At 40.8% G+C, this 107,377-nt stretch overlaps 3 protein-coding genes and 1 long non-coding RNA gene across 6 annotated transcripts; 1 reads left to right on the top strand and 3 right to left on the bottom strand.

The window, feature by feature from the left end:
• Nucleotides 1-2,098: 2,098 nt before the first annotated feature.
• On the bottom strand, nt 2,099-22,039 carry LOC308669401 (nucleolar RNA helicase 2-like; the record flags this gene model as incomplete). The annotated part of the gene is made up of 15 exons (XM_081330071.1): nt 2,099-2,361; nt 5,047-5,091; nt 6,186-6,320; nt 8,095-8,254; nt 8,470-8,543; nt 8,709-8,828; nt 9,516-9,677; nt 11,195-11,344; nt 11,569-11,714; nt 13,064-13,249; nt 14,269-14,386; nt 14,623-14,801; nt 16,715-16,790; nt 18,705-18,959; nt 21,587-22,039. Coding segments are annotated over 15 exons (2,451 nt in total), but the record flags the coding sequence as incomplete, so codon positions are not given.
• A 1,124-nt stretch (nt 22,040-23,163) lies between these two features.
• LOC308668932 lies at nt 23,164-24,424 on the top strand. The gene is made up of 3 exons (XR_014026618.1): nt 23,164-23,941; nt 24,026-24,213; nt 24,309-24,424. It is a non-coding gene; the product is annotated as an uncharacterized lncRNA (long non-coding RNA).
• Nucleotides 24,425-26,950: 2,526 nt separating this feature from the next.
• STOX1 (storkhead box 1) lies at nt 26,951-59,743 on the bottom strand. The gene is made up of 4 exons (XM_081329242.1): nt 59,347-59,743; nt 33,867-34,019; nt 28,528-30,766; nt 26,951-27,187 (listed from the first exon to the last, which is right to left on the bottom strand). The coding sequence occupies exons 1-4, from the start codon at nt 59,708-59,710 to the stop codon at nt 27,028-27,030; spliced, it is 2,916 nt and encodes a 971-aa protein (XP_081185368.1). The 5' UTR covers nt 59,711-59,743; the 3' UTR covers nt 26,951-27,027.
• Nucleotides 59,744-70,121: 10,378 nt separating this feature from the next.
• CCAR1 (cell division cycle and apoptosis regulator 1) lies at nt 70,122-103,326 on the bottom strand. Of its 3 annotated transcripts, none has more exons than XM_081328340.1 (25): nt 103,154-103,326; nt 100,678-100,784; nt 93,485-93,654; nt 91,794-91,838; nt 90,140-90,166; nt 89,224-89,417; nt 88,794-88,908; nt 88,452-88,638; nt 87,501-87,630; nt 87,128-87,289; nt 86,538-86,763; nt 83,458-83,571; nt 82,652-82,818; nt 81,758-81,968; nt 80,839-80,922; nt 80,369-80,554; nt 78,815-79,006; nt 77,113-77,346; nt 76,317-76,428; nt 74,889-74,971; nt 73,357-73,503; nt 72,570-72,690; nt 71,827-72,012; nt 70,762-70,967; nt 70,122-70,650 (listed from the first exon to the last, which is right to left on the bottom strand). In XM_081328340.1, the coding sequence occupies exons 2-25, from the start codon at nt 100,748-100,750 to the stop codon at nt 70,591-70,593; spliced, it is 3,432 nt and encodes a 1,143-aa protein (XP_081184466.1). In that variant the 5' UTR covers nt 100,751-100,784; nt 103,154-103,326; the 3' UTR covers nt 70,122-70,590. The 3 variants fall into 3 exon arrangements, 2 of the variants coding, with proteins under 2 accessions (XP_081184466.1, XP_081184465.1); XM_081328339.1 differs by having other exon boundaries at nt 90,140-90,172; XR_014026514.1 differs by lacking the exons at nt 70,122-70,650; nt 70,762-70,967 and having other exon boundaries at nt 71,829-72,012; nt 72,570-72,640; nt 90,140-90,172.
• Nucleotides 103,327-107,377: the final 4,051 nt, after the last annotated feature.

The raw sequence follows: 107,377 nt of genomic DNA on the forward strand, positions 1-107,377 counted from the left end.
GTGGCCATGCGGTGATGGAGGCTGGTGAGGTGTTTCAACCAGTATCCATGCAGCTCGCCCAGGCCAGGTGCACTCCAGTTCTTGACCTTCTTTACTTGTTTTGCAACCATATTGGTGGTTATTACAATATTCTCCATTTTGTTTTGTGTTGCTTGTTTTTGGATATCTTTGATCCAGGAGGCAGTTCTATTATGTTCCACTGGGTTTTTCCACAGTTCTTTCCAAAAGTTTAAGGTTTTTTCTTTACATGGTGGAACAGTAGTTTGGACTTTATTTTCATCAAGTGACCGATAGAAGAGTTGCTGGTTTCTTCTGAACTGGACGTTTTCACGATATTGTTTTATTCGTCCTTCATATCATTCAATTTTCTTTGCTGTTGCTTTTACACGCTGTTTTAGGTTTTCCATGACATCTGTTATTGTTTTTTCCTCCAAGTTATATTTTTTGTATAAACTATTTTTCAGCTTTTCGTTCTTTAGTTTTCCTTCTTTCAAGTATTTCAATTTGCTGACATCTCATAGTGTCTTTTGTTTTATTTTCAAGTAATTTTCCACTTTGGTGTTCCAGTGGGTTTCTTTTTTAGCATTTTATAACCCAATTCTGCAGTTAAAACGGCGGCTGTACTGTACATTAGTTGGTTTGTTTCATACAGTGTGCTGGATGGGATGGAAGTTAAAATGTAGTTCACAGCATTTAGTAAATCTTTCACTCGTTTGCTATGCACTTCACGGATGGCAGGCAGTCTTTTTCTGTGTGTTTTCTTTGATGTGGTTTTCAATCTTTTCTTTCAGCATTTTCGCTAGATTACTTAGCTCTACACTTTTGATTAGTTGCACAGGGGAGTCTTCATCCTGTGTGGCGGCTTCTTCCGCTAGTTGGTCAGTTTGTTCAGGTATTGGAACAATTTCTTCAGCCTGTTCATCATCACTGCTTGTTGTTTTCTTTTTAGCCAATGTTCCTAGATGTTGAATTTCCACAACTGTAAAAACTATTACAGATGATGAAATGTCTTTAATAATAATAATAATAATAATAATAATAATAATAATAATAATATGCAGTATTAAAAAATTCAACCTTCTTTAAGCAAATCACCCAGAGAATTAATCAAATCTACTTTCATCCAATTATTTACATGAAGGGAATTTTAATTATTGGAAATTAGACCAGTGCTTCCTGGGTTCTTTTTTAATGGTGAACCGTGTTCTATTATCAAAAACTTTTGAGAGATATCACGTGAGCTAGGGATTGGCATCTCTGAGCAGCATGCTATACGCACAATGTACCCAAATAAAATACAAATTCTATTTAATTTTTTTAAATATCACCTGAAAAAGTCAAGGAACATCTTTTAAATAATATAGCCAATATTTACTTATACCAGTAAAGGAATGTATTATAGAAAAAAGTAAAACATGAACAATACAATTTCAACTTCTGCAATTTTGATTTAAAATGTCTTTCAATTTAAGTTGAATAAATTGAGTGTCTCCTTCCTCCATGTTAGGGCATATACAAAAAAACCCCACACTGAATGCAGATACATGGGCTTTTGTAAAAATGTCTTTAGAATTATATTCAGTTGCCTTTTGTCCTACTTCTGCCACATATGTCCTTGAAGTTAATTTAACATCCAAGGGACCTACCATACTCATGACTCTGATTTAATTAAATTACCGTACCATATTTTTTTTAAAAGGGAAGCCAACTGAATGAATAAATCTCAATTTCCAAGAATTGGAAATTCGACATGAGATGATTCTCAAAAGCTTTCTTAAAAAGCAAGAATGGATGACTGTGTAGACCATTGTTTTATTAGAAATTCTCATTGGTCTGGAAAAAGTAAAATAATACAGAGAATTGGGGAGAGGGAAAAAGCCATAGGGAGCATCCACAACATATTCTCAAAATTTCTAACATGCCACCAACCTCCAAAGGTTAGATTTATTAGTGCCCAAGATATTGGGGCACTGCAACTGATTGTGACATTGTAGCAGTGTGCTTAAATAATCTTTTCAACCTGAATTTTTGTAGCCCAAATTGAATGAATGAGACACATCCAGGCTAATAATTAAACACAGATTGCCAGGCTAATAAATAAAGTGTAAATTCATTTTACTTATGCTAAAACAAGATGTTCAAGTCCCATTTTGATATATTAACAAATTATCAAAAAGCTTGGTTATAGCTCCGTTTTTGGCCCCTATTTCTGAATCGATCGTGCCTGTTGAAACCACCATTTCGTCTTCCATTCCTGAATTCCGAGCCTGAATTTCGGCCTCCCTCACGTGGTAAATTTTCAAGCTCAGGCAATTCTGTCGCTACAGAAAGTTGCCAGCGTCTTGTATCTTGCCATGTTTCCTAAAAAATTTTTTTAAAAAAAAACATTTATTATTCTATAGAAAGAGCAGAAATGACAAACTTGCATGCTGACCAATATTTACTACTCAAGAGACAGCGTTTTCAAAGCATTTCAAAACTTGGTATTTAAGATAACACTGAGAAAACAGTATGAGTGAAGGTTGCTTTCTTAAGTCTAAAGCACCCTTATAAAACAATAATAGAAAAGACAACTTATTTAACCCTTGAATAAGAAACAATCCATTCCTTAAAAAACCACCAGCAGCACATCCTCAGCCTAACAGTTTAACATCATGAGATTCTCCACAATTGTCCTAGGGCAGGGCTAGGCAACCTTGGCTCTTTTATTATTCGTGGACTTCAACTCCCAGAATTCCTGAGCCAGCATGGCTCAGCTTGGAAACCTCACTCTTTACTTGCATTGACACTTATGGCTGAGCCCCCAAAGATTGGGGGGCTTACAATTATTGTCCCTAGATATATTTATTTATTTTATTACATTTATATACCGCCCTTTCCCGGAGGACTCAGGGCCGTTTACAGGGTAATTAACCAAAAATACAAAAGTTAAAAAACCAAGTTTAAAAAGATTAAATTTATCCCTGTATAAATAAAACCCCAATTAAAATAAATTAATCCTCAGCCTGGGCCAGAGAGCTCGAAGAGCCAGGTCTTCAGGCCCCGGCGGAATGAGCGGAGGTCAGGGGCAGTCCTAAGCTCCATGGGCAGCTGGTTCCAGAGGGCAGGCGCCCCCACTGAGAAGGCCCTATCCCTGGGTGTTACCCGCCAGCAATCTCTTACCAGTGGCACCCTGAGAAGACCCTCCCTGTGGGAGCGCACTGGACGAAGGGAACTTGATGCCGGCAGCAGGTGTTCCCTCAGATATCCCGGACCCAAGCCATGTAGCGCTTTATAGGTCATCACCAGGGGGGAAAGGTGATCCTACTGATTATAGACTAATTCACCACCACAACACAATCCACTCTGCTGGCAAGGCAGGAAAACCCATAGGGACTCTGTTGCTGAAAATGTAAAGGAGCTTGACTGCCATCTTTTAAAATCCTTAAGAGAAGAAGTGGCCACCATACACTTACAGCACTCAAATTAATTAAAGCCAAGACAATACAAGTTCTTTATGGTGCCCAGCTGGGCCCTTTCTCCAATTAAGTGATCAAAAACAGGCTTCATGAAAGTGGAGGCTAGAGTGTGGGTGACCCCGACTATTCTTTTCACCCCTTGGCCTTTCCCTGTTTAACTATGACTGAAGACTTTCAATCCACATGGAAACAAGAACTAGCAACTAAAATTTCATCTTTGGGTTCCTCTTCAGTTCTTCCACTCAGCATGAATACAGAATAATCAGGCCAAAGCACTCATTAAAAAGCATGAAGCAGACACAGCGTATCAACTGGATCTAGCCACGCTCCAACATTTACTGCCAGTGAATCCAACAGGTACTCTGCCTTCCCTATGACATACCTAACCTCGAAATCCCTAATCCCCTTTACTGGACAAGAAGGCATGACCCCATATCAGCTGTCCTTGAAAGGTTCCTTGCCCGGAGAGACAATGCCCCTGTGACTCTGGACACACAGAAGCAACAGAGCATGTGCTCCTCCAGTGCCTGAGCTACAAAGACATTCATATTAGCCTTATCTCGCCATTAAAGCATATCCAGGATGTATTGGACAATTGTACATCTCCCTGCTGCTTTCAGCTATCAATCCTGCTACAACATACAATGTTGCCGGATTTTGTGCAGCAGTGCTCAAAATTAGTTGAATGATGGGCTGTGCCATAAACTAGATTTAATGAGTATCTATTAGAATGCTCTGTAATCTGATGTGGTCTTCCACATACTAACCTTTTAGGTTCCCCTACACCCACCTAATGCTCCTCCCCCTCCTTTTCGACTCTTATAGACTTTTATGTATACTTTCTGTTTAGTATCTTCTAATAATAAGTCTTTATTGATTAGCCCTTGGACCATATCAAAGTGCAAAGTTCCAGCAACAAATTGTTACTGAAATTTGATAAAGGCAATTTAAAATGGAATTTGATAAAATACAATTTAAAATGGAATTAAAATAAAATACAATTTAAGATGAAATAGTAATAAAATACAATCTAAAATGAAATTGTAATAATGTACAATAATTTAAGATATAGATAAAATATGATAACATTATATTTCGGAGTCGCCCTTGCAATCTACCCTATCTTCTAGCTTTTCATCACTTTTAAAAAAACTCTTAATGTAACTTCTTTGCTTCCATCCTTTTTAAATGACTACCCCATCCTCCTTATAACAGATCTTTGACTGTAATTAAGATTTGGTGTGACATGAAGCAGAGGCAAATGCAGCAGGCCAGAAGCATGAGATCCTGGGTTAATGAATGCAACCAGGACCACTAAAGCTGCCATCGCAAAGTGCTGTGGTCATGTGATGTTTCACCTAATGACTGCAATGAAAATTCTGGGCCTAATTAGTATTGTTAAGTAAGCACTACCTGTACATACTTTTGAGCTCACCCTGGCATTTCATGAAGTCTCTTGCAATAGTGGACTGTGAAACAAGCATACAAGTAAATATATTTAAGATCATCTGAGTATGAATGACAGCTGAAGGGCATCCAATGGCATGAGCTACTCAAGACTGATTCATGTTGGAAACCAAAATCTTACCTTTATTTTATTTAATTCAGCTTTTGGAATATCAAAACATACACCCTTAAAACATGAAAGAGACAGAACATCAGTCATTAAAGAAATTCAAAACTCTGAAAAACAGGATACTTGCATTAAGATACATGTTTCAAGCGACATCAGTACTTAATCTATTGACCTAGTTGTAATAGTTGACCCACAACTAATTTATTCATAAATTATAAACAACCATTCAAGTCCAGGTTTTTTTCCATTTAAGTCCAAAACTCTTCTGGGTAAAATGTCTATGGAGATTCTCAGTCATCCAAGTCATCCAAAAGGTGTTTTTTTCACGAGGCAACTGGACTTTCTTGTTTTTCTTGAAGAAGTTTTGCTTCTCATCCAAGAAGCGTCTTCAGTTCTGACTGAATAGTGGGAATGGCAGAATGCAAATGACCGGCTGTCTGCAAGGAGTATAAATCCTGCCATTCCCCACCATCCAGTCAGAGCTGAAGATGCTTCTTGGATGAGAAGCAGTCTTCAAGAAAAACAAGAAAAGTCCAGTTGCCTCATGAAAAAAACACCTTTGGGTCTTCTGGGTAAAATTATCTAGCTATATAAATCTTCCCCAATACCACACACACACAGACATAGACATAGATATATACACATAAGTTTGGGTGCTGCTCATCCATTTCCCCTTTCACTGTATCCACCCTCCTTCTCTCTCTTCCCTCTTCTCTACTTTCTTTCTCCCTTTCTTCTTTCTCTCCTACTTCCCTCTTCCTCTCCTCTTTCCCTCACCACTCCCCTCCCGTTTCTCCCCACTTCTCCTCCTCTTTCCCTCCAACCTTCCTACTTCCTTCCCCCTCCTCTACTCTCTTCCCTCTCTCCTCTCCTTTCTTCCCTCCCATTCCTCTTCCGATACAATTCAGGGGTGATGTCCGAGCAGCTCCTCTCCTTGGATTTTCAATGTCTATATTAGGTATGATAACATTAGTTTTCTATTACATCAATTCTATAAATCTGACCTTCTCGGTATATACTTCTATAAATTTTTATACTACTTCCGGTTATGCAATAATGTGTCGCCTGGGTCTCCCTCCTTATCTCCTTGTTAAATTGTTAAATTGTTAAGTAACACCTATAACCCGTATAGGCAGGAAAAAAAATCTTACCATTTTTCCTTTGAGAAAACACATTCTGGATATTTTGTCATCAATGTTCTCGCCCAATTGTTCTTTCAGAGCCCTCCAAGCATAACCAGTGGCGTGCATTTCTACCGAGCACTGAAGTATCATGGTCACATAACCCTTTGTTTAAAAAAAAAACCAGTGATATCCATTTATGATGAAGAGTACAATTACTAGTGCATACACAAACACAAAAATTACTAAAACTATTATTGATCAAAGAATGTTGAGAGATCTGCTAAACAATTTTTTCAGCCAAGCAGGGGGTGAACCACTGAAAAATGGGATAGAAGGCCAGTGGGCAACATAATAATCGACAAACAGGGAAATATATATATAGAACATAGACATATAGAGCTGGAAGGGACCTTGGAGGTCTTCTAGTCCAAACCCCTGCTCAAGACAGAAAACATTATACTATCCCAGTCAAATGGTTGTCCAATTATACGTGTATATTATTACACGTTTGGACATGTCTAATGTATCTCTGAATCTACTTCATAAACAGCATAAGGGTAACAGTCAACTACTTTTAATTTACACTGGCTTTACTGCATGAAACACATTTAATATTTCTTGAGACTGAAACCATTCATTTGTAATATAGGAAACCCCAGTTCTTAATTGTAAATTTCTTATACAATATTCCTATTTTTATAATTTCTTAAAATCTCTTTGAAATACATTCAAAATCACAGGTTTTAAAGGCAAATAGAAAACAGGACCAAATAGGAAACATATGAAGCTTTAAATGAATATACATACTGCCATTTGGTTGTTTTGGCACATTCCTTGTAGTTTTTAAAAAGTTTTAAAAATATCATTAATAACTGATTAACTATCTTATTTTACCAAGTCAAATTTTACATGAGAGCTAAGCTTAAATTTGAATGTCTTACCCTGTAATGACTAAATGTATCTAAATGCCTTCACTGTAGGAAATAATTAAATAATTTCAGGAATATTTACTTAACTTTGGAGACATAATGCTTTTTACTACTTTACACCAATTTAATAGCTACAGTTGTACTTGAATAGTTTAGAATAATCCATGTCCTGGTAGCATCCTGCCAATTGCCATCAAAGTCATCCTTCTTACTCTCCATAGTACCCAACCATGTATAGGCTAAGCTTCTATATCCAGGAAGACTGGTGAGTCAAATCCTAAAAGGTGTTGGTATTGACCTAGGTCAGGGATAGGCAACCTTGGCTCTTTTATGACTCGTGGACTTCAACTCCCAGAATTCCTGGCTCAGGAATTCTGGGAGTTGAAGTCCACGAGTCATAAAAGAGCCAAGGTTGCCTATCCCTGACCTAGATATTCAAAACCACCAGTGGGGAAATCACTGCCAAAGAAGCAAATGTTTATATTTTCTTAATTGTGATTATCAACTGCACCCGTAAAGGCCTCTTTGAAAATATATAAGGTAAAGGTAAAGGTTCCCCCGCACATGCGTGCTAGTCGTTTCCGACTCTAGGGGCCGGTGCTCATCTCCGTTTCAAAGCCGAAGAGCCAGCGCTTGTCCGAGGACGTCTCCGTGGTCATGTGGCCGGCATGACTAGACGCCAGAGGCGCACGGAACGCTGTTACCTTCCCACCGTAGTGGTCCCTATTTTTCTACTTGCATTTTTTACATGCTTTGGAACTGCTAGGTTGGCAGAAGCTGGGACAAGTAACAGGCGCTCACTCTGTTACGCGGCACTCGGGATTCGACCCGCCAAACTGCCGACCATCTGATCGACAAGCTCAGCGTCCTAACCCACTGAGCCACTGCGTCCCTACTTGAAAATATATACATAATGCATAAATTTAAAATGATTCCTCAGGTTAGATATTGCATTAGGAAAATCAGGATGTCCGTAAGTAACTATTAAACTCTTGTGTATTTATTACCGCATCAGAGTTGAGCAAAGAGCGCTGTTCAATGGATGTGGCTCCTGAGATATGAGCCAGGGCTGCAGCCAGAGCTTCTACGGCCCCTTTTTCTTCTATCAGCTGTTCAGCAGATTGTCTGAAGTAGTCAATGGCAGATGGAGGAACAGAATCCAAAGATCTGAATGAAAGTTTTTAAGAATCGGTATTTACAAAACCACTAAAATGAAGAACGAGCCATTTGTACTTAATGAAATGTTCAAACAGAAACTAATGCACAGTGGTAGCAACATCCATATAACACACCTGAAGAAAAAAGGAGTGGGGCTTCTGTCATAAAAGCTGCTCACATCACTTCAGATACTAACTTTTACTTAATATCTAGGATTAACATACCTGATTGCATCTTTACTGGAAGCTTTAATTATTTCTGTTGCTGTAGGAACACCTACACGTTTAAATGTAATGCCCTGAAAATAGAAGGCACACTGTTTCACTGACCAAAAATCCGGACACAAAACTAGTCCTAAACATTTTATTCAAAACGGTAAAAAGCACTTTAAAAACTTAAACGCCTTTTAAAAAATTACAACACAGATGTCATAACTTCCATTAAGAATTGCAGAAATAATTACCGCTTTTTGTTCTACTTGTTTCAGCTGAAAATCTTCCCTGCGCTGGTAGAAACAGATACAGATCCCAGTCCGTCCAGCCCTGCCTGTGCGTCCAGAGCGATGAATATAAGACTCCACATCCTTTATAAAGAAGCATTCATATGATATACATGTTGCAGAAAAACCAACACTTCACTTACAAATATACAGAATATTATACTCTTTAAAATACAGCATTAATGAGAGCAGAAAGATGAAACGAAGCTATCTTTGTAAACCATGAATTGCCTCAACAGGAAATTAGATTACCATTGTGTGACATTTATAGTGAGAGTTCCAACAAATGTTTACAATATTAGAATAGATTAAAAAACAATCTACTTAGAAATCATTTCAACAGTAAGATGATATTTGAATAAATTTACACTATTATAGGTAGAATTCATGGAAAATTGTGAAGTATTCATGGATGTGCCTGGAATAATAGCTGCTTTAATGACAATAATGGAATCCTTGTAAAACATTTGGAAATTGGCCCGCCCTCAGACCCCAATATCCTGATAGAAAAAGATAGCAAATTTTAGCTAGCAGTCTAAGAGACAGAATATTCTGTTTTTGAAGAAATAAAAATAATTTTGCAACTTTCTCAATTCAACTGTGCCACATTTTCCAGTAGAAAAAGTAAAGCAACTCCCAAGTCCTCCTTGCAGCAAGCTTTAAAAATGTTTTCTGTGTCACTTTAACTAAGCAACATTAAGCAGCACCTTTTCATACAAAAAACTTTTCCCTCTGCCCAAAATCAGGTTTTTTTGTTTGTTTGTTTTTTACCTTTGGTGGGGAACTCTGTATTACCAGATCAACCTCTGGAATATCTAAGCCACGGGCAGCCACATTAGTTGCAACCAGTACTTCAAACGCTCCATTACGAAAGCCTTTCAAAGTGACCTCTCTCTGTTTTTGTGGAATATCACCATGTAAAGATTGTGCGTCCTGCATACATAAGAAAGAGAGTAAGAGAATTGTCCAAATAACAGGATTGATTCCCCCCAATTCAACTGAAATGTCAAAATCTCTGCTTGACAAGACTATATTAGAGGTACTCCAAAGATTTTGAAGACTAAACTGCCTCAAGACAAAAACATTGCGGGTAACATCATAATACATCTTAGAATTAGGAAAGGCTCGCCAGAAGTGTTCATGTTTTCCTTCAACTAATCTCCAGGGTGTTATTCATTCCAGAGTAAAGCTTCTTTTTCCCTCGTCTTGAACTCCTTTTGAATGGTACCTGCTTACACCTCATCTACTCCATCGCTCATCTACTGCTGCCGATCTGGACCCAATTCCTGGCTGTCAAGTCTGCCTCTTTTCTTAATCCTGACCCATATCTCTCAAATATGTGCAAAAACTTTTACTCCAATGTCTATGCCTGCCATCCTAGACCAGGGCTTTTCAACCTTTTCACCCACTGTGCCACTTTTAGGATATGGCAACATCCAAGTACCACCAGCCGCCTAGCATGGTGTCAAAAACCTGATGACCCAAAAAAAATTTTTTAGAAGGAAAAAAGTGATGAAGTACAGGTAGTCCTCGACTTACAACAGTTCGCTTAGGGACTGTTCAAAGTTACAATGGCACTGAAAAAACTGCCCGCCAAGCCACAGACAAGCAAGACATCTGCCTGCCTGCCTGGCGGCGCTCTTCCTCCTGTCCGAGGTTTTCATTGTTGTGAGCATTTCTGTTGAGGATTGGCAGCAGGGGAGGGGTGGGTGGTTGGTTTTTATTCCCCCCCTCTGCTGGGTGGTTGCAGAAGATTTTGGTCACTTCACATGACCCAGGGACACTGTGACCAACATAAATATAAATCAGTTGCCAAACATCTGAATGTAAATCACAAGACCCTGGAGATGCTGCAACATTCCAGCTCTTCTGGGCTCAGCAGAAGCACCAGGATCAGCACCGAGCTCCAGCTGGAGCCTGGCACTGATCCTGGCACTTCCACTGAGCCCGGACAGCCCTGCAGTTCCAGCCATCTCTCGCTCAGGCTTGTGCGGTGCTGTCACCGGTTCAGCTCATTCCCCTCCTCCGCTACCACTTTTCTAAGAAGTGGTATTGTATTGTTTTGTATTCAAATATATTAGGTCACAAACTGAACAAAAACTACATTTAAATGGAAATTGGGATTGGCATTAAAGCTATCCTTTGGAAAAAAAGATAAAAGCTTCAAGGGGGAGAAATCAAGCACAGAAGACATAAAGTCTCACTGAACAGCAGAAAAGTAAAGAATATCAGATAAACAAGGAAAATTGTGTTCAGAAACTTTTGAGGGATCAAGAGGTACTGCAGTTATGGATCATAAGTAATCTTATAATAAGAGCTTGCAAAAGAAAAAGAGAGGATCAACCAGTTTGTGAATTTGAAATGAATATTCTCATATCTGAATAAGTTGTTCAATGCTCTCTGGTGTTTTATTCTGTTTATTCTTTTTCATACTTTTGTGTCACTTGTACCTGTTTTATTGAGGCATTAAGGGCCAGTTCAGTTGCTTCTTTTTTTGTTTCACAAAATATTATGGTTCGTCCATGACTCCCACTGTAGACTTGAATGACGTCTCCAATCACTGCTGCTCTTTGGGACCAATGACATTCAATGGCCAAATGCTGTCAATGCAAAGCCATATTCATTAGCAATTAACAAAGAGAAACAGATGGGGGTGACACAGAATATAAAAAATGTGAAATTCCGATTGCACAGCCATGCCTGCCATCTCAACATTTTCCTGCAGACACCCTTCCAAAGGGGTGTGTATGCATTCGTGTTTATGATTTCCATCCAGATGTAGTAACAGTGTTAATCTCATCCTATTATAAAAAGTTAAATTTACCTCTACAGTTGTAGCAGTTTTTTTAGTCTTCTTTCCAATTAGATCAATTTGCTCATATCTGGATTTCATGTATTTCTTTGCTACATTGTAAACCCACGGAGGAGTAGTTGCAGAAAACAAGAGCGTCTGTGGATTATCTTCAGAATCTTAAACAAATAAATAGCATATATCTTACAGACTTTTAGAAAATCATATACTTGCTCATAAAAGAGCAAAGCAAGAAACATTTAGATGATAATATCTAGAAATATACAACATTTTTTGAATCAGAATGCCCTGCTTTCAGTGTGCATCATGCCATCTGAAAAACTAAACAGACTTCAGGTTTCAAAAAGGTAAAGGTAAAGGTTCCCCCGCACATGCGTGCTAGTCGTTTCCGACTCTAGGGGCCGGTGCTCATCTCCGTTTCAAAGCCGAAGAGCCAGCGCTTGTCCGAGGACGTCTCCGTGGTCATGTGGCTGGCATGACTAGACGCCAAAGGCGCACAGAGCGCTGTTACCTTCCCACCGTAGTGGTCCCTATTTTTCTACTTGCATTTTTACGTGCTTTCGAACTGCTAGGTTGGCAGAAGCTGGGACGAGTAACAGGCGCTCACTCTGTTACGCGGCACTCGGGATTCGACCCACCAAACTGCCGACCTTCCGATCGACAAGCTCATTCCCCCAAATGAGCAAAGGAGCATCCAAGGATTTGAATTCACAGTTTTTTTGTACATCTCTAATCACTGCTATGTAAAATATAATCGACAAAAGAACTCATCTCAGAATAAAGGGCAAACTGATTATTTGTGTGCTGTCATTACTGCCAAATACTTTCAAAGTATTTTGGGTTGGGCCAGCAAGAGGTAAGGGTAGCAATTATAATGCTTTTAGTATACAGGTGGTCCTCGCTTAACAACCACTCGTTCAAACTTGCAATTGCAATCTGAATAAGTGGTACTTATGAACAGTCCTCAAAGGTTCTGGCTGTTGCAGTGTCACTGTTGCACTGGTCACTGTTGGTGACATTTTTTGCCAGCTTCCTGCAAGCAAAGTCAGTGGAGAACCAGTAGGGTCACAAATGATGACATGATGGCCTTGCCAAAGAATGGCATGGGAGTTCTCTTAAAGACAGCCAACTAGGAACCACTAGAACAGCTGTCATTAAGCACTTTCCAAACACATCGCTTAGTGATTTTAATTCTACTCCCAATTGCCTTTTGATAACCTGTATATCCCATGTAGTAGTTTTTCATGTTCTCACTGCTCTTCGTTACAAAGCCAGATATTCTGATACAGGTTTTTAACTACATTCCATTTCTTTATATTCAGGCCTTATTACTACAACTGGCCCCAAATTACATTTAACGCAAGAAGTTAAATTTGACATAGAATCAGTGATTGAATGGACCAACTCGTTTCCCTAGACGTGCACTTAATCCCTTACATATTCTGAGCATTAAAAGCCAGGAACAGAAGATGCCAAAATGGAACAGATACATAGACAATATACTTACCTTTCTTATAAGAATTCACTAAGATTTCTTCTACTTGTTCAGCAAATCCCATATCCAACATCTGATCAACTTCATCCAAGACAACATGTTTCAATTTAGAAATGTCCAATTTATTATTTTGGAGGTGATCTTTTATTCGGCCAGGAGTCCCAACCAGGATGTCAATGCCGTTTCTAATTAAATCCACTGGAAGGAATTTTAACATTTTATATATTAAACTTAATACTTAACTATAAGAATTATTACAAGGCCACTGTTCTGAAATCTGTCAGCATTACTTATGAGTTTGAACTATATTATCCTCCAAACAAGTTCCAACAATTTTCATCTTTGTATGTTTAATACATATTCTAAATAATTTTACAAATAGAAGAATCTAAAGCTACAATGAGCATTTACTTTAAATTAAGCACCACTCTAAAGTATCTACATCAGGGGTCTTCAAACTTGGCCCTTTCATGACTTGTGGACTTCAACTCGCAGAATTCTTCAGCCAGGCACGCTGGCTGTGGGAGTTGAAGTCCACAAGTCATAAAAGGGCCAAGTTTGAAGACCCCTGATGTAGAGCATCTCACTAAAATGTTCCTTCAAGTATGCATAAGATTAAATTGATTTTTTCACTATGTGTGTTTCCAGCTATTTCAAACAACACATTAAAATAAGGTTACAATTTCATCACATTTCTGAGTCCAACAAATGAACATGGTGCATTACTTTTTTAAAAGTTTTATGGACCAATATAATGCATAAAGGTAAAGGTAAAGGTTCCCCCGCACGTGTGCTAGTCGTTTCCGACTCTAGGGGCCGGTGCTCATCTTCGTTTCAAAGCCGAAGAGCCAGCGCTTGTCCAAGGACGTCTCCATGGTCATGTGGCCGGCATGACTAGATGCCAAAGATGCACAGAACACTGTTACCTTCCCACCATAGTGGTCCCTATTTTTCTACTTGCATTTTTACGTGCTTTCGAACTGCTAGGTTGGCAGAAGCTGGGATGAGTAACAGGCGCTCACTCTGTTACACGGCACTCGGGATTCGACCCGCCAAACTGCCGACCTTCTGATCGACAAGCTTAGCGTCCTAACCCACTGAGCCACCGCGTCCCTTTTAATATAATGCATATTTTTTTAAAAAAAAGCAATAGTTTTTAAAAAGTTATTTTTAAATTGAAATGTTACATCATCAAAAGGCAACTTGTACTTTCTTACATTGTCCATTATATGCCGTTCCTCCATAAAAACAAGCCACAGTAAGTTTCTTTGTAATATCTTTGAAGTCTCTGGCAACCTGCATTGCCAATTCTCTGGTTGGAGCCAGAACTAGTACCTAATTACAAATAAACAATTATTTGTGGAATGTAGTACAATTAGACACCACTAAGAGAAACTTGAATCATTTGCTCCTCCCCCCTTTCCACCAAAAGTAATAAAGATGTAAGGCAAATAGATCTGCAGCCTACATGAGGAAAGCAGCATCACTATGTATTTTTCATATAATTATATGATTAATGTATTTTTGTCCCCCTAGTCAAGGTTGTAGTAATTTTATCGTGACTTGATTACCTTTGGTGAACGGCCTCTTTTTCTTTCTTGTGGATCTCTATCAAGTTTTTCAATTAATGGAATAGCAAAGGAGAATGTTTTCCCTGTTCCTGTCCGAGCTTGGGCGATTACATCTTTGCCTTCAAGTATCGGCTTGAAAGTTTTCACTTGTACTGGAAACAAGTGGGTGACGCCACGAGCTATGGAAGAATATCATTAGATTTTCTCTACAAAAATGTATGCTTATCATGATTAGTCCTTACTTTTTCTGTAACAAAACTTAAAGAAAAAAGAAAATGCACTATAGAGACTATACTAGAGTCACTTTTATTAAATACTTCACAAATTACTACACCTAGTCACATGGAGCAGGGCTTTCCAATCTTTTCACCCGTTGTACCACTTTTAGGATATGGCAACATCCGAGTACCACCAGTCGCCTAGCAAAGTGTCAAAAATTTGATGACCACCCCCAAAAAAGGAAAAAAGTGATGAAGTACAGGTAGTCCTCGACTTACAACAGTTCGCTTAGCGACTGTTCAAAGTTACAATGGCACTGAAAAAGTGCCCCCCCCAGCCACAGCCGAGCATGACACCTGCCTGCCTGCCCGGCGGTGCTCTTCCTCCTGTCCGAGGTTTTCATTGTTGTGAGCATTTCTGTTGAAGATTGGCAGCAGAGGTGGGGTGGGGGGTGTTTGGTTTTTATTTCCCCCCCCCTCTGCTGGGTAGTTGCAGCAGGTTTTGGTCACTTCACATGACCCTGGGACACTGTGACCGTCATAAATATGAATCAGTTGCCAAGCATATGAATGTAAATCAAAAGACCCTGGAGATGCTACAACATTCCAGCTGATTGGCACTTCTTCTGGGCTCAGAAGTGCCAGGATCAGCGCCAAGCTCCAGCTGGAGCCTGGCGCTGATCCTGGCGCTTCCACTGAGCCCTGACAGCCCTGCAGCTCCAGCCATCTCTCGCTCAGGCTTGTGCGGTGCTGCCACCTGTTCAGCTCATTCCCCTCCCCCGCTACTTTTCTAGGATGGTCACGTACCACCTGCCAGGTGCCAACGTACCACAGGTGGTACCCATACCACCTTCGCTCCTTCCGACGCGATCTGAAGACTCACTTATTCGAACAAGCCGGCCTGGCCTGATGGGGGGCATTTTACTGTTGTTTTTAATATATCTATTTATTGTTTTAGCTGGGCATTGTGTTTAATTCTTTTTAACTTTTGTATCTTTGTATTTTTATATGTTTGCCCTGTTCGCCACCCTGAGTCCTTCGGGAGAAGGGCGGTATATAAATAAAATTATTATTATTATTATACCACTGGTTGAAAAGCTCTGACATGGAGTACATCCAATTGAAGTTCACACATCTTAAATTTGCTGAGACTGAGGATGATCTTGAATGCTAGAATGATTTTTTTAAAAAAGTCTGGAGACAATCTCCCTACAGAAATATGCAAGGTATCAATTGTAAAAAGATTTGATACTACTCAGGTGTTTGCACCAAGAAATTATAATCTCTCATTTTTAACCAAGCTATATATAGTTTGCATATCTAACTGAAATGTTGTACATGCCACCAAATGTATTATTCCCCGACTTTTATCTCTGAGCTTTTCCAAAGATGAAATTTATTCATGCATTTGCAGGATCTGTAAGAATCATAGTCACCTGAGAATAAGCCAAAATTTGACCCCTTACTTCCAAAAGAAAAGAATGACTAACATATTTAGCTGAAAACCAGGTTAACTTCTATGCACATCTTTTTCAGACAGTAACTCATCAATGAAGTTAGGAATATTTTAATTATTCTCATCTGCTAAAATCAAATCCTCTAGTGCAGAGGTCTCCAACCTTTTGGGCACCAGGGACCGGTTCCGTGGAGAGAGGTTTTCCCATGGACCGGGGAGCGCGTGGTTTTGTGTGCTGCCTGCATCCCACGGATGGGGCTTTGCTTGTTTGTGTGGACTGGTTGCTGGCATGCTGTGGCCCAGTACCAGTCCATGGACCGGGGATTGGGGACCCCTGCTCTAGTGCAGAGATCATCAGGCTACCAGATTTAGAAAATAAGTGTAAGTGTTTCAGGCTGAAAACATTCAATGGGTATACCTTTCAGAAGGTCAACAGTTGCTTTAGAGATATCAAAATTGGCAAAAGCACCTTCCTTTTGTTCCACTGTTAATTCCTGTTTTAAACAAAAATAAAAGGCAGTTACAGAAAGTGTAAGATTTTAATTCCCCAAAAGTATTTAAAGAACTGCAAGAAAAAAGCATCTACAGTACTCAATACCCACACTTTCAAATATTCCCAGGGGGGAAAAATTAAATGCAACTATTGTTATAATTTCTTTACAGAGTAATAATATATGTACGCATGTGTGTAAATAAATAACACAGACATGCTAACAATGTTAAATACAAAATGCAAAAATTTCTGATCAGAAATACAAAAGAGTAGGAAAATATAAAATAATGGGAGAATAAATACTAATAACTGCACTGTGATATGTTCTGCCTGGTAGCATGGAATATGACAAAGGAACATTGGTAATTCTAAAAGGTTGTTTTCAGGTATTAATATACAGAGATCTATTATTTCATAGCTTTAGGATTTGATTACTGCCTATGTTTAACAAACATCTGAACTTGCCTGTTAAGTTGCATCACTGGTCTACTGTGCTTAGTATTGAAGACTGGCAGTTCCTTAACCATGTAGTGAGTTGCTAGATCAAGGGGCTCTGCTCACAGTCACTCAAGCCCTGTTCTTCTCCAGGGTGAACTACTGTAATGTGCTCTGCCTGGGGCTGCCTTTGATAAGCCTGCAGAGCCTTCAGGTGGTACAAAATGCAGCAGTGCAGGCAGTTTGTGTTTGCTCCCAGAAAGGTACACAACCTCTGCTTTGCAAGCTGCATTGGCTGCCAGTCTGCTTCCGGGTCCAATTCAAAGTGCTGCTTCTGGCCTTTAAAACCCTTCATGGCACGGGGCAGGTTATCCCAGGAATTGCATATTTCCAACTATATCTCCTGTTAACATCTGATCCAGCAGGAGATGCATACTCCAGGCCCTGTCTCCTAAGCCAGAGGTCCCCAACCCTTTGGGCACCAGGGACCGGTTACGTGGAGAGAGGTTTTTCCGCGGACCGGAGGGGGTGTGGTTTTGTGTGCTGCCTGCATCCTGTAGATGGGGCTTTCCTTATTTATGTGGCCCAGTTGCTGGCATGCTGCAGCCCGGTACTAGTCCACAGACCGGGGCTTGGAGACCCCTACTCTAAGCAACTATGTTTGGCAAAATCCAGGAGATGGGTCTTTTCTGCCACGGTACCCACTCTGTGGAACATCATTCCCACCCCCTGAAGTGAGATTGGACCCCTCCCTTAAAACATGGTTATGTCAACAGGCTTAGAGGTCTCACAGAAAATTTAATGAGGTGGTTAGATTGCATATAATATCTATGCTCTCCCTACCCCGTTTTTTGTTTAATATTATTTGTTTTAATTTTAGAGTATTTTTGTAATTATTTTTATGTTTTTATTGTATAACCACCCAAGAAAAGTCACATTTCAGTGAGATGCACGGCAATAAATATGTCTTGTTGCAGTGTAGTCAGTCTTCATTTAGAGACAACTGGGACTGGCTACTTGGTCATTAAGTGAAGCAATCACTAAGTGAAACCATAACTGCACTGATGATCTTACTTCAGCTTTCCTTTACTTTACAGACCTGTAAAGGTCATATATCAAAGGATTGGTCACAAACTTACTTTTTCATCAATTGTTATAATCAGTCACTAAAACAAGGACTACCTACCTATATATTAGTAAACATTGTAAGAAAGTGGCTCTAACATAACATATTTGAAATCAGAGAATGAGATATGCAGCCTGATTCTACGCTTATTTATTCAAACTCCCAGTCTATAAAATCATGTTTTTATAATCTCAAAAATACTTAACATTTAAATCAAACTGCACATAAAGATTACAGTAATAGTCAGAGGATTGATTACACTTTGCCCCGATATAGCTGTAAAATTTCTGTTCTTCTTCCTAGTATTAACATTCTAAATAAGGGATATTTAGTACAGAGAATAAATAATCTTACCGGATCTTGATCACTTTCACATTCTGTATGTGAATCTTCGCTAGAATTATTCTCCTCTTTTGAGTGCTTCACCCCATTACTCATGTGAGATACTGACTTGCATTCTGCAATGGCATCTTCATGTTTATCGGCCACTTCTTTCTTTTTTTTCATTTTCTTTGGTTTGGGGGGCTCCAAGTCCGAATCCAGGAATTCAGTCTCAAAGAACGTATGCTTTTTCAGTTTCTTCTTTTCTGCTTTACCTTTTTTATCCTTCTGTAAAGCAAGCATATTAAAGAAAAATATTCAAATTATTAGACAAACTTTCTTCAAACCCCGCACAAATCAGTTTTCCTAATATTTATTACAACGTTAGGAGTATACTTTTATACAGGAGAAACTATGCAGTATCAGAAATCGTTGCCACAAACCTGTTGCTACATTATTAGGGTAGACAGGATGCATAAAATGGAAAATGTGTTTTGTTTGGGATCTGAAACAAACACTACAAATTGAATTACAAACTAACCAAACTCTGGGTTTTGGCTGAGACAAAACCTGTAAGGATCTTAGGACATGAGCAGGGCATATCTTGCACATCTGACCCCTCTTCCTTTTTATGGCCTATGTTCTGACTTTCCCAGGGCCTCCCTTACTTTTATGCTCCTCAGATCCTTTTTTTTATTACTCCGCTTGCAGTAAACCTGAATTCAAGTATGGCACATGTAACTGGCCTAGGCAACCTGCAACTCTTGCTTTCCTTTACCAGTCAACCACTATGGCTGAATCCAAGCATGGGATACACAGCTCACCCTCCCTCTCCCCCCATCTTCTTTTCCCTCATCTCTGCTGCTCCAATGGTCACTGCCCTGGTCGCCCAAATCCTACCCTGACACAGGTGCTTTAAATTCATACCTACACCAAATCCGTATTTGCATCTGCTCTATGTCCAGATTATCCAGTACTGCCTGCTCTGTGCATTAAATGGTAATTAATGGTCCATCCACAAAATGTACTATTGCCCTAGACATGGAAGAGATTTAAAGAATGCATACCCCATCAAGTTTTAGAACGGCTATCCTTCTACTAATTAAACAAATAACATTTTTCCTTTTGGCATAGTTTTCATAATGCAGTATTTTACAAGAACAGTTTTAATGCATATTTCAATATAGTTAAATATGCAATGTGTTTAAGTGATGTCTATCAATTTATTATGTTCATTTTGGGGATTTCATTTTTTTTCCTTTTTATTTCACTTGTTACTATAACAGTAACTAATTTTATGTTATTTAATTTAAAAATATACAAGGCTGCCCAAGTCAACGCCAATCTGTGCACAGTAAAAACAGAAGCGCAAATTAAAAAATAAGACATTCAAAGAAAAATGTTTTAAGTTTTAAAATGTTATTTTAATTGGCTTATGTACATTGCTTTCTCTATTTCTTTTTAAAAACTGCAATAGAATTATTAAAAATATAGGAAACAAAGAGTGATTTCTTCAAATTATTCTTTTGTTCATTGCCAAAATCAACAATAATCAATGTTTCAGGAATATGTTACTGTTTTTAAGCAAATGAGACAATTATATTTCCTTCACTCAGATATTCCTTTTACTCAAACCTAGGGCCTTCCAGATGTATTTTGATTCCAATTCTTGGAGTCAATCCCCTAATAAGACACCCAGAATATGGATGCAACTCTCAAGGCAGGAAACGTTATACAGAGAGAAAAAAATTAGCCAGATATAAAATGTTTAGAAATGCTGAAAATGTTCCGTAAAAAAGTAGAAACATATAGAAATGGAAATGTACAGAATATTCCACAGAACCTTTTACTAAATTCATTTTCTATAACAAAAACAAGACATTCGTTACCAATACCTTAGTTTATGCATAAAATGAATTGTATTTATTGCATTTCTTGCCATGCATACTATTTTACGTGCTGATCTATATGAACCTTGAAATTCTAAGACAGGGGTCTTCAAACTTGGCCTTTTTATGACTTGTGGACTTCAACTCCCAGAATTCCTCAGCCAGGGTGCCTGGCTGAGGAATTCTGGGAGTTGAAGTCCACAAGTCATAAAAAGGCCAAGTTTGAAGACCCCTGTTCTAAGATCTCTTAAGTCTGTCAGTCTGACAAGCTGGCCACAATAAAAACGGGTGAAATTAGCATTTAAACCAGGGGGTCGTCAACCTCGTCCCTTTTATGACTTGTGGACTTCACCTCCCAGAATTCCTCAGCCAGCCACGCTGGCTGAGGAATTCTGGGAGTTGAAGTCCACAAGTCATAAAAGGGACGAGTTGGAAGACCCCCCTAGGTCAGGGGTAGGCAACCTCGGCTCTTTTATGACTCATGGACTTCAACTCCCAGAATTCCTGAGTCAGCTGACTCAGGAATTCTGGGAGTTGAAGTCCATGAGTCATAAAAGAGCCGAGGTTGCCTACCCCTGACCTAGGTTAGCGTTTTTAAAAAGCAGAGTGATGCGTTCCGGCCTTTCCGCTCTCCTCCACGTGTTCGTACTTTTAGAACAAAGCTTGTTAGATCTGCGAACAAACGGCACGTGAAACCTGGATTAGAAAAACCCTTTTGTGGGAAAGAAACAAAAGCAAAAAAAATATGAGCCCCTCTCGTCTTGGTACATCCCCCACTGGGGTTGAGGGAAGAATCCATTTTTGTACAGGAAGAAAGCCCAGGGCAGCGGATGAAAAAAGCGAGCCCTACGACCAGAGATAGGCCAGGCCGACACGCAGCCAGCAGGCCGCTCGGCTCCCCGCGCAGCCGCGTCGTTTCCTCGCCCGCTGCCCCGCCTTCGTCCCCTCCTTCCCCCGCAGCCGCTGCAGCCACGAGGCTGGTCGGTCGGTCGGCCGGCCGGCCGGTCGGTCGGTCTGGGCCCCTACCTTGCTCTTTTTGGAGCCGGGCTCCGTGGGGGTCTCGGGCTCCATGTCGTCCTCGCTCTGGGACTCGAAGCGGGGGGCCGCGGGCATTTCCTGCGTCTCTTCGCCGCAGAGGTGATGGCAGAAGCGGCTACTCGAGGCCGAGGCCGGCGTGAAAGGAAAGAGCTCCGCCCCGCCGGCGCTGCGGAGGAAGAGGGGCGGAGCGGGGCGGAGCGGCGAGGAAAGCGCGCGGCCGGGCAGGGCGAGACGGCGGCCGGCAGCCCCGCAAAGCGCCTGGCCGGGGTTGCCGGGGCGGCGTCGCCGGCACCCAGATGCAAGGCGAGGCGGCAGGCCGCCGCGGCCCTCCGGCTTTCTGCGGCCGGCGAGTCCTCCGGGAAGGGCCGCCTCTGGGTTGCAGCGGGGCTCCTTCGGCGCGTCCAGAAGGGGAGCGGAGGCGACTGGATGTTGTTGTTGTTGTTGTTGTTGTTGTTAGCTGCGAAGTCGTGTCCGACCCATTGCGACTGGTCAGGGGTCTTCAAACTTGGCCCTTTTATGACTTGTGGACTTCAATTCCCACAATTCCTCAGCCAGGCACGCTGGCTGAGGAATTCTGGGAGTTGAAGTCCACGAGTCATAAAAGGGCCGAGTTTGAAGACCTCTGGGATAGGAGCTGGAAAACGTGAAGGGAGGGAAAGAAAGAAGGGCGAGCCCTTCCCTGCGTTTGGAAGGGTGGCTCACTAGCCGAAAACGAACAAACTCACTTGGAATTCCAGTAGCAAAGTTTAAATTTCAAAAAAAAGCGTTTGCAAAGGCTCGGTGAGCTGACACCCACACGGGAGTTCAGTCACACCTTAAACAGCTGTTGTGACACGTTTTTCTATCCTGCTCCCGACCCAGATTTTACCCCTCCCCTATCGACACCCCTTCCCTAATCTTCCAATAACGATTCCAAACAGCCTAAAACCGCCTAAAACGGGTAGGCCAGCTAGCTGACTCAGGAATTCTGGGAGTTGAAGTCCATGAGTCATAAAAGAGCCGAGCTGTCCTCTACCATCTTCTGGAATCCATTTAAGCTCACGCCTACTGCTTCAGTGACTCCATCCAGCCACCTCATTCTCTGTCGTCCCCTTCTTCTCTTGCCCTCAATCTTTCCCAGCATTAGGCTCTTCTCCAATGAGTCCTTCCTTCTCATTAGGTGGCCAAAGTATTTAAGTTAAGCTTCAGGATCTGGCCTTCTAAAGAGCAGTCAGGGTTGATCTCCTCTAGGACTGACCGGTTTGATCGCCTTGCAGTCCAAGGGACTCGCAGGAGTCTTCTCCAGCACCACAGTTCAAAGGCCTCAATTCTTTGGCGCTCAGCCTTTCTTATGGTCCAACTTTCACTGCCATACATTGCAACTGGGAAGACCATAGCCTTGACTATACGGACTTTTGTTGACAGGGTGATGTGTGCTGTCTAGATTTGCCATGGCTTTCCTCCCGAGGAGCAAGCGTCTTTTAATTTCTTGACTACAGTCCCCATCTGCAGTGATCTTGGAGCCCAGGAAAATAAAATCTGTCACTACCTCCATTTCTTCCCCATCTATTTGCCAGGAATTGAGAGGGCTGGATGCCATGATCTTGGTTTTCTTAATGTTTAGTTTCAACCCACCTTTTGCACTCTCCTTCTTCACTCGCAACAAGAGACTCTTCAGTTCCTCTTCACTTTCTGCCATTAGAGTGGTATCATCTGCATATCTTAGGTTGTTGATATTTCTTCCAGCAATCTTAATTCCAACTTTTGATTCATCTAGCCCTGCCTTTCTCATGATGTGCTCTGCATATAAGTTGCCTACCCCTGGCCTAAAACCACTGCCCCTTTTGGGCCCATTTTATCTGTTACCGTCTACTATTCTATGAATAAAGCTTGCTTTTTATCTGTCTGCGGTTACGTATTGAGCTCTAAACTTACAGGTGTTATTTTTCCCCCAATACTTGTGGTGTTACTTAGCTAGCGATTTCAGCTGGTCACGTTTGTATTTTGTCAACTTTTAGATGTGATGAGACAACCGTTTATTACTTAGGATTTTCAGGTGGCTTCTTCTAATGTCCTTTAGACTCCTTAGAAATTTCTGGATAACATTTTATTCTTTTCACCTGCAAAGTAGAAAGTGGAGGGTTTGCAGAGTCGCTGCCAAGGTTTGCACGGGCCGAGGTGTGAGAGAGGCTGGGAACCGACTTACCCCGGGCTGGAGGCCTTTTTTTTTTTTTTTGATTATTTTCTTCATTTTTTTTCTTGGGGGGGGGACCTCGACGCTTGCGAAGAGGTTTTTTTTAATAGCTCTCCCACTGTACTATTGAAAGGATTCACACAACCGGCAGGGAGTCCTAAATTACGTGGGTAGGTAGATAGGTTTAGGTTTCCATAACGTTGATAAAATAGCCACCTATTTGGCTCTATTTAAAGCGGGGTGTCTCTCCTCAGGCTTGATTGCAGCCAGCTTGGAGGAGGAGGAGGAGGAGCGCACCAATCTCAGGGAAACGACGACAAATTAATGAAATATGACAAGCAGTAAAACTACATGAAAACACAACTGCATGGAAAGTGTTGAACCAACGGGATATGAAAAGTGAGAAAACTATCAACAGTGGGACAATTTCCGTGGGATAAAGGTAAACTGAAAACAAGCTAATTACAGATTCCTATCTGTAGTGAGAAGGGAGGGGGGGTAAAATTCTAAGACTGATTTATGACTATTCTTTTAAAGCCGGGGTCCCCAATCTTGGCAACTTTGAGACTTGTGGACTTCAACTCCCAGAATTGGTGGGATTTGGCCAAAACGACTGGCCAAGCCCAACTGCAGCCCAGTTCTCTGAAGACGTACCCTGGAAGCTTTTCTGATGAAATAGATTAAATGCTGGTTTCATAGTGGAAAACATTAGATTGGCTTCTGTTGCCTCAAGGGTGCTGCTGGCAAGATAACACAAACACCAAGTTGTGAGAAGACAAACATGAGAAATTGTTAGTGAGGCATATCTGCACTGTAGCAAATGGAACGTGTGGATGAACCAATCCACTGTGGCTGTTTTGACACCACAGGCTGAACCACAAGCTACATAGTCCTCCTTTAGTGATTGCCTCAGTGACAGCTCACAATTACAAGGATGACTTTATCACTACTCTTGCATTTTAGACTTTGGCAGGTCTGTAAAAGCAAAGGAAGATCATAAGCAGTCGCTCTTTCGTCTACTTAACATTTTGCTGGTCCCAACTGTAATAACGAAATGAGGAATACTTGTAATACTTTTTTTTCATCTACTCTGCATATTTTTTACATAAAATTATATTTTTATTTCAGGAATATTGTTAGCATGAACTTGCAATACTTTATCACTGAAAAATATGATTTATCCACCATCATTTTGCTGAAAGGTCTGGAATGTGATTCAAATGAAGGCATTTATATTTGATGGTAACTTAATAATAATAATAACTGTTCCTTGGCTGATTATATGAAAGATAGCTAAGAAAAAGCATTGATTCAAATTAAAACTGTTTTTTAATGAATGTACAAAACAACAGAAGATGTACCGTATATCAAAATAATGTAACAAAAACACAAACAGATGCTGAGAAGGAGACACATTACATGATCAGTTACTACAAAAAATTGAGGAGAAAGTGGATAAAGATGAAACCTGTCAATGGCTTACAACTGGAACATTAAAGAAACTGAAAGCTTGATTTTGGCTGCCCAAGAGTAAATTATCTGAATAAATGCAATTGAGGCCAGAATTGAAAAATTATCAAATGATTCAAAATATATATTGTGTAAAGAAGCAGAAGAAACATGGATCATATATGAGCTTATGCAAGATCACACAAAACTGACTGTAAACAATCTAACAGTGTCACCAAAATTATTTACTGGAACATCTGTAAAAAGTATGTAATCCTTGACTTACAACAGTTCAGACTGTTTAAAGTTATGTCACTGAAAATTGTGATTTATGACCATTTTTCACACTTATGACCACTGCAGCATCCCCATGGTCACATGATCAAAATTCAAATGCTTGGCAATGGCATGGATTTATGATGCAGTGTCCCGGGTCACGTAATCACCTTTTGTGACCTTCTAACAAGCAAAGTCAATGGGGAAGCCAGATTCGCTTCACAAACTTGTTACTTACTAAACAATTTCAGTGATTCGCTTAACACCTGTGGCAAGAAATGTCATAAAATGGGACAAAATTCACAACTGTGTCTCTTAACAACAGAAAGTTTGTAGTCATATGTTGAAGACTACCTGTAAAAATTCATCAAGAATGAGCAGATTAAAATATTGTGGGATTCCTAAATGAAAATTAATAAAGTCTTGGCTCATAACACATAACATTTAACTGGTTGAAAAGAAGACAGCATGGATAATTGATGTGGCAATACCAGGGGATACTGGAACAGAAGACAAAGAATTGGAGAAAAACCACAAAGTATCAAGATCTGAAAATCAGTTGAAAGATTACAGCATACACCAGGGGTGATGGTCCCAGTGGTATGGATGCCGTACCAAAGAATTTTGGAAAATTTGTACATTGACAAAATTTCCATTTGTCAATTACAAAAGGCTACAACACTGCTTGAATCTGCATGTATACTATGCTGATACATTATAGTACAACATCCTAGGTTCTTGGGAAGAAACTCAGTGCCTATTAAGGCCAACACCAGCTAAAAGAACTGCTAGCTGTGACTTCATATTGTGTGTAGTAGTAATAATAATAATAATAAACATCCTAATACGTCTAGCTTTATTTTAAAAGAAATGTATTTCACATAAACTAATGAATAAACACACTTTTTTTTCTTAGTTCTCCAAGAATGAAAGAGATAACTAATTGCCTGAGTTAAAGAAAATTAGTGGGGTATCCATGGTATACTGAAGGGACAAATTGGGCACATTCTAGGTGTATCTAAGATCTAAAATATGATTTGACTTTCTTAGGATATACAAATCTAACTTTACAATTTCTACTTGCAAACGTTTTGGTTTTTATATATACGTTGCTATGATTTCCTCCTCGGGATCCTAACTAGCAAATAGTGTATACTAGTATTTTCTCTTCAAAGTTGTTTTCAGCTCTCAAAAATGTGAGTTCCCCTATGCCTCACTTTAAATATTGGGTTAGAACAATCATTCAGATGTGTAAATAAACAACAACAAAATAGGGGGGAAAATTGCAAAAAGCAAAGTCAACTCATTACTGTGCCATCCCTGAAGTTACTAGGATCTGAGCTTATTGTTATCAAAAAACAGCAGTAAAAAACAGTAAAAATGTTTATTACAAAGTATTCATACATTTTATGGAAGAAATAGCCAACATCTTACCTATATTAGCACATGTGTTAGTTTAAGACATTTACAGCAAATACATTATTAGATTTACAAACAGGCTTACAAACGTGGTTTAAAAAAAGAGGAAAAATTAAACATTCATCACTGGTGACAACTGAAGCAAGGAGTCTGAGGTGAGAGACTTTCTGCTGTGCAAAATTTTCTCTATCTCTTCTAAGTTCTTGAGGAAGTGTCTTCTTTTCTTCAGTCCATACAAGATGATAGAATTAGCAGATACCATACTTTGTGCTCTGAAAGAGTGGTATTTTTGAAATAAAAGATTCACAAAGAGGCTTATCCATAGCTCATTATTCATAACAAACGTTCTTTAAAAATATCAGACAACACCAAAGCTTTTAGAAAAAATATTGGCTGTAGGAAGGTGGTTCATCAAAAAATCCTTTTAAAAGTCTTTCATTTTTAAGGTTTCTTTATATAGTCTCATAGTCATTTAGCTTCCAGAAATGTTCACATATAGAAAGGTTACGTTTTCCATATTTACATGCTGTTCTATAAAGTTACCCAAATCCTTGGAAAACATACTGTACATACTTTTCCAAGTATCGGGGAACGTAACTCAGTAGGCTGTTGCACTGTAACCAGTTCATATCCATCCTGCCTGATCTGGTTAGTTTTCTGGGCCTGAAATACCAATTGCAGCCAAAATACTTGTAAATTGCCTCTCTCGATGCTTCTTTTCCAGGTTGTAGAAACATGGTCCCACTACCTACAACTAGCCTAATCCAGGCTTGTGATGAGAGCTACAGTATATATTGACTGATTAAGATAGCCAAATATACCAAAACCCAGTAACAACAATAAGCCTTCCCATTTGTTAACGCAATGAGGGGGAAAAAATCAGGAAAACAAGAGTCACATATCACCTGGGGAGGATGATATGCATACTTATCAAGTCCTACATCCCAAATCTGTTTTTTTCCAAAAAGCAACTGGACTTTCTTGGTGTTTTCTTTGAAAACATTTCACTTCTCATCCAAGAAGCTTCTTCGGTTCTGAACCGAAACCTTTTCAAAGAAAACACCAAGAAAGTCCAGTTGCTTTTTGGGGAAAGCAGATATGGGACAACTATGCCCTGCATGTTTGAAAATCTCCCTAGACTTCCCTGAATGGCAAAGGGGAGGGTGGTGACCTAATTTTGAGGAGAGCGCTGTTTCAAAGGAGAGACAATAACATAAAAGGCAGTGCATGTCTTGTGATCCCTGACAAAGACAATTCCTCAAGATGGATTTGAAACATACGCTTCCTACCAGATATTATTGGACAAGTAGAAACACAAGCCTGATGAGGTGTCAGGGCAGTAGGACTTTAAAGGTGACAACCAACACCTTGATTTGCAACTGAAAGCCAACTGGCAATCAAAGCAGTTCTCACCATAGTGATGTTATCTGAGCAGATCAGTAGGCCCTGCTCTAGTTAACAGACTTAAGTTCATGAGTAGTTAAGAGATGAAAAAAATTAAATTCAACAATTCAATCAAGATTTTTCTCCAGTATGCCTAACTTTGAAGACCAGACTAAGTATAATAGATGGAGATGTGCAATAGGAATAGCACTCCCATGTTTTTCCTTACCTGGGAGAGTCTATCCCACTATCTCCTGTTATACTCTGGTTTCCTGTCCCTTGTAAGTGGTTTTGGTCATGCTGGATTCCCCGATCTAGAGGAGCATCATCTATGTTATCAAATGACTGTCGTATTCCCACAAGATTTGTCTTAATTTCCCAGTCTTTGGATGACAACACCAAGGATGCTGTTTCCATAGTCACTTGGTTTGCTGACTTCTCCCAAGTTCTGTTCTCTGCTTCTTGCACTTCGCTGAATTCAAGGACGTGTCTTTCGGTATTATCCGTTCTCTGACCTTGATCATAAATACCCTCATTCTCTTTGTTGCTTTTAGAGGACACCTGATGGCACATACAGGTTTCCCCTTCAAAGTTCATTTTATCATATTCCTTTAAGCTATCCTTTGATTTATTCCGACTAAGAAAACCACTTTCTTCCTGTTGGTATGTATCAACAGTATCTGCATCATTTGGGTAGCTTCGAAAGGGAGGCTCACCTGTTTCTTTTCCCAATACTTTTGGACTCATGTCTTCTGTTATGTTATTCCATTTTTCTGACTCTACTCTATATCGGAGTTGATAAGGTTTCAATTTGGATGATTCAATTTCTTCTTCCTGGACAAGGTCATTACACAGAGGATTATAAGCACCATCATTATTCACTTTCTGATATTGAACTGGATCATCAAAAATGAATCCCTCATACTGCGGATTCAGAGACTCAAGCCATTTGCTCTTGCACTGTATCTCACTCTTAAAATCCTTTTGTCTGTGTGCAGCAACGCCTTCAGCCTGTTTAAATTGGCAGATAATACCTGCATCAGTGGGAAGATAGCAATCTGAATGCTGACTTGGTAAATTGCACGGGTGTGCTTTATCACAGTGGGTTTGAATAGATTTTCCTGGATACTCTTTCTCTTCTTCATTTCTGAATGTAGCACAAATGTTAGAAGCCTCTTGCATCGCCACTGTATTTTGGGAGTCTGTCCCTCTTTGCAGATTACACTTACAAGTGGCTCTCTCTGCCGAGGATCTATGTGTGCCATTTGTTCGTAAAGCTTGGCATTTCTTTTTCTCGTCTTCAGCATCACATTTCCCAGAGAGAGAGACCTTAGCTTTACAGTCCATATTTCTTGAGGAATCTAAAGATTGGGACCATGAACAATGCCTCTCTGATCTAACAGTCTTGGAGTTTATATCACAGTTTTTCTGACTTTTATAACCTTTTGACGACTTATTCCTTCTATTTGGAGTATCTTGAAATGGATTATTAATTTCCCTTTTATATAAAAAGTGAGATTCCATATCTAATGCACCATCAACCAGCTCTCTATTGCAAACCATCATTTCACTTGTAAGGTGACATAATGGATGCTCAACAGAGCTTGCCAAATTTTCATCAGCCAGTACCAATTCACTAGTTTTATATTTCCCTCGTTTTTCTTTAATATGCTGCCCCTTTCGGTGATACTTTGCTGCTCTATTCTGTTTTTTCCAACTCTGTGCTTTTGAAATATATTTGTGCTTCGTTGTTAGTGCTTCCGTAGAGGTTCCTTTGCTGATATACTTCTTCTGTTCTTCCATTTTCTGCATTAGTGCTGCGTGTCTAGTCAAGTTGTCAACGGTCAGTATAGGATTGATGCGCTTGATGATTTCATGTTCAACATCCCGTGGAATGTTCTCCAAATTTTCTTCGTCTCTGACTGGCCATTTCTCAGGAGGAAACTGAGCAGAAAATGTAGAGTGGGCTTTCTTAGATTTTTCTTTCTTGGAAGTGTTGCGCCAAAAGAGGCTAAGACTAAATTTTTTAGCCTTATCTTTTCCCTTCGCAGAAAGTACTGAGTGGGCGATTCCATCGGCAAGTGACTCTGCGCTGGGTTTTGGAGCTGAAGATCTAGATTCACAGGAATCTTTTTTACTTTTCCCATTTGGGTCCTGGCTAACTAATTCCTGACATTTTGTTGGTTTCGCTTCATTGTGCCCAAGGAAACAGTAACAGGATCTACAATGCGATGCAACAGGCAAAGGATCTGGTGTCAGCTCTACAGCATCTTCCATGCTTAGCAAGTATGTGAAAGAAGGCTCCGGAAGGCATGTGTCTTCCAGCAAGGCCCTCTTGTTGTTACTAGAGATAAAATAGGTATTTGGGGTTACTATGAAGTATCCTTCCCCAGTATGGTATATCTTTCGCTCTTTAATTAGCATCCCAAGAGTACTGTAGAGAATATCGTGGGTGGGAGTTGCAATACCTAGAATGATAAAAATATTTATTAGTATTCATTCAACATTTAAAATATCTTAGATTCCAGCCATATATTTTAGATTCCAGCCATATCCGCATTCACAGTAAGTTGTGAAAAAGGCCCTGTCTGCTAATATAGTCCTGTGTCTTTTCCCCCAGAATTAAATCTCATTGGTTTCAATGAGGTCTTCTTTATTCCTAAATACACATACAGTGTCTTTAGAAAATGAAAAAGAAATCTGAAACCCTTACTGCACACACGTAAGATTCCTAATCAAAAAGACCAAATAAAGAGTTTTAAGTTGATATTACTCCCCCACTGTGTGATGGGCTGTAATTCCCACTGGCCATGGTGTCTTATTAAGGAAAAGAACTGCATCATAAAGAAAATCAAAATAACAGAAGGCTATGAACAAATTAATATCAGAAAAAGATTGCTATTGCAAAAATGCAGTAAAGCATACCATAAGCTGTACTTTGGATCTGAATTCAAAAAGGTGCTTCAAAATGCAAGTTCAAGGTGCACTCACAAAGCTTCAAACTTCTCATAAACAGACAATATTCATAAATTCATAAACACCAGCTGCCTGCAATTAGTGCAGGTTCGCGTCCCACCAGGCTCAAGGTTGACTCAGCCTTCCATCCTTCCGAGGTAGGTAAAATGAGGACCCAGATTGTTGGGGGCAATAAGCTGACTTTGTAATGATGCCGCTTGGGGGGGGGGAAAGCCCTAATAAGCAGGCATATACATAGAATGAAGGCTGTTGCTAAGCACATTGATTTGTGCTTAGATTGTAAGCCGCCCTGAGTCTTCGGAGAAGGGCGGGATATAAATGGGATTAAAAAAAATGCTAGCAATAATGAAACCTGGTCCCTTAGTCTACCTGTAGGCGGAAGGAGGTAACCCTCATCAGGAAGCTGATTGGGGATATGTTAAGTAACAAATTATATTTTCTGGAGAGGAAACAGGTACATTCTTCAACTGGAGCATAAAAATGTCTTGAGCTGGCTGGAATGTAACGTCATTTATTGCAATTCAACTGTACTAATAGAGCTGATCTGTAATTTATATACTTAAGTTACATTTTGCATCTAACTGAAAAAAATATAAGGCTTTCTTTTTTTACACAGCCCAACTTTTGCTATAAAAATGCCTAAATACAGGTAAAACTATCAGGACAATCCAACAAGCAATAAAGATACTACTCACTGCTTGTTGAAGACACTGAGTTTGACTTACAGTGATGAAAAAAAAGAAACAGAAAAGAGATAAATAAAATGGAGTATCTTGACCGGGATTTAAAACAAAAGCACTTCATATTAAAATGCTGCAGATCCCTCTTGGATTGAACACTTTCAAGCTTTTATAGGGAAACAACTGCATACTCAGAAGTCCAATGTGGCATAGATTTTATCTTTAAAATGCCAGTAGTAGGATGCTTTCTCCCAGTTGGACAATAGAGGGCAGCAAATACATAATAAACATTGCAAATGACCTACTGTAGATAGACCACAGCTTCTTCCTATGGAAACTTGTGATTAGCAGACCCATTCACAGCATGATACTTTTAAAAGTATCAAGCAGAAGAACCACAATACTTCACTACACAAGTTCCTGGAACTGCTTTTGGGGCTAGAGAACAAACCGCTTGGTCAATCCTAGGGTTATTATACTGGACTGCAGAAATCTGAGTGGCTTTTCAAAACATATTGGATGTATTCCCTGAGCTATCTGCTAGCTCCGGACTTGATAATTCAGTGACTTCTGTGTTAGGTAACATGTTTTCTTGACTTGACCTGAATAGCTGTCCATCTCACATGCATGATTCTAGGTGACTCACAACAGTTAAAACCAACAAAAAGTAGAAATAAAGGCACAACTGCATTAGAACCACTATTAAAAACTCAAACACAAAATGATCGCAGTCGGCAGGTGAACACCTAGCATACATCCTATTCAGTACGGATAGTCCTCGACATACAATTGCATCTGTGGCAGTTCAGTTACAACAGCACTGGAAAAAAATGATTTTTGAGAGTTTTTCACAAGACCATTGCGGTATCCCCATGATCACGTGACCAAAACCTAGTTGCTTGGCAACTGGCAAATATTTATGATGAGTCCTTCGGGAGAAGGGCGGTATAAAAATTTAATTAAACGTAAACGTAAACGTAAACGGTTGCAGAGTCCTGGGGTCATGTGATCACCTTTTGCGACCTGACAAGCAAAGTCAAGGCGGAAGCCAGATTTACTTAATAACCCTGTTATTACTAACTTAACAACTGTAGTGATTCACTTACCTATTGTGGCAAGAAAGATTGTGAAATGGGGCAAAACAACGGTCTTGCTTAGCAACAGAAATTTTCGGCTCAATTAGGATTGGTAGTCAAGGACTATCTGTACAATTACTTGCAAGGCTCACCATTGCTAACAGTTTTTCCTAAAGTCAGGGGCCAATCTGAATTTCAACGGAATGATGTTCCAAAGAAAAAGTGCCAGGATGGAAAAGAGCCCATCGGAACCAGTAACATGCGTCTCCTGCTGGATCTGATGGACAGGCAGATGTAACCAGGGGATGATGGTCCCTCAAATCTCAGTCTCATGCCATGTGTGGCTTTATATATCATTACTAGCACCTTTTAGCAACATCTGGAAGCACTTTGCAGCCAGGGGAGCAATTTTCTGGAGCCACTGCTGGGTAGCTAGCTGAGGGCCAAATAACAGGGAAAGATACTGACATGTCTTTCGCTGGAAATGAGCTATTCTTGCCATCACAATGTGTGGGAAGAGGCTGCACACCTCCGTGTGTTCACTGGGTACAGAGGCACTATGTGTATCTTGGGAACAGCTGGTGTCACTTTGAGGTTTACGCTGCAAAAATGGCAGTGATGCCAAGGAAGCTTCCAATGTGTATTTCCAGGTTTATATTACCATTCTTAGGATGACACAAAGCAAGTTAGAAGACTTTTGTTTTACATTTTGATATGCAAAGGGAGTTAAAATGGCTTCCCCGTTCCCAGGCAGTATCCAGCATTTCACTCTGCTATCTGCAGCCTGAACTGAAAGTTTAGATTCAATATCCACAACCCTTGATTTAGCCGATTACCTGGGTAGTGTTTTTCCAACTGATGCAATAAGGCTTCCTGTGTAACTGTAATATGAGCTGCATTCATATCAGATATAGCACAACACAAGACCTCTGCCAAGGGAACAAACTGAGACTGGGAAATTGGATTCATATGCACCGGGGAGACATCACCTACAATAAAAAAAAAAGGGGGGGGAGAGACACAAGCAAAAAAAAATTAATTTCTGTACTTTTGAATATTTGGTCCTCCCCCCCTCCCCCCGTTGCCATTTCAAAAGCTAAGCTTTAAAGTCAGTCTGAAAAAAATGGACAGAAAATAGCTATGGGAATCAGGATTGTGCTGAATAATAAAATTAATGATCAATCAAATATTAATAAAAACTGCTGCCAGTTCTGCAGGAAAAGACTGCAGCTGAGCACAACAGGGAGAAAAAAATTTAGAACGAGATTATGATGAGGTGTCAAAATTAAACATCTGAGGAGGGATAATTGTTTACATTTTTGTGAATTTGTTAAGTGTAAGACTTGGAGTAGAAAGCCTCTTGAGGTGTCCTTGGTGGTCTCTGAGCTTGGTTGGTTTCTTGCAGATGTTTTATTACCCAAACTAGTTAACATCAGCAGTGCTGACGGGGAGTGGGGCTTGTTCTGTTTATATTCTAACCCTAACATCAGACCAACAATCGAGAAGTAAACAATACCCAAACAAGGAATTGCCAAAGAAGGTAAACAGTAAACAGCCCAACTAAAGAAGACTACACCCACCAACAGTGACAGGGTAAGCCAGTAGAACATAAAGCGAGAGCAAACCCCACTCCTTACTAGCACTGATGATGTTACATAGTTTGGGTAATGAAACGTCTGCAAGAAAACAACCAAGCTCAGAGAGCACCAAGGACCCCTCATTTCAATCCTGAGCTATAAATATTTTCCTCTGGTGGTAGGAAAACCTCCTGAGGGCAAGCTACTTCCAGACTACAATTTATACCCCAAAGTGACATTTTACCATTCTAAAAATGCCCATTTTTCAGTTGTACGATATATTTTTTTTGGAGGGATTTCCATGAAGTTTGAAGAGCAGGAATTGATTTGGCTTGACGTTCAGAGACATGAGATATTCACTTTCATCCTTGATTTTGCAATCAGAAACAAGTTCCAATATTTGGGGGGGGGGGCTGTCACAGAGAGGAGGGGGGGTCAACCTATTTTCCAAAGCACCTGAAGGCCAGACAAGGAATAAGGGATGGAAACTGATCAAGGAGAGATTCAACCTGGAAATAAGGAGAAATGTCTTGATAGTGAAGAAACTTCCCGATAGAGAAGAAAATTTCTTTTAAAAGAAGTTTTAAAACCAGTTGCATATGTAGAAGGTTGGATTAAACAACATCTGCGGTTATGGGTAACTACAACTTTACATCTTTTAACTTTCATTAAAGAAATAATGTAGGCCAATGCACTTATTCAAATCCTTAGCACAGTAGTGCATAGTATTTCAGATCTCTATTTATTCTATTCATATTTTAAAAACACCCACCTGACAGTGTCTTTCCTGAAATTATATGAAGAGTCCAACTTATACGTTAGCTTAGAGATTGTTATAAGACCCTTTTCTAAGATATGTAAGCAACATGATACAATTTGGAGTTAGAAATTACAGCAGTGCTAATCTTCTAAAATAGCTCTCTCACAATTTACAGCTAAAGGCTTTAAAAAAAAATCTCTGAGATCACTTTTCTTAAGTCAACAAAAAACAATAGTCCCTTTTGAAGAGGCTGTTAAACAGTTCTTGACCTCTGTTTTACCAATTGCTTCGCTTATGTTTAACAGAATGCCTTCAGAGAGTTTCCAGAGAATAACTTCCTCAGTGACGTTGCTAGGTTACTCGTACCAGGGATATAAATCAGGGTCCACTTGCTTTGTATGAAATAGAAGCATGCACCGAGTACATACACATACACACACACATGGAACCGATTACTGTAAACAATACTGGTTTCACAATTACCTGGAAAGGACACCTTAAATGTTTTTATTCTTTCTGGATGATTTATTTTCAGTGCTGTATTGTAAAAGTTCCTTACATAAGAAATAACAGAATAACAGAGCGGTAAGGGACCTTGGAGGTCTTCTAGTCCAGCCCCCTGCTCAAGCACTCTACCAGATGTCAAACTCACGACACCATGTGACGTCACGCAACGTATCGGAGCTTTTTCCCCATTGCAGGCAATGGGGTGGGCACGGTTTCCCCATGACGCGTCCGGCCCGCAGGTTGACATCTACTCTATACCATTTCAAACAAGTGGCTGTCCAATCTCTTCTTAAAAGCCTCCAGTGATGGAGCACCCATAAATTCTGAAGGCAAGCCATTCCCCTAATTAATTGTTCCCACTGTTAGGAAATTTCTCCTTAGTTCTAGGTTGCTTCTCTCCATGATTAGTTTCTATCCTTTGTTCCTTGTGTTGTCTTCTGGTGCTTTGGAAAATAAGTTGACCTCCTCTTTGTGGTAGCCCCCTAGATACTGGAACACTGCTATGATGTCACCCCTGGTCCTTTTCACTGGTCTAGTCTAAAGGTAAAGGTAAAGGTTCCCCCGCACATGCGTGCTAGTCGTTTCCGACTCTAGGGGCCGGTGCTCATCTCCGTTTCAAAGCCGAAGAGCCAGCGCTTGTCCGAGGACGTCTCCGTGGTCATGTGGCCGGCATGACTAGACGCCAAAGGCGCACAGAACGCTGTTACCTTCCCACCGGAGTGGTCCCTATTTTTCTACTTGCATTTTTACGTGCTTTCGAACTGCTAGGTTGGCAGAAGCTGGGACGAGTTTTTCATATGTTTTAGCCTCCAGTCCCCTAATCATCTATTTTGCTCTTCTCTACACTCTTTCCAGAGTCTTTTTATATAATATGGTGACCAAAGCTGGATGCAGTACTGTATTCTAAGTGTGATCTTACTAAGGCTTCATAAAGTGGTACTAATACTTCACATGATCCTGATTCTATCCCCCTGATAATGCAACCTAGGATTGTGTTGGCTTTTTTGGCTGCTGCCACACACTGCTGGCTCTCATACTTAAGCACATACCGGTATTTAAATAAAAGGTTACCCAATAAAACACAGATCAACACTATCATATATAAATGTATAGTTTCAAAACATACTTTGTTAATACATCTTACCATCCTTATATTTTAATACATTCATAAAGTTTTAACTGGGGTTTTATTTTCAGGGATAATTTAAACTTTTAATTCTCTTTTAACTTTGTATTTTATATTGATGTGATTTTAAAATGCCCTGTAAACCGCCCTGAGTCCTTTGGGAAAGGGCGGTATATAAATCTAATAAAATCTAAAAATCTAACTGATTTTTTTTACATAAAATGTTTAAGGATTCAGTCGTTTGGTACATTGTTCTTGCGCAAAGACTAGAAGGAAAAAAACAAACCTACGTAAATAGTTTAGGAAGGAAAATACGTAAAATAACAGCAGCAGCAATTCTATCAAGATGGAGAAACTACAAACATATTGAAAGACAATAGCGTTCTTTGGCCTCTGATTCACAGGTTTGTGCTTATGAAAGAGTACAGTAGTGGAATCCCAGCAAGCAAACTGATTTTCAATTTAGAATCAATATATCTGAATGGATATGAACAATAGATATTTTCCAATTTTCTTCACAATCTTCATTCTGCACTAGAAGTTGGCTCTCTCTCTGCTGATGTGAAGTCAGCAACTTTGTTAGTCAGAGAAACCAAGTGTTCTGTACCAGCCTGCTACCGGCCCTGCAGAAAAGGCAGGGACAACCCCTTTACAAACGGCAAGAGGCTGGAATTACGCCTGCCAAATTTATAGCTACAAAAACAAACAAGACACAAACCAAGAAACAGGAGCTTTAAGAAACACGAACTATCCAAGCGGTTGCCTTCAGCAAACCAGCCCTCCCCACACATTCCCCTTATATAGAGTTCAGGGCGTGGCTTCTCTCTGCCTCCTTCCGAGGAGCCCCATTGCCTTCCTCTGTTTACTCCTAATTGACTGCCTCCTGCGTCGGGCGTCCTTGAACAGGGCCAGCTGTGGGTCATCTTCATCCACACTGTCAGGCTCACACAGCTGGGTCTCCGTGGTGACCAAGTGGGAGGGGCCTGGCTGAGGGCTCTCATCAGCAAGATGTTCAACCCCCTCAGCAAGGTCTTCAACACCCCCCTCCTCCTCCTCCTCTGAGTCATCCGACCCAACTGCCGAACCCACAGGGTGACCCTGAATCACAACACCAAGTCTTAATATTATGATTACAGTCCAATATCTGTAGAAACGAAAAGCAATTAAGAAGAAAACACTAGTTGTGCTCTAGTCCAGGGGTCCCCAACCCCCGGTTCGTGGACAAGTATCGGGCCGCAGCATGCCAGCAACTGGGCTGCAGAAAGAAGCGAGATGCAGGCAGCACACAAAACCACGCACTCTCCGGTCCACGGAAAAAACTTTCTCCACGGAACTGGTCCCTGGTGCCCAAAAGGTTGGGGATCTCTGCTCTAGTCACTGCAGAAAATGGGCTTGAATCATTTCATGATTAGTATTTATCTGATGTTATTATGGGGTATAGTGGAAACCGACTTAAAGGCCTTAACCCTAACAGAGGCAGAACAATTTCATCTGCCTCAAAGCCTTCTCTTTGCCCAGCCTATCACTGGACAGAAGTCGTATCAGGTCCTACAAACCACAATTCCAAAATCCAGGGCTTTTTTTCTCATAGAACGCACAGAACGGAGTTCCGGCACCTTTTTTGGATGAAACCTTGTAGGGTAAGCAAGGCAGGTTGTATGACATGTGTGAGTTCCGGCTCCTTTTTCTTTTACAAAAAAAGCACTGCCAAAATCTTTTTCTCAGCAGACAAATAACAATATGGATCAAGGGGGAGGAAACAGATTAACCCAGGCGTGTCAAACTGGTTGGCCAGATGCATCATGGGTCATGCTCAGGCCACGCAAAAGCAAAACCCGTCATGATACATCATGTGACACGATCGAGTTTGACACCTGTTGATTAACCAGAACATTTCGGAATGCATCATGAAAATGGAGAGCTTAGTGAACACCACCAGTATTTCACGGATTCGTGTCTACTATGCAAATCTTAGTTTTCTTCAGTTCTTAACAACTGACACCACATAAGCAAATTCCACATGATTTCTTTTCTGAGGAATGAAAAGTGTCACCTTCAAAAAATTTCCAGTATTCCTAAAAAAGAAATCAGCCAGCTTTCCTTCTGTACAAATTTCAATTAGTGTCTCTTCCCCACTTCAACAGTCCTACCGTATATGCTTGAATAATCTAGTGTCAAAAAATCATATAGGAAGAAGTGGTGCTAAATATATACTGCTTATCATCATCTTAGGAGGAAATGAAACACAACTTCTAACTTATCTTTAAAGCTTACCAAGAATATATTTTTTGGCCTTGAGAAAGAGGAAACCTGTCATTCATGACGGAAACCAAATCCAGGTCCTGCTGATTGTTAAAATAGGGGTGGAGGGGGGGGGTGTGGAATTGGGAGGGGGGGGAAGAAGAGGGATTTATTTACTGAAGCAGTCCTAGGCAACTTGCCAAAAAAATGTATAATTGATGCACAAATGATTTTACCCATTTATACAAGGCAGCTAATTGCATACACGAAACCAGATAACACATTTTTGGGGCATAAAGTGAAACTCAAATGTGGGAAAGTCATTTTCATTACAGGAGTCAGATAAAAAAAAATACACCATGGACAAAAAGTTTCTAGACGCACTTCTCCCACATAAAGAGATGTTTTGTTCAATTCCCTGAAACTTGAGCAGTGCTGGATTAGCGGTGCCTTGACTGAGCAGATATTATATTTCTATTTTTTATTCCAATTCAATGTGGCATAACTCAGCTCTTCAGTGTTATGATCAACAGCTCTGTTCTATGTGGGGATTTAATGTCACCTTTATGTTATCAAAGGTAAATACAGGTTACATTTAAGACCAAAATCTGACTCTTCCAAAAGGAGCTTGTAATATGAAGGGTACCTGATTACAATTTTGTCACAGAGCATCATTCAGAAAGTAACAGCAACCTTTGGTCTTAGGCCTATTTTTAAAACCTTTTCTTTCATCATTTTTTCCCTCAAGATAATCAATGCAGACAGAAATATAAAAATTTCAGCTCTACAAAAGTATGCCGTTTCTTATAGACATTTCAAAATACACTTCCTCCTGGCACTGCACCCTCAAACTCCGCACCTGAAGATTTCGCAAATGCAGTCTGGTGAAATAAAAGATAAAAATGCATATAATTAATCCAGATGTAAAAGAGGTCTTTGAAGGTTGCTGGAGATATCAGACTCCACCTCACAGTGTTAAGGGCATCAAAGATATCCACATGTTTCCAGTTCTGGATTTCCCTCTTAATGGGGGAAGGGGAGTATTGCAGGAAAAGGAAATAAACAATCAGAGATAATTAAAGGATGATGAAACTGCTGCTGGAGCCAATCCACTCCTCACCTGTAGGAAGAAAAAAAAGGAGACCAAGGCAAACCATTTCTGAGAATGTTGCCAAGAAAACTGCAGGGACTTGTCTAGGTAGGTGCTAAGATTCAAAACTGACTTGAAGGCACATGTACACATCAAAGAATCTATTATAAGTTACATTTTATACGTAACACACAGAAAAATGAAACATTTAAAAACCCACTGAAATTGATGGGATTTAAATTATTTACAAGGAGCTGGTCCTAAGTCAGGGGGTCTTCAAACTTGGCCCTTTTATGACTTGTGGACTTCAATTCCCAGAATTCCTCAGCCAGCGTGCCTGGCTAAGGAATTCTGGGAGTTGAAGTCCACAAGTCATAAAAGGGCCAAGTTTGAAGACCCCTGTAGACTAGGTAGCTGCAATTATTTCAGTGGGTTTAAATAATTTACTGTAGTTTAGGGCCATATGTAACTAACATTTTAATAACTTCTAAATCCCTTGTGCTCACCAAATTCACAATTTGAATAGCTTCTTAAATCAGAAAGCCTATTAAATTATCTCCCAATCCTCTTAACTGCTTGAGAATTTTACACGAAGTTATAGTTTCCTTCCAAGTCTGGCTTGGTCGTCGATGACAGATGAAAACTAAAGACTGAATAAATATGTTTACTATAATCATTCACTAGTCAATGCAGGTAGTCCATGACTTAGATCCACAATTGGGATTAGAGGTTCCATTGCTAAGGATTGTGGTTATGGAGTTATCACATAACCATGACATGACGTTTTTGTCATGTTCGTTAAGCAGATCAGGCGGTCATTTAACAAATTTCGGTTCTCCCATTGTCTTTGCTTGTCAGAAGCTGGCTGGCAAGGTTCCAAATGCTGATCCATTGTAAATGCATGCCAGTTGCCCAGTGTGTTGTGACTCAGGGCCAGCCTGTGGGTCCGGCAGCCGGCTCAGATGTCTCGGATGACTCAGATGAGGGGGAGGAGGAGTGTGTGGAAGACGAACCGGCTGATGATGGTTTGGAGGCTTCGCAGAGCCCCCAGCCGGGGCCCTCTTCTCAGCTGCGTGAGCCCGATAGTGCGGAGGATGATGACCCACAGCTGGCCCTGTTCAAGGACGCCCGACGCAGGAGGCAGTCGAGCAGGACCAAACAGAGAAAGGCTGTGGGACTCCTCGGGAGGAGGCACAGGGAGGCCACGCCCTGATCTCTAAATAAAAGGAGTGTTTGGGGAAGGGCTGGTTGCTGAAAGCAACCCTTCCGTTTGAGGATTCAAGTTCCAGTGTTTTTGTTTCTTGTTCTGTTGTTTGAGTAATAAATCTTGGCAGACGCTTTCCAGCCTTAGACGCTCTCCAGTCTCTACTGTTTGAACATGGGTTAGCCTTATTGCAAGGCTGGTAGCAGGCTGGTTCATAACACAGTGCCTGAATGTTACTGCAGGACATTGTGACAGTTGTAAATGCAAGGAAACTAGTCGTAAGTCATTTTTTTCAGTGCACTGTAAGTTCTAAACAGTTGCTAAATGAATGGTCATAAGTCAGTGAGTATCCTTACATCATAATGCAGTTTATTTGAACTGATGCTTCCTTCTTTTTTTCCTACGTAGCTGTTGCTTATATTTCTTCTGATCTCAACCAACCCATTGCCATTTAATTGGTCCAAATGCCAAATACCAAATAGTTCTTCATTGCCAGCCCCACTTCATGTGATATGTTAAATTCATGTTTGTTCATATATTATTCATCAAATCACCCAGATTGTTGGGGGCAATAAGCTGACTTTGTAATAATGCCGCTTGGGGGGGGGCGAAAGCCCTAATAAGCAGGCATATACATAGAATGAAGGCTATTGCTAAGCACATTGGTTTGTGCTTAAATTGTAAGCCGCCCTGAGTCTTCGGAAAAGGGCGGGATATAAATGGGATTAAAATAAAAATAAAAATAAAAAATACACCATTTATATTTTTATTTATGTATTTATTAGATATACATCTTTTCTTCAGGAGTTCCATATGGCATACCTAATGCTCCCTTTTCCCCTTTTCCCCTACATGATCAATTTGACCCTGGATCTCTCTGCTGCATGTCCATTACCTTGACCTGTCCTAAATACTGGCTTAATTTCAGGGCTTTTAAGCAAGCAATAGCTAATGTTTGCTATACTATTCTATTATAAGGGCAACTTTAAACTGATCTCACCCTTAGACTGGGGATGAGTGGAAGGTAACACCCAGGGGACTTGTCCAAAAAAGGAAAAGTTTGTGCTATGGTTGGGTGCACCTGGAACAAGGCAGCCTTACGTAACCTTTGTTTTTAAATATTAATTTCATTTTCTGAAGCCACACCATACTATATGTAATTTTACTAACAGTGTTTTTCACCCCATGGCAAACAGCATTAATTGTTGATTTGAAATGTATGTGTGCCAGGACATGTAAAATCAGCTCTTTCCTTTATTAACATATGAAGTGTCAGAGGAAGAATAAACAAATGCTGTTGAGAACTATCTAGTCAGCAGGATTTATTAGGCCCTGGTTACTCCTTTGTCAAATGAAGCAAATCTTCATTAACATCAGTATAGGATTAACTCAAGGTTTAAGAAGGGGAATAATGAGGAATACTCATTCCATTTCGAAGTTAATTTCTAACCAAGGCTTTCTCTTTTACTTCCACAAACACACAATTTTGTTTTGTAGATATGCTTTAATTTGGTCCAATGGGATTTCTGTCCCTGTGTCTTCCCCCTACCCTCAGCTGCAACCCATTCTTTTGAGTTTGTTGGAAATTTCTGTTTATTGACACACACACACACACCAAAAAAAATCAGCCCGCATTGTTACAATACCATTTAGATCCTAATGTAAAACCAGATATCTTTGTGTGCAGGAAAATCATAAGCTGAGAAAATAAACAGGCAGAAGAAGCATTAGCAGTGGAAAGTTGCAGAATATATTTCTGAGATTTTTCAACCATCTTCAAAAATAATTAGTTACGTACTTGTACCTTATTTAAAACCAAAGTCAAAGTATCAAACATAGTTGGCCCTTATTTTTAATAATTTTCTTAATTTCCAGGTCTTTGTTACACTTGACATACATACATATATTATTGGGCATTATTACAATAATTGATGAAGTTAAAATTCTGAAGGAGCATCTCTCACCACACCTTTAATTTACTGATCTATTTAATGAATTTATACCTCAACCTTTCACTAAAGAATGATCCTCAAGGCAACTGAGTAAAATGTAAAACTAAGGTGTTAAAAAGTTTAAAGCATGCATCTTACATCGCAATACATTTACATCATAATATTCATGAGTGACAACAGATAAACTGGAATTGAATCTTATCGAAACAGAGTTTGAATTTGAAGTTTTCGGTTGAGCTTTATGAATGTAAGAACCAAATTAGATCCAACAAACATGTATAGAATTTCTTTTTTAAAATGTAAAGAAAATCATAGGATCACTTTATGCATCCTCTTGAAAACAAATCCTTGTCATTAACTAGATTTTTGTTTGATTTTGGTCTCTTTCATTTGGTCCACAGAATTTAGAATGCAGTAATATTAATGAAAACAACTTGCTATGTAAATGCTAAGGAAATGCTGATGGATGAAGGCACAGGATGGAAAGAAAAAAAAGGTTAGGTAAAATATATCTATTTTCAGTTGCTTTTGAATATTCCTGAAGCATCTGGCTGGCCACTGTTATACACAAGGAAAGTAAAACTATCGTCAAGCTCCACTCCTGGTGACATTGCAGACATTCCCATGAAATTGTTTTGGCAGTACAGAAATGGTGTGAAGTTTTCTTCCTCCTCAATGTTTTTCCACTACCCAGTCTAGCCTAAATCTCTATTATTCCTTGGAACTCACCCATTCACATGGTCATTAGATCTGAATCTAAAGAGCTTTTAGTGTTAACAAAAAAAATATTTATTTATTTATTTATTTAGATTTATATACCGCCCTTTCCCGAAGGACTCAGGGCGGTTTACAGGGCATTTAAAAGAAAGTCAATACAAACGTTAAAACAAATTAAAAAAGATTAAATAGAACCCTGAGAAAATTAAAACCCAGTTAAAATTAAAATTAAAAATATTCTCAGCCTGGGCCAGAGAGCTCGAAGAGCCAGGTCTTCAGGTCCCGGCGGAATAAACGGAGGTTGGGGGCGGTCCTAAGCTCCGCAGGCAGCTGGTTCCACAGGGCAGGCGCACCCACTGAGAAGGCCCTCCCCCTGGGTGTTACCCGCCGGCAGTCTTTAACCGGCGGCACCCTGAGGAGACCCTCCCTGTGGGAGCGCACTGGACGAAGGGAACTTGATGCTGGCAGCAGGTGTTCCCTCAAATATCCCGGACCCAAGCCATTTAGGGCTTTATAGGTCATCACCAGCACCAGCTGAAAAAACTGCCTATGTTTTGAAAAAATAAAAATCTAACCTTAACTTCAAAAGAAAAAAAACACAACACAGCATTGATGGTTATCATTCAACCTTTGGTAGGAGACAACTGAAAGAAGAAATGATAGCAAAAGTATCAGCAGTCCTGCCTTCATAACTATTTGACCCAATATCATAACGGCAATACTTGCTGATGTCCTTGATCCATCTCGTTTTAGGTCTTTTTCGTGGATGCTTTTTATCAAGTGAGATCCATTCTATCACTGCCGTGGTCCACCTGCCATCAGTTCTTCTTGCTAGGTGACCAGCCCCGTTTCCATTTCCATTCTTTTACTCCCTTGATGATATTGTATATGCCAGGGGTAGGCAACCTCGGCTCTTTTATGACTCATGGACTTCAACTCCCAGAATTCCTGAGCCAGCTTGGCTGGCTCAGGAATTCTGGGAGTTGAAGTCCATGAGTCATAAAAGAGCCGAGGTTGCCTACCCCTGGTATATGCTTTCGTTTGTTCTCTAATCCACATGCAGATCTTCCTGTAATGCCAAACATGTATCTTTCCATAGCACTTTGTGCCACTCATATGTATGTTTGTATGTATGTAGCATGTACTGATAGACAAATAAATATGTAGACCTAAAACCATCAAGGAATGTAGAAAAGCATATTAAAAAGTATGAAAAAATGATTACAAAAATGTGAACTTTATTCCTTGCATTTTCAAACCTGTGCTCAATAGCCTGACAAACCTGAGGTTTTACTCAGTTGGGTTAAAGGTATTTGCTAAAAGAAGTAGTTAAGGCAAGATTCACAAAATGTTTGGCCTTGGGCCCAAGCTCAGATATTCTCTTTGTAAAAATAACAATTCTCTGATGAATACGATAAAATGATTCTTCTAATTATATATGAAAAAGCCAGTTTGGTACAGTGGTGAAGGCATCAAGCTACCAATCAGGAGACTAAGTTATAGTCCTACCTTTCTCTCAGCCCTACAAATGAAGCAATAATCTAGAAGCAATAAAAAAGCAGGGCACGAGAGAGAAAGCCTGGAGACTTGCCAAACACAATGAACCTTGGAGAGAGAAGGGATTCTTTGCAGTTAAAAGACTTTTTGAGATCTTGACATGTAGAGTGAATGAGCAAAGTGATGATTCAAAAATCTAAACTACTGAATATATTGTTTAAGAGAAGGTTTAAAACAAAGTCACCCCCAAGAATATTAAAGGAAACCTGCCTTAATTTCTTTGTCACGGTATGTGAGGCTCACACTTCACCTTTGAATAGAACATGGATGGCACTGGATTAGGAAGTATAAAAATGTTATATTCATTTCCACTTCACTGAAATTAAATGTACAAATTATTTTCTAATAATGTATTTAATAAGAATCTTCACCTTCTTTGACTTTAAAAATTGCCATTCATTTGTAGCAATTGGTCTTCATGCTAAAATTACTCCCAGGCTGCTCCTAGCTGACTTTCACATTGAAGACTACAAAGTCTGCTGCTCTTTTACAACCCAGCCACCATGTTCAATTTTCCATATTCTGGGCTGAAAGCTTACTTTCCATGCTTTCAGCCCAAACACTCTTACAAGCTGAAAGCACCATATAATCCTATACTTCTCTCAACTTTCCATATCAAACCTCACCTTTCATGGTTCTTCCCATTAGTAACAAGATCTCAAGGTTTATATGGTTCCAATAAATTTAGCTATATATTTTATGGGGTCTCAGAAGAATTTGGTTTGACTCATTTTGATGTCCAGAGCTCTATCATACAACCCAACTTCAGTAAAGTTATATACCGTATCTAGCCTACAATGAAATTCAATATGTTTCCACATTCCTACATTAAAGTATTTTAGACTTAATATCTCTTTAAGTAACTGGAGTCAAAAAGAGATTTATCAGCTGTAGACCAGACACTGTTGGGTTTTTTGTGTTTTTTGTTAAATCAGGGAAACATGAAACGGCACAAAATGTGAAGGAATAAATATACTGCTAGAACCATCCATGTATAGTGTACATTATGTTTATCGCCAATTTAGATATATTTACTCCTACTTCAAGGAGCTCAAGATGACGCACACGTCTGTGTTCTCCCCATATACATTGTATTTCCACAACAATCTTTCAGGGCTTAAAGAAGATGCTAGTGGGATGAGCAATAACTTTCTTGACCACATCAAGATCTGAACTTGAATCGGCCCCATTCCAGCCCACTCTCTGGGCTTCCCCATGGCTATCCCTGCATTCTTGAGTCAGCTCAAAAATACAGCAGCAAGAAATGTGCTCCACCTATTGCCATTCTGCCATTATTCTGGTGTCAGGCTGTTCCCTGACACCACTGGATGACATCGCCAGGGCTCGTTGCCTTGGAAGAGTGAGGAAGATTCTCAGGGATGACTCACACCCTGGTAGGAGATATAGGAATATAGCCAGCTGTACCAACAGGCTGAAGAATAGCTTTTATCCGTGGGCTGTTAGGCTTTTAAATGGGACATAATCTTATGCAGAATTGACTTGGGAGGCCGGTGTGTGGTGTAGTTGGTTCACATGGTGGTGGGATGGAGGGTTTGTTTGTGTGTTGGGGGGAGAGAGCACGGGGGAGGCTCAGCTAATCTCAATGTACACATGTTGTACTTTGACAATAAAGGTTTTTTATTATTTTATTATTATTTTATTGCCTGTTTCTAGTGACTTCAGTCGTACATCTTCCCTCCAAATGAAGGGCAAGAAGACCTAATTGGTTTTATATATCCTGAAGTTGCCCTGGGTGAATTTTGGAATGGAAGAAAATATTAACGCCAGTACAGCTAAGCACAACTGAAGCCTGTCTCACTCATGTTCTGGGGTGAGGCAAAGACAATTGTCATGGTTCCAGCAGATGAAACCCTTCAAAAGAACTTCGAGGCATTGTTTTCCTTAAAGAATCTTTTATTCAGGAAACAACGTATCGGCACTAGATAGTTGAACCCCAAAACTAAATTCCCCTCCCCTGGATACAAAGTAACAGAGTATGATCCCCACTCCCAATAAACAGTCATAAAGCACATTCCCCAATTAGCTTGAAGCACGGGCTTTCTCCCCAGCTCTCCAGCCCCCTAAAACGTTATCAGCTCTGGACCCAGTTTGTCCTTGGATTCCCACGGCAGATTTTTTATTATGATGACTAACTGGACTCTCATCCCAATCCCCCTCCCAGCACCAACTGATTCTAAAAGCATAGAGAAAATGGCTGCATTTTCATCTGTTGTCAAAGCAAGAACATCCGATGTTAGCAGCGTTGACAACATTGTGGGCAGCAGTAGGAAAAAAATGTGTGTGTGTGTGTGTGTGCCATTCTTAGCCGTAAAACCAACTCTCCATGCTCTGTATGTGAGGTTCTTTCCTCACTGTTGAAAATGTAGTGCTCTCCAACCATCCTTGAGTCAGTAGAAGACTAGACCACCATAATCTTTCCTGGCTCCATTGCCAAGCTTTATCTCTACAACCAATTGCCTCTGCTCCCAGCTGGTCGCTCAGGTCTGAGGAGATGAGTGACAAAGTTTAGCAGATTTTATGCACTTTGGAGTTATTTTTGGGCAGCCACTTTGGGCAGCCACTTAGACCTCTACTGGACAGAAATAAGATGCCAAGGTATGTTTGTGTCATGGTTCAGATGCAAATGGAGAGGTCCAACAAGTGTTGTGAATGGCTCCATCACTAATCAGACTGAATGGTGCCTGTGACCAGGCTATTAGTTTAGGAAAAGTAAATCATAACTTGGACACAAGACAGAATGGGGAAATCATTCATCCTAGGATGAATCCTAGGTCATCTTAAGGGGGAACACCCAAAGGACTAAAAAAATATATGAAATCTGGAAAGTGTGCAAGAGATTTCAGGAGAACCTGGATCCCTTTCAAATTGCTCCTAGTTGAAAGAGATCATGAACTCTGATGAAAAATACAGCCAAAATGTTTTATGCAGTAACATAGGGACCAACATTTAAAAACCAAAATGAAATACCAAGGAAAGGAGATGGTGGAATAATTAAGATAAAGAGAAGGAAAAATTGGTGCGGGTTCAACAGTTCGCACATGAGGCTTAAAGGTGGTGGTCAGATAAACAGAACACAGGGTTTGTTCTTCCCTTTAAGAGAGTTTCAAGGTGGGGGAAGGAGAGCCAACATTTCAAACTGAAAACCTTTTACTCTGAGCTCAGCAAACATATGGAAATCATTTACAAGCTAAAGTCACAAAAAGCTCACATGATTCTCAAAATGGACCTGTTTTATTCCATAGTAGGGATTCATATGATGCATGGGAACCCTAAAGAAACAGATAAGAGGCTGTGTGCCATTTTATACAATTAAACGAGTTATGGTCATAATGGAGCCTGCCCTTCATGGTCATGATAGTCATAAGCACACGATTAACCCAATTTCACTATCTTTTTTGCAATGGTCAGTATGCAAATGCTGCGATTATTAAGAGAACCAATGGTTTGCTGTGGATGCAGTTTTGCTGCAAAAATGCAGCCTACTCAATGCCCAAAGTGTGGTCGTGTGACCAGGGGCGCAATTGTTGGGTATCCCCCTGGCAGGTCCATCATAACTTTAAAAAGTCACTAAGTGATTGGTCATAAGTTGAGGCCTTCCTGGGCGGTTCTGCTTTTAGTTTCCCTGTGTCCTTAAACATTAACCGTTATCTAAATAAGGGGCTAGCATAGGTGCTTTCACAAGGAATGCTAGTTAGGTGCAAAGGCCAATCAGAAGCAAACAGGACTAATTTTATTATCCAAGCCAGTGGTGGGATTCAAATACCTGAACAACCGGTTCTCTTATTGGATGCAGGCCTGGGCCTCCAAGGCCTAGAATGGACTTCCAGAAGTGGCATCCACGTACTTCTGGTGGGCCGTTCTAGGCCTGGGAGGCCTCCTCCAGGCCTAGACTGGACTTCCAGAAGCAGTGTGCATTCAGCCGGTTCTCTGAACTCAGCAAAATTTAGTGAACCGGTGCGAACCAGCTGAATCCCATTACTGATTTCCAAGCTCATAAGATGTTGAAATTAAAACTCCCGCCAGACCAATCTTCACTTTGAAGAACCACACTGTATTGTTTCTTTTCATTTTTGGAATCAATCCACTCTGAAGGGTACAGTTAGTTCTCCATAGTCCTGATTGAACAGGAGAAGTAATAGAAACTCATGCTTGATAGCAGTCACATACCTTCCTTCTGAGAACATTACATTGCCTATCTAATATCGGTTCAAGAGGAGGATACCAAGAAAAAGTCAAGGCAGGGAGGGTACAGGCTAACATCTGGAAACACTCTGAATTCTCCCTAAAGAACAACAGTGGGCTTTCTTTTCTGTACCAAGTTATCATTAAAACTTTTCCTCTGCAACTGCTAATAATTATCGCCTTGTAAATTCAGACATTTTGTGGCAATCGGTATACCCTTCGGTTCTATAGATTCAAACAGGATAATGAATATAAAAACAACCATCATGTAGTTTAATTATGGGAACGCTTATTTAATTTGCATCCTGCTTTTCTTTCCAGAGAACAGATTGTTCCCTCTCTTGTATGTATTTTGTATGTATTTCAATCTCTCTACAAAATCTCTTTCAGGCCGGAAGGCTCTTATTATCATGGTTATTTAATATGAAAAGGTTAATCTGCCCGCTATTTGGGGGAAGGAAATAGATCTGATAATGTAAGATTTAACACAGTTCAAAAGTTCTTGCAAGACCAGCCAAACTTCTTCATAGAGAGCATCTTTCCTCCCAGAGTGTGGCCTCAGATGTTGGAGCCTGGCCATCCCAAGGTTTCTTGCCAGGTCTGAATAGATCTGAGATCATCAATCATTGTAATACAAAGCAGATTCCTCTTTTCTAAGTTATTTCGGGAAAGCTATAGGGAGTTCTGTGAGCTAATTGTAACTGACTGTGGAGCTGCCTGTAAGAAATATTCTAAAGTGGGATGGTGGCAAAGGTGTTGGATAGGGACAAGGAGAGCTAAGTTTAAGTCTACTTCATGCCAAGAAAAGTTACTGAGTGATGTTGACGTTGAACCAGCCACTTTCTCCCAACCAGATCCTTCCCAGATTGTTATGGGAGCAAAATGGAGACTGCATGCTGTCTTAAGTTCCCACAATAGGCAGTATATAGAACTAACAACAACTTAATTAATGGAACATATGGCAAAGAAACCAACCTTTTATTGTATATTTTTCAAGCCACCATCTATTAAGGCATTAGCTATTTAGGAGATTGTCTGTTAGAGGAAACGGTTCGTTACATCTAGCAGACAACTCAGAATAAAAATATTTATCTGATGCAAACAAAACCATGATCACAAACCCTTTCATGAATGATATTTAAAGTGCCTTGAACTGCTCACTCAAGTGCACACAGAACATTTGCCAATTCTGCTCAAGATGAAACAGGTTTTTTTGCCCCACTGTGTTATGTCTCTCCTGCAGTAACTTTAGAAGGACAAACAAATATGGTAATTCAAGTTTGTAACTAAGTGGCTCAGGTGACTGCTTTGTTTTTTTAGCCATGCCTCAAGCATCTGAATCCCTTTTTTGTCTCAAGAAGCAAGTTAAGCAAGATTAACCAAGGTAAAAGTGTCATTTATTCTTAACTTCTAATCTTTTTAAAGCATTGGTGAGAACTCTGTTTAAGTATAAATTTCTCAGTGATTGCTAAATTACTGTTCTAGCCAAACTATCTGTCGTTACTCAAACTAAATGTCCTGAAAGAAAAATTGTTCCATTCATAAGGAACCATCAAATGATGAGGCAAAAGGAGTCTGGGTACAGTATAATTTTTATTAGAAGACACCCTAGAAAGAGTGCAGAGAAGAGCAACAAAGATGATTAGGGGACTGGAGGCTAAAACATATAAGGAACAGTTGCTGGAATTGGGTATGCCTAGTTTAATGAATAGAAGGACTGGGGGATGACATGATAGCAATCTTCCAATATCTAAGGGGCTACCAGAAAGAAGAGGGGGTCAACCTATTCTTCCAAGGACCAGAAAGCAGGACAAGAAGCAACGGATGGAAGCTTATCAAAGGGAGATCCAGTCTAGCAATAACGAGAAATTTCCTGACAGCTAGAAAATTAACAAATGGAACGGCTTGTCTCAAGAAGTTGTGGGTGCTCCAACACTGGAGTTCTTTAAGAAGAGATTGGACAATCATTTGTCTGAAATGATAGGGTTTCATGCTTGAGCATGGAGTTGGACTAGAAGACCTCCAAGGTCCCTTCCAACTTTGTTATTCTGTTACATAAGCTTTCATGAGCTGCAGCAAGATCACCAGTCCTCAGTACTGGTTAACACAGATTTTTTTTTGTGAGATACTACATTTAAATGAAAGTAGACTTCAAAATGGAAATGGTTGAAAAATGGCAAAATATATATATTGATCTTGGTGGATGGGCCATCCATGGCTCAGATGACCTTGGACACAAGAAATCTTCGACAATGGTAAATGCAAATTGACATGAATGGCTTTTACTGGGACTTTCAGCTAGACACAAATACTAAGGAAGGGTCAGAATGTTGTGCTTCTTGTTACAATGCAAGTAAAGGGCAACCTGGAGGCTGTTTAAATCTGCACTCATATTGAACCAATTGCCAGTGTTGCGTCTCCACAGATATATTTATGGACATTCTCAGTCATCCAGGTCGTGATTCTCCAAAAGATGCTTTTTTCCAAAAGGCAACTGGACTTTTTTTTTCCCCTTTGAAAACATTTTGCTTCTTATCCAAGAAGCTTCCTTCCATTCTCCACCAGTCAGTTAGAACTGAAGAAGCTTCTTGGATAAAAAGCAAAACATTTTCAAAGAAAAAACTAAGAATGTCCAGTTACCTTTTGGGGGGGAAAAGCACCTTTGGGTCTCCACAGATACTTCTTCTCTTCTGCCTCTAGTCTAAATTAGTTTTTAACTGATACACTTCACTCCCTTTCAAAGAGAGCTAAAATGCAGAATTAGATGTCCCATCAAATATTTTGAAAGAAGCAACTGGATGGCCAGTTAGGGTAAATACTTCCCTCTCCCACCAAAAATGGCCAGTTAGGGTAAATACTTCCCTCTCCCATCATTTTTATCATCCTAAGTGGGAGTTTCTCAGACGAAACATAATTTCCCCAAGAGTTTAATGCAGGGGTCTTCAAACTTGGCCCTTTTATGACTTGTGGACTTCAACTCTCAGAATTCCTCAGCCAGCGTGCCTGGCTGAGGAATTCTGGGAGTTGATGTCCACAAGTCATAAAAGGGCCAAGTTTGAAGACCCCTGGTTTAATGTAAGCATTTTTAGATGCAAAAGTGCAGGCAAGGGCAAGATCCATCTCTTGCTCTCCTGCTAGGATACCAATCTTCTGATCATGTATCCATCCCATCATCACTTACCGCTGCCATGTTGGCTGTAGCTGATAGGTACTTGAGTTTATCTGGAGAATCACAAATAGATTTAGTATCAGTACTAAAGATTTAGCAAAGGCATCCTGTTTTAGTACATTCTTTCAACATGGCACTTTTCCTAACTCGTTTAGTAGGTTTATCAACCTGGGATGCCACTAAATTTCTTCAAAATTCTCAAGTTAAGCAAGACACAAGACAAGGGAAATAATCCTCAAAAAATTAAGGGTTTTTTCCACTCATTGTTTCACATGAAGGAATCGCATACGCCCTAGTACAGGGGTCTTCAAACTTGGCCCTTTTTTGACTTGTGGACTTCAACTCCCAGAATTCCTCAGCCAAGCCCTAGTACCACAGTCTGTTCAGATATAATGACATAAAACAACCTTCCCTGACCTGCTGCTCTCCAGGTGAGTCAGAATTCAACTCTTATAACCCAAACACACCTGAAGACTATCAAGGTCTGCGGCCAGCCTAAGGAAACATGGCCATTTTAAATTGCTGCATTTAAGGATTGCATCACATAACTAGGCAGATCTCAAAAGTGTGAAAGTTCAGCATCCCTCCTCTGAAGAGTTCCATAAAGAGTACCATGCAATCTTCTTTTATCAGATCCCCAGAACTTAATTGGAAACCACTTGATTTTTTATTGCAAGAAATTCCTGACCCAATACTGAATGAATTATATCCCTTGGCAGCCATACGTGTGCTGGGACCTCCGTTGTGGATCCAGTTGCAGGATCAAGGAAAGAGTTGTTGTCTGTGTTTATCAAAAGAATTTGGCATTTGGCTTTCACTCTGTAGCAGAATCAAGTATCTTACACTTTTACTATACATGTAGGTGTCACAGAAATGCACTAACCCCTCATCCTGTAATCTTAAGCAGATCAATCTTTACCAACTGAGGTAAAAATGTACAATTTTAAATGGTTAAGAGCCTGGGTTTAAGATTGAGAATTATACAGAACTTATAGTTTACTAAAGCAACACAGACTGCTTACACAGTTAATGTAATTGAGATTCTATTTTTACTTGCAGGTATATGTTTCTTTTTTTAGATAGAAAAACATGTGGTTGTTTATCTAAGGTTATTAGGTGTCTCCGGAGGGAGATGATTTAACTCAAATAACAAGCCTTTCCTCTTTTTTAATTAACAGCAGCAAGAGATTGTCAGAAGCTCCAAAGTCAGATCCCACTTAGCTCTCACCCCAAATAAGAGGAAAATCCTGTTGTCCTTTTTGTACCTTCCTATGTCCTCACACACATAACTGCTTGATCCAAGATATTGATCAGCCTGTGCTACCAGAATGGCTGGGCCATTTCTTAAGGTTTATGCCATGCCCCAGTACAGGTAGACCTTGATTTATGACAATTGAGCCCCAAATTGATGTTGCTAAATGAAACATTTATTAAGTGAGTTTTGCCCCATTTTACGACCTTTCTTACACAGTTGTTAAGTGAAGCAGTGCAGTTATTATTAGTAACATGGTTGTTAAATTAATCTGGCTTCCCCATTGACTTTGCTTGCAAGAAGGTCACCAAATGTGATCACATGACCCTGGGACAATGCAACCGTCATAAATATGAACCAGTTGCCAAGCATCTGAATTTCGATCATGTGACCATGAGGATGATGTTAAGTGTGAAAAACGGTCATAAGTCACCTTTTTCATAGTAACCATAGTAACTTTGAATGGTAGGTAAATGAATGTTGTAAGTCAAGGACTACCTGTACTGCATGTGTACCAGACAGAGAAGCTAACAATCAATTAAAGACAATACTGCACAACTTTAGAATCCTTTAGAAGAAAAAGTAACAAAACATTATAAAAGAGAAAGATTATCTAATAAATGAAAGCAGATTCCAAAGCTATTCATCTTTGGAATTAGGCATTGCTTTTGATGAAAACAGTCTAAACATAATTATTTAAGTAAAATTTACATCAAAACCTTCCTACATAGGCAAAACATCACAAGCAAGGAGTTCCACAATTTAACAGAATGACAAGAGTTGGAAGGAACCTTGAAGGTCTTCCAGTCTAACTTTCTGCTCAAGTAGGAGACCCTAATCCAGGGGTCTTCAAACTTGGCCCTTTTATGACTTGTGGACTTCCGACTCCCAGAATTCCTCAGCCAGCATCTCTGCGTTACCATATCTTGTCTGCAATACCGTAGTCTCATCTTAGGAGCTTGTATCCAGCTTTAATGCTATTAAACATATATCAAGAGCTTCCCTGTAAGTGTGGATTCCAACATTCCTGACAACCACCACTCTACAGAAGAAACTGGAACTATAAATACTTGTATTTGTAGGTGTGTGGCTTTTTAAAAAGTTTTTAGTTATGTGTAGTTTGTGTTCTGTTCTTTTTTTTTATTCGTGTTGTCTGATGTAGCACCTTGGTTCTGGGGAAACGTTGTTTCGTTTCACTGTGTACTGTATTGTATATTGTTGAAATGACAATAAAGTCTACTACTACTACTACTACTACTACTACTACTACTACTACTAAAGGTCTCCCAACCATTTTGTGCAAGCAGGCTGAGGAATTCTGGGGGAAGGCTGGGAAGGCTATCTTGGACTATGCCGGCCACATGACCACGGAGACGTCCTTGGACAAGTGCTGGCTCTTCGGCTTTGAAACGGAGATGAGCACCGGCCCCTAGAGTCGGAAACAACTAGCACACATGTGCGGGGGAACTTTTACCTTTACCTATATACTGGCTATAAGACATCTAATAATTCTAATCAGGGCTTTTTTTTCTCATAGAACACTCAGAACGGAGTTCCGGCACCTTTTTTGGATGGAACCTTGTAGCGTACGCAAGGCGGGTTGTATGACATGTGTGAGTTCCGGCACCTTTTTCTTTTACAAAAAAAGCACTGATTCTAATCAACATGATCTCATGTCTGCAAAATGTGATGAGTCCAGCCTCATTCTGCAGAGTTCATATTGCTGCTGACATTGTAAACAAGTGGGCTCTATGGAAATACAACTAATTATTCACTTGTTTCAATGCTGAGGCCAGCAACAAAAGGTCCACTTCTGCTCTTGCATCTTGCCAGTTCAGCTGGTACACAACTGGCAGGGATGTCCAATGTTTCACAAAGGCCCCCCCCAAAAAAACCAAGTATTTCAGAGTGCTGCCCTACCATTCCTTAAATCAAACCCTATTTTCCAAGATCGCACTTGTACATGGAATGCACAAAGTTAATTATTGAGCCTGGTCTGGCCTTCTGAAAAATTATCAGTCACCAGTTCTCTAGCTTTAGAAATACTTGACTGGATAGCATCTCCCCAGTAATATCCCAGAAAACAAAATACTCTTAATTTGGTTTTTAATTTGCTATCTATGCACCATGACAATGCCATGCAGACTCTGTTTCTTGCTCAAGGCATATGGAATTAACTTCCTAGTCAATTTTGTATTGGCAGTGACTAACATAATCCCCAAGGGCAATGTGCCCATTAAAATGGTTTGTCCTTGGAAAATTAGAGAACCCAAAGGATTCCAGAACGGTCTTCAAAGTTTCCCATTGGCCTGGCTGCCATGCCTATTGAAGCTCTGATCTCACTGCGGCTATTTTCTGTAAGACACAGAACTCTTGACACAAGTTTCGTGCAAATGTGGACTGGATAAGTTTTTCTTTTAACAAACAAAAAGATATAAAAGAGCAAGAATGAGAGCAAGAATAAGCTCATGCCAGTTATTATCCTGAAGCAGGGAGTTGGACTAGAAGACCTCCGAGGTCCCTTCCAGCTTGATGATTGTATGATCCGGTGCAAGCTAGCAGCTTGTGATTTTGCCTACTGTACTGTGTCTAGCAGTAAACCATTCCTGCATGTGTCTCACTCCCAGGGCCTCAACTACCCACCAAACATCAACAAGAAACCAAGTCCCTAGAAGTCTGCTGAGATAAAACAGGCTAATGGATTTGAGAACCACCATTCCAGATTACCCTGGATGCTTATATGCTACCAATAGCCTCTATAGAGATGATACAACCTGGAGAGATTAATATAATGTTAGGAAATGTTCAACCAAGCAGTGCAGGCCTCGAGACTTTCAGAGTTGTCTCCATATTTGGTTCCTCTACCACAACGACCTTTTGTATAAGAACAGAGAAGGAAGAGGGGACAGGCATGTCTCTGAAATGGCTTCCCCAGAACTCCATGACACTACTTAGCATTTCAGCAGGAATCCAAGTTTTACTTCACGGTTTTAAACTTTTAATGCTGGCTTATTTGTTTTTCCTGTTGGTTTTATACCCCATTTGGTTTTTACAGTGCTCTTTTATCATAATATGGCCTGTCTGAAGCCTTTTGATACCTGTTATAGATGCCAGGATAAGGGACTTTTAAATAAAGACGTTATGTTGGTTTTAACATCATGTGTTGCTTTTGATGGTGTTTTTTTTCTCTACATGCAGAAACCAATTTATAAATGTTACCAATATCATTTTTAAAAGGGGTGGATTCAGACATGGTTGTGAAGTGTAACATGTTCTGTTAGTTCTGAATGAGTGTTATGGGAACCCATCTTTGTGATAAATCAGGCAACCATGACTTATGCCATAAGCCACACACAGCTTAGTACAATGGGTGAACCCAATTATTGTGATTTATTCCACATACCAATGTGTGTCTCTGTTATCAATTTCTATCTATCTATCTATCTATCTATCTATCTATCTATCTATCTATCTATCTATCTATCTATCTACCTACCTACCTACCTACCTACTTTTATAATTATATACAATTGCTGTTCGTTATATAGCTTACCTAAGACTTTTGGGCATCCTTCATTGCTAAACCCTGGAAGTGCAAAGCATCCTTATTAAGGCTATATTACCGATCTTCATGCACCAAAGACTTCGTGGTCCTTAAGTGTTACTCCAACTGAAAAGCATCCTCTCCCTTCCTAGCATTTAGGAAAAAAGAAGCCGGGCCATCACGCACAAGTTTTATTTATTTATTTATTTATTAATGGGATTTATATCCCACCCTATCTCCCGAGGGACTCAGGGCGGCTAACAACAACAAAACTTAAAGTTCTCTGTACAGTAAATTAAAAAATAAAATTTGAAATAAATTAAAATAAATTAAAGAATAAAGTTAGAATTGTAAATATAATTAAAATCCCTGTCAGTCTAGGTCAGCCAGGTGGAAAAGGAGTGTTTTGAGGCCGCGGCGAAAGGACTGGAGATCTTGGGCCATCTGAAGCTCAGGGGGGAGCTGGTTCCACAGGGCTGGCGCTCCCACAGAGAAGGCTCTTCCCCTGGGGGTCGCCAGCCGACATTGTCTGGCCGATGGTACCCTGAGGAGGCCTTCTTTGTGTGAGCGTACTAGGCGATGGGAATTCGTTCCCGGCAGCAGATGGTCCTGCAAATATCCTGGGCCTAAGCCATGTAGGGCTTTAAAGGTAAGAACCAGCACCTTAAATCTCACTCGGAGGGCAACCGGTAGCCAATGCAGCTCACGCAGGAGGGGTGTAATATGGGAGTATCAGGGTGCTCCCATCACTACCCGTGCAGCTGCACTCTGCACCAGTTGAAGCCTCCGGGTGGTCTTCAAGGGCAGCCCCATGTAGAGAGCATTACAGTAGTCTATACGGGAGGTAACGACTGTACGTAGGGCATCTTGGTCTAGAAAGGGGCACAACTGGTGTACCAGGCGAATCTGGGCAAGTATTCCTGAAAACCTCACTGGAGTTTTGAAACTCAGTGAACAGCCACCGAAACCGGATTCCGGGGCAAAAAGCCTCTCTCCGAGGCTCCAAGAGGCAGCGCCTGGCCCTGGGTAACTTAACTCGTCAGCAATCCCCAACGCTCCTCTGAACGCGCTCAAGCGGCTACTACTCCCCTGCGCCTGTTCCAAACCAAGGAGCATCCTTTGGATCAGGGGTCTTCAAACTTGGCCCTTTCATGACTTGTGGACTTCAACTCCCAGAATTCCTCAGCCAGCATGCCTGGCTGATGAATTCTGGGAGTTGAAGTCCACAAGTCATAAAAGGGCCAAGTTTGAAGACCCCTGCTTTGGATGGAAATGCGTTTACAGAAAACCCCACGAGGGGGGGGGGCGCGCCCAGATTAAGGCCGGGCGGGCGAAGCGCGGCGGATTCCCGGGGACCCCCGAGCCCCGCGGGCAGGTCCGAAGGGGCCGAAAGGGCGGCTCCCCGGCGCTGACTCACCTACGGCTCGGATGAGGAAGCCCTCGGGGGCTCGCAGCGCCCTGCGGAGCCAGGCGTCGCGGAGGAGCTGCAGGGGCGCCGGGGGGCCTTGCAAGAGCAGCACGCCGCCCCGCAGCCAGCCCTGCAGCCGCAGCCGCCCCACGGCGCGCGCCAGCCCGGCGTTCCAGTGGGAGGCGGCGTTGGCGCGGCGGAACGCCTGGAAGACGGCGGCGCCGCGCGCCTCGTCCTCCCAGCAGTCCGCCTCAGCCTCGTCCGCCTCCGGCCCGGCCGCCTCCCGGGAAGCCGGCGGGCGGCGACGCAGGACAAGAGCGAGCGAGCTGGGCGCCAGCAGCACCGCGCGGCGGGGAAGCGGCGAGGGCGACATGGCTGCGGGGCGCGCTCTGCCCGTTGTGCCCGTCAGCGCCTCAGCCGCCGCCGTCGCCGCTACCAAGGGAACGGGGTTGTTCCTGGCAAGGGGCGGGGAAAAGCTGGCCCGGCTCCAAGCGGCCTGGCTCTTCGGCGGCAACCCCGGAGCCAGGATTTCCCGCTCGCCTCACTCCTCCCTCCCCCTTCCCGCTCCGAAGCACCTGGAGCAGGGGTAGGCAACCTCGGCTCTTTTACGACTCATGGACTTCAACTCCCAGAATTCCTGAGTCAGCTACGCTGACTCAGGAATTCTGGGAGTTGAAGTCCATGAGTCGTAAAAGAGCCGAGGTTGCCTACCCCTGATCTGGAGGAAGGGTGGGTGGGGGGGGAACAGGCCGGCCCGCGCTTGCAGTGCGCTGCGCTCCCGTTCCCAAGGCGCGCCATTGGTCCCTCCGGGGCTCACGCAAGCCCCCGCGGCCGGCCTTAATTTTAATTTAATTTAATTTAATAACATTTATATACCGCCCTTCTCCCTGAGGACTCAGGGCGGTTCACAGGGCAGAATAAAATACCAAATACAAACATTAAAAAAAGATTAAACAGTTGCCCTAGTTAAAACAATAGAAGTACAATTCTAAAAACCCCAAAATAAAATTAAGAGACCAAAGATAAAACAACCCCACCGATCCCCATCAGGCTAGGCCAGCTTGTACAAACAAAAACGTCTTGAGATCGCGACGAAAGGAGCGAAGATCGGGCGCCATCCGGAGCTCTACCGGTAGCTGATTCCACAGCTCCGGAGCGCCCACAGAGAAGGATCTCCCCCTGGGGGCCACCAATCGACATTCTCTGATCGGTGGCACCCTGAGGAGGCCCTCTCTGTGGGAACGCACAGGGCGCAGGGAGCTTGATGCCGGCAGCAGATGTTCCCTAAGGTACTCCGGCCCCATGCCATGAAGGGCTTTGAACACCGTTACCAGTACCTTGAATCTCACCCGGAAGACAACTGGCAACCAATGCAGCTCACGGAGCAGAGGTGTAACGTGGGAGTATCGGGAGACTCCCAACACAACTCTCGCGGCTGCATTCTGTACCAGTTGGAGCTTCCGGGTGGTCCTCAAGGGCAGCCCCATGTAGAGAGCGTTGCAGTAGTCCAGACGAGAGGACACGAGCGCATGAGTGACCGTGCACAAATCATCCCGGCTAAGATAGGGCCGCAACTGGCGCACCAGGCGAACCTGGGCGAGGCCCCCCTAGTCACAGCTCCTATATGGTCTTCCAAGGTGAGCCGTGAATCTAGGAGGACTCCCAAGTTGCGAGCCCTATCTACGGGGGGTAATAGTTCACCCCCCATAGCCAGAGGTGGAATGTCCGAATAGACCCGGGATGAAGGTATGCAAAGCCACTCAGTCTTGTCGGGGTTGAGTTGAAGTCTGTTCCTCCCCATCCAGACCCGAACCGCCTCCAGGCAACGGGACATCACGTTGAGGGCATCACTGGGGTGGTTTGGGGTCGAAAAGAAAAGTTGGGTATCATCAGCGTACTGATGATACCCAACTCCAAAGCCACGAATGATCTCACCCAGCGGTTTCATGTAGATGTTGAACAGGAGAGGCGAGAGGACCGACCCCTGAGGAACTCCACAAATGAGAGACCTCGCGGTCGACCTCTGCCCCCCTGCCAACACCGACTGCGAACGTCCCTGGAGATAGGAGGAGAACCACTGTAAAACTGTGCCTCCCACTCCCAGTCCCCTGAGACGCCGCAGCAAGATACCATGGTCGATGGTATCGAAAGCCGCCGAGAGGTCTAATAGGACTAGAACAGAGGAATGCCCCCTGTCCCGAGCCCTCCAGAGATCATTCACCAGCGCGACCAATGCCGTCTCCGTGCTGTGCCCGGGCCTGAAACCCGATTGGTACGGGTCTAGATAATCCGCTTCATCCAGGACCAGAGGGAGCTGATGCGCCACCACACTCTCAACAACCTTCGCAAGAAAGCGAAGGTTGGAGACAGGACGAAAGTTGTTCAATACAGCTGGGTCCAAGGCAGGCTTCTTGAGGAGAGGCCTCACCACCGCCTCCTTCAAGACGGCGGGGAAGATACCCTCACTCAGAGAAGCCGATATAACTGCCTGGAACCAGCTGCGTGTCCTCTCCCGGGCTGCATAGACCAGCCAGGAAGGGCACGGGTCCAATAAACATGTGGTGGTGCTCAGCCTCCCCATGATCCTGTCCACTTCCTCCGGAGTCACAGAATCAAACTCCTCCCAGGTGACATCGACAAGACCGCCCGTGTCCTGATCGTCAGACTCTGCCCAGTCAGAGTCCAGACCGGTCCGAATCCGAGCGATTTTGTCCGACAGATGTTGGTTAAACTCCTCGGCACGACCCTGCAAGGGATCCTCCCTCACCTCCTGATTTAGGAGGGAGCGAGTCACCCTAAACAGGGCGGCCGGGCGATTATCTGCGGACGCGATAAGGGTGGCGAAGTGGTTAGACCTCGCCTCCCTTATCGCAGCGAGATAAGACCTAATGTAGGCTCTTAGTCGCAATCGGTCGGATTCGGATCGGCTGGACCTCCAACCGCTCTCTAGGCCCCGTCTCCGACGCTTCATCTCCCGGAGCTCCGCAGAGAACCATGGAGCTCGACGGGATCTGCACCGGGTCAGGGGCCGCAGGGGTACAACTCGGTCAAGAGCCTCAGTGGCCGTCCTTTCCCAGGCTTCCACTAAGGCATCTGCCGAGCTGTGAGCAAGGGAGGCAGGTGGGGACCCCAGCGCCGCCTGGAACCTCTGGGGATCCATTAAGCGTCTGGGGCGGTACCATTTAATTGGTTCCAAACACCCACGGCGGGGGGTGGCAAAACGGAAGACCAGCCGCAGGAGATGATGATCGGTCCATGACAGGGGCATAATAATTGGAGAGCCCCCACCAAGATCATCTAACCACCGTCCAGACAAGAAAACTAGGTCAAGGGTGTGGCCTCCTTCATGAGTCGGTCCCAAAATTACTTGCGTCAGGTCCATGGCCGTCATGGAAGCCATGAACTCCCGAGCCAACTCAGATGATCCTCCCAGCGATGGTAGGTTGAAGTCCCCCAAAACTATAAGTTTCGGGAACTCAACCACCAGCCCAGAGAGGACATCGAGCAGCTCAGGCAGGGCTGCTGCTGCGTGACTAGGCGAAAGATACACCAGCAGCAAGCCCAACTGCGCACCAGGGCCGCATCTCAAAAAGAGAGACTCACACCCGACTATCTGGGGAACGGTGGCCTCCCGTGGACACAAGGTCTCCCTCATAACAACAGCCACTCCCCCACCCCTACCCTGAGCCCGAGGCCGGTGCAGCACCCGGAAACCTGGTGGGCAAAGATCAACCAGAGGAATGCCGCCCTCTGGGCCCAACCAGGTTTCCGTGATGCAAGCCAGGTCCGCCTGCTCACCCTCGACCAAGTCACGGACGAGAGGAGCCTTGTTAGCGACCGACCTGGCATTCAAGTACACCAGCCGGAGCTCAGGAGGCTGCACGTCCTCACTCCCGGGACCTCGGGGCGGAACCAGAGGGTCGGAGTGCCTCACCGCTTGTAAGCAGCGGAGAGGCCTTCCCTGAGACCGATACGGCCCTCTGTTCCTACACCTGCTGCCATTCCCTATCGTCGTGGGGATGGATAGTCCCACGACTGGCCCTGGAGCCCCAAAAGCAGCCGACCCCCGCTCCTCCCCCCCGCGATCCGCCTCAGCACTAGCCTGAACAGAGGTAGTTGGACTGCCCCCCTCATCCAAACAACCAAGAAAAGAACCCTCCCTCCTCCCTAACCCCCAAAAAAATTTTGACAAAAAGCAAACCAAGGACCTCTTATTAGGTTTACGTCGGAGGCCCATAACCGTGCCCAGCCTTCTCTCGGCCGGCCAGGCGCGGCCGAAGCTTCTGCGTCGGCTCCTCATCTGGACCTCATCCCAGGCTGGTGGGGAACTGACAAGGATGAGCAGAACAAGCCGGCCTGGTCTGATGGGTTTTGTTTTAATTATTGTTTTAATGTCATTTGTTTTCTGCATTTATTTGGGCACTTAGGGTTTAATTTGTTTTTAATTTCTTTATTTTGGGTATTTTGGTATTTATGTCCCTGTTCACCGCCCTGAGTCCTTCGGGAGAAGGGCGGTATACAAATCAAATCAAATCAAATCAAATCAATCAATCAATCAATCAATCAATCAATAAATAAATAAATAAATAAATAAGAAACTCTTGAGCGAAGAAGAGCTTGCCCAGAAAAAGAGGCTACTGAGAGTAGTTAAGCTTACACAGATAACCACGCAGATACACAGAGGGTGTGTACAAAGTTTTATTTGTGGGGATAAGACAAGAGCACAGTCCAGGAAAAAAACAGTCCAGGTCATACACAAGTAATGAAAAAGATAGCAGATAACATCAGTCCAAGGATTATCCTACAGAGTCTTCTTACCAGTCCGTAAGTCAAACACAGTTCTACAGGTTTAGCAAAAACAGTAGCAATCCCACAAACCACGATAATAATAAACCTTTATTGTCAAAGTACAACATGTGTACATTGAGATTAGCTGAGCCTCCCCCCCCCGTGCTCTCTCCCCCCCAACACACAGTGACAACAAACCCTCCATCCTACCACACCATGTGAACCAACTACACCACACACCGGCCTCCCAAGTCAATTCTGCATAAATTCACAGAGATTATGTCCCATTTAAAAGCCTAACAGCCCACGGATAAAAGCTATTTTTCAGCCTGTTGGTACGGCTGGCTATATTCCTATATCTCCTACAGCAAGTAACAGCAAGTGAGAGGGAACATAACAGAGAGAGAGAGAAGCAGTCCCCGCCGACGGGAATACAATTGGCAGCGGTCGGGGAGCGCGTTCAGAGTCCGCCAAAAGTTTGCCTCGCCTGGAATCGAATGGAGCGATTAGCCTTTAGTTAGAAGATGTTCAGCGTCTCTTGGAAAGCTGCATTGCGCGCCAGCGATCGGCATAATCGTCCACCAAGTTATAGCTAAGGGGAAAGGAAGATAACCGCTCTGGTGAACGCGAGGGCGACCCGTGCAGATTCTCAGTTACTTTTTTTAAAGGCGGAAGTGGGGTAAATCTGCCCGTTGATTAGCCACCGGATTCTCTTAAAAGATGAGAAAAAGTTGCTGGCAGAATAAAAAGCAATCCTAGAAAAACACAGATGAGCTGCAGAAAAAGGGTCAGAAGGATGAAGCATTCCTGAGTAGAAACGGGTGGAGAAAAGGTGGGGGAGTGACGTCATTAAATAAATATTTATTTATAAATAAATAAAGCTATTCCATTTCTATTTCTATTCTATTTATGCAACCAAGGATTGCACTGGCTTTTTTGGCAGCTGCTGCTGCACACTGCTGGCTCATATTTAAGTGATCGTCCACTAGGACTACAAGATCTCTCTGACAGTTACTGCTTTTGAGCTAACTTTCACCTAATCTGTATTTGTACATTTGTTTGTTCTTGCCTAACTGTAAAACCTTACTTTTCTCTACACTGAATGTCATTTTGTTGGATAGGCCCCAGTGTTCAAGTCTGTCAAGATCCATCTGTGATGTTGGCTATTGCTGCCAGCTTAGTGTTGTCTGCAAATTTGATGAGGTCCTCTTCTATTCCCTCATCTAAATTGTTTATGAAGATGTTGAAGAATACTGGGCCTAAAACAGAACCTTGGGGTACCCCACTACTTATTTCCTTCCACGTAGATGTAATTCCATTAATGACTACACACTGAGCGCTGTTTGTTAGCCAGTTACAAATCCATCTGGTGGTGATGCTGTCTATCCCACATTTTTCTAGCTTACCAAGAAGTAGGTGTGGTCTACTTTGTCAAATGCTTTACTGAAATCCAGGTATACTATGTGCACAGCATTTTGCTAGTCCACTAATTCAAGGCTTTTCAACCAGTGGTATGGGTACCACCTGTGGTACATTGGCACCTGGCAGGTGGTACACGACCATCCTAGAAGTGGTAGCAGGGGAGGGGAATGGCAGCACCTCACAAGCCTGAGCGAGAGACGGCTGGAGCTGCAGGGCTATCAGGGCTCAGCGGAAGTGCCAGGATCAGTGCTTCTTCAGGGCTGTCAGGGCTCAGCGGAAGCACCAGGATCAGCGCCAGGCTCCAGCTGGAGCTCAGCGCTGAACCTGGTGCTTTCGCTGAGCCCAGAAGAAGCACTGATCAGCTGGAATGTTGCAGCATCTCCAGGGTCTTGTGATTTACATTCAGATGCTTGGCAACTGATTCATAGTTATGACGGTCACAGTGTCCCAGGGTCATGTGAAGTGACCAAAACCTGCTGCGACCACCCAGCAGATGGGGGGGAATAAAAACCAAATACCCCCCACCCCATCCCCGCTGCCAATCCTCAACAGAAATGCTCACAACAATGAAAACCTCGGACAGAAGGAAGAGCACCGCCGGGCAGGCAGGCAGGCAGGTGTCTTGCTCGGCTGTGGCTTGGGGGGCACTTTTTTCAGTGCCATTGTAACTTCGAACATCACTAAGAGAACTGTTGTAAGTCGAGGACTACCTGTACATCATCACTTTTTTCCTTTTTTTTTTTTGGTCATCAAGTTTTTGACACCTTGCTAGGCGACTGGTGGTACTCAGATGTTGCCATACCCTATGGTGGTACAATGGGTGAAAAGGTTGAAAAGCCCTGCACTAATTCAGTCACAAAATTTTATATAAAAAAATATTTATAGCAAATACTTTATTTCAGCTACCCAAGGGACTGTTCTGCCCATGACCAGATAAATATCACCAAAATGAAATTGATTCTAACGCATAAGCAATATGAAAGCACTACTCAATCAGCAAAAACAGGAGCAGAATCTCACCTAAACTCAGTTCATAAATCTTCCCCCACAAAAATTGCAGCTTAAACTAATGGAAATAAAATAATCAGACTAACAAGCTACAAACACAATAAAAGAGCCAGTTTGGTCTTGTAGTTAAGGCAACAGGCTGGAAAGCTGGAGACTGTGACTTCTAGTCCCGCCTTAGCCATGAAAACCAGTCTGATGACCTTGGGCCAATCATTGCCTCTCAGCCCAAGTTGCCTCACAGGGGCTGTTGTTGGGGAGGGGGGAAATAGGAGGTTGAAGTATTAGGTATGTTCACCACTTTTGACTTGTTTATAAAGTAATAATAATGCATAAATATTCCATTATCATTATATGAAGGAAAAGACTAGTCCAGGGCTAGGCAACCTCGGCTCTTTTATGACTCATGGACTTCAACTCCCAGAATTCCTCAGCCAGCGTGCCTGACTGAGGAATTCTGGGAGTTGAAGTCCACAAGTCATAAAAGGGACGAGTTTGAAGACCCCTGATTTAAATGCTAATTTCACCCATTTTTATAGTGGCTAACTTGTCAGACTGACAGACTTAAGAGATCTTAGAATTTCAAGGTTTATATAGATCAGCACGTAAAAATAAGTAGTATGCATGGCAAGAGATGCAATAAATACAATCATTTTATGCATAAACTAAGGTATTGGTAACGAAAGGCTTGTTTTTGTTATAGAGAATGAAGAGTTAGTAAAAGGTCCTGTACAATATTCTGTACATTTCCATTTCTATATAGGTTGCCTAGCCCTGGACTAGACGTAATGGTTTTGAGTTGTTAACTAGAATGCCTGAAGAACTTCATTAGATTTCATTAAAAGAAGCAAAAACAAAAGATGAAATGATGGGTGATAGTTGAAGGCAGAAAGTGAGAAACAGAAAAAAAGTAATGCCTACGTAAACACTGTATCCAAGACAACAGAAAGAGCTGCATTATATTTGTTGTTGTTGTTAGCTGCAAAGTCGTGTCCGACCCATCGCGACCCCATGGACAACGTTCCTCCAGGCCTTCCTGTCCTCTGCCATCTTCTGGAGTCCATTTAAGCTCACACCTACTGCTTCAGTGACTCCATCCAGCCACCTCATTCTCTGTCGTCCCCTTCTTCTCTTGCCCTCAACCTTTCCCAGCATTAGGCTCTTCTCCAGTGAGTCCTTCCTTCTCATTAGCTGGCCAAAGTATTTGAGTTTTAGCTTCAGGATCTGGCCTTCTAAAGAGTAGTCAGGGTTGATCTCCTCTAGGACTGACCGGTATGATCGCCTTGCAGTCCAAGGGACTCGCAGGCGTCTTCTCCAGCACCATAGTTCAAAGGCCTCAATTCTTTGGCGCTCAGCCTTTCTTATGGTCCAACTTTCACTGCCATACATTGCAACTGGGAAGACCATGGCCTTGACTGTACGCACTTTTGTTGACGGTGATGTCTCTGCTTTTTAGGCATTATATTTAGACAACTTAAAAGATACTTTAATAGCATACATATAAACTTAAAGGCTCATCTAAAGAACGTAACTGTTGTACAGAAACTATTTTAGAAAGCATCAAAATAGGAAAGTGATGAGAATCACTTAGCACACCAACAGTGTTTTGATCTAAATAAAAGAGTCTGTAGCAAATAGGAACTTTTGGCATGTCATTCTAAAAAAGTAATTAGAATTTAACAAGAGTTTAATACTGTCAAGTTAAAAAAGTACATGAAGAGCAGCCTGTTTACCCCGCCTCCTGTCTCTCTACTTTTAATCTTGTACTTTTCCAAATATTTCCAAATATTGCTGTAAAATTATAAAACCAGGAAAAAAAACAAGTGGTCATTAGTATCCCTCCAAGTTAGCCAAATGCATTTACCATTAAATGGTATTTTAAGAAACTGGTGCATTGGTACACTTTTGTTAACTGAGGAATAAATCCACTCGGGGATTTGCAGATATCAAAAAAAATCATGAGCCAGATGTGAAAAATCAACACTTCTTTGAAATGTAGTGACCTTGCAGGGGGCAATTCTGTGGGCTTTCATGTTACTGGCTTGTCCTATTCAGTAATACACAAAGGCTGCTGCTGTTTTTTCACGCTGGGGTCTCAGCCCAACCATTTCCTCTGCAGCTCCATTTCTTTTCTTTACTGCATTTGCATTCGTAAGAACCCCGGACCCATTTATATTTGTCTTCTTTCAGTTGAATTACTCTTAATCTGTTGCAATCATACTTTCCTGCATTTATCCTTACAAGTCCTCCCATATTTCTCTCTTTCCATTTCTTCGAGATGTTGTGACATTATCAACACTCTTTCCCCTTTTTAAGATAACCGTTTTGAAACATGTGTGATTCACAACATGTTAAAAGAACTGGAGTTTTCCCTGAAGATAATTTTTTGGGCTGGCCAAAAGGAACCAAAAAAAGGTTTGCCCAATAGGCACAGGAGGAGTATGTGAGCATAACACTGTATATCAGCCTTGTAGAGTGGAAACCCTTTTCCCCCCTGCATGTTTGGTCAGCATGGGTTAAAGTTCTACATGCACTGAGCTAGCTAGCCTTTAGTGAAGCTTGCTAGCCAACTCTCCAGCGAGAAAGGAAGTTTTGTCCCAGATGAAAGTGCTTGGGGAAACATCAGAGAATACCTGACTTTCCAATGTTGTCTTTCAGTACAGACGCTCTGTACAAGGTGATTGCACAAACTTTGCAACACTTTGCTGCAAGATGACTCTCACAGAAACCTTGTGGATAATGGAGAAAATGTCATCACATTTCATGTGATCTGCAATGTCTTTTTCCAGCTTTACATTGTGTTGCATCACTTTCTAGGTAATAATGTAAACATTTATCAGTTTGATTGGGAATGGGGAGTGTTTATTCAAAATGCTTTCACAATCAATTGTCAGTATTTGATGTCAAGGAGCCCAAACAGAATAATTTGAGACATTTAAGGCTTCTGCCAACAAGCTGCCTTTTAAGCTACCAACCAACAACCTGATGTCAATCTGGCAGCTTCTTAATTATAGCACCTATTTGACTTCTGATTCCAAGTTTTATGTTAAGTTACTCCTTTCATACCGAGTAAACTCAAAATACTTGTGCCCAAGTATACCCTTCCATACCACATTATGTCATTAGCATAACAAAAATGCTGGGTTACAGCTTAAATTTAGGTATTTTATGAATTGTGTGAAATGCATATAATACCTTCATTGGAAGACAGTCTTAAGAAATTAACACTGGGAAGGTAAATAGCCAATTTAATGAAAGCCAATATAAAACTAGTAGCAATTTTTCCAAATAAAGCATTATACTGACATCTACTGGCCTGGTGTGTATTAGTCAATTGTACATTCTCATAAAAAATTTAAAAGTTGCTAGTATATTAATGTAGGGATAGAACATTTCAAGGATTACAAAATATGCATAATAAAACAAATGTTTTTATATAAACCCCAATTTATCAATGTTCTATAATTTCCTTATTCTTTTCCTCAATTACTGTGCATCAAAACAGTAATAAGAACTTCCAAGAAAAACTCACAAATCAAAGGGAAAAAACTCTGACAAAAATTCAAGAATGTATTTAAAAATCTTTACTGGCAAAATTAAGCAGCATGCTATGATTTATATACCCGATTTTTTAATTTAAAAAACCTAAATAGTCTGAAATAAAACCTAAGAATGGCATCTCTATAAATAATGAAAAATGTTTGCACTAAATTTTAAAATGAAACTTTTGGTAATTAAATACTTGCTATTTTCCATGAAGTCGATGAACTTTATTAGCAAACTATAACCAAGTTTACCCTAAAACATTTTGCAATGCAAAATTATTTTCACTCAAGGAGTGTCTAACAAATCGAGGGCTGTGAATTACAAGCAATCTTTTGAAGCAGGCTCACACATTTATAAAACTTTATACAACCTTGCTTGGACTAAAATATTTATACTACTAAATTAAACATGCATCACTTTCATACACTCGTTTCATGATTTATATTACATTATGTAACATTCTTTTTTTCCCCCAGCAAGCAGCATGTTTTGTCATACATTTGCTCCATTTTCTTTGGATGTTTGATCTTTATCTTCATTCTTCACACTATCCTATGGAAAGAGAAGACAGTGAATCAGTTACAAGCTGCTATAACCAAATTTAAGACATTCTGTTTTTTCTATTTTCAGGAAATTTCGCAGAAGAGTTACAGAGAGTTTTACCTTTTTAAGAACCGTGTGTATTTCATCCATAACGGTTGCCAAACCTTTGATGGTCTTAGTCAGCTGCCCTTCAAACTGCAGATTTGTATCTTCAGAGATCTTCAGGTTCTCTTGCAGCTGGCTGAGATCTTTTTTAACCTCTTTAATTTCTGCAGAGAGGCTTTTGTTTAAATTCTCCAAATTCAATATGGTCTTTTCATCGTCATCTGCAAAAATGGAACGATTTGTAATCTTTTAAACTGCATCTTTCTATAAGAAGTTAAAATGATTACAGAAAATAAAGGAGTAAAATATTAGACTGATACGGCTTAGTCTGTAAAAAGAGTAAGGGGTTTTTTTAGGACATGCAGTGCCTTAGTGTTGACTCCTGGAACTGCCTGGATTAGTCGCTGTAGTTTTTCTAACAAGACCTCAGATGTTTTTCCGAGGATTGAGAGGGAGGGACTGGTCCAAAGTCACTTAGTTGGCTTTCTGCCTAAAGTAGGATCAGAAGACCGAGTCTCTCTGGTTTCTAAGCTGATATCTTCAACCTCTAAACCAAGGGTCTTCAAACTTGGCCCTTTTATGACTTGTGGACCTCAACTCCCAGAGTTCCTCAGGCAGGCACGCTGGCTGAGGAATTCTGGGAGTTGAAGTCCACAAGTCATAAAAGGGCCAAGTTTGAAGATCCCTGCTCTAAACCAAACTGGTTCTAATCGCTTTACTATCCTTATGTCCTTTTTAGTTAAAATAATGAGGCAAGACTATTCAAAGCAATTAATCTGACTCAGAAAGTGAAAGTCCATTTGTGAACTGGCATACCCATCAGAAGTACAGTATGTATTTTAAAAATATTATACGTGTATATTATGCTTTCTTGGCTTGCAACAGAAAAAGATTGTAACAGCTATTCCTTGCTTGCATCTAAGGACAGCTAGCAGAAGCAGTTCTCTCTCCTTTCCCCAATCCAATCCAACCTTCAAATACTTGAAAAATTGTCACACGTTCTTCCAGTCTGCTGCCAATTCTTTTGGAGATACAGTGCCTTAAGCCTTTTTGAATTAATAAAAAATTATTCACTCTCACCTGTTTTTTCTTCCAGTGACTGGAGTTTCTGTTCCATTTCAGCTCGTGCTTTTTCACTCTTCTCTAATTTCTGCAAGAGACTCCCCACATCCACCATGGCTCCATTATAAACAATGAGACCAACATTTTCTTCTGATGTTTTTGATTCTTGTTTTACCACAGGTGACGGCAGAAGCAGCCTGTTTCCTAAAGGAGTTAAGAATTATCATTATGACAATGTACAAAATAAAAAGTTTTTATTTCCAACAAGTGCAATAAAATGTTTTTAGCCTCCAACCGATTCAGTTTTATGTACTTATTTTTTTCCTTACTAAAAACATGTATTACTGATATTTTAGTTTATTATTCTTTTATTGATACAAATCTATTATTGATTTGTATAGTCAAATGTCTGGCAGCTTAATGCCTGTTGTTCACCCAAAATAAACAGAAAAATCTTTATTACTATTAATTACTATCAATAGTCCCGAGAAGTTATATTTATTTCCTAGTTATTTTTAGTGTTTTTAATTTTTTAATATCACACTTTTTCTCAACATTTTTAAAACATTAAAAATGAGTAAAACATTTCACACCTAATGTCCTTTCAATTTATAAAATAACCATGAACTTCTGAACCATAAAACTAGAAGCATAACTTAACAGCAATAGAGACAGTGATAACCATTACAAAAAAAAATCTAAATTAGTATGCTGAAAGTATTCCAGATTTGAAATATCTTTATTAATAAAAAATACGCTACCAAACATTTCTTCCTGTGGACTTTCCATTTCCTCTGGATTTTCTTCATCTTTAGAAGTATCCGTCAGTTTTCTATAAAAGCAAGATTCACGAAGGACTACTTTATTAAGTAGTTTCTTAACCTAAGGTTAACACAAGAAGACAGATAATTATATTGAATACCTAAATTATTATCTCATTCAATTAATATATTGTAGAATAGATGGAAACAAGCCATTCACACAATTTTTAACTTGAAATAAATGGGTTTTATTTTTTACACGAAATATTTTTCTCATAAGATTGGTCTTCAATAAGGCCAGAGAGTGTTCACTTATAATGACCTTAATTGGGACTGGCAATTCTACCACTGAGTGAAACGGTCATTAAATGGGAAACCGCCTGACCACAATTCTGCTTTTGGGCTGGAAAGAGACTAGTTTCATTCCTTTGAGTTTTGTCTCCTAACCACTCCCCACTGCTGATGAATGCTTGAGTGCCTGCTTACTGTCTTGTACACACTGAAAACAAATGTGATCATGCTGTAGCCTGGGAGCGACGAGCATTCTAATCAAGCACCTTACCATACTCTCTTTCTTCCTCTCTTGCAATCCTTTTCTCATCAAACAATCTGTTTGGTGGGGTGGGGTAAGGACCACTAGTCAGACATAGGGTAATGCATATTGATTGCAATGATGATCATATGACTGAGGGACACTGCAAATGTCATAAATGGGCTACAAAGTTATTTTTTTTTAACAGTCATAATGGTTGCTGATGGTGAGAAAGCAAAGCCGACAATAACGCACCTGAGCTCTTGAGAGATGTAATCCAAGCGTGTACAAGATCTCTTCCAAATCTTTTTCAAGAAGATATGCACAATGGCATTGATCAAAATAAACAAATGCCATCAGAAGATCGCGATTAATAGTTACCATCTGGGTCTTGTTTCTTTCCTAAAAAATACAGATTATAACCATTTTTTGTGAATACATTTGTTTACTGAATTAGTTTATAATAGGAAATCTTAATACAATATTATAATACTAACTACTATTACAGAGCTAAACAATGAAAAGCCTGAACCTATTATAGCAAAAAAAAAATAATCAAATTCAAGCAGGAATTGTTCTCTAATATACAACGTATTACCCAGCAAGGCAAACTATTTAGAATGTAATTTTTTTTAAGAAAATAACTTTTATTTAGAAAATAATGAAAACCATCCAAATAGAAATTAATCCAAAACTATGTAAAGTTATTTAACTAGCAAATTAGCACCTGGGGAAAAAAGGAGTGGAGGAGTTACAACAACCCTTTTTTTCTTTGTTTTTTTTGGGGGGGGGGCACGGCCTTTCTTAAATACCCTCATAATCTTCATACTTTCATTTCGATCTTCACTCTAGTGTTTATTCTATGTATCTATATGTATTCCTTTCCATTTTGTTTTATTGTTTGTTTTACCAAGTAAAAAATAAAACCAGAAAAAAGTGACAGCCTAAAATGTCAGAATTCTTGCCTGCCAACTAAAAGAAAGTAGCATTAATAATTAACCTAATTACTTCCTGAAAACAAATTATAACACTAATTATGGGACAGAATTATTTGCATGCCATTCCATGTGAATGGAAAAGTGTTTTCATTTTAAACACAAATTTTAAGTTAAACAGAATTGAAGCACATTCCTTAGTGAAATAGCAACGTGGGGTATTTCCATCTATGTACCAACATAAATATCATATAGGACAACCAAGCAATCTCCTATCCCTAGTGCAAATCTGATATTAATGAGTCCAGATAATCAAGATTCTCCAGATGCTTCTAGATTTGTGAGTTAATCAGCCAAATGGAGTAAGGCATCCTCCAGAAACCTTATCCATATCCTTTGAAATCTGCAAGTTGAAAAGAATCCAAAACAGGACAAAATTACATCACTACGGCCTCTCCATTCTAGAACCGAAATTGGAGATAAAGTGGATTGGAAAGAGAATAATAAAAAATAATGCAAACTAATAATGGGGTTATATCTATTTACCTGCAGTATTTTGGTGAAAGGAAACAGTATTAAGAAATGAAACAATATTAAGCCTGATAGAGCCAAATACTTTCTAGTGGTTAAGGTGCTTGCCTAGAACTAGGAGGATGTAAGTTCTAGTCCAGCCTTAGGCATGAAAACTGGCCAGGTGAGCTTGGGCCAGTCACTCTCAGCCCAATCCACCTCACAGGATTGTTGTTGTGGAGAAAGTAGGAGAAGAAAGGAGTATTAAGTACATTTATCATCTTCAGTTATTTGTAAACAATAACCACCATGGTATAAAAATCAAATAAATAAAAAATATACCTTATCTTTAGAAGCCTTATCTTTGCAATGTCGATTTCCCTCCCTTCTGTCATCTCGTCTGTTCATTTCCTCATCATCCCTATCTATAAAAACAGATAATAGTTTTTAGCATACTCAAAACATTTTATGCTATCTATCAATATTCATTTCTTAATATTTGTTTATTGAACAAATAGCACCAGCACTAAAAGACACAAAAGGAAAACATGAAAAAACATTGAATCTGTGATGTTTAAATATGGGAATTTACTTTTGACTAAAAAAATTAATACAGTAGCAAAGAGCTTAGTAGAACTCAAAAACTAAGGTTAGATTTTAAAATTAATCATTGTCATGATTTCTTGCATATCTTATTTTTTCCTATTACAGTTGGCTACATGTGCTGTTTCTGGTAGAAATAATGAATAAGGAAGTTCACAACACAGGACACATCACACCATGTCATCATTTATATTATAAAGAGAAACCCAAAATGCAGAAGCCAGCAATGACCTTAGAGAAGCAATTGTTGCTGCCCATCACACTGGGAAGGGTTATAAGGCCATTTCCAACTATTTAAAGTCCATTATCCTACCCTGAGGAAGATTATTCACAAGCGGAGAATGTTCAAGACAGTTGCCAATCTTCCCAACTGAAATGCTGTCGTGGGGGCCTTCAGGAAAGCTGTGCATAAATTCATTCCCATAAACCTCAATGAACTGAAGCAATGTTGTAAAGAAGAGTGGGCCAAAATTCCTCCACAACGAGGTGAGAGACTGATAAAAAGTCACACAGAAAACAATTGCTGCTAAAAAGTGATTCTACAAGCTATTGAATCATGCAGTGTTCTTAGTTTTTCACACATAGCTTCTCCATTTTGGCTTTCTTTTTGTAAAATGAATGATGACATGGTGTAATATGTTATGTGCTGTTGTTCTTCTAAGGTTGTATTTACCTACTTTTAAAAACTGCTAAGGACCAGATGATTTTTTACTATGTCCTGATGCTTAAAACCATAAAAATCAAAGAGGGTGTTTTTTCTTTTTTCACATGACTGTATATAGTGGCTGTTTTTGTTTTAATTCTTTGTATATTGTTAAGTATCTCCAAAGATATACTTATTTCTCAACTGGATAAGGACTCTTCTCTTACAAAAGGGAAAGAAAGGAAGTTCTGCTGACACAATTTGCAAAAACCAAAATATACCAGTTCTTTTTTGTTTTAACTCAATAATGTTAAGTAAGGTGGAGAGGGGATTTATCAGTTTATTTTTTTACATGAGGTTATTATGTTTGTAAGTCACCCAGAGTCACTAAGAGTGAGTTGAGCAGCCATATAAATGTTCTTAAATGAATAAATGGAATTTTAAAGCATTTTTCCCCACAAACTATACCACAAAATTGGAACTTCTGCTTCCTTTTCACTTAAAACAAAATACATTCAACATACCATCATCTTCATCTTCTGCATCTTCAGCTTCCATTGGATCATATTCTTCCTGGTTATTGTCATCTTCCATTTCATCATCGTCCTTAGAATCATCTTTCCTTTTATCTTCCCTCTAAATAACCATAACACATTAATACAATCCATGTTTGGGCAAAACTATTTAAACCTCCATGGACTGCTTAAAGGTAAAGGTAAAGGTTCCCCCGCACATGCGTGCTAGTCGTTTCCGACTCTAGGGACCGGTGCTCATCTCTGTTTCAAAGCCGAAGAGCCAGCGCTTGTCCGAGGACGTCTCCGTGGTCATGTGGCCGGCATGACTAGATGTCAAAGGCGCACGGAACGCTGTTACCGTCCCACCGTAGTGGTCCCTATTTTTCTACTTGCATTTTTATGTGCTTTCGAACTGCTAGGTTGGCAGAAGCTGGGACGAGTAACAGGTGCTCACTCTGTTACGCGGCACTCGGGATTCGACCCGCCCAACTGCCGACCTTCTGATCGACAAGCTCAGCGTCCTAACCCACTGAGCCACCGCGTCCCTATGGACTGGTTAATGGCATGCAAATAAGGTTTTAAAACTCTCGAGATCTTAGCACAAAAGCAACAATGGCATTTTCTTATATACCACTTTTAAAACTTAACACTGAAAAGGGAAAGAAATTCACTTGGGAATTCCTACCAAACAAAATCTGAAAATACTGTCGATATCAGCCTAAGTTGGTTTTGTAAGAGGTGTATGAAAAAAAACAGTAAACACATACAAAATAGGCATATTGTTTCCCAGAAAAATAACACCAACCTTTTTGTCATCTCTATCATCTTTTTTATCTTTATCATCTCCAGATTTTCTTCTCTTGGGCTTAGGATCATCATTTTCATCATCTCGCTCTTCCCTTTTCTCTTTTTTTTCATCTTTCTTATTCTTTTTGTCTTTTTTATCTTCCTTATCCGGAAGAGACAACAACGCTTTGTAGATTCGTACACCAAAATCCCTCTGAAGCATTTCATTGAAAAGTTCGGCAAATAATGAAACCTGAAGGAAGAATATTGAAAGAACTAGTCATTACTTTTATATATCTATATAAAAATATTACAGGCACTCCTTGCAACTGTTCTTTTAACAAATTATGAAGGCTTCAGAAAAAGTGACTTCTGACCAGTCACACCACCTCCGTTGTCACGTGATCACAATTCAGATGCTTGGCAACTGTCTTGCTTTAAAGTTTTGCAACATTTTGCAGTCAGGTGGTAGTGATTTGTGACCTTTCCCGCTGACGTCTGACAAGTAAAGTCAATTTAAGAAGATGCATTCACTTAATGACAGCTTGATTCACTTAACAACCACACAATTGCTATGTGCCTAATGATTTCAGGAAAATGTTTATAAAATCAGATATAAAATATAAAATATAAATATAAAATATAAATATAAAATCAGATATAAAATCACTTTTAATTAATTGTTTTCATTAACTGTTTTAAATTTTTTAACTTTTGTATGGTATGATTTTAATTGCCCTGTAAACCGCCCTGAGTCCTACGGGAATAGGGCGGTATATAAGTTAAATAAATAAATAATAATAATGTGTTCACATGCTTAATGATTGCATCGCTTAGCGATCAAAATTCCAGCCCCAACTATAGTTATAAGGTGTGGACAACCTGTACCACCTACCCTGTTTCCCTGAAAGTAAGGCCTACCCTGGAAATAAGCCCTAGGTTGATTTTTTGGGGGGAGCCCTAATATAAGCCCTATCCCAAAAATAAGCCTTAGTTTTGGGATGAGGCACACACACTGAAAAATTAAGCTAGGGCAGGGGTGAGAATGTGGATCTGCCCCATGCACCCTGCACCCACTTATCTTGCAGCCAGGCCTCTCCTTGCTGGCCCACTTCTTCTGAGGCGTCTTCTGCAGCCAGGCCTTCATTTCTCAGTCAGGCCTGCATTACTGGAAAGGCCACTGCAGCCAATAACTGAGCTATGGATTGAATCCATAGCTCAGTACTCGGCTGCAGAGGCCTTCTGGAAAGGCCTGACTGCAAAATGCAGGCCTGAATGCAGCTGCAGAATGAAGCTGCTCCTTCGGTCAGAAGAAGTGGATTGGGTGGGCGGGGCTGTTGGTGCCAGAGGTGAATATAAAAGACACCCCACCAAAATAAGGCCTGGTGCTTCTTTTGGAGGCAAAAAAAATATGACCCAGTATTATTTTCAGGGAAACACGGTATTATCATACTTCTAAAAGAAACCAGAATCATCAAAATTAACCAAATATTGAACCACATTTATCACAAAATTTGAATCTCCTAGCAGAATCCTTTTTTTTCTAAATCTGGCAACAGCCACTTTCTTTCATTAGAAAACAAAGCTGCAGAATAAAATTAGAACTCAAAATCAAAGAGTCCATCTTTAGATTAAAAAAGAAGCATTCATCCAGGGTAACAGGAGCAGATGGAACTCAAACATCTGATTTCTTGAAATACCAAAATGAGGAAAGAGCTTACCTCAAAGGAGTGCTCTTTGTTATCTTCCAATCTGTAATCCAGAAGAACGCTAAGGGACATGATACTGCAGTCAAACTTCCCACTTTTGGCTGCCCAATTAGGATGCACAATGATTGCAGGTTCATCAGGCAAAACGTATCTTCTCTCTCGACGCTGACGTTCTACTTCTTCTAGCCGTTTCCTCTCTTCTTCCTAAAGATGGGAGAAAACCATTCGAATGGAAACTTTTCACGTTCTCTGATGTCAGCATTCTCTGTGTGGATACCCAATGCGATGTAAGCAATAAAATAAATCAGCGTGTAAATTCAGATCTTTATTTAGCCATAAGCACCTGGGCATTGAGTGAGTAGTGCTAGGAGACAACATACTTGGCTCCTCCAGAATAATTTTGAGCATGTCTCTGGAGTAGAGACTTAGGGTCTTTGAGAGGGATTGGAGGGAAAGTGGACCCCGAGTCAGGCCTTCTCTAGGATGAACCTGAAGGCTGTGGGATTCTGTCCCTCCGGAGATACATGTGGTGCTTTTCCTAATAGCTTTTTGGAAGGCTGCCAAGATGGTTTGGCACGAGTGAGCTTTTAGGACAGGTTTGATATGCAGATTTTTAAATTTTGTTCTGATTTTTATAGCAAATTTGGACCATAGCTCTGACATTTTCACACACTGCTGTTATTTCTGGCGTATTTTTTAGATTGTTGTATGTTTGCTTATTGGAGTTTACGGAGATCATTCCTAGACAACATAAAACTATTTGGAATCAAGCAACAAAACATTAATATTTTAACATATATTATGTTAAAAAGGATGATTCATATAAATGGCACTAACACTTAGATTTATATATATAGCTTCATAGTGCTTTACAGCACTCTCTAAATCAGAGGGCCCCAACCTTTGGGGCACTAGGGACCGGTTCCGTGGAGAGGTTTTTCCACCGACCGCAGGGGGCATGGTTTTGTGTACTGCCTGCATCCTGTAGATGGGGCTTTGTTTGTTTGTGTGGCCCAGTACTGATCCATGGACCGGGGGTTGGGGACCCTTGCTCTAAGCTGTTTAGAGTCAGCATATTACTCCCAAAAATCTAGGTCCTCATTTCACCGACCCCAGAAGGATGAAAGGCTGAGTCAATCTGGTGTGGTCAGGATCGAACTTCCTGGCACTGGGCAGAGTCAGCCTGCAGTACTGCACTCTAACCACTGCGCCATCATGCAGTGATTTATATTTACATTTATAATTTACATTATAAATGTAAACATAAACGACTTAGTTCCTTTTTATGTTATCATCATCCTTGCTGAAGGTATACAAATATTTACATGGAAACAAATACCTTTCTGTCTGGTAGTTTTACAACAGGAACCAACTATGAGAAAGGTGCATCCACAATAAAATTAAGCCCAGGTTCTGGTGATTTTTAAGAGTTCAGAGTCTAAGCAAGACAGGAAGAATGCTGATTCTGACAATCTTGTCCTTCTCTCATATACTTAAGCATTCAACTTAAATATGATTTAACACATAAAGAATCAGCACATAAACATTAATTTGCTAGCTGTCCACCTCTTTGTCATCTTCAGACTTCCTTTCTTCTTCTTCCTCGTCCTCCTTTTCAGATTTCTCCAATTCTTTCTGTTCTTCTTTTTGCTCCTCCACTTTGAGTTGTTTTGTTAGCCGGGCTATTAGCTGGGATTTCAGACCCTTTGAGCTAAGAGTCCGACTTTCTAATTCCTTGCGTAGGTCATTCACCTGATTAATTTAAATACATAATGAAATTAAACTTTAGCAAGTAAACGAAAAACAGGATAGAATTTAAGATAGTCCCTAAAAAAAAGGCAAAAGTATATTTTCCAACATTTCAAAAACAAAACAAAACACCATCCTTCAATATTTTTAAGAATTAATTTAAGAACTGATTAATCTTCCCCCTTCAGCTCTTTCAGTTCTGGATCTTCTGGAGCTCTGAATTCAGGAGGAGTAAAAGAGAAGAGTATCTCATTACACATACTGGATCTAGTCTTCGTTGCATTTACCTTCATTGCTTTGGGATCAAGTTTGGACCAATGAGTAGGAGTAGATATTTCTTTAGCTTCCCCATCATCTTTTTCCTCTTCATCCTAAAAAAAATATCAAAGAAAAACATCCTCCTTCAGGAAAGTATTAAAAAACAAAGATCCGTCTTTTTTAAATTCTGCAGCTGATCTGGGCAAGGTCACAACTGTTTCATCAGATAGTCTTCTCCTAAAGTTACCATTTCAACAAAGCCACATACCATATTCTGCTATTTTAATAATGATCACAGTGCCTCTCTCATCAGCCAATAAGAATCTCCTCTGTGAAACACAAAAGGGTGATAAAAAAAACCAACAAACAACAAACATCAGGGATACACAGACATTTTTGGTCACCATTAACCACACAGCCTGTGATTTTCCCCAAATTTCAAACCACCCAAAATATTCTCATTTCGTTAGACCTTTTACAGAAACCAAGATGCCAACAGCCGTAAAAGGCTATGTAATTTCCACATTTTGCCTATTTTCAAGTACCATTATATATATATATATGTTTTTAAAGGCTAATAATGTATGAGAGAAAACTCAAGGGTTTTTGTTTTTGTTTTTGTTTTGCTTTATACAATTCTTAACACTGAATCTCACTCAACAACTGGTCCCAGACTTCAGCAACTAATTCTAAGGTGTGAAAGATTTGTGAATTCAATGCACAGTTTTAATTCCACCTGTTGCATCCGCACACACTTTTAAGTCAGTACACTAGCTGAAATTAAACAAAAAAAAGGATTCTACTCTGCTGAAAGCTGGTTTACCAGTCATTGTTACCAGTTATGTTCCTTCTAGGTATGTTTGTGGTGTAGCATGTGATGTGCATTTTGTGCCTGTGTTCCTGCGCCTGTGAGAAGCAGAAATAGAAAAAGGGATTAGCGTTCAGTGCCTGTTCTCCATCAGCCTCCTTGCGTTCACCCTGAAGCTTCTCGATCAGCTGCTGCTTGTATCCTCGGGAGAGGGTTTCCCACTCTGAGCGGGTGGGAAGGCAATGCCAAACATCCGGGAAAAATAAAACCACTGTCTCCACATGAGCTGGAACCGTACGCCCCTTGTGGGTCTCCTCAGGGCGATGGTAGCGAATCTCTGCAAAACGGTACCTGTTGCAAGGGAAGAAGCATGTTGGAAAAAAAATTCTAGAACACATTTTATAGAGCCTAGTTCACTGCAGCACATCAAGTAAAGAAACTTGGCTGCGACCTGAATTTTTTTAAAGAAAAAAAAATGAAAGCCATATATTCTCTTTGGAAAACATGGAAGAATTTAAGAAAGACACCTGCTCAAGAATGTGTACTAATTGCCAAAGACAAACCCATTGGCTACTACATATCAAAATGAACAGCACTGGACTGAATTTGGCTTTAGTGGAATTAGCTTTTAAATTTGGTGTACAACTGCTTGCAAAGCACAGACAGATGATTTAACATCAACTAGGAAATCCAACAGGAGAAGATATGGCTACCCCAAACATCTAATTGTAACACGAGAATAATGAAATGAAGTTTCCTTGACGATCTCCTCCAGCTATGCGTGAAATGAAAAATATTTTAACATACAGGCATTGCAAAATTCACACAAGAAATACGTGATTTTTAAAAGCTCATTTTTCAAACCTTTTGGCACCAAATCACATTTGCATTGTTAACTAGGACAGCAACTTGAGTAGTTTACCTGGATAACTACTGGATCCTGATAAAGAAAGGAAGAGGCTGGCTTTGATAAAATCATTTCAATTTATGCATGCTTCAAGGTCTCCACAATATTTCAAGAATACAATACTTACCATTGTGTGCAAACACTTAAATCAATTCCTGTTAAGGCCCTGCAACACCGGATAGCAGTTTTAATCAGCACAGATGGGTCTTTCTCTGGGTCAGGTCCATCCAGTGAGGGTGACCAATGTCCACCAATAGCCATCGCTTCATCTTTCCCTTTCATACCCACTAAAAACTAGATAAGAAAGTTACTTAATTAATACTTAGCTACAAGAAGAAAAAAATCTCTGAACTGTGAAACGGCACTGAAATCCTAAATGAGTGTTAGTTTCTCAGCATAAGCAAGTATTGCTGGATTTGTCAATATAATTTGGTTTCATTTTATATTTGACGAGTCTGTGACCTGTGATGAAGCAGCAGTCTTGCAAAAAAGATGAGTTCAGCTTTTGTTTTCCACAATACATTTCAGTAATGGAATAGGTTTAAACATCATTACCCATTAGTTTTGCAAGATCCCTGTGCAGGGTCCACCATTGGACACAGAAACCGGATACAAATCAGATGGTAATAATAAAATAACTTTATGAAAGCTACTGTAGCATACAGGCTGGAAAATATGAAATGATTTTATACAGAAAAATAAGCAGATACTAACTTGACCAGCAATCTGGACTTAAGACATAAGAATGCAATCATGTTTCCAATGCACCCAGATAAGTCAACACAGAAATTCTATGTCCACAAGTGGAATTAAACATCTCATCCGCCATATATTCAACATGGTCACTGGAGAGGAATGATGGAAACTAAAGCCACATCCCCAACTTGGATAAGGACTTTGTAACAAAATGTTTTTACTAGAATTTCTTTTAACCTTTATAAGTCTAGCAGGGTGTTGAAAACCATCCCGGACATCTTGCGGATCTTCAGCAAGGGCACATGATTTGTGATAAAGATCTTCCATGCTTGGACTAGCCATGAGCATCACCTGTTAGAACAGCAAGATAGGTGTCATGTGAAATAAGCAATGCTACAAAATGTAGTACAAAACCTGACCCTCCAAACACAATTAAAGAGATGTCTGGGATGTGAAAGGGGGGGAATAGTCTGATTTGCTTTTTTATGCCAACCCATCAGCAAATGGATAAAATATGATACAATCCTGAGTGTCCTATATGGAAAAGTAAAAATTTGCATGCTGTATATATTCTAAAGGGGTTAATTTAAGAAACTCAGCATTATTGTTGTTGTTAGCTGTGAAGTCGTGTCCAACCCATTGCGACCCCATGGACAACGTTCCTCCAGGCCTTCCTGTCCTCTTACCATCTTCTGGAGTCCATTTAAGCAAGAGGTGGCAAAATTACACAGAAGAACTATACAAGAATGAGCTTAATGTCCCTGATAATCACAATGAGGTGGTCACTGACCTCAAGCCAGACATCCTAGAATGTGAAGTGGGCCTTAGAAAAACTGAGCAACAACAAAGCTAGTGGAGGTGACAGTATTCCAGCTGAGCTATTCAAAATCTTAAAAGACGATGCAGTAAAAGTGCTACACTCAATTTGCCAGCAAATTTGGAAAACTCAACAGCGGCCAAAGGATTGGAAAAGATCAGTTTACATTCCAATTCCAAAGAAAGGCGGTGCCAAAGAATGTTCAAACTACCGCACCATTGCACTCATTTCTCATGCTAGTAACGTTATGCTTAAAATCCTACAAGCTAGACTTCAGCAGTATGTGGATCGAGAACTACCAGAAGTACAGGCAGGATTTCGAAGAGGCAGAGGAACTAGAGATCAAATTGCCAACATACGTTGGATCATGGAGAAAGCTAGGGAGTTCCAGAAAAACATCTACTTCTGCTTCATTGACTATGCTAAAGCCTTTGATTGTGTGGATCATAACAAACTGTGGCAAGTTCTTAAAGAAATGGGCGTACCAGACCATCTTATTTGTCTCTTGAGAAACCTATATGTGGGCCAAGAAGCAACAGTGAGAACTGGACACGGAACCACTGATTGGTTCAAACTTGGGAAAGGAGTCTGGCAAGGCTGTATACTGTCACCCTGCCTATTTAACTTATGCAGAGCACATCATGAGAAAGGAAGGGTTAGAGGAATCAAAAGTTGAAATTAAGATTGCCGGAAGAAATATCAACAACCTAAGATATGCAGATGATACCACTCTAATGGCAGAAAGTGAAGAAGAACTAAATGTTGCGGGTGAAGAGGGAGAGTGCAAAAGTTGGGTTGAAACTAAAGATTAAGAAAACCAAGATCATGACATCCGGCCCTCTCAATTCCTGGCAAATAGATGGGAAAGAAATGGAGGTAGTGACAGATTTTATTTTCCTGGGCTCCAAGATCACCGCAGATGGGGACTGCAGCCAAGAAATTAAAAGACGCTTGCTCCTAGGGAGGAAAGCCATGGCAAATGTAGACAGCACACTAAAAAGCAGAGACATCACCCTGTCAACAAAAGTGCATATAATCAAGGCTGTGGTTTTCCCAGTTGCAATGTATGGCTGTGAAAGTTGGACCATAAGAAAGGCTGAGCGCCAAAGACTTGAGGCCTTTGAACTATGGTGCTGGAGAAGACTCCTGTGAGTCCCTTGGACTGCAAGGCGATCAAACCAGTCAGTCCTAGAGGAGATCACCCCTGACTGCTCTTTAGAAGGCCAGATCCTGAAGTTGAAACTCAAATACTTTGGCCACCTAATGAGAAGGAAGGACTCACTGGAGAAGAGCCTAATGCTGGGAAAGATTGAGGGCAAGAGAAGAAGGGGACGACAGAGAATGAGGTGGCTGGATGGAGTCACTGAAGCAGTTGTTGTTGTTGTTAGCTGTGAAGTCATGTCCGACTCATCGCGACCCTATGGACAACGTTCCTCCAGGCCTTCCTGTCCTCTACCATCTTCTGGAGTCCATTTAAGCTGACGCCTACTGCTTCAGTGACTCCATCCAGCCACCTCATTCTCTGTCGTCCCCTTCTTCTATTGCCCTCAATCTTTCCCAGCATTAGGCTCTTCTCCAGTGAGTCCTTCCTTCTCATTAGCTGGCCAAAGTATTTGAGTTTTAGCTTCAGGATCTGGCCTTCTAAAGAGCAGTCAGGGTTGATCTCCTCTAGGACTGACCGGTTTGATCGCCTTGCAGTCCAACGGAGTCGCAGGAGTCTTCTCCAGCACCATAGTTCAAAGGCCTCAATTCTTTGGCGCTCAGCCTTTTTTATGGTCCAGCTTTCACTGCCATACATTGCAACTCGGAAGACCATAGCCTTGACTATACGCACTTTTGTTGACAGGGTGATGTCTCTGCTTTTTAGTGTGCTGTCTACATTTGCCATGGCTTTCCTCCCCAGGAGCAAGCGTCTTTTAATTTCTTGGCTGCAGTCCCCATCTGCGGTGATCTTGGAGCCCAGGAAAATAAAATCTGTTACTACCTCCATTTCTTTCCCATCTATTTGCCAGGAATTGAGAGGGCCGGATGTCATGATCTTGGTTTTCTTAATGTTAAGTTTCAAGTCAACTTTTGCACTCTCCTTCTTCACTCGCAACAAGAGGGTCTTTATTACTTAATGCTTAATTTTTGATTCAATGCTCTTTAACAATGCAAATCACAACCTGAAAAGCATTTACATTCTACATATAAGTTTCAAGGGCCCACTAAGAGAATCCATAAACAAATACAAAATCAAGTTTGTATTTGAAAATAAAGCATCAAGTACTCAAAACAAAATAATTTGGTAACTGCATTCCTGTTTTCTAATGAATTATGTGAATGTTCAAATTACTCTTTATTTCAGGGTCGGACATGGAAAAAAAAAGCTGAATCCAGACCTGCTATAGTTCCTAAGCCCTCTATTAAAAATAAAGAACACAGGGTATAAATGCTTCTGACAGAACTAGTTCTCCCTAGATTTGTGAAGAAAAGGTGGCATCTGGGATGCCACACCGACCTTTGCGCTGTAAAGATGATCAGCATCTGCTGGGTCCAGAACTGCAGTGTTCTTATCCAGGGGGTCGACTTCTCTTTGCATTACATAGAAATTGCAGTAGTTTCCCAGCTGAAATTGTCTTGGCATAGGAAAGGCATCTACCCAAGTAAATTGGGCATCAAAGAAGTCACTTGGAATATACAAGTTCTGGTATCGTCGCCTCAGTTCCATCATATCGCAACTAAGGCTTTAAATGATAAGAATATTTATTTTACAAACGTAAAAGGCATCCAAGCATTTAAAAGTTCAGTCTCGCCAAAAATAGAGCTGAGCACAAACATATCAGTTTGGTTTGGCTTTTTCATTTGGCTTTAGAGAAAAATGCAATTTTTAAGGCATTTTTGACAGAACGCACTTTATTATTTGTCTAGTCTTCATTAGCATGGACGGTTGGCTAGAATTCTAGGGGTATTAAGTAGAACTGCATGCCTGGAAAGGATGTTTTTTAAGATTACAATGAATAAAAATGAAAAATTCTTAGCCCCACTTATTCCATAATTCAGGTTCTTTCCAGAAATAAAAGTAAAAATGAAATGCATTAAGCTACGTACCAATCTAATGAGAACTTGGAAAACTGGACTGTATAGCGAGGCACAACACGCCGGGGTCTTCGAGGGGATCTTTCTCTCTCCCTTCGAGGGGATCTCTCTCGAGAACGTTTTCTCTGGGGTGATCTTTCCCGTGACCTGCGTCTTTCACGCTCTCTCTCACGACTTAAAACAAACATGAAATACATTTTTTAAAAAATTTTTAGTCTTTGGAGTATTAGGAATGCACCAAACACATTCTATCGTTCCAGCCACAGGAATTGCCAATAAACTTTAAATAATGTTTCTATTCATTTGCTTTTTGTCAAAATGTTGCTTTTATCTCAACTTTAAATAATTATCCAGGAGAAAAAAAAACTGGAATTTTATAACACACCTTCTGTCATCTTTTCTGTTTGCCATGGGGTCTCCTCTGTCATTCCGACCTGAAAATCTAGGTGGTGGATCTAATCTTCGGGCTGGCTGAGGCTGTGAAACTATTCGAACAGGAGGCTGCAGTAAACCACCTTAAGGGGTGGGTGGGGAGAGAAACCACAAGTTTTAAAAAACGTTTTCATAATACTGTATTAATAAATCTGTTGAATTACTATTTGTATTTTTAAGGAGGGAAGGTCCAGAAATACCTTCTAATAAACCAAAGCCTTCATTAAGTCAGATTTAATAAACCAGGGATGAAGCTGGTTTATTATGGATACATTCAGTGGTGGGATTCAGCCACTTCGCACTTCGGCAGAATCGGTAGCTAATTTTTTTTTTGTTGCCCAGGCCCAGAACGGACTTCCAAAAACAGCATCCATACAAAGAACCAGTTGTTCACATATTTGAATCCCACCACTGGATACACTGAACAACACACTTATTCTGTGGCTTTGTGATTTGCTGTGAATGCCAACATCAGGATCCAGCAATAGTTAATGTAGCAATGGCACTTAAGACTTCTATACTGCTTCATAGTGCTTTACAGAAGTCTCTTAAGTGGTTCACAGTTTCAGTATATTGCCTTGACAATCTGGGTCCTCCTACAAGAATTGTTCGGAATTTTGTACATCACCCGTAAGTGTTACATTGAAAAAATGCATATGAAGGGAATCAATTTGTTTTTCTTTTTCGTGCGGGGACGTTGCTAACAGATGAGTGAGAACTTTAGAATAAACTTCAGATCCCTTCCCAGTCAGGTGGCAGTAGAGAAATTTGCCTGTCCAAGCCTCTGATAACAAAACACAAAACTGTAGATGATAAAAGTGTCTGGCCCATTTGTGCTCCTGAGCGCGTGAAAACGTTACACCTCACATTAACCAAAAGCCCCAAGTCATGCTTCCGGGAATACCTTTCTGTTGTGGCTGCTGTAATAACGGCTGTGGCTGCGCCTGAAGCAAAGGTGTTATAGAAGCAGCCGATATTTGTGCCTGCAGGAGAGGCTGGGGCTGCGGCTGGACACTGAACGCAGGCTGCTGTGCGATGGGTTGGAGCCCTGGTGGAGGAGTCTTGAGTAAAGGCTGGGTCTGAGTTTGGTTCTAGTAAGGGGAGAAAAAAAGGACGTCATTTGGTTTGGCTTCACCTCTGATGTGCCAGTAACAGTAGACTGGAACATCAGTTTTGTCAAATGGGCGACTATGTAAATTTGAAAAAGAAAAAGAAAAACAAACAAACCAGCAAGAGCTTATTATACCTGGTTTGGTAATGTTTGAATTCGCTGTGCGTTCCATTTGAAAGGCATATTAGGGTTATACGTGGCTTCTACCAAAACCCGGTCTCCAACTTGAGGAGTCTTCCCTTTAACAGCGCTGCAGAATTAAAGAAGGCCACAACGTTAGTTTTATGCCAGCACTCTCTCCGGATGAAATTAATTCTTAAACCAAAAAGTCTAAGTATATTTGCTAGGTGGAACAGGTTTCAGAAAAACAGACATGAAATTAGTTAAGGATTTTAAAAAAACACAAATTAAGTAAAGAAAAACAAAAAAACCCACCCACGTGTCTGCACCCTTCTATATATCTTGGAAGCATCTGGGGCGTTGTTCACTACTAAAATCCAATTCGTAATTCACGTTGCCATCAATTATGTACAAACCAGAGAATACCAACCAGAGATTAGCCTACCTGAGTTGGAAGAACACATCTTCATCAACAAAACCAAAAGTGTCGTGGAGCTTGGTAACCACCCCAGTGAAGACCCGCTGTTTCTGGGGCTGGGTCTGCTGCTGACTTGACCGTGGCGCTGGATACGAAACAGTTATTTGTGCTGCTGGCTGAGGTGTAGAGAGGCTAAGGCTTGTTGGCAATGCCACAGCTGGCTGAATAAAAAAATGAAGCGGGAAGCCATATAAGCCCTCAGAGCTTCCTAAATGTTAGGAACTAACCAATATTCTGGTAATGAGTGGTACCAAGTGATGGAAAGGCATCTATCAGAAGCGCAAAGGGGGCAGGATGACCGTGTGGAAAAAGTATATATTTTTTCCCTATCTGTAAACCACAAGAATCTCAGGTAAGTCAACAAATGCATCAGAAATCCAACCTGCACATAAGGCAGGCTTTTCCTCCAAACCAACGCCAGAGGCAGAGGGGAGGATTTTGAAGAAACTAGCTTAACCATTTAGCATTCTGGTGTTTACAAAGTAAAAGCAATTTGCTCTGAAAAACATACTAATTTCATGTTTTAAACAACTTAAAAATATTTTCAAATGATATTATTGTTTGAAATTCAAACAATAATATTTGGAAGTTAATTCCGTTGGATTAAAAATTTAAAACTGCCAAATATATCTGATACTTTATTTTAAAATATGAACTATTCAACGTAAAAGAACGAATTCTTCCAAGGAACACCGTATTGGGAAAAAGTAGGAGAACGCATTATATACAAAATAAAGATGGGATAATATTTGCCCTAGAAAAAAAATATAACCAAGGGTTTAATCAAAATATTATATATAAACTACACTGCAAAATCTGTCATACTTACACACATATTCACATTAGGTTTTATGACAAGAGAATTTTTAAAAAGCTAACTAACCTGAGTTAAAAGTGTTTGCTGAGGCTGCTGCAACTTAAAAAATAAACAAGATAATTAGTTTTTATACTGCATACTTTTTGATTTCACCTGTATTTACATATATAATATACTGCAAAATATTACATTGCTTAAGTCTGCTTTCTACTATTGCACAGCAAACAGGTTACAAATTCCATGAAAACATATAACATTGTATTTTAAATACTAAATCAATATGTAACTATTAACATTTCCCATTTTAGGTTGAATTGTTCTTCCTCTTCAAAGGGAAAACTAGATACAAAGGAATAAGAATAGCCTTCATTAAAGGATAGGGAAATGTTTCCTTTGTTGCATTAAGACCATATTCTTCCCTTTACTATTCTATGTGGAAGAAATTCAATAATGCTGATGACAGCTAGTTTGCCTATAAAACTAATTGTATATGCACACAGACTGCAACATTCACATAAATAAAGCTAACCAATTTTTTTTTAAAAAATGTTCCAACTATCAAAATAGCAATATTTTCCAAATCTTCACTATAATTTTTATTCAGTATAAGCTAAATATATCTATTTCATGCATTCATTATTCAATAGCATATAAAGATAAAGGTAAAGGTTCCCCTGCACACGTGTGCTAGTCGTTTCCAACTCTAGGGGCCGGTGCTCATCTCCGTTTCAAAGCTGAAGAGCCAGTGCTCCGTAGTCATGTGGCCAGCATGACTAGACGCCAAAGGCTCACGGAACGCTGTTACCTTCCCACCGTAGTGGTCCCTATTTTTCTACTTGCATTTTTATGTGCTTTCGAACTGCTAGGTTGGCAGAAGCTGGGACAAGTAACAGGCGCTCACTCTGTTATGCGGCACTCGGGTCGACAAGCTCAGCGTCCTAAACCACTGAGCCACCGCGTCCCTATTCAATAGCATATAAAAAGGGACTAAACCAATGACAAATAATGCTTATTGATACAGCAAGCAGAGGTACTATATATTAATAAGCCTTTCATGGGTTTAAACCAGGTGTCTTCAAACTTGGCCCTTTTATGGCTGAGGAATTCTGGAAGTCCACAAGTCATAAAAGGGCCAAGTTTGAAGACACCTGGTTTAAACACATACAGGCAGCCCTCAACTTATGACCACAATTGACCAGGTTTTTGTTGCTAACTGAAACATTTGTTAAAAGAAATTTTGCTCCATTTTATGACCTTTCTTGCCCCAGTTGTTAAGTGAATCCCTGCAGGTGTTAAATTAGTAGCATGGTCGTTAAGTGAATCTGGCTTTCCCACTGACTTTTCTCAGAAGGTCGCAAAAGGTGATCACATGACCCCCTGGACACTGCAACCATCATAAATAGGAATCAGTTGCAAGCAGCTGAATTTTGATCATGTGATCACGGGGATGCTGCAACGGCCGTAAGTGTAAAAAAAGGTCATAAGTCACTTTTTTCATTGCCATTGTAACTCTGAATGATCACAAAATGAATTGTTATAAGTCGAGGATTACCTGTATTTAACTTAAAAAGTCTACTTTGGGTAACATTGGACTCCTATGACTTGTCAGTATAGGGATTTTTGGCAACAATACAAATGTGCTTTGTTTAAAATATACTTTGTGGTTGCCTGCCCAGCCCAATTCAGACTCAACAAAACAACCATAAAGAATTATACAAACCTGCTGTTGTACACTATAGAGGGTCTGCTGAGGTTGGGAATATTGCTGAAAAACATACAAATTGTGAATAACTACATATATAACTATATAAGTATAAATATGTGTGTGTGTGTGTATACACATACATACACACAGACACAATCAACTATATAACTATATATATAACACACACACACCTACATATATGTATATAACTATACACGCATGCACACACAAATATACTGCCATACAAAAATCTCATATAATTACATCTAAAATAACATTAAGCTATTGTTCTAGATCAGGGTTAGGCAACCTTGGCTCTTTTATGACTTGTGGACTTCAACTCCCAGAATTCCTGAGCCAGCCAAGTCCACGAGTCATAAAAGAGCCAAGGTTGCCTACCCCTGTTCTAGATCAACAAACATTGGTAATATTTTACTAGGTACATAAAACTGAATTGAAATACAGAAAATATTTTTCCTCAATTATCACTCTAGATTCTACAACATGTATGGATGTGTCATGCACGGAACACAGTTTAATAAAATTAACAGCAGTTGTCCAAAAGCATGAATGTTAATTTAACAGTCCCTCTTATTCTGTTTAATTTACATCAGTTATTTGGGAAGAAGGAAGCCGTATCCTTGAATGTTTTTGTTTAAAGCTTGTGTATGGCTCTTGGTTTCCAAAATCACACTTCTAAATTAACTAACTCAAGTTTTAGGCTCAAACTACTTCTGGCTGAAAATAGGGTCTCAAAGCAATTACGAGGGCAATTTGGAAATAAACCTCTGTTTGGTTAGCAATGACAGACACGAGCAGATACAGAACTTTTATTATACACATTAGAAAACTACATTACATTAGTTTTTGACATAATCGCCATTCAAATTGAGGCACTTGTTATAACGTCTTACAAGGTTTGACTTGTACTACTACTTAGTAGTAGTTGCTCGGCGCCAAATCTGGGCTGTAAAGGGGGGTGATCAAAAACATTCCAATTGCTTCAAAAGTTCTAGTGTTGTACGGGCGAGCATTATGGGCATTATCGTGAACCAACACGACACTGGAAGTCAGCATGCCCCAACAATTGTTATGGATGGCTCATCTGAGTTTTCGTAACATTTCACAGTAGACTTCTGAACTGATGGTCAAACCACGCTCCATGAACCTCACTAGCAGAACTCCTTTGGCGTCTCCACATTTGGTAAAATTTTCTATGGCACCACTTCCAGTGTGGTGTTGGTTCACGATAATACTCGCCCGCACACCGCTAGATGCACCAAAAACTTCTGAAGCAGTTCTGTTAGGATGTTTTTGATCACCCCCCCCCATAGCCCAGATTTGGCGCCGAGTGACTACTACTAACATGTAAGACATTAGGACAAGTTCCTCAGTTTGAATGATTATGTCAAAAAGTAATATAATGTTGTAGTTTTCTATTGTGTATAATAAAGGTTCTGTATCTGCGAGTGACTGTCATTGCTAACCAAATGGAGGTTTATTTCCGAATTGCCATGGTAGATAAAACTTGCAGAATCCTATTAAGTAGCAATGTGTAATATGTTCTCCAAAAGGTACAGAGGATCCCTATTGTACTTGCACAGACTTAAAATGCAGTACTTGCCCCAAATAACAATTATCCAATTTTGCAGCTTATTCTTTGACATTATCAGTGGTTACATTGGGTGAAAAGTTGTTCCTTTTACCTGCTGTAATGCAGCAGCTGCAGCTGCAGCTTGCTGTTGCAAAGCAGCTGTCTGAGTGAGCTGATAGTTTGTTGGCGTTTGAGTATTGAGTCCTGCTGCCAATGCAGTTTGCTGTGTATATATTGTAGGAGATGCTCCAAGTAGTGAAGGTTGTTGTACACCCAGAGCAGCTGAAAGGAGAGAGCTGAGCATTAGGAAATCCTAATTCTGATTAGTGGGATTTCAAGTCAAATCCAGCACTCTAGATTTTAAGAGCAGCAAAATTTTGCAGAACTGACTCTTCTTTGCATTTTGAAAGGTGAAACTTTTAAAATTGAAACAAAAATATTTCCTTGTCTAATAGGCAGTGCTGAATGTACAATGCTGGCAAAATATGTATTTACTTAAACATGGAATGCAAATTTGATATATTAGGCCTGTTCTTACAGTAGAGTTAATGACCGCTGTATATAAACTCAGCTGATTGCATTGAATTCAATTCTTCTTACAATGTGTCCAGTGATACAGTACCTTGATTTAGAAAAAATATCTTATTTCAACACATCACTTGCTTTCTGATGGAAATGCTATTGTAGAAGGCCAAATAGCCTTGTCAACTTAGTTTAGGAAAGGGTTTGACATTTTAAGTGAGCATCACAGCAGAGAAAATTGCTCCAAACTAATTGAATAGGCTTTCTGAAATGAGTTCCATCTTTTTATCTTTTTTATTCATCTACAACTTCATGTTAATGTGTGGCTTCCTCTCTCCTTGTTGTTCATCTGCATAAAATGATAGATCTTTTTCTAATACACAGTATTCCAAAGTACTCTTTTAAAAAAACAGTGCAATACTGTACATGTGTTCACATATGTCTAAAATGATCCGACACACTCAAGCATTGTATTTGCCCTTCAAGCTATTTATCTCTTTGCTGAATATTTAGCCTTGAAACATTAATTGATTAAAATGAAATAACTATAGGCCTTAAGAAATAAAATACAAGAATGGTCAATCAACATCATTGGCGCACAAATGTTATGGTCTGTAAACAATGGTTTATATTCACCATGATGTGAACCATAAGAACATAATTAAACTTGCTGAATCAGACCAAGGCTTACTTCATTCCAAAATTCTGTATCTAACAGTGGCCAAAACTATACTTTACAACAGGTGTTTGTAAGCAGGAAATGAATAGAATAGAATAGAATAGAATAGAATAGAATAGAATAGAATAGAATAGAATAGAATAGAATGGAATGGAATGGAATGGAATGGAATGGAATGGAATAGAATAGAATAGAATAGAATAGAATAGAATAGGAGCTGGAAGGGACCTTGGAGGTCTTCTAGTCCAGTCCCTTGCTCAAGCAGGAGAATCTGTACCATCTCAGACTGGTGATTGTCTAGTCTCTTCTTAAAAATCTCCAGTGATGGAGCACCCATGATTTCTGGGGATAAGCTGTTCCACTGGTTAATTGTCCTCACTGTCAGAAAGTTTCTCCTTAATTCCAGATTGAATCTCTCTTTGTTCAGTTTCCAACCATTGTTTCTCATCCTTCCCTCTGGTGCTTTGGTGAACAACCTTCCCCCCTCTTCCTTGTGGCAGCCCCTCAGATACTGGAATACTGCTATCATGTTACCCCTATTTCTTCTTTTCATTAGATTAGCCAAACTCAAGTCCCGCAGCCATTCTTTGCATGTTTTAGCCTCCAGGCCTTTGATCATCTTAGTTGCTCTTCTCTGATTTTTTTCCAAACTCTCAGCATCTTTTTTGTGATATGGTGACCAAAATTGGCTGCAGTACTCCAGGGGTGGTCTTACTAGGGTTTTATAATGTGGTATTAGTACGTGTGATCTTGATGCTATGCCTCTGGTATATAACCCAGGACTGTATGAGCTTTTTTGGTTGCTGCTGTGCACTGCTGGCTCGTAGTCAAGTGATCGTCCACTAGGATTCCAAGGTCCCTCTCATGACATATGCTTCTCCTGCTGATATTTTCCTACAACTATAGGTACTCATTTAGCAACCACAATTTGGTCATTAAGTGAAACAGTCGCAAAGAAAAACCACAACTGCACTTACACTCTGAATTCAGCTTTCCCTTGCTTTTCAAACCTACAAAGCTTGTAAATGACAGGACTGATCACAAACTTACTTCTTCATTACTGTTGTAATGGTGAACGGTCACAAAGTAAGACAGCTGCTAAATGAGAACTGCTTGCAGTATTTGGAGGCGTGCTGATTGAAACAGAGAAGTAACAATCTTCTAGAGTAGTAATTTATAAAATGCAAAAAAGTTAACTAAATTCAAAAATCCCCAAAATTAATTTTATTTATATATATATATGTAAGGTGCTGGAGTCTTTTTCTCTTTTGCATAGTCTGTATGTTGTGAAATTAAAGAATTTTCGTCATGCCTTGTGATTGCCAGTTGGTGTTCATGGGTGCGTTCTGCCAGTCTTCTGCCTGTTTGTCCCACATAGTCGTTGTTGCAGTTCTTACATTATATGTTGTAGATGACTCCTGTTTTTTCTTCTGGAGTTGCTGGGTCTTTTGGTTTGCATACACACACCCACACACAAAGACATACATACACAAAGTTGTACAGTAAATATTTTAATGGATGGAAGCCATAACTTATCACAATTGTCCATAGCTAATCTATCTTGATGAATTCCGCAAACTGCTGATTATTTGAAGCTATATGTTTATTTTTCCAATAATGAACAATAAGTAATTAGCTATAAGTAAGATAAACTTCAAAAGAAAACAAATAGCTGAAGATATTGAACTTATAATGTCACTGAAAATAATGCATGTAATAACTTCCTTCCCAAATGGAATACTGTTGAAACATAGTTAAATAAAGCTTTAATTTCACTGCACCTGTAATAACAATTTATTCAGACTTTTTCTATATAAATTCAATAGTCATTTCTGAAATATTATTTCCTGTTACTACTACTAAATTTGTGTCGGGAGCAACAAAGTACTTCTAGATTGAAAGGTGACATCACCGTTGCCCAGAGGGCACGCTGTTGGGGCTCCTTTCATGTCTCCATTAAGTTGGTCACCAAAGTGGTACCCATCTATCTACTCGTGGTCACCCACTTTAGAAATGCTGGGTTGGCAGAAGCTGGAGCATGTGATGGGAGCTCAACCAATCCTGCGGCAGCAACTGGGTCTCAAAGACAAGCCTGCTAATTGTCAGCCCAGGGTCCTAATCTCGTGACCCACCATGCTCCTCTCCACCACCCTCCTCTATATTTCTTGTTGAAAAATATATAATCTAAAATTTACTGAAATTTTTGGTATTTTTTTGTATTAGCTAAATAAAACATGGAAGTGTAAACCATTGTGTGTGAAATGGTATTAGCTAAATAAAACATGGAAGTGTAAACCATTGTGTGTGAAATGGTATTAGCTAAATAAAACATGGAAGTGTAAACCATTGTGTGTGAAATGGTATACACACACACACACACACACACAGATAAAGATAAGGAAATAAATGAATAACTCTTGATAGATTAGGTCTCCCTGCTTTTATCAAACCTGTTTAAAGTTATTCATGCTTGTGCAAATCACATGTTACATTAACGAATTCCTCTGATTATTTAAAACACTACGTCAGGGGTGCCAAACTGGTGGCCCGTGGGCCAGATGTGTCACATGCAGGCCATGTCCACACCGGCTCTGCAAAGGCAAAAAACACTGTGATACATCATGATATGTCACGTGACGCAATCGAGTTTGACACCTGTGCTCTAAGTAAAGCTTATTTAATCTAACTCTCTTTCTAATCAGTTTCACTGGATGACCCGTTTTAGTTTTTCTAAAGAGGGGGGAAAACTCTGTTTTATTTATGCCATGCTTGATTTCATGCCTCTGATCATGTTCTACTTCAATCACCGTTTTTCTGAGCTGAAGGCTCAGCCCTCTTCTGCTAGGAATGCCATTTGTGTCACTGATGGTGTTGTTTGCCTTCTTCTGCACTTCTTCCAGCTTCATTACATTCATTTTAAAATGTGACAAACTGAACTGCATACAGAATTTCATATTTGGCTAGATCTTACATCTTTACAAGAATATTTCAACACTGGTAATTTACTATTTTAAATCCGTTTCCAAGTAATCCCCAAAATTTACCTTTTTTCACAGGTGTCAGACAAAGACAACATTTTCTCTGAGGTATCTATGTCATCTAGATCTTTTTCCATCTTACTGTGTTTCCCCGAAAATAAGACTGGGTCTTATATTAATTTTTGCTCCAAAAGACTTAGGGCTTATTTTCCGGTTAGGGCTTATTTTCGTGGAAATACAGTAACTAAATGTGTCCGTCTGGCTGAAAATCTTAACTGGGGCTTATTTTGGGAGTAGGGCTTATATTACTAGCATCCTGAAAAATCATGGTAGGGCTTATTTTCTGATTGGGTCTTATTTTGGGGAAAACATGGTAGTTTTAAATAGCTCAGACCCTATCAGAAGTTAGAGGGTTCCCCCCCCCCAAGGTAACTTAATTAACATTTGCTTAAGTTGAACAATCTACCATCTGGTTAACTATTCACCTACCTACTCCTTTTAGCGCTCTGCACAAACACTTGGCCTTCATCAGCCCAAATAATTTAATTTACTCCTGCAAACTCAGCCATCTAATGCTTAATCTAAATTAAGACTCTTTAGGAATAAATTAAAGAGCCAGCAGAATTGTTTCAAGAGATTCCATTTCTTATCCCCCTCTGCTAAGACAACTGCACATCTGAACCTACATTTGCATTTGGTTTTTAACTGATCAGCAATTCATAAAAGAGCATAAAAGTCCTGTTATCTGATAATTGCTAGGTTTCCTCAGGAGGACAAATTCTCTGTCACTGATCTGATAGGCGAGTTACATATTTTGCTGGACTATCAGTGTCAAATTTAAGTTCTTCAATAATAATGTGTAGGAGCCATTGGGGCTTCTTGATTAATTACTGTATAATCTTCAAACTATCCTCTTTTTATTTCAATTATATTTAACTACTCCAATTCTCTAAGAAAATTAATGTCTTATATCTTTTGCAGAAAAAATAGATGCTTTGACTTTAGACTGATTGTGGGAAAATGTCTATTGAAATAAGGACCCAAAGTGTTTGGTGATAGACATAAAGTATCTTTTACTGGCTTGCACAACCTTCCATGTGGAATAGGTTACATTTCTGGAACCACGTTCACATCATAAGCCTTGGTGGAGCAGTGGGCTAATGCCTCCTTAAGTAACACCAGCTGCCTGCAATTAGTGCAGGTTCGCGTCCCACCAGGCTCAAGGTTGACTCAGCCTTCCATCCTTCCGAGGTAGGTAAAATGAGGACCCAGATTGTTGTGGGCAATTAAGCTGACTTTGTAATAATGCCACTTGGGGGTGTGTGAAAACCCTAATAAGCAGGCATATACATAGAATGAAGGCTACTGCTAAGCTTGTAAGCCGCCCTGAGTCTTCGGAGAAGGGCGGGATATAAATGGAATTAAAATAAAAATAAATAAATAAAACTCAGGGTATCAATCTGCTATCTAGCCCCCCAAATTTAATTTCTAGGACTGTCAGCCACATTTTTCAATGTCATTACTACCAATGTGAAGTACAACTATTACCCTCTCCTGAGAATTATCCTGATTATTTATTTTTCCATTTATTAAGGAATTTTATAGGGCTGCCCAATTCACAGTGACTCTGGGCAGCATACAAAGACCCCCAATACAAAACTCATTACCTGTCCCACTCCCCCCACCTAGATTGTGTAATGATGTTAATAAGCCTTGCACCACACAGGCACATAACCATGTAGTCTACATGCCTAAAGCAAACACAACTCTCTAATTATCAAATTACCCACGACCTCTGCAAGCACTAGATATAGGTTCATGATACAAAAACTGTGTCCTACAGAAACATCTGCTCTCTTCAAAATTATGTTCTTCCCTGAATTCTTCACTCTCCCTAATAACAAAGGTGATATCATTCTGAAAGTCAATCAATGTCTGACTTTGTCTTATCTGTACATTTCTCCAGCTTGCTAAATATCTCCAACTTGGCCACCTTGTTTTCAAGGAAATATGTATGCTGTCTGAGAGTCGAGCTTTTGCATATATATAAATCCACAATTTATATCTACTAAGCACCCTTGACACTCTATACAAAAACTTTAAATGGCCCTCTCTTCAGATAAGACTACCAGCTTTGGGCATGTAAACAACTGCTTTTCCTCACCCTCAAGACTGCTGGTCAGAGCTAAGGTTTTGCCTGAGGAAAGTGGGTGTTTGATCAGCTGATCAACTGCAGTTATAAACCACACCACATAGAACAGGGGTCTTCAAACTTGGCCCTTTTATGACTTGTGGACTTCAACTCCCAGAATTCCTCAGCCAGCGTGCCTGGCTGAGGAATTCTGGGAGTTGAAGTCCACAAGTCATAAAAGGGCCAAATCTGAAGACCCCTGACATAGAACATATACTTACTTACAAGTTAAGATATATCACACTCAGGCAGAAAAAAAACAGTCAGCCATAAAGTCAAGCAGCTGTCCTTAAATGCATCTGAACAGCTTTACAAATTGTGCAGCACGAGATAAAAATCCTCTGTTCACTCTCTTCTTCTGAAACACTATTGGCTGGAACTAAGCTATTATGGCTTGCTTAAATAAATCACTGTTAAAATAAACCACAATTCAATGAGTTTAACTTGTGAATACAGCCTTCAGGCTTTAAGCAGTTCATCTATAAGATAAAATTGAATGTTACGTTTGTGCTGTTATATATTTGCCAAGATTCAATTGTGTAACTGAATATCACTATCTAAAATAGATAGGAAGAAGAAAATAGAGATATTTTAAGGGATATTTAAGTATTTTTTTTACATAATAAATAGAACAGAAGAGGGGAATTGTGAAAATAAAATGGGGAAAAATAATTAAGAAATAGCATGTATATGTCAGAGATTTCCTGATCAGAGAAAATCAAGAAAAACAATCATAAGTAAATATTGATATAAAAGCTTACAACTGCTTCTTCACAAATGTCAGCCATTCATCAGTGCAACTTATTTCCTATTCAAAATTAACATCTGGATTATTTTCAATTCACTTAAAATATTTTTCATTTCTTTTATTTTCATTTACTCAATCAGAAAGGAATCAAAAGCAGTAGTTATTGTTTAAGAAAGTGCAAACTAACCTGGTTGAGAAACTGCTGTAGCTGTAAACTGAGTAGCCCACGGGGGATTCTTCTGTCCTCCAAACTGTGCCATTATGAGAGGTACAATTCTTCTGCCAGTTTAGTTTCTTAAAAAAAAAAAGCACTGACCATTAGTACTTTAACATGCAGCTAATTCCTGACTAATGGACAAATTAGCTATCTATATGTGACGTACATATGCATTTACATTTATTTGATTTATATGGCTGCCCAAGTTGTAAAGCGACTCTGGACATCTTCCAACTGTACAGAAGCAGGAAAGCAAAAGAGAAACAGAACAACAAAATAAAAGGAAATGTAATCGTCAAGGCCAGCCATCGTACAGTCTATTTAAAAATATTTTATTCTAGACAGTTTCATCTTGCGTGGTGGCTAATGTCAGGGGAAGCACCAAGCATTCTGGATTTTATTGTACAGAGTGCTGACAGGATAGGGGCCATGTGAACCTTTGAGGGGAGGGATGACATTCCATGGGCAGCTGCTGTAATAGAGAAGGTCTGTTCCCTGGGTTCTGCCAGGGGAGAAGAAGGGACTTGCATGCCCTCTTGCTGAATTCTCTTGGAACAAGCTGAGACAATTGGAGACAGGTGGTCTTACAAATAATCTGGCCAGTCAGTATATGAAGAGCCTTACGGATTAAAACTAGGTTTGTCCTATGTCTGTGGAGATTCTCAGCCATCCGTAGTTGTCTCAAAAGTGCTTTTTTCTTCAAAAGGCAGCTGGACTGCTTTTTCCTTGAGAAAGAAGAAAACATTTCACTTCTCATCTAAGAAGCTTCATCAGTTCAGATGGTGGTGGGGGAAATGGAAGGATAGGTACTGCATATCTATCCTTCCATTCCTTCCCCCCCATCAAAACCCATTTTCTTCTTCTTCAAGGATAAAAACAGTCCAGTTGCTTTTTGGGGGGGCAAAGCAACTTTGAGACAACTGTGTTTGCTCTAATAAGAGAAACCACGACAAGTATGACAAACCAGATGTCTTAAGAAAGGAAGCTGATAATAAATATTTCCAGTGAAAAATACAAATAAACTTTCTCACCTTTAGTTCTACTTATTATAACACAAATGCACAAAATCTTATCAGTAACAGGTAGAGTATAACCATCAAGTGAACTTTCAACCATCAGTAAACCATCAAGAACACTTGCAAGTTGTTCTTCTAGTAAGAAAATGCATCTCCGGTATGATCCAGCAACAACAAAGTAGCCAAACACATGTAACCAAGTATATGAAGCCCCAGTGGTCACTTGGTGATTTGATATGTCAACTAGGAAATTAACTCAGTCATTAAGCAAATAAGTATGCCATATAAATCCCCCCCCAGGATCGCCGTTGATAATAACAAGCATGTCATCCAGATGCACTTAGAGATGCTAGCGTAGACAAATGACTTAAAGAAGTTTCTAAACCAGTGGTTCCCAACCTTTTCTATACCCCATAACCTTACAACGCTTACAATATATATTCTCGCAGCCATTACAAAAGTTCAAAATAACGGCAACAAATTATGCATGCACACTATAATTTTGAAAAGCCAAGTTTTCGCACCCCCTGGAATATCGTCTCGCACCCCTGGCTGGCCACCCCTGTTCTAAACAAAAGACAGTTGAGCTTAGAGAAAAATAAACCAAGAAAGCAGTTGACTTTTAAGGTTTAGATTTAGATTTTATAAGATGTATATACCGCCCTTTCCCGAAGGACTCAGGGCGGTTTACAGGGCATTTTAAAACCACATCAATATAAAATACCAAGTTAAAAGAGAATTAAAAGATTAAATTATCCCTGAAAATAAAAACCCCCGTTAAAATTCTCAGCCTGTTAAAATTAGGAAAGCACCTTATACACGAAACACAATATCCGCTGCCAGACAGTCCTAACAAAATAGGAGAGAAATTAAAAAAAACAAACCGGGGTTCCAAAATTCAGAATCAGAACTGGAAGCTCTCACGCTCGTTGAAAACTAAGCGAGGCTGTACCGGCCTGCGCAGCAGAGCACGCCTGATTCACTCGGTCCCAATTCCCCTTTGTGAGTAAAACACGCGTGGAATCAACCCACACCAAAGAAAAAGGCCCTGGAGGGTGAACTTGTGGGATGGGAACGACTGTGAGAGAGTAACAAAGAAGAAACTCTCCCGCTGGTTCGTCGGCCCGGCCCGCAAAGATTCCGCGAAAGGACTACGAAGGGCAAAGGCAGGCCTCTTAAGGTCCTGGGTCAGATCTGCCCCTGCCTTGCTCAGGGAAGCGTCCTTAGCCGAGAGTTGGTGAGGGGAAGAAGCCCGGCCCGTCCACAAGGCGGGACTGAGGCCTGCCGCCCCGGGAAGAGCTTCTCCCGCACTCTTCGCCCAAGTCTGCTCTGAGGCATACGAAGGCTCCCTTCTTCCCGAAAACACCTGCCCGGCTCCCCGCTCCCGCGCCAATAAAATCGCTCTCCCCGCTTTCCTCCCGGCTCTTTACCTGAAAAGGGCCGAAGACGTACTCGGAGAAGCCATTTCAAACTCCTCCAAGCACCCCTCAGGCGAAGAGCCACGGCGCAGGCGCAGAAAGAACGCGCGAGCTGCGAGGGGAGTCGGGTGAGCTTCGCCGTCGCGCACGAGAGTGACGTTGGCAAAGCCAAGGCCGCCTTTCTCCCTCCTGCACGTGCTCCGCAAAGGCCGGGTTATGGTCTCCAAAACAAAGAACGGGGTGGCGTGGCGCATGCGTCGAAGGAAGCAATTTTTTTTTGTTGTTAATTTCGCGAAAGGAAAAAGCTGTTGATGAGGTTGCGTGGCGTATGTTTTGCCACCATCTTGTTACGAGGCAAGTGATAAGTGTGTATTTTACTTCCGGGCAGAGGAAGAGGTGCTACTTTTTGCGCAACTGGTCATCGGGCGTTTAACACTTCCAAGAACTTAGTTCAGGGCTCTTCAAACTTGGCCCTTTTATAACTTGTGGACTTCAACTCCCAGAATTCCTCAGCCAGCTTGCCTGGCTTAGGAATTCTGGGAGTTGAAGTCCACAAGTCATAAAAGGGCCAAGTTTGAAAACCCCTGACTTAGTTGTTTCAGCTCCGTTTTAAGGCAGTGTTCTTCAGCCTGGGAAACTTGTGGACTCCAACTCCCAGAATTCATGCTAGCTGGGGAATTCTGGGATTTTTTTTTATCCCATTTATATCCCGCCCTTTTCGGAAGACTCAGGGCGGCTTACAGTCTAAAGCACAAACCAATGTGCTTAGCAATAGCCTTCATTCTATGTATATGCCTGCTTATTAGGGCTTTCGCCCCCCCCCCCCAAGCGGCATTATTACAAAGTCAGCTTATTGAATTGAAATCCACACATTTTTAAAGTTGCTCAAGTTGAAAACTGCTCTAAGAATCCTCCAGTGAAAATCCACGCTCCTCTGGCTTTTTAATCCCTTCCACAGTATTTTTATGCTAATATTTATTTTATGTTGCTGTTGCTTTTTTGTGTTTCCTTTTAAGATATTGCATGGTTTTAACGTATATAATTTTAAATCTGAAGTGCAACTGTGATGCAAGATGGACCAAATAAACAAAACCCAAGAAAGTGAAATGTTGAATACATATGATTATTTGGCTAGGTGACATAGTGGTTATGCTCATTAAATGAATATTAACTACTATTCTAAACACAGATGCATTCATTATTAGAACCAGTGCTTTTTTGTAAAAGAAAAAGGTGCCGGAACTCACACATGTCATACAACCTGCCTTGCCTACCCTACAAGGTTCCATCCAAAAAAGGTGCCGGAACTCCGTTCTGAGCGTTCTATGACAAAAAAAAGCCTTGATTAGAACCAATATTAAAATGTTGCTGTAAGTCTTTGAGTAAACAAACAATGTTCTGTTGAGTAATCAGTTATCAGAGATTATTAATCTGTCATGTTCATAAAATTTCTAAAACTGTATTAATAATTCCAAGTAGCAGGTTTACAGGAAAAAAGCAACCAAAAAACCCTTAACATTTCATTAAAGATAATTAAAATAATTAAGAAACATTTAAATAACAGAAAACCCAAAAATTGGGAAATAAAAACATCCTGAGGAATAGTGACTGCAGTATCTCTCCTGCTATCTCCTATTTCAGAAGTGCACCTGGGAAAATGTAATAATAATAATAATAATAATAATAATAATAATAATAATAATAATAATAATAATAATAATAATAATAATAATAATTTGGAAGGGACCATAGAGGTCATCTAGTCCAACCCCCTGCTCAGGCAGGAAACCCTATACCATTTCGGACAAATGGTTGTCCAGTCTCTTCTTAAAAATTTCCAGTGTTGGAGCATTCACAGCTTCTGGAGGCAGGTTGTTCCACTGGTTAATTGTTCTAACTGTCAGGAAGTTTCTCCTTAGTTCTAGGTTGCTTCTCTCCTTGATTAGTTTCCATCTATTGCTTCTTGTCCTGCCTTGGGGCGCTTTGCAGAATAGCTTGAGTCCCTCCTCTTTGTGGCAGCCCCTGAGATATTGGAACACTGCTATCATGTCCCCCCTCGTCCTTCTCTTCATTAAACTAGACATACCCAATTCCAGCAGCCGTTCCTTATATGTTTTAGTCTCCAGTCCCCTAATCATCTTTATAGCTCTTCTCTGTACTCTTTCTAGAGTCTCAACATCTTTTTTACATCATGGTGACCAAAACTGGATGCAGTATTCGAGGTATGGCCTTACCAAGGCATTGTAAAGTGGTATTAATACTTCACATGATCTTGATTCTATTCCTCTGTTAATGCAGCCTAGCACTGTGTTGGCTTTTTTGGCAGCTGCAGCACAACATGGGTTTGTCAAAAACAGATCATGCCAGACAAATCTTATTGCATTCTTTGACCACTAGTGATTGTCCACTAGGACTCCGAGATCCCTCTCACAGTTACTACTATTGAGCGAGGTACCCCCTATACCAGGGGTCGGCAACCTAAAAAAGAAAAAGAGCCACTGGGAACCGGTTCCATCACAAATTAAAAAAAGAGGGAGCCGCGTGCGTGTGTCCATGCACGCGCATGCGCAAAAAGGTTTTTTGCGCATGCGCGGACGCACACGGCTGCCATTTTTTTAAAAATGAGATGGAACCGGTTCCCGGTTGCCCGATGGCGACGGCCCGTCTGCAAAGCTGCCGCTTTCGGCAGCTTTGCAGACGGGCCGTGGCAGCTTCCTCAAAGAGTGGCGCCCCTGCCCATTCCGAGAGGTGCGCACGCACCTCTCCGAACGACCGGAGGTGCGCGCGTACCTCCGCGCGAATGGGCAGCGGTGCCGCTCTTTCAGGAAGCCCGCCGCGGCCCGTCTGTGAAGCTGCCGAAAGCGGCAGCTTAGCAGACGGGCCGCGGCAGCTTCCGCAAAGAGCGGCGCCCCTGCCCATTCCGAGAGGTGCGCGCGCACCTCTCCGAACGACCGGAGGTGCGCGCGCACCTCCCCAAACCTTTGGGGAGGTGCGCGCGTACCTCCGTGCGAAGGGGCAGCGGCGCCGCTCTTTCAGGAAGCTGCCGAAAGCGGCAGCTTCCTGAAAGAGCGGCACCGCTGCCCGTTCGCGCGGAGGTACGCGCGCACCTCCCCAAAGGTTTGGGGAGGTGCGCGCGCACCTCCGGTCGTTCGGAGAGGTGCGCGCGCACCTCGGAATGGGCAGGGGCGCCGCTCTTTGCGGAAGCTGCCGCGGCCCGTCTGCTAAGCTGCCGCTTTCGGCAGCTTCACAGACGGGCCGCGGCGGGCTTCCTGAAAGAGCGGCACCGCTGCCCATTCGCGCGGAGGTACGCGCGCACCTCCGGTCGTTCGGAGAGGTGCGCGCGCACCTCTCGGAATGGGCAGGGGCGCCGCTCTTTGCGGAAGCTGCCGCGGCCCGTCTGCTAAGCTGCCGCTTTCGGCAGCTTCACAGACGGGCCGCGGCGGGCTTCCTGAAAGAGCGGCACCGCTGCCCATTCGCGCGGAGGTACGCGCGCACCTCTCCAAAGGTTTGGGGAGGTGCGCGCGCACCTCCGCCCATTCGGGGAGGTGCGCGTGCACCTCTCCAAACGGGCGGTGCCACTCTCCATTTGGAGAGGTGCGCGCGCACCACTGCCCGTTGGAAGAGGTGCGCGCGCACCGGGCGGCTGGGAGCTGCAAGAGACGGCTCAAAGAGCCGCATGCGGCTCCGGAGCCGCAGGTTGCCGACCTGTGCCCTATACTATACCTGTACATTTGGTTTTTCTTGCCTAAATGTAGAACCTTACTTTTTTCACCATTGAATTTCATTTTGTTAGATAGCGCCCAGGGTTCAAGTCTGTCCAGATCTTCCTGTATCTTAAGCCTGTCTTCTGGAGTGTTGGCTATTTCTGCCAGCTTGGTGTCGTCTGCAAATTTGATGAGTTCCCCATTTATCCCTTCATCCGAATCGTTGATGAAGATGTTGAAGAGCACTGGGTTCAGAACAGAGCCCTGGGGCACCCCACTACATACTTCGCTCCATGTAGATGCGGTTCCATTGAGGACCACATGCTGAGTACGGCCAGTCAGCCAGTTACGAATCCATCTGGTGGTGATTCTGTCTAACCCACATTTTTCTATCTTATCAAGTAGAAGGTTGTGATCTACTTTATCAAATGCCTTATTGAAGTCCAAGTAAATTATATCCACAGCATTCCTCTGATCCACTAACTTTGTCACTTGGTCAAAGAATGCAATAAGATTTGTCTGGCATGATCTG

Source organism: Vipera berus (assembly GCF_964194415.1).
Source record: "Vipera berus genome assembly, chromosome: 5".
NCBI classification, from domain to species: Eukaryota; Metazoa; Chordata; class Lepidosauria; order Squamata; family Viperidae; genus Vipera; species Vipera berus.

Bases quoted from the DNA above. Each gene is read 5' to 3' on its own strand.
- STOX1 (XM_081329242.1), bottom strand. From the start codon at position 59,710: ATGTCGCCCTCGCCGCTTCCCCGCCGCGCGGTGCTGCTGGCGCCCAGC. The intron at 30,767-33,866 runs GTAATCGGCTAA...TTATCATTCTAG, and splicing joins GTTGGAAAAACACTACCCAG to GTATTGCAACTCCCACCCAC. The intron at 27,188-28,527 runs GTAAGGAAAAAC...CCACTCTTTCAG, and splicing joins AGTGGGATAGACTCTCCCAG to AGCACAAAGTATGGTATCTG.
- CCAR1 (XM_081328339.1), bottom strand. From the start codon at position 100,750: ATGGCACAGTTTGGAGGACAGAAGAATCCCCCGTGGGCTACTCAGTTT. The intron at 87,631-88,451 runs GTATTCCCGGAA...CCACCCCTTAAG, and splicing joins ACAGCAGCCACAACAGAAAG to GTGGTTTACTGCAGCCTCCT. The intron at 70,651-70,761 runs GTAAAACTCTCT...CTCTTTCCATAG, and splicing joins TACACACGGTTCTTAAAAAG to GATAGTGTGAAGAATGAAGA.